At 45.1% G+C, this 144,179-nt stretch overlaps 3 protein-coding genes and 2 long non-coding RNA genes across 6 annotated transcripts in view; 2 read left to right on the forward strand and 3 right to left on the reverse strand.

The window, feature by feature from the left end:
• Nucleotides 1–8,516: 8,516 nt before the first annotated feature.
• Nucleotides 8,517–86,554, forward strand: CASQ2 (calsequestrin 2). Its single transcript, XM_020900926.2, has 11 exons — nucleotides 8,517–9,073; nucleotides 39,756–39,840; nucleotides 42,861–42,961; nucleotides 44,559–44,670; nucleotides 52,309–52,382; nucleotides 61,287–61,417; nucleotides 62,813–62,858; nucleotides 69,264–69,318; nucleotides 81,890–81,990; nucleotides 83,974–84,048; nucleotides 85,148–86,554. Exons 1-11 carry the CDS (start codon nucleotides 8,636–8,638, stop codon nucleotides 85,349–85,351), a joined length of 1,422 nt encoding a protein of 473 aa, XP_020756585.2. The 5' UTR covers nucleotides 8,517–8,635; the 3' UTR covers nucleotides 85,352–86,554.
• Nucleotides 18,460–39,289, reverse strand: LOC110126793 (heterogeneous nuclear ribonucleoprotein A3-like). The gene is made up of 2 exons (XM_070467103.1): nucleotides 39,245–39,289; nucleotides 18,460–19,898 (listed from the first exon to the last, which is right to left on the reverse strand). The coding sequence occupies exons 1-2, from the start codon at nucleotides 39,287–39,289 to the stop codon at nucleotides 18,840–18,842; spliced, it is 1,104 nt and encodes a 367-aa protein (XP_070323204.1). The 3' UTR covers nucleotides 18,460–18,839.
• LOC110141891 (uncharacterized) lies at nucleotides 65,659–69,358 on the reverse strand. The gene is made up of 3 exons (XR_002315168.2): nucleotides 68,793–69,358; nucleotides 67,531–67,658; nucleotides 65,659–66,581 (listed from the first exon to the last, which is right to left on the reverse strand). It is a non-coding gene; the product is annotated as an uncharacterized lncRNA (long non-coding RNA).
• A 10,190-nt stretch (nucleotides 86,555–96,744) lies between the features above and the next one.
• VANGL1 (VANGL planar cell polarity protein 1) overlaps nucleotides 96,745–144,179 on the reverse strand; it is a 54,350-nt gene continuing 6,915 nt past the window's right edge. For both annotated transcript variants that reach the window (XM_070467253.1, XM_020900927.2), the window contains exons 2-8: nucleotides 139,709–139,914; nucleotides 131,885–132,017; nucleotides 126,921–127,528; nucleotides 107,333–107,466; nucleotides 105,784–105,916; nucleotides 104,159–104,393; nucleotides 96,745–99,749 (exon numbers count right to left, since the gene is read on the reverse strand). In XM_070467253.1, the coding sequence (XP_070323354.1) occupies nucleotides 99,489–99,749; nucleotides 104,159–104,393; nucleotides 105,784–105,916; nucleotides 107,333–107,466; nucleotides 126,921–127,528; nucleotides 131,885–132,017; nucleotides 139,709–139,779 (1,575 nt within the window). In that variant the 5' untranslated portion in view covers nucleotides 139,780–139,914 and the 3' untranslated portion in view covers nucleotides 96,745–99,488. The remainder of the gene's footprint in view (nucleotides 99,750–104,158; nucleotides 104,394–105,783; nucleotides 105,917–107,332; nucleotides 107,467–126,920; nucleotides 127,529–131,884; nucleotides 132,018–139,708; nucleotides 139,915–144,179) is intronic.
• On the forward strand, nucleotides 108,434–114,148 carry LOC139035024 (uncharacterized). Its single transcript, XR_011487545.1, has 2 exons — nucleotides 108,434–108,597; nucleotides 114,023–114,148. It is a non-coding gene; the product is annotated as an uncharacterized lncRNA (long non-coding RNA).

The raw sequence follows: 144,179 nt of genomic DNA on the forward strand, positions 1-144,179 counted from the left end.
TCCAAAGAAGGCATACAGATGGCTAACAAACATGAAAAGATGCTCAACATCACTCATTATTAGAGAAATGCAAATCAAAACCACAATGAGGTACCATTACACGCCAGTCAGAATGGCTGCTATCCAAAAGTCTACAAGCAATAAATGCTGGTGGAGAAAAGGGAACCCTCTTACACTGTTGGTGGGAACGCAAATTAGTACAGCCACTATGGAGAACAGTGTGGAGATTCCTTTAAAAACTGGAAATAGAACTGCCATATGACCCAGCAATCCCACTGCTGGGCATACACACCGAGGAAACTAGATCTGAAAGAGACATGTGCACCCCAATGTTCATCACAGCACTGTTTACAATAGCCAGGACATGGAAGCAACCTAGATGCCCGTCAGCAGACGAATGGATAAGGAAGCTGTGGTACATATACACCATGGAATATTACTCAGCCATTAAAAAGAATACATTTGAATCAGTTCTAATGAGGTGGATGAAACTGGAGCCCATTATACAGAGTGAAGTAAGCCAGAAAGATAAACACCAATACAGTATACTAACGCCTATATATGGAATTTAGAAAGATGGTAACGATAACCCTATATTCAAGACAGAAAAAGAGACACAGATGTATAGAACAGACTTTTGGACTCTAGGAGAAGGCGAGGGGGGGATGATCTGAGAGAACAGCACTGAAACATGTATATTATCAATTGTGAAACAGATCGCCAGTCCAGGTTTGATGCATGAGACAAGTGCTCAGGGCTGGTGCACTGGCAAGACCCAGAGGGATGGGATGGGCAGGGAGGTGGGAGGGGTGTTCAGGATGAGAACACATGTAAGTCCATGGCTGATTCATATCAATGTATGGCAAAAACTACTACTACAATATTGTAAAGTAATTAGCCTCCAACTAATACAAATAAATGAAAGAAAAAAAAAAAGAATCTGCCTGCAAGGCAGGAGACCTCTGTCTGATTCCTGGGTCAGGAAGATCCCCTGGAGAAGGGATACGCTACTCACTCCAGTATTCTTGGACTTTCCTTGTGGCTCAGCTGGTAAAGAATCCGCCTGCAATGCAGGAGACCTGGGTTTGATCCTTGGGTAGGGAAGATCCTCTGGAGAAGGGAAAGGCAACCCACTCTAGTATTCTGGCCTGGAGAATTCCACGGGCTGTATAGTCCACGGGGTTGCAGAGAATCGGACACGACTGAGAGACTCTCGCTTTCAATTTCACTGCCTGGAGAGAGCCTCTAAGGGTGGAGCAGAAAGAGGGAAACAAGACAGAGTCCCTGTGTTGAGGAGAAGGAGCTGAGGGTTTAAGGAGACCAAAAAGCTAAAGTTCACAGGTCACAAAACCTGAGTAGAGAGCTGTACAGACAACCATGAAGATGACAGAGGCCCCTGTTCAGTATTGAACAGAATAATGATGAGTGCATGTTATAAGGAATCTACATGAGACTGGGAAAAGAATAATCCAAAAGGATTAGACTAGATGGAACAGTATCCTCTGCTCCTAGAGTCACTGAGAGGGCCTGTTTACCCCAGCCAGACTGAAAACCTCGTAATTCACGAGACACTGGGTAGACTGCTCAGAAGGTCTGTCTCAGCAGTGGAGATTAGTCTTATGCTAATTGCTGTTCTGTTCCTGTAGAGGTGGGGGGCGGGGGAATCTTAAAACTAAAAGCAGAGTGGATGAAACTTTCTAAACAATTAACTTCATCACAGAACAGAGTTTAAGAAGATTTACAAAAATTTTCAAATAGAGCACTCAGTGAGGTATTAATTCACAAAGTCTGGCATCCAATCAAATATTATCAGACATTCAAAAAAGCAAGGAAATATGACTCCATACTGATAAGAATAATTGAAACTGACCCAGAACCAAAGCAGTTGTTAGAATTAGCAGACAAGGACATTAGGATAGTTAATACAATTATACCCCGTATCTTCACAAATTTAATTCAAGGAAGACAGAAGAAGATCTAAGTCAGATTATTAGAGATAGAAACTATAATGTTTGAGATGAAAAATACACTGGCTGGAATTAACAAAAGATTGTATGCTGAAGAAGAAATGACTAGTGAACCTGAAGACTTAGTGATAGAAACTATCTAAAATGAAACACAGAGAGGAAAAGAGAATTTTAAAAGATGAAAAGAGCATCCTTGAGCTGTGAGGTATCTCCAAGTGACTCATACGTGTAGGTGGAGTCTTAAGAGGGAGAGGAGACAGAAAAAATACTTGAAAACATAATGGTCAAAATGTAATGAAAACCATGAACCTGTAGTTCCAAGGAGTACAATAAACCCCAAGCACAGAAACATGAAGAAAACCAAACCACTAAAGACATAGCAGAATCGAATTGCTAAAAATCTATGAACAAAAAGAAACTCTTAAAAACAACCATGGGGAAAAATTCATTTACAAAGGAAAAAAGATAAAGATGACAACAATTGCTTGTAGGGAACAACGCAAGCAAGAAAACAGCAGAACAAGGACTTCCCTGGTGGTATAGTGGATGGGAATCCTCCCGCTGATCCAGGAGACTCGGATTCGATCCCTGGTCCAGAAAGACCCCACATGTTGCAAAGCAACTAAGCCCACACACAACTACTGAAGCCTGTGTGCCGAGAGCCTGTGCTCTGAAACCAGAAAAACCGCCACAACGAGAAGCCCGGGCACCACAACCAGAGAGCAGCCCCAACGCGCTGCAACTAGAGACAAGCCCTCTCAGCAACCAAGACCCACCACCGTCAGAAATAGATAAATAAATGTGTGTACCTGTGCATGCTAAGTTGCTTCAGTCATGTCTGACTCTTTGCAACCCTATGGACTGTAGCTGGCCAGGCTCAGCTGTCCATGGGATTCTCCAGGCCAGAATACTGGAATGGGTTGCCATGCCCTCCTCCAGGGGATCTTCCCAACCCAGGAATCAATCTGCATCTTTTATGTCTCCTGCACTGGCAGGCAGGTTCTTTGCCACTAGCGTCACCTGGGAAGCCCAAATAAATAAATAAATAAATGGGTTTTTTTTTAAGTGGAAAAAAATTTTTTATGTGTCATTTTAATACCATCAAAAATATGAAATAGATAAACCTGACAAAAGACACTATGAGACCTGTATACTGAAAACTACAAAAAACTGCCAAAAGAAATCAAAGAAGACCCAAATCTATGGAAAGGTATACATCATTCATGTTTCAGAAAGCTCAATATTGCAAAGATGTAAATCCTCCCCAAACAGGTTTATATAGTAAATACGATCAAAATCTCAACAGACTTTTTTTCTTTTTTTTTTTTTAACTTTATGACCAGATTCTGAAGTTCACAAGAAGATGATTAGGGACTGGACATCTTGGGGGAGTGGATGCTGGCCACTATTCTACCTATCACATTCTCCACTTGGACATCCTGACATAATCTCTATATCCAGGTGATTTTTGGTTTTGTTTTCCTGTTCTTTTATTGCTTTCCTTGAGAAGTCTATATTTCCCTCCAGTTCCAGGACAAATAAATCTTAAGTTTTCCCTTTATTCGCTCTCGTGTACATTTCTTTCTAAACTTCTCATTTTCTTTCTTCTCTTTTTTTTTTTCCAATTGTTCGTCTTTTCCCCATTGTTAAAAAAAAAAAAGCTGGTTTATTTTCATTTTCATGTCCTCTAAATTTTCTAAGTTTTTCTAAGTTTTCCTATTTTTGTTTTTCCCCCATGGAGACAGAGAAAGTTCCCCTCCTTATGCAGAACAGCTTGGGGTCGTGACAAGTCAGAAAGAACAGGGTCCAGATCCGGTCTCTGCTACTTACAAGCTGTACTAATTTGGTAGACTACTTGATCTTGAATCTCAGTTTCCTCAACTGTTAAATGGAAGGAAGAGCACTCAGCTTGATAGAATTTTAAATGAGATGATGTATAAAATGTAAGGAGCCCAGTGACTGGCTCATAGCAAGCACTGAAACGTTAGTCCCCTTCTTGCTTTTCCTCCTATGCACACAGCACAGGCAGTGTTTCAGAGCAGGGCCAAAACTCAGAACCTATCCCCAGGTCGTGTCATGGAGAGCGATCTATTGTTTCTGAAGTGATTCCTGGCTCGTCCAAGTGACTTCATGAGCCCCCTGTAAGAGGCATCTAGCTGTGGTTCCAAGTGGTAGAGAAAACAGAACAAAGAACAAAATCCACCTTCTGGGTTCAACTCCCAGCTCTGCCATCACTAGAGACGTAACCCTGTGCACAAAGAATCCACGCACTGCAACAAAGATCCAGCACAGCCAAACTATGAAAAAAAAAAAGTTAAATTTTGTAAAGTACTTAAAATAAGACCTGGTACAAAGTAAGTGCTTCACATTTATTTAACAAATATTTAATGAGAACTACTATTGGCAAGGCAGGTTTTAAGGAATATGTTGAACAGATGCTGTCGTGGCTCCTTGGAGGCTCAGTCTCTCTGCAGAGAAAGAATCCCCAGTGGAAGGGGTGTTTCCAAGGAGAAGTATGGTCCAAGGGAAGTGAATGTCAGCCCCTGGTCTACACTCAGGGGTCTCCCTGAGGAAGTGACACTTGTTAAAACGTGGACTGTTATACAGCCTAGCTCTTTTTCAACCAAGCATTGATCTTTTTCTGTAAGGTTCTATTGAGATGTTTTCTGGTGCTGGGGAGCCTGATACTCAGAGTCAAGAAGAAAAGGAGGGTCTTGGGGTTGCTGACAGGACTGTTCTGATTTGACCAGAGGAAGTCGGAGGCCGTGGAGCACAGGGCTGTAGATTCAGGCATTTCTGGGATTGTGCCTTCCAGGCCAGCAGGCTGACTCCCCCGCCAGTGGCCCAGCCAAAGGGGAGGGAGGAACGGGCTCAAAGAAAGAAAGATGCCATACTCGGCTTTGCCCACTAGGTGGAGTATTTTAGCCAAAGAAGGGGCCTTTGGAGGCAGTGAAGTCCTAGATCTCTATGCCTTAGGGGAGAGGCAAGCTCGGACTTGTAAGAGACACGCCCATCAAGCCCTTCTCCGCAGCTTAACAGTCAACAAGCTTCCTCAAACCTATGGCCTGTGCCAAAGTCTCTTCTGGGAAAAGAAGGTACTCTACGGCCGGAACAATTTCTAGATTTTTTAGAGCCAGAAAGGGGCCATGGGAGACCAGTGGGTCTGACCATCTTTCCCACAAATTAGAAATGCGAGGATCGAGAGGTGAGGAGACTCACCAAGGTCGCACAGCCAGGCTGGGCCCTTCCAGACCAAGGTCTCCTGACTTCCGAGCCTCAGCTCTCTCTGAGCTGCCTCCCAGTCATTCAGATAGCTTCCCCGTCCTGTGCACCCTCGCATGTAGGTGTGAGCCCATATACTGACAAAGAAGTCCAGAGTGAAATCTGATGCTTCCATAGGAGGCAGGCGGTGGATGCAGCGCCCCCTAGTGGTTGAATGCCCGTAGGTCTCAGCGTGGAAGCGCTTGCCGCTTCTCCCGGGAAGAAGCTTGCTCTCTGCTTCTCCCCTCCCTGCTGCTCCTAGGTTCCCTCCTTGAAGATGCCTTCCTTCACCCTCAGTCCAAACGGGCCAACTCCTACACACTGTTACAGTCTCTCCCTTGTCCTCAGCTGATCTTTAGAGCACATGCCTCTGTCTGAAGTCCAATTTTATGCACGTGAACACCCACCCCCCCCAACACACACACCCATACATATGCTGATTATGTATTGTTTGTCTCCCCTCTGGGATGTAAACTCAGCGAGTTCAGATGAACACTGTGTCCCACTCCACTACCCAGTAGAGTGTCTGGTACATAGGAGATGCCCCATAAAATTTTATTAACGTTTACTTAATACATGAAAGATCATGGCTTCAAATCCTGATTCATCTGTAAAGTGAGCTATGGTGAAGACCCAGTTAAATAATACATGCAAAACTGTCCTGCCACCTGTCAAGGGTAAACAAATGAAAGGGGTGAGGTTAGAGTAAGGGACTCTAGGGAGAGGCCACTCAGAGGGAGGGACTGGAAACTGCCAGCAAAAACTAGGGGCCTACCTCATATATTGTGACAGTAATTAGCATACGTTTATATTGACTTGTTTACTTTGCTTTATCCTTTCTTGTTTAAAAACAAGGCAAAAATACCTGCTAACAGCACATAAAGACACTCGCACACTTCGGCATAGTCACATAAACTGGGCACGTGTAGGTGACACTCTGACTTGGGTAGCCATGAAAACTGGAATGAAAAGTTAACTTGCCAGATGCCAAATTGACTCAGACACGTCAGAAGCACCCCTCGTTTACAAAATAAATACATTAGAGTTGGTGAGCAAGAAGGCAAAGGAAAAATGAAAACTATAAAAGACACCGAGAAAAGATGGCTGGGACACAGAAAGGGTTCAACCAGGCAAACCTAACCCATCAAGAGTGGTTCACACATTGTGGCCTCCACGTCTAGGTGTGGGTGGACAGTGGGAAACCTGATCCCCACAACAGGTGTCAGTGGCCGAGCAATCCTCAGGCTGGGCTTGGAGGTCCCAAACAGAGCCGGGATTTAGGGACAGGAACTCGCCACACTGGGGCTCTTTTTCTGTTGATACACAGGTGGTCATAAGCCAGACTTGAGGGCTAAGCTGAATTTTTAAAACTTATCCCTTTGCCTTCGTACTTCTCATCAGTTGTAAGTCAGTGCAAAATTCAAAGACTCTGACTTTAAACATCTCCCAGTTTTTTGGTAACATTAAAAAAAAAACCATATATTAAGAAAAGTGGAGCAAACTCTAAATAAAGATAAGTCGATGAGATTGAGACAACTGGGAACAGTTTTGGGAAGCTGACCTCGAAAAGACAAGACATACACTGTTTCACACCACAATCTTTTTCCCCCTAAATTTTTTAAAGAAAGCAGAGATCCCGTGTGCTTGCCAATGACCTGAAAAGCTAACCACATCTTAGAATGGCTATTCTTGACTCTGTCTTTGAAAGCCTAGCAAAGTGACCATCAGAAAGAACCTTAACGCTGTCATGGGTTTCAGTGATGGATTCCCCAAGGTCCTGGCTTCCTGGATGTGAAAGTGTTCTGAAGAAACTCCCATTGGCCTGCCCCTTAGCATCAGGCCCTCTGGCTGCAGTAGAGAAGACTGCTTCCAGTCATGTCGGCCACTGACTTTCTTTTTACCTTCTGTCCCCTGCAAAGTTTGTATGGGACAGAGTCCTTGCTATTTCCAAAGCTGATTCTCCAACCAAAAGAAGACAAAAACTCAGCCTAAATCATGAGAGCCACAGACCACTCTGCAGAGTGGAAAAACAAGAGTGGACTGTTGTTCAACAAGAAAAGATGGAGTCTTTTAAGAAAAGAGGTGTCTATGGGGGAGTAACCCCATCAGAGTGAAAGCACCCAAGAGTACTGGGCTCCAGGGCAGAACTGAACTCTCTGTCCACCCTCTACTAGCAGGCAGTGAGTAACACGATCTCTGACTAGGTGCAGAGCTCCCCGAAGCTCAGTTAGCTCCTCTGTGCAAAGACCTTTTAATAACATCTGCCCCAAATGCCTGATGGATTCAAGAAGAAGGCAGACATAAAAGGGTTCACAAACAATTACTATTAGAAACTGACAATAATTATTATAATAACCTACGTTCCACCATCTCCAAGAAGAATGGAGTAATATAACAGCTGCTGTGTTTGAGTAACTGCTTTGTACCATGTGTTTCCATCTCTGTGTTCCAAGCCTTACAATATAGTTCTAATTATCCCCATTTTACAAGGAACGGGGGTGGAGATGATGAAGAGCCAGAGGGGATAAGTGACCCTTCAAAGTCCATTCAGCCATTAAGAAGCAGAGCATGGATTTGAACTCAGACCTGTCTGGCTTCTGGACTCTCTACAGCAGTCTGTCTCTAATGAAGAGGAAAGGGGCAAAAATGATACATTGGGGGTTAATGTTAAAAAAGAAGATGACAGGGATGATAGCGAAAAGCCTAAGAAGGTTTCGGAGGAAGATACTTGAACTTTTACTATATTTAATTTTACAATGGGGCAGGATCTCCTGGTGTCAGCAACGTTAAGCCGTGAGCAGGGCCAGAAGGAGAAGAACTGTGACCCTGGTGGACTGGGGTCTCTGGAGCTCTTTCCATGGAGAAAGGGTGACCCTCGATCCCTTGCTCAGTGACTGGCAGAGCCATGGGGGACACGGAGCAGCGACCACCCAGGGGAAGGCAGGTGCAGAACGTCAAGTCCACCTGGGGGTCGGGCTGGTCCCCAGGTCAGTGGTGAGTAGGCGCGGGGATGGGCTGACACCATTCCCTGGGATAATAGACTGATTCAATAGCATCTGAGTGACCCCCTGAACATCCACACGTCACAATCCCATGCCTCCCTCCTCTCCTTCTGCCCTCCTCCCTCCAAGTGAATTTCTCTCCTCTGACCTTCCTGGCCTCCTCATTTCATGTGCGCATGTTCCCCTGTCTCCCTCCTGCCTGCTCCCTCCCCACCAGCCTGGCAAACTGTATCAGCGAATCCCTCAACGGGGCCCTATCTAACTTTTTTATTCATCGCATGATTTATTTTTAGCCTGAAACAACTGCATCCTAAAAATGGAGTTCCAGATGAGACACGGGCTGGGCAGAGCTATGCAAGCTATCTGGGGCTGGGCGGCCCAGCCTGGCTCCGGTTCCACGCACGCATGGGTGTGAGCCTCTGCTTGCTTTGTCTGAGCCCACGGCTACAGTCAGCAGCCTGCAGAGGTGAAGACGGGGTTCTCGGGCCCAGGGAGGGCCAAGGAGAGAGACCAGATCAGCCTCTGCTCCGCATGACTCCCAGCAAGTCCTCTAAGGCTCCATTCACTTGCCTACCATCAGCGTTTCTGGGAAAGAAAAATTTTGCCCAGATGAAGAGAGCCCACCTGTTTGTGGTGGGGGTCTACCTGCTGTCCTCCTGCAGGGCGGAGGAGGGACTGAACTTCCCCACCTATGATGGCAAGGACCGCGTGGTCAGTCTAACCGAGAAGAATTTTAAGCAGGTTTTGAAGAAATATGACTTGCTCTGTCTCTACTACCACGAGCCCCTCTCTTCGGATAAAGTCGTGCAGAAACAGTTCCAGCTGAAAGAAATCGTGCTGGAGGTGAGTGGGAGGGGGCCCTCGGACCACGTCGTCCAAGGAGGCGGGAACCAGCCTGTGATCGGGATGTGGGGACCCCAGGGTGCTGAGAATATATCCTGAAGTCTTGCCCCATTTCAATCTCTTACAAAACTGGAAATCTTGCAAAGGTGGGATGTGCGAAAAGCAGAGGTGTGTTCAGACTCTTCAGACAGGACAAGTGAATGCGCTGCACACTGCATTGCTTGCCGTTGTTGTTTAGTTGCTCAGTCCTATCCAACTCCTTTGCAACCCCACGGACTATAGCCTGCCAGCCTCCTCTGTCCATGGGATTCTCCAGGCAAGATTACTGGAGTGGGTTGCCATTCCCTTCTCCAGGGGATCTTCCTGACCTAGGGATCGAACCCACGTCTTCTGTATTGGCAGGAGGATTCTTTACCCTGAGCCACCAGGGAAGTCTGCCCAATGCGTTATAGTCTGTAAAGATGCAAAGTCTATCAGCTGACGGCCCTCTTGATTTCTCAAGGGCAGTGCTTCCAGCCACTCTTTTCCTCAGAGAATGTTAAAGCTATTGTTAAAAAGCCTGAATGACATGAAATTCAGGGTTATGTGCAGGCTTCATTCGGTGTACGCATTTCCTACTTTTACTCTTTGTTCTTGTAAGCCTGCCCACAATCTTGGGGCAGCAGAAGTCATTTGACCTTGTCTCTGCTTGTGGGTCAGATGGGGAGCACCACTAAGCAATGATCTTCTCTTGGGACTCGGTATCAGTCGACATCACACACTGGAGATGTGGGAAGATCTTGGCTGCGTGTTCATTACGGGAGCATTTCTTTTTCTCATAAAGTTCTTGGTGTGAGTTCAGGGAAGATGCTGAAGTCAATTCTTATTCTGTCAGCATTACGTGACCTCTTTGTGAAACTGGCGCTGGGGCTGGTTCTCTAATCCCATGTGTGTGACCCAGGAACTCCTCCCGTAGCTCCTCCTGGACAGTTTCAGATCAGTTACACTCAGGAGAACCTGGGAGTGCCAAGAATTCTAGTAAGCACCAAGATCCCTTATCAGTTCCCAGGCTCGGCTCAGCCCATGCACCTATTTGCAAAAAGAACTATTGGAGAACTATAGCAGTTTATTAACCAGCCCTATGAGAAAGCTCAGCTCAATCAGATGCCTTTTTGTTCTTTCTTTTTCTTTCAGTTTTATTGAGACGTAACTGACATACTTTATAATCAAATACTTTGATGAACAGAATTATCATACAAAACCCATGTGGATTTTAGTTCTCAAAAAAAAAAAAATTGACTCTAAGAAAATACAGGCTTCCCAGGCAGCTCAGTGGTAAAGAATCTGCCTGCCAATGCAGGAGACTCGGGTTTGATCCCTGGGTCAGGAAGATCCCCTGGAGAAGGAAATGGCAACCCACTCCAGTATTCTTGCCTGGGAAACCCCATGGGCAGAGGAACCTGGTGGGCTACAGACCATGGGGTCACACAGAGTAGGACATGACTGAGCACATAATAAAATCCAGGAAGACCATCCCAAACACATCAAAATATCTTTGATAATTTAAAAAGTATTGCAGAATCCTGTGTCTCTCGATCATCATACACATATCTATTTTCAGAGGCTTTATATATGGCAGCATGGTCATTACAGAGAGCTCTGGTGGATAAAAAACTAAGCATTTTAAAAATATCACCATGCCCATTATCTTTTTCCTCAGGCTCTATTCTGGGGCCTGAACATGGAAGTTCAGTTCCCTCTGTGAGTTATAAGCAAGGAAAAAGCAGAGACAGTTATTAGATCTTTGAACTATATTTACAGGAAAATCGCAGGCTGGAAAAAGACCAGGACATACAGCACGGCTGCTGCTCAACCCAAGAAATCCTCACTCACATTGCCATCTCCATCTCAAACTGCCCTACTCATTTATAGTGAGAATTTTATGAAAAGGTAGCTGAAGGTACCAGGACTCTACCATATATGCTCACCACGGTCAACTTAGCCTAGAACTCAAAAAGAGTGCCGGTGCAAGCAATGACCCCAATTTCTGATTCCCTGTCACACACACACACACATTCTCCCTCAAAGACAAATTCTGTGTTCCCAATTAAAATCCTGAGAAGGGACTTTGCCCTGGACTCACCATCCTTCCAGCCACCTTTGATCCAGAAATGCCCAGCAGAGACTGACAAGGTGGAAGTTCAGCAAGGAGGTGGTTTGATGCCCCACAGGCTCCTAAATCCTTAGGGAAAGAGATCACAGAACTCGGAGTCAGAGATCTGGATTTATATCCTGGCTTTGCCTCTACTGGACACACGACATGGAGCAGGTTATTTAACTTCTCTGCATCCCATTTTCTCATCTATAAATCTGGAAAAATAATAATTGTCGAACAGGCTTATGAGATGATTAATATTAAACAACATTTATTGAATGCTTACTGTGTGCAGGGATTGTTCTAAGCACTTTGTGTGTGTAGCTGGTTTGAGCCTTATAGTATTTCTCTGATGTAGGTACAACTGCCATCCCCATCTTCAGATGGGGAAACTGAGGCACAGAGAGGCTAAGTTGCCCAAGGCCATTCAACTAGTGTAGGTGAAGGCAGTTTTAGTCCCTATACTGCCTCACTGCTAGAATCAAATGAGACGATGTACAAGTTGCAGGTGGATACCCTCTTCAGGATTGTTTCAAGAGTCTTCCTTAAATAGAGTGCTCAGCCTGGGCCTGATGATGCCAGCCATATCAGCAGGGTTGAGAAGCACAGAGTCCCAGAGCAGGCACTGCTCACACAAATCCCCAAACCCTGGAGGAGGCTGGGCTGCTTCCGTGAGCCTTGGGGAGGGAAGGGGGGCCTTTGCTGAGATACCAGTCAGGTGCAGGCCGTTCCTCAGAATCCAGGGCAAGACTGGTTCCAGGAATCCCAGGAATGGTAAGAGAGGGTGGGTGTGAACCTCTAAATTTTCTTCCTGGTCAAAAAAGTCCACTTTTGTCTTCTTAATTCCCTGGACTCTAAACAAACACTAAGGAAAAATATCCCGCCAGTTCTAGGGCTGTGTATGTGCAAAATAGGAGGGGAGGAGGCAGTTCCCAGGGTGTGTCCACAAGGCAGTGAAATCTCAGCCCGGGGCAGACAGCACAGGAAGGGTGGGGTTCCTTTCTTCCGAACAATTTAGGAAGGTGGTTTCCCATGCTTTCTATCATAGCTCACTGTGACTTGGTGTGTACAGAACATACATACATAAATGAAACAACAGTTTCACAAGACAACGCATTATTATTTGGGGAGCAGTTGGATCAAAAATTCTTTTGTCTTCTTTCTTATTCTTCTTCTCTATACTTCTGATGTATTTCATTTAAAAAACATATTGATCTCAATCTATTAAATTGATCTCCCTCTCCAATGATTTTGCCACCCCCAAGTTGATAAACCTGGAGAATTTCTAAAGGTTAGAAGGGGAGAAATTAGAAGTTCATAACTCATTGCATAACGGCCATCCCTGACCTAAATGGGTAAAACATCCAAAAAAGAGGGGATATACGTAAACATATAGCTGGTTCTGGAGAAGGAAATGGCCACCCACTCCAGTATTTTTGCCTAGAGAATTCCGTGGACAGAGGAACCTGGTGGGCTGCTGTCCATAAGGTCGCACAGAGTCAGACACGACTGAAGCATGCATGCATTGGAGAAGGAAATGGCAACCCTGGAGAATTCTCTTGCCTGGAGAATCCCAGGGACGGCGGAGCCTGGTGGGCTGCCGTCTATGGGGTCGCACAGAGTCGGACATGACTGAAGCGACTTAGCAGCAGCAGCAGCGTAGCTGATTCACTTTGCTCTACGGAAGAAACTAACACAACCCTGTAAAGCAACTATTCTTGTTGATGTTGTTGTTATGTCGCTAAGTCAGGGTGTGACCCTTTTGTGACCCCATGAACTGTAGCCCGCCAGGCTCCTCTGTTCAACTATACTCTAATAAAAATTAACTTTAGAAAAGGGCCATCCATTCTGATAGAAACCCAAAGATAACATGGTCAGTGTTTGGTCTGTTCGTTTAAGGACTGACATTGAAATACCTAGAAATAGCCCCGTCCACAGGGTGAGGAGGTCACTGCCTGACTCGGGGCCTCGAAATGCCCATCAATTAGTCTTACATCTGCCACTTACTTTAGGTTGGGCCTGTGGGTGCACGCTGTGGATACAGGAAACATGAAACACACAGGCAGCTCACAGCCTAATGTGGAAATTACAAAGAAATGCTAATGAAAGCCACAGTGCAAGGGAGCCACTATAATAGTAGGGCAACACAAGCTCCTCTGGGAGTGCAGAGGAAAGAGGAAATGCCCTGCTCTCTGGGAGACATGTGGAAGGCATTTCAAAGAAGAATTGGTTTGTGAAAATAAATAGAATTGACTAGGCAAAAAAGCAAGGCTGGGGAAGGGAAATCCAGGAGCTAAGATTCTGACAGCCCTGAAATCTTTTCCAACTTGATACCTTTTCCCTAAAATTTGGCCACAAGGGCCTCATTCCTTTAGGTAAAATTTTTATCCCTATTTAGTCAAGCCCTTCTGCAAGAGATACTCTTTTAAGATATTGCCATTCACTTACACCTCCCTCTGATCAAGGTTGAGTTCTATGTGAAAGCAGAGTTTGATAAGAGGAAGAGAAGAAAGGGAAGAATATGAGGCCATTAAAAGCTTAGGGAGAGGGATGTCCCTGGTGGTCTAGTGGCTAAGACTCTACACTCCCAATACAGGTGGCCCAATTTCGATCCCTGGTGGGGGGAACTATATCCTACATGTCTCACCTGAGAGTTTGCATACTGCAACCAAGATCCATCACAGCCAAATTTAAAAAATAATGAATTTTTTAAAAAGCTTAGTCATAAAAAGGGCAAGTAATATGGCACCGGGAGGCCACACTCAAACTTTGCTTTGCATTTGACTGGAATCTACCTCTGGAAGAACCCAGGGTTGGTACAGTGTACGTAGTTCTATATAGATGCTCTGTAAATGCTTGTTGAATGAATGTCTGATATCTTAGAGCTCAAAAGAACTTCGAGAACCATCTAGATTGTTCTGAACCCCTCATGTCATAGATGTGGCCTTGCAGTGATGTGATTTACCCAGCTGGCAATCCTGACTCTTGGTGGAGCACCTCATCCACAAAGTAACACACTCTCATGCAGGAGTGTGAGATGATGTGGACAAAGAAAAAGCACCCTGAAATAAACATGGCTAGTGTTCTGATAGAGTTCTTTCCAGTATTTTTTTTTCTATGCATAAAAACACACTTCCAAATTATATGTATACCATTTTTATAGTTTTACTTCCTGCTTTTTTCATTTCAGTATATTGTGAGTGCCCCTATGTCACTAAATAGTTTTAAATTCTTGGCAAACATGATGTTAATGTCGGCATATGATTCTACTGTATGATCATGCCTATTTTTAAAATAATTTTTCTTTTTTCCTTTTAATTAAAAAAAATTATTGGAGTATAGCTGGTTTGCAATGTTGTGTTAGTTTCAGATGCCCTGTGCAAAGTGAATCATTTATACATAAATGTATATCCACTGTTTTTCAGATTCTTTCCCCATATAGGCCATTACAGGATTTCTCTCTTTTTGGATACTGGCACAATTTTCAGGGTTTTAAAAATCTTTGCCTATTTATATTTTTATTGTTTTAATGGACATTCTTTGATTTCTAGCTGGATTGAATTCTTCGTGAAATTATTTGACACACATTTTTCTCTTATTTTTCTATGCCTTTTCCCTATTTTTTTCTGTTGAGATATCAACTCAGATTATAAAGGGAGTCGCAATTTTGTATGCTATTTCTTTCCTTCAGCTTCAGCAAAGTCAGCAAATGTAGTCATGCCTCACTGGCCAAACCCTATTAGTACTGCAGGATTCAGAGACTCAAGAGGAGGACACGGGCAATGAATTTGATTCCTTCTTGCTGCTTTGCTGCCGGCTTCTACTTTTGCCTTGAAACAAGTGCTGCTCCTATCATGTTCTATAAATACTGCAGAGAAAGTCCTCCGACATCCGACATCACTGACCTCTCTTGGGTTGAAATGATTGAGAGGTGCTCTAAAATGGGCTTCCAAATCAGAGAGACCTGGGTCCAATTCCCGAGGAAGAAGTCTGTCTGCGTTCAGATTCCTCACTTGTGATGCATCTGCGTAAGTCCTGTGGGAGCAATTAAACACACCAACCTGTGACCAATATATACATTTACTGGAACTTTCCTCAGGCAAGTGAGTGAGTGTTCCAGAACATGAAAATTCCTACTGTGAATCCATGAATAGAAATATTCATTCATCAGTGTTCATTCATACCTGCTGCTAAGGCAGGCTCTCAGTAACCATAGCATGAGTGAGTGGATGAATCAGTCACTGAATGGATGGTGAATGAGTGATGCTTTACACATGATTAGGAGTAAAAATTCATTTATTTGTTTAGGGTGATGAACTGGCAGGTACTGGCAGGCAACCTGGGGTCCTGAAGCAGAAATAGTTAAATCAGACTGGTAGGTGTCTGCTGGGTTGGCCAGATGCCCCTGTCATTTCTTGGGAGGCCCAGGGCTGCTCTGTAGAATTCTTCCTGTGGGGTTTTCCACTCTTCCTGCTTGAGGAGGTCCCCACCATAAAGGGGCTACCATCCCCATACATGACCTGCCCAGGGGCTCTCTCCCAGGCCCTCCTGGATATCAAATGGCAGGATCACTACCTAAAAATTATTGGAAATGGCCTATCTGCCTGCAGTAAGGGTTACTGCTATGACTGATTTTCCACCGCTGGTCAACAGGCTGTGTGTGTGTGTGTGTGTGTGTGTGTGTGTGTGTGTGTGTGTGTGTGTGTTCAGTTGCTTCAGTCCTGTCCGACTCTGTGATCCCATGGACTGTAGCCCACCAGGCTCCTCTGTCTGTGGAATTCTCTAGGCAAGAATACTAGAGTGGGTTGCCATGCCCTCCTCCAGGGGATTTGCCTGACCCAGGGATCAAAACCATGTCTCCTGAATCTCCTACACGCAGACAGATTCTTTACCATTAAGCCACCCAGGAAATCCCTGGTGAACAGGCTATTTCCCAATAATTTTCTTTTTATCTTTTTAAACAAACTTCTTATTGTAGTACAGTTGTTTTACATGGTGGTGTTACTTTCTGGTGTACAGCAAAGTGAGTCAGCTACACATATTCATATACCCCTCATATACCCACTACAGAGCACTGCATGGAATTCCTTGTACCATACAGCAGGTTCTCATTAGCTATATATTTTATACATGGCGTGTGTGTGTGCGTGTGCGTATATATATATATATATATACGCACACACACATTCAATCCCAATCTCCCAAGTCATCTCATCACTGTTTCCCCTGCTTGGTGTCCATACATTTGTTCTCTACCTCTGTCTTTATTTCTGCTTTGCAAATAGGTTTATCTGTATCATTTTTCTAGATTCCACACATAAGTGTTAATGAACAATATTTGCTTTTCTCTTTCTGACATTCTTCACTGTGTAAGACTGGCTGTAGGTCCACCCACATCTCTACAAATGGCACATTTTGTTCCTCGGTATGGCCGAGTAATATTCTATTGTATATATACACCATTCTCTTCTGTATCCATTCCTCTGTTGATGAACATTAGGTTGCTTCCATGTCTTGGCTATTGTAAACAGTGCTGTAATAAACACTGGAGTGCATGTGTCTCTTGGAATTATGGTTTTCTCCAAGTATATGCCCAGGACTGGGATTGCTGGGTCATATGGTAGTTCTAGTTTGAAGGAACCTTCATACTGTTACCCATAGTGGCTGTATCAATTTACATTCCCAGCAACAGTGTGAGAGGGTTCCCTTTTCTCCACACCCTCTCTAGCATTTATTGTTTGTAGATTTTTTTGATGATGGCCATTCTGGCCAATGGGAGATGATAACCTCATTGTAGCTTTGATTTGCATTTCTCTAATAATTAGTAATGTTGAGAATCTTTTTCTGTGCCTCTTGGCCAGTTGTGTCTGTCTTTAGAGAACTGTCTATTTAGGTCTTCTGCACATTTTTTGATTAGGTTGTCTTTTTTTTTTTTTAATTGAGCTGCATGACCTGTTTGTATATTCTGGAGATTAATCTCTTCCCAGTTGCAGATAATTTGTATTTTGTATTTTTTAATATAGTTTTATTTATTTATTTATTTTTGGCTGTGCTGGGTCTTCGGTGCTTCCAGGGCTATCCTTCGTTGAGGTGTGCGGGCTTCTCATTGTGGTGGCTTCTCTCGTTGCAGAGCACAAGCTCCAGGCAAGCAGGCTTCAGCAGTTATAGTGTGTGGGCTCAGTCGTTGCGGCTGGCAGGCTCTAGAGCACAAGCTCAGTAGCTGCGGCACACAGGCTTAGCTGTTCCGTGCCATGTGGGATCTTCCCAGGCCAGGGATTGAACTCATGTCTCCTGCATTGGCAGGCGGATTCTTTACCACAGAGCCATCAAGTTGCTGCTGTTAAGTCGCTTCAGTCGTGTCCGACTCTGTGCGACCCCATACACGGCAGTCCACCAGGCTCCACCATCCCTGGGACTCTCCAGGGAAGAACACTGGAGTGGGTTGCCATTGCCTTCTCCGGAGCCATCAGGGAAGCTCCGCAAATTATTTTTAGAGGTGGTTCTAGCACAGATCATCCATTAGGCCTATGGGAAGGAGAAGACTGGTTCCATAAACTGTGGCAGAACTAAGTGAATCCTGTGCAATGCAGGCCTCTGGGTTCTGCTAAGTGTCTTAATGCCATTGCTCTCAGATTGTCAAGGTCCTCAACAGACTGAGCTCTCTTTTCTATTTAGGTCTCAGTCTCCTAATCAATCTGTGTATCAGTGAGAATATCTTTGGTGAGATGACTGCAGCCTCTTTAGATTCTGTCATGTGTCCAGTGTTGCTGACATGACTCTTGTGCACGACCATCCTCGTGTATCCAACTTCAGATGAGGTCGAAGTACTTAAGCAAAGCAGACAGCTACGTGTCAGGGTAACTGAACTTCTCTTCCATTTACTATTGGATCTGGGCAACTCACTAATATGCATTGCATTTTACTTATATAAAAAAATTGATTATGTCCTTTCTACCTTAGTGAATTAAGAGAATTAAATGAATAAAAATTCCCCGTAAAATTATAAGACGTTGTACAAGTGTCAGGTGTTATTACTTTGTTATGTTGGTTACTACTAGGAAATTGATCTATGTAGAATGCTGAGCGCCTGAAATACAGCTGGTGCTTATCAAATGTTAATTCCCTTCACCTGTCACTTGAAACGCAGCCCATGTTCTTGGCCAGTTGTAGTAGTTCTCAACCTTGGCTGCACGTAGGACTCAACCTAAGGAGTTTTTATTTTTATTTTTTTATTTATTTATTTTTTTAAAAGTTAAAAATTCCTTAATTTTTTATTCCTGGTACCACTACCACAATTTACAGGGCAATATACCTGATGTAATGAAAAGAAAAAGAAAAAGACAAAGCTACAACAGATAAAAGACCTCAGGAATGTACATCTAATTGACACTACATTGCATTAATCAATAGCTGCACTTTTTGCAAACTGTGGCTATGACAGTCCTGAACAAGAAGGGTTTCCTGTTTAAGCTGCAGTAACTTTTCTGACTATGGATCATCGTTCCTCCTGTGGCAGATTTTTACAGTTCCTCTAACGTATTTGGGACGACTGTCTCAAAGTAACCTGCAGCTTTCCTGACAACTCCTCGCTCTCTCTCCTGCTAAGAACTGTAGCCCTTTTCTTCTGAGTTTTTAGAACCTTCTGCTACCATATCCACCACTTCCACCACCAGATCCATAACCACCACCATAGGGACTGCCCGAGCTTCTTCCACCAAAACTACCCCCTTTCATGTGTCCATAATTTGATTGCTGTTGTCCACTATAATTTCCAAAATCATTATAGTTTCTACCACCACCATAGTTACCTCCAAAATTTCCTCCTTCATTGTAACCATCATATCCTCCACCACCGCCACCATATCCACCACCTTGGTTTCCATATCCTGGTCCACCACCACCGTAACCTCCTCTACTACTATAACCAGGACCACCGCCATAGTTGCCACCATCACCTCCAAATCCATTGTATCCACCATCACCTCCTCCATAACTCCCTCGGCTGCCACCACCTCCACCACCATAGCCTCCTCTTCCACCAAAGTTTCCACCATGGCCAAAGTTACCTCCACCACCTCCAAAGTTTCCTCCACGACCCATAAAGTTGCCGGATCCACCTCCACGACCTCTTTGTGATCCAGCAGATTGCATCTCTTGTTTAGAAAGGGCCTTTTTCACTTCACAATTATGCCCATTAATAGTGTGGTATTTCTGAACAACAATTTTATCAACTGTATCATGATCATCAAAAGTTACAAAAGCAAATCCCCTCTTTTTCCCACTCTGCCTGTCTTCCATAACTTCTATGGTTTCAATCTTGCCATACTTTTCAAAGTAGTCTCTCAAATTATATTCTTCTGTATCTTCTTTAATACCACCAACAAAAATTTTCTTCACTGTTAGATGGGCACCAGGCTTTACAGAATCCTCTCTAGAAACAGCTCTCTTTGGCTCCACTACACGCCCATCAACCTTGTGTGGTCGTGCACACATTGCTGCATCCACTTCTTCAACACAAGAGTAAGTCACAAAGCCAAAGCCCCTGGAACGTTTTGTTTGGGGGTCTCTCATCACCACACAATCTGTAAGCATGCCCCATTTCTCAAAATGTTCTCTTAAGCTATCATCTGTAGTTTCAAAGCTCAGACCACCGATAAACAGCTTTCTCAACTGCTCTGGTTCCAAAAATACCTATTTTATTATTGTTTAGTCGGTCAGTCGTGTCTAACTCTTTGCTACCCCATGGACTGCAGCATGCCAGGCTTCCCTGTCCTTCACCATCTCCCAGAGCTTGCTCAAACTCATGTCCATTGAGTTGATGATGCCATCCAACCATCTCATCTTCTATTGCCCCCTTCTCCTCCTGCCCTCAATCTTTCCCAGCATCAGGATCTTTTCCAGTGAGTCAGCTCTTCCCATCAGGTGGCCAAAGTACTGGAGCTTCAGATTCAGCATCAGTCCTTCCAGTGAAAATTCAGGGTTGATTTCCTTTAGGACTGACTGGTTTGATCTCCTTGCAGTCCAAGGGACTCTCAAGAGTCTTCTCCAGCACCACAGTTCGAAAGCATCAAGTCTTTGGCTCTCAGCCTTCTTTATGGTCTAACTCTCGCATCTGTATATGACTACTGGAAAAACCATAGCTTTGACTGTATGGACTTTTGCCAGCAAAGTAATCTCTCTGCTTTGTTATATACTGTCTAGGTTGTCACAGCTTTTCTTCCAAGGAGCAAGCATCTTTTAATTTAATGGCTGCAGTCACTGTCTGCAGTGATTTTGGAGCCCAAGAAAATAGTCTTTCACTGTTTTCATTTTTTCCCCATCTATTTACTATGAAGTGATGGGATCAGCTGCCATGATCTTAGTTTTTTGAATGTTGAGTTTTAAGCTAGCTTTTTCACTTTCCTCTTTCAGCTTCATCACAAGGCTCTTTAGTTCCTCTTTGCTTTTTGCCATTAGGGGGGTGTCATCTTTGTATCTGAGGTTATTGAGATTTCTCCCGGAAATCTTGATTCCAGCTTGTGCTTCATCCAGCCTGGCATTTTGCATGATGTACTCTGCATATAATTTAAATAAGTAGGGTGACAATATACAGCCTTGACATATTCCTTCCCCAATTTTGAACCAGTCCATTGTTCCATGCTCAGTTCTAACTGTTGCTTTTTGAACAGCATACAGGTTTCTCAGGAGGAAGGTCAGGTGGTCTGGTATTCTGATCTCTTTAGGAATTTTCCACAGTTTGTTGTGATCTGCATAGTCAAAGACTTTAGTGTAGTCTATGAAGCAGAAGTACGTGTTTTTCTGGAATTCCCTTGCCTTTTCTATGATCCAACAGATGTTGGCAGTTTGATCTCTGGTTGCCTGCCTTTTATAAATCCAGCTTGTACATCTGGAAGTTCTCCATTCATGTACTGTTGAAGCCTGGCTTGAAGGATATTGAGCATTATAGCATGTGAAATGAGTGAAATTATGCAGTAGTCTGAACATTCTTTGGGATTGGAATGAAAACTGACCTTCTCCAGTCCTGTGGCCACTGCTGAGTTTTCCAAATTTGCTGGCATACTGAGTGCAGCTTGTTAATAGCATCATCTTTTAGGATTTAAATAGCTCAGCTGAAATCCTGTCATCTCCACTAGCTTTGTTCATAGTAATGCTTCTGCATCTTATTCCCCCTGCTGCTGCTGCTGCTAAGTCACTTCAGTCATGTATGACTCTGTGTGACCCCATAGACGGCAGCCCACCAGGCTCCCCTATCTCTGGGATTCTCCAGGCAAGAACACTGGAGTGGATTGCCATTTCCTTCTCCAGTGCAAGAAAGTGAAAAGTGAAAGTGAAGTCGCTCAATTGTATCCGACTCTTAGTGACCCTATGGACTGCAGCCTACCAGGCTCCTCCATCCATGGGATTTTCCAGGCAAGAGTATTGGAATGGGGTGCCATTGTCTTCTCCAACTTATTCCCCTAGACACTGATTTAATTGGTCATGGGGGAAGGGTTGATATCCAGGTGCTAGCTTCTAAAAGCTCCCTGGGTGATTCTAGCGTGCAGCCAAGTTTGTGGACCACTTGAGGCCTGATGCTCAAAATTTGGTCGGCAGACCACACCAGCAGCAATGGTATCACCTGAATACTTGTTACATTTCAACAGGATCCTTTGGTGATTCATAGGTATGTGAAAGTTTTCAAAGCACCGTACTGGTCTGTTGGATTGGAGAAATTTTCCAGATGCCCAGAATCATATTGCACCTGCTTGACCTTTGGCCTGCTGACTCTCCTAAATGGCAATGGACATGTCAGCATTCCTCTGATTTGGAGAACTGCTGAGATATTAACTTGGTCTGGGGCTGCAGGGATTCAGGTCTGCTCTGGGACTCAGCCAGATCTCCCAGTCTTCTCCCATGGTCCCTTCACTCACACCATCAGTGATTAATACTTGGATCTCCTTAGAAGGAGAGAATCTGGGCTTGTGTGATGCTTCCCCCTCCTTGAGAGGTTTCCAGAAGAGTTACAGGGGTTTCTAAGGCCAGACCAGAAGGTGCCTTTCTAAGGAATCTTAGGTCAAGGTCCAGGATTTGCCCTCAGAAAGAGAGGAAAAGCATTTATTTGGATGGCATGTCACCTTGCTCTTTTCTCCAAAAGAGATGGCAAATTTGAGCACCCTGGAGGTATATGAATATGGGACACTAAGATGTTAGCATATTTAACAGGAAAGTACAGGAAAGCTGCTCAGAGCAAACTGATGAGTGTTCTATACTGTAGAACTAAGTTCTGGGCTTCCTTGGTGGATCAGTGGTAAAGAATTTGCCTGACAATGCAGGAGAGTTGGGTTCGATCCCTGGGTTGGGAAGATCCCTGGAGGAGGAAATGGCAACCCACTCCAGTATTCTTGTCTGAAAAATCCCAGGCCACAGTCCACGGGGTCACAAAGAGTCAGACACAACTGAGTACACGTGTGTGCACTCAAGTGTTGTGAACACCCCTATAGAGATATTCATTCTTTCATTTATTTGTCAAATACTCATGCACCGCTTACTTAGAAAGTGCAGATGACATCATTCCTGATAACTCAGGGGTTGGTCTTTTGTTGATGATAAGAACTCACTTCCTTTAGGTCTATGTTTAAGTGTCATCTTATGAAAGAAGTTATCTTCATGACCACCTCTATTAAATCACACACTCCAAGCACCCCCTTATCCCTTCAACCTTACTTTATTCTTCTCCATAGCACTTGGCAGACATAGTGCATATTGTTCAAGATGGTTATAGCATGTGGCACGCACAGAGGCAAACACTTTGTTCTCATCATTGCTGTATCCCAGTACCTAGGCCAGTGTCTGACTCAGCGTGGCCTCTCAGCAGTGTTTGTTGAAGGAATGTTAAATGAACAGAAGAGGAAGAAGGAGTGGGAAATCACACTTATTACTACTACGAACTTACTGTAAAACATGTCCAATATGGGTGCTTTACAAACGTCATTCTGTTAAATTCTTACAGCATATTCTCATGTTATGTACAAAGAAATGATTCCCTAGAGTTCAGTAGAAATTGCCCAAAGTCACAAAGCTAGAAAATGGCACAGCATGAAGCAAGATTTGAATTCACATCTATTTGTTTCCAAATGTCGTGTTCCTTTCACTACACCAAGAAATAGCATAAAGGGGTTGCTTCTTGTTTGTAAGCAGCGCCAACTTACAAAAAGACAAGTGTCTCTAATTTGAATTTGGGATTTTCACTCACATTTGAGCAGTGTTTAATTTCATAGCTGGACTATGTGTTGAACTGAAGTGTGAGTAAAGGGACTAATGTTTAGCACCTACTTGGTATTTAATAAATGTTGGGTAGGTGGGTGGAAGGATGGGTGGAGAGAAAAGAAAAAAGCAAGAAATTAAGGATATATTGCTCATATTAGAAATATATTTCTTTTTGATATCTTTTAAAAATTAAATCAATTTTTAAAAAGAGATTCAGTAGGAAGATGAAAAACTGAATCTGTCAGATTCAGGGAACTGTTTGTCATACTTGCTTAATCCTGCTGAAATATGGGTAAAACAGATTTTTTTTAAAACCATGGGACTCTCAGTCCAAAACACATACATGGCATGGACATAAACCTCAGGGCTCTCTAAGGCTGTCGTTGCCTTCAAACCTATTTAGCACTGGCGAATGTCCCAGTGGTTGCATTTCTAAACCTCAAGAGAGGAAGGCAAAATGAAATTTCTGGAGGCAAGTGAATCCACAGATGGGTTGATGTGGGAACACTGGGCAGAGAATAGCAACACACACAGGATTCAGGTATTTCTTCCAACTGTTCACTGCCCAAAGATGGCATTCTCCAAACTTGCACCTGCTGCACTCCAAAAACTCAGATGAGGTCAGGTTTATTTTGGTTTGCTTTGAGAATAAGTCCTCATGTAGAGCCAGAGCTCTCAGAAGATGGATGCCCAGGCTCACTCTTAAATTGCACTTCTCCTAAGAGATGTGTGTTTGCCGTGCACTTCTCAGCAATAAAACTAGAGCCTGGGGTGACATGTGAGAAGACAAGAAATGCTCAAAGTGTGAACTGAGTTGATTACCGTTCAATTCTTTCTTCCATACAGAATTAACAGGAAGATAGAGATTTTACAAAATGGCAAATACACTGTTGATTCAGAAGGTTTTAGACCATTGGAACCTTCTTCTCTCACTCTTCCCACTCCCAACAGCCCTCAATAATATTCAAGCCCAAACAGGATAGCTAGTCATTGTATTCTTGAGGTAGACCTCCTCACAAAGTTATACGTTTTTAAATGGAGACATGCGAGACCATGAAAGTTACTGCATTGAAAGTATTATAAGGACTACTCTAGTGTAAAGCAGTAAAATACAAACAAACACAATCTGTTTCAGAATCACAACATTTTTCTTTAAAAGCAGCTGCCCTATTTTCTTGCAGTTTTAACTTCACTGCTTGGAGTGGAGTATTTTTGCATAATTATCAGCTCAGCCTTAGAATCTAAGATGATTTGTTCCAAGGAGTCTGAAAAAGAATGCGTGTGTGTGTGTGTGTGTGTGTGTGTGTGTGTGTTATATGGGCCTTCCCCAGTGGATCAGCAGGTAAAAATCCCGACTGCCAATGCAGGAGACATGAGATGTGGGTTTGATCCCTGATTGAGGAAGATCCCCTGGAGGAAGACGTGGCAAGCCACTCCAGTATGCTTGCCTGGAGAATCCCATGGACAGAGGAGCCTGGTGGGCTATGGTCCATAGGGTCACAAAGAGTCAGACATGATTGAAGTGACTTAGCATGCATGAGTGTTATATATATGTGTGTGTGTGTGTGTGTGTCTGTGTGTTATATATATTATACGTCATATACCTGTATAACTGAATCACTTTGCTGCATACCTGAAACTAACACAACACTGTACATCAACTCTACTTCAATTTTAAAAAATAAAAATAAGATTTACTGCCAAAAAAAAAAGGTTTTATCAAAAAGCCAGTCCCCACAAAGTCTGCATCTGTACAACAACGCTTCTGAGGTTCCCTCTTCTGTAGACTGGATGTGGTTTGATTCAGATAAGCCATTTCTCTTTGGACAGACACACAGGAACATGGCCAGTGCACCGTCTTGCAGAGTGATGGGCTGGGCAGGCCACAGCCGCTCCTCGGTGCCCAGAGAGCCTGTTCCAGGAATGTCTGCCTGCTGCCCGGCGCCCCAAGCCAGGCAGGCCTCTCCTCACCATCTGCCGTGTGCTGGGCAGAAAGACGGGCCAGCAGATTCTCCTTCACCCGCCTCTACCTTAGACAGCCCTGGCTCAGCACCCCAAGACCTTCCTTAGCCTGGCCACACACACCTGACTTCCCTATGAAGGATCTGAGAGCATTTCCCAAATCTGAAGGAAAAAGTGAATACAACCATAAACAGCAGCCCACGCTACGACCTGGCAACATAAGATGCACACACTCAGGACAGAAACCCTGTGGGTCTGAGTCTTTGCAGTGTCCAGACCATGGACTGAGCTCTTGAAGGCCAAGCCTCTCCCTTTGTAGAATAAAGACCACTATCCCCTCATCCCAGGGTTCCTCTGAAGAGAAAAGAGGGGTGTGTGTAAAGTGAACAGCCCATGCCTGGTGCTCAGGAAAGAACTATTCTAGAATTTATTATGTGAAAGTACATTGAAAACGAACTCTCAGGTTAGCTGTCTGTGGTATTTGTTGTCATTAGTAGCGTTCATCAAAATAAACACTAGTCAGACATTTTGCAAAGTTTAGCCAAGCAGCAGCAGGCTTCTCTTCTGCTTTTTAATGTTCACTACTGGGGAGATGAAGCATAGAGGCCTGTCTGCCATCATTTTACATTTAGAAGGTCTCTCCATTGACTGCAGCCTCCTGCCTTCCCTCCGCTTTTATTTCCCCCTTTTTTCATTAGGTGCACCAACCTATGGAAGGCATAGTTAGAAAAGGGACACTGTATCCCTGGCCGCAGGAACATGATGGATACTTGGTGGGACTCGTCCAAGGGAGGGGGCTACCAGAGAGTGTGGGCCTTTGAGCTCCCAGACTGCTTTTTCACAGGCTCTTGGGAATAGAACTCTGCTGAGAAAAATTGGAAAAGTACATGGCCTGGCCCCTAGGTCAGTCAAATTCATTTTTTAATAAAAAATCCCACTGCAATAATATTTTTAGTATGAAAAAAACAGAAACCTGGCTCAGGAATAGCCTCCGTTAATCAGTCGTTTTGGACGTCACAAATGCTACCCAGGGAGATTGTGCTTGTATGTCAGAGAATGCAGTAGAGCAGTGGTTCTCAGTATGTGAACTTGGGACCGCAGCATGGACCCTCCTGGACCCTGTCGGACATGCAAATTCAAGGGGCCCCTCCAAGTCCTCCTGAGTGGGGAATTCCAGGGTGGACACAGCAATCTGTGTTCTTACAAGCCCGAGGTAATACTGATGCAGGCTCAGGTTCTAGGACTACTAGCTTAGTGTAATGGGGTTGCCCTGCAGTGAATTTCTAGGGAACAAACATTCATAAACACTTAAATACATAGTACTCCTGCAAGAATTAGATCTTATCTTTTCAGATTAGAAAATTGAGATCAGAGAAGTTATGACCAGCCCAGAGTCTCACAGCTGATAAGCGGCAGAGCCAGGATTGGGGCCCAGGTCCCTCTGAGGCCCACGTGAAGGGAGCAGAATGTAATGGATGCAAGCCTGGGCCCTGGAGCCAGAGTGTCATGGCTGGAATCCCAGATCACTTGAGCTCTGTGCGTCTCTGGGCAAGTTGGTTAGCCTTTCTGTGCCTCTGTTTCCTCATCTTGAACTTATACTTCATGTGAGTTTTGTGAAGATTCAATGAGATCACTCATATGAGGTGACTGAGCAGTATCTGGCGTACATGAACACTTGATAAATGTTATTTTTACTGTTGTTAAATACTGCTTCTCAATGTGGTGGAGTGGAATGAACACACAGCAGTGACCTTTGGGTCTTTTCCTTGGCTCTGACAAAGGTGATAGTTCAAAAGTGCCAATAAAAACAATCAACACCGCCGCCGCCGCCCCCCCGCCCCTTTCCCTCAAGGCTCTTTTAGAAGCCACCAGGTCCAGCCCCAAAAGGCCCCAGTGTTCATCTCATAAAATAGTGGTCCTCCTCCCGCACCTGCCTCCTGCATGGACACATCACATGCCAAGCCCCCAGCTATACATAGCCCAGGCCTCATCTGAGGGTGGTGGAAAGTGACAGGAGATTACTAGAGATAAACGTCAGCTCTCCAGTTTCAGGGGAGGACGCACAATAGTGGAGTTGCTTGACATGTGGCCAGATGGTATCAGGGATGGTGGGTGAGAAGAGCCACTTGGCTCTTGGCTTACATGGATAGAGCAGGGTTGCCGCCAGGGTACTTTTAATGGCTGGCCTGAGGGACACGCACTTGGACTGAAGATCTCTGACATTTCCCCCCATACTTCTCAGACCTTGATTTTTTTTTCAGATTCTTGACCATGCAGAAAGTGAGCCCCTTCAGCTCCCTTCTGTAGGTAAGCAGCCCCTTGTCTCTCCTACCCCACCTTCTTCTGACAGTGAAGCAAATTAGTCTTTCCCCTCCAGGAGGACAATGCTTGAGAAATGGAACTTTCTTCCTGTTGGTCCCTGGATCAGGGCTGAGATGTCCTACAAAGGGACTGGACTCAGAGGGACACACATAGACAGACAGGGCACCTCACATGCCTGTCGTCTGAGGCCAAAGGGATCGTGTCCCTTTGCTCAAGCAAACTTCTTGAACAAGTGATCTACACCTGCTCTACTGCGACCCTGCCACCCACTCATCAGCCTCGCTCTCAGCGCTTTGGCTTCTGGCCCAGCTCCTCTCTAAAGGTCACCCGTGACTTACCATCCTGAAAGGAGAGACCTCAATGGTGGGCCCATCTCCGGGACTCTCTGTAACACTTGATCTGACCACCTGCTTGTTCTCAAGCTTCTTATGACTGTGGAGTCCTGGCACTGCATTCCTTGTCCTCCTGCTTCTCCCACACACCTCTCTGCCTCCAAGCAGCCTCCTTTTCTCACCTCCTTCAAGGCAGCCAGTCCTTGACCCTGTGGTTTTCTAATATATTCTCCTTATACCTTCACCTCTCACTTGCAGAAGTCCTTTAAAACCTCTCCCCCACACTCCAGGTTGGCACCTCCAACTACTGCCTGGATTTCCATGGCCATGAACTCATTGCACCTAAAGCCAAGCTGAGAAGCTCGTTCGTGGTTCTGGTGTGCCCTCCTGACATCTCTGTTTGTCCTCCACTCTGTTCCCTGGCTGGAGACCTTGGAATCGTCTGGCCTCCTCCTCTCCTTGGTTACCCCCACCTTCCCCAATTCGCCAAAACCATAAAATGGTTACCAGTCTGACTGATTCTCAGCCTCTAACTTCATTTCACAGGCTGCTTCATCTGCTGCCTTCGCTGGAGAACTGACATCTCCCATTGAGACTCTAGCAGCAGCCTCCCGACTGGTTGCCTTCCCTTCCACTTTCCTATCTGTCTGGTCTATGCCTTCAGATCAACCCTTCCCAAACTCAAATTAACCATACTGTTCTTCTACTCAAGCATCTTCCACCTCAGAACTGCCGGTCCTAATGTTCAAAGTCCTTCACGCTCTTTCTCTAACATGCCTTGAGCACACTACTCCTTCCAGCTCCCCTGAGAAGCCCTCTGTCTGAGAACAGAGGCCTCTTCCCTTTCACTCACCCTATGCATTTGCCCCTCCAAACCTTCAAAAACACTTGTGCCATGTTTTTCTTCCTCAGATGTCCATGCATCTCTCCTCTGCCTATTCAGACACACCTCCCCTCTCAAGGCCTAGCTAGCCTCCCTTCTTTCTTCCATTTATTTATTTAACAAACTAATGTTTTTGTTTTGTCTTTAACTCTCCTCTCCTCAGGTTCTATGCTGGGTGCTGGAGATAGTACATAGAGAAAAACAGGCAGGGACATGGAGCTCACAGGCTCACACACAGATGGTTGACAGACAAACAATCATACAGTAAACGTGTACTTATTGATACAAACTGAGAAAGGAGTGTGAAGGCAAAACACTATGGACAAGGGTAGAAAGAGCACCCAGTTCAGACCCAGTTCAGAAAGAGCACCAGGGAGTCAGGAAATGCCCTTTGAGCTGCTGACATAAATGTGTAGACTTCAAGGAGAAATAGGAGTTGAGGGAAGGATCTTCTAGAAAGAGGAAAGAGCACGCACGGTAGAGAAGCATGTTGAGTGTCTTTGTGTAAATAGATCACGGCGTCCCCACAGGCAGCTGCAGTTCACGCCTGACCCTAGGACCTGGGAGCACAGCTGAACGAGGTATCCTGGGCAAAGACTTCTTGATCCGGGAAAGAACTTGCTGTTTTGAGGAACTGAAAGTGACGTGTTAGTAAAAGGCAGAATGGCCCCAAGTGAGGCTGGAGAGGCAGCTGGGCCAAACTGTGTAGGGCCTTCGTGGTCATGTTAGGGATTTTTGGAGCTTAAATCCATACTCCTCTGCATCCCTTTCAAACCTCTGTATGATTGACCTCCCTGCCCATGAACTCTCTTGCTCTGGCTCCATAGCCCTTATTTTCTGTCTTAGTTCTTCAACATCTATCAGCTCATTTTTTTTTGTTTTAATTTGTAATTTTAAAACTTGTGAAAGTACAATAACATGTTTATAGGAGACTTGGAAAATACAGAACAAGGTTACATATAGCTCCTCTATATATTACAATTATTCCTATCAGCTAATTTTTCATTAGCTTCCTCCCTGATGACATCACAAACTCCGACTTGAATGTGTCTTGCACTTTTGTCTCGCATGGAACCTTGATCATAGTAGGTCCTCAATTAATGATTATTGTCTTCTTGACATCACCATACATTAGCCTTTGGGATTTCTTAATTGGCACATGTTTCAGCTTACCCTTTCAAGCTGTCATCATAGTAAGAAGAAAATATAACATTTATTAAACACTTCAGTTCAGTTCAGTCGCTCAGTCGTGTCCGACTCTTTGTGACCCCATGTATCGCAGCACGCCAGGCCTCCCTGTCCATCACCAACTCCCGGAGTCTACCCACACCCATGTCCATCGAGTCGGTGATGCCATCCAGCCATCTCATCCTCTGGCGTCCCCTTTTCCTCCTGCCCACAATCCCTCCCAGCATCAGGGTCTTTTCCAATGAGTCAACTCTTCGCATGAGGTGGCCAGAGTACTGGAGTTTCAGCTTCAACATCAGTCCTTCCAGTGAACACCCAGGACTGATCTCCTTTAGGATGGACTGATTGGATCTCCTTGCAGTCCAAGGGACTCTCAAGTGTCTTCTCCAACACCATAGTTCAAAAGCACCAATTTTTCGGCGCTCACCTTTCTTCACAGTCCAACTCTCACATCAATACATGACCATTGGAAAAACCATAGTCTTGACTACATGGACTTGTGTTGGCAAAGTAATGTCTCTGCTTTTTAATATGCTATCTAGGTTGGTCATAACTTTCCTTCCAAAGAGTAAGTGTCTTTTAATTTCATGGCTGCAATCACCATCTGCAGTGATTTTGGAGCCCCAAAAAATAAAGTCTGACACTGTTTCCACTGTTTTCCCATCTATTTCCCATGATGTGATCGGACCAGATGCCATGATCTTAGTTTTCTGAATGTTGAGCTTTAAGTCAACTTTTTCACTCTCCTCTTTCACTTTCATCAAGAGGCTTTTTAGTTCCTCTTCACTTTCTGCCATAAGAGTGGTGTCATCTGAATATCTGAGGTTATTGATATTTCTCCCAGCAGTCTTGATTCCAGCTTGTGTTTCTTCCAGCCAGCATTTCTCATGATGTACTCTGCATATAAGTTAAATAAGCATGGTGACAATATACAGCCTTGACGTTCTCCTTTTCCTGTTTGGAACCAGTCTGTTGTTCCATGTCCAGTTCTAACCATTGCTTCTCGACCTGCATACAGGTTTCTCAAGAGGCAGGTCAGGTGGTCTGGTATTCCCATCTCTTTCAGAATTTCCCACAGTTTATTGTGATCCACACAGTTGAAGGCTTTGGCATAGTCAATAAAGCAAAAATAGATGTATTTCTGGAATTCTCTTGCTTTTTCGATGATACAGCAGATGTTGCAATTTGATCTCTGGTTCCCCTGCCTTTTCTAAAACCAGTTTGAACATCTGGAAGTTCACGGTTCACATATTGCTGAAGCCTGGCTTGGAGAATTTTGAACATTACTTTGCTAGCGTGTGAGATGAGTGCAATTGTGTGGTAGTTTGAGCATTCTTTGGAATTGCCATTCTTTGGGATTGGAATGAAAACTGACCTTTTCCAGTCCTGTGGCCACTGCTGAGTTTTCCAAATTTGCTGGCATATTGAGTGCAGCACTTTCACAGCATCATCTTTCAGGATTTGAAATAGCTCAACTGGAATTCCATCACCTCCACTAGCTTTGTTCATAGTGATGTTTTCTAAGGCCCACTTGACTTCACATTCCAGGATGTCTGACTCTAGGTGAGTGATCACACCATTGTGATCATCTGGGTCATGAAGAGCTTTTTTGTACAGTTCTTCTGTGTATTCTTGCCATCTCTTCTTAATATCTTCTGCTTCTGTTAGGTCCATACCATTTCTGTCCTTTATTGAGCCCATCTTTGCATGAAATGTTCCCTTGGTATCTCCAATTTTCTTGAAGAGATCTCTAGTCTTTCCCATTCTGTTGTTTTCCTCTATTTCTTTGCATTGATCACTGAGGAAGGCTTTCTTATCTCTCCTTGCTATTCTTTGGAACTCTGCATTCAAATGGGAATATCTTTCCTTTTCTGCTTTGCTTTTCATTTCTCTTCTTTTCACAGCTATTTGTAAGGCCTCCTCAGACAACCATTTTGCCTTTTTGCATTTCCTTTCCACAGGGATGGTCTAGATCCCTGTCTCCTGTACAATGTCACAGACCTCCATCCATAGTTCATCAGGCACTCTGTCTATCAGATCTAGTCCCTTAAATCTATTTCTTACTTCCACTGTATAGTCATAAGGGATTTGATTTAGGTCATACCTGAATGGTCTAGTGGTTTTCCCTACTTTCTTCAATTTAAGTCTGAATTTGGCAATAAGGAGTTCATGATCTGAGCCACAGTCAGCTCCAGGTCTTGTTTTTGCTGACTGTATAGAGCTTCTCCTTCTTTGGCTGCAAAGAATATAATCAATCTGATTTTGGTGTTGACCATCTGGTGGTGTCCATGTGTAGAGTCTTCTCTTGTGTTGTTGGAAGAGGGTGTTTGCTATGACCAGTGCGTTCTCTTGGCAAAACTCTATTAGCCTTTGCCCTGCTGCATTCTGTATTCCAAGGCCAAATTTGCCTGTTACTCCAGGTGTTTCTTGACTTCTTACTTTTGCATTCCAGTCCCCTATAATGAAAAGGACATCTTTTTTGGGTGTTAGTTCTAAAAGGTCTTGTAGGTCTCCATAGAACCATTCAACTTCAGCTTCTTCAGCATTACTCTTACGGGGCATAGACTTGGATTACTGTGATATTGAGTGGTTTGCCTTGGAAATGAACAGAGATCATTCTGTCAGTTTTTAGATTGTATTCAAGTACTGCATTTTGGACTCTTTTGTTGACCATGATGGCTACTCCATTTCTTCTAAGGGATTCCTGCCCACAGTAGTAGATATAATGGTCACCTGAGTTAAATTCACCCATTCCAGTCCATTTTAGTTTGCTGACTCCTAAAATGTCAACATCCACTCTTGGCATCTCCTGTTTGACCACTTCCAATTTGCCTTGATTCATGGACCTAACATTCCAGGTTCCTATGCAATATTGCTCCTTACAGCATTGGACCTTGCTTCTATCACCAGTCACATCCACAATTGGGTATTGTTTTTGCTTTGGTGCCATCTCTTTATTCTTTCTGGAGTTATTGCTCCACTGATCTCCGGTAGCATATTGGGCACCTACCGACCTGGGGAGTTCCTCTTTCAGTACCCTATCATTTTGCCTTCTCATACTGTTCATGGGGATCTCAAGGCAAGAATACTGAAGTGGTTTGCCATTCCCTCCTCCAGTGGACCACACTGTCAGACCTCTTCACCATGACCTGTCTGTCTTGGGTGGCCCCACATGGCATGGCTTAGTTTCACTGAGTCAGACAGGACTGTGGTCCTGTGATCAGATTGGTTAGTTTTCTGTGATATGGTTTTAGTGTGTCTGCCCTCTGATGCCCTCTCAACACCTACTCTTAGTTGGATTTCTCTTACCTTGAATGTGGGGTGTCTCTTTACAGCTGCTCCAGCAAAGCGCAGCCGCTGCTCCCTACCTTGGACGAGGGGTATCCATCTCCTCAGGGCCTCCCCTCCTGACCTTGAACGTGGAGTAGCTCCTCTCAGTCCTCCTGCGCCTGTGCAGCAGCCACTCCTTGGAGGCTGGGTTGCTCCTCTCGGCCGCCGCCCCTGACCTGGGACGTGGATTAAGCACTTACTGATGCCAAAAACTGTGTCAAGACATTTACATGCATCATCTCATTTACTCTTCTTCAGAACAGCCTTATGAAACACATATTGGTACTCCCTATACTTTACAGCAGAATCATAGCAAGGACCAAGTCAGGATTCCAGGTCTCTGATGCCAAGCTGTATACTCTTAACCACTAGGATATATTATCTCTGGGTCATTTATTCATTTAAAGATGAGATCTACTTCAACCGCATCATTACAGAGGTAACAATAGTATAATAAATACCTACATGATGCAAAATTTGAAAAAGACATACTATAAATATCCACAATTTTGCTGCTGACATGCATATTATTTAATATGATTTTTGTTTAAACTTGTTTCTGTACTCAAAAGAATCAGCGATGGTCAAACAAATCAATGTTTCTAGAACTGCACCCATGCCTAGCGGCTACACATACGAACTTCATCCTCTAGGATGGACAGGTGGCAAGACCATTTGAGAAGTAACCAACCAACCAATCAACAAAACAGACAGAGCCAGAAGTCACCACAAGAAAACTGGAGTCTAATCTAAAAACAGCATTCTGGCTTTCTGGAAATTTGGGAGACACATTGACTCTACCTTTTCTCCTCCTGGTGGTTGTAACTTTTAATCACTGTGAAGTGAAGTGAAGTGAAAGTGAACGTCGCTCAGTCGTGTCCAACTCTTTGTGACCCCATGCACTATACAGTCCATGGAATTCTCCAGGCCAGAATATTGGAGTGGGTAGCCTTTCCCTTCTCCAGGGGATCTTCTCAACCCAGGGATCAAACCCAGGTCTCCCGCATTGCAGGCAGATTCTTTACCAGCTGAGCTATGAAGGAAGCATCCCTGTAATTGGTGACAATTTCCTCTTCTCCTTTTGACTCAAAAATCTCTTAAACTTATGAAGTACCTGGGACAGTCCATTCATCCAAAGTATGCTGAGTGTCTCTAGGGAGCTATATGAGATACAAAAGAAGCACAGAATCAGCATTTTCTTCCTTAGGGAGGAAAGATGCACAATTTAGAACTCTAAGAGAAGACTCTTGAGAGTCCCTTGGACTGCAAGGAGATCCAACCAGTCCATCCTAAAGGAGATCAGTCCTGGGTGTTCACTGGAAGGACTGATGTTGAAGCTGAAACTCCAATACTTTGGCCACCTCATGCAAAGAGTTGACTCATTGGAAAAGACCCTGATGCTGGGAGGGATTGGGGGCAGGAGGAGAAGGGGACGCCAGAGGATGAGATGGCTGGATGGCATCACCGACTCGATGGGCATGAGTTTGACTCCAGGAGTTGGTGATGGACAGGGAGGCCTGGCGTGCTGCGATTCATGGGGTCGCAGAGAGTCGGACATTACTGAGTGACTGAACTGAACTAAACTGAACTGAATGACTGCAAAATAAATGTCAGAGTGCTGTGTCCCTATAATGGGCTATTGGAATTCACAGAAAGGAGACTGGAGTCAAAGATGAGTCTGGAGCTGGGCTTTGCAGCCAAGGCCAGGCTGGCAGCAGCCTGAGAGAGCTCAGTGAGACTGGGCTACGGAAGAATGGAGAATGGAAAATATGAGCTGGAGATATAAGACCAGAGCAATGGTGGAGATTAAGCTAAGTGGGAGAGGCGGACAATGTCTGGCCTGCCCCATCAGCTCAGCAGGGGCTCTTGATCCTGGGGAGAATGGTCATGTCAGGAGTCAGCCCAGAAGGCCCCAGTCTTTCACCGCACCCTTTCTCCCCCAGCCCAGTCTCATGGCTCTCTCTTGGGTGGCTGCCACCCTTGGCCACCCCTGGCTCAGGCCCAAGAAGGGCGCTTGCTAGGGCTGATGGAGGTGATGACAGAGCTCAAGTGGGCAGGCTTTGGCCCTAATCAGGATAGGAGGCGAGAGTGACAGGACACCTCATGGATTGTGCAAAGGGTGCCAAGGAGAAGGTGGACAGGTCTTAGCTAGCACGGGTTCCTGACCCATCTGTGACTGCCAGCGTCTGTCTCTCCATCTATGCCTAGAACAGTAATGGCTGTGGTTTAAACAGAAAACCATAAAAAAACAGAACTGAGTTTATCTGCGACAGCACCTTCCACTCATATATCTTCAATTGTCATATATCAATATCTATAAGGTAATGAGAATGTCATGCTTTACAAACCTAGGCGAGGCACAGTTGGCATATACTTGAAAACCAATAAAATGTGGTGGTGTATGCCTAGAAGAGGTTGGAATTAAATTCTCTGTAATTCTCAGAGTTAATCCTGAAACCTCTTACTATTAATAATATTTCTCTCCTACACTTAAGATGAAGCAACCAACAGGGCTGAGCATGGCCCGTGGGTCACAGTTGGAAAACACCACGCCACATCACTTTTGGATGAACTGACAACCATTTATAGCAGTGTTTTCCAGAATGTGGTACAGGATCTGCTGTGTCAGAATCATGGGGTGTGGTGGTGTGGTTTATGAAAATATTTTTTCCTGAGCTCCACCCCAGCTTTATTCTCTACTTTCTGGAGGGAAGGCCAGGAAGCCCCATATCACCCAATGTTCTAGGTTTAAGAACCACTGTTAGAGGCTCACACTCTAGGAATAGGGAAACTGTCTAATATCACAAAGCTATCAGGTCTCATCATCATTAATTTTTAATCATAGAAAGGGAGCATTTCAGTTAATGTATTGATAGCACTAAACAGGACAAAGTAGCTTGCACTGAACACCAGAAAACTCAAAAATGATCTTGTCTAATAAACGGAATGCAATAGATTAAAGCCAAGTGACTTCGCAGAAAGACAGGCCTGTTTAAGCATTACAGGGACGCTCAAGATGAGTCATAATATAAACACTGATGATATCTTTCATCCTAAGCCTTCCCTAGTCTCAGCCAAAATTCAAGAAAGAAGAGAAAACTGTCTGTGGGGTGGAGGCATAATTTGTTACCTGCCCCTCCCCCTCCAGTAACCAGAGGGACTGCACAGAGCAGCTCTCTGTGCTTCTGCCCAGTATCCTTGGCCTTAGATGAAAGGAGTGATTAGGAGCTAGAGAGGAAGAAAGAGAACAGAGAGCATAGGCAGTCGAGAAGGGAAGAATGAACAGGCAAATAGAGAAGTTACAGCAGGAGATAGCCCTTTCAACAAATGGTGCTGGAACAGCTGGACACCATTGGTTAAAAATACACACACACACACACACACACACACACACACACACACACACAAAACCCTTAAAACAGATCATGGACTTACACGTAAAATTTAAATTCCAAAACTTCTAGGGAGATCCCTGGCAGTCTAGTGGTTAGGACTCAGTGCTTTCACTGCCATGGTCCAGGTTCAATCCCTGTCTAGGGAACTAAGATCCCTCAAGCCACGTGAAACAACAACAAATGAAAATAATAAAACTTTTAGGAAAAAATTAGAAAAAAATTTCAAGATACAGGATTAGGCAAACAGTTCTTAGACTTAACACCAAAAGTGTAATCCATAAATGGGAAAACTGATAAATACAACTTCATTAAAATCAAGAACTTTTATTGTTAGAAAGACCTATTAGGAGGATGAAAAGATAAGCTTCAGGGTGGAAAAAATATTTGTACACCACGCATCCAACAAAAGTGAGTGAAGTCACTCAGTCGTGTCCGACTCTTTGCGACCTTGTGGACTATAGCCTGCCAGGCTCCTTTGTCCATGGAATTTTCCAGGCAAGGATACTGAAGTGGGTTGCCATTTCCCTCTCTGGGGGACTAATATTTAAAAAGCTCTCAAAACTCAGCTATCAAAAATAATCTATTTGGGAAATAGACAAAAGACATGAACAGGTATTTCATAGAAGAAAGCACACTGATGGTAAGTACATGAAAAAGTATTCATCATCATTAGCCATTAGGGAAATGCATTGAAACCATAATGAGATATCACTACACATTTAAAATAAAAAAGGTGACAACACCAAATGTTGGCAAAGATGCAGAAGAACTGGATTCCTCATCCCTACGTTGCTATTGGGAGAAGGCAATGGCAACCCACTCCAGTACTCTTGCCTGGAAAAGTCCATGGATGGAGGAGCCTGGTAGGCTGCAGTCCATGGGGTCGCTAAGAGTCAGACACAACTGAGCAACTTCCCTTTCACCTTTCACTTTCATGCACTGGACAAGGAAATGGCAACCCACTCCAGTGTTCTTGCCTTGAGAATCCCAGGGATGGAGAAGCCTGCTGGGCTACCATCTATGGGGTTGCACAGAGTCAGACACAACTGAAGCGACCTAGCAGCAGCCCGAATGTAGTGGTATAGCCGCTCAAACAGCAGTTTCTTTAAAAATTAAACATGCAATTATGATACAACCCAGCAATTGCACTCCTGAGTATTTTTTCCTAAAGACACTATGACTAACCTTCACACAAAAACCTGTATATAAATGTTTCCAGCAGCTTTACTCATAATAGCCCAAAACTTGAAACAGCCCAGATGTTCTCCAGTGGATGAATAATTGAAGAAACTATGTTACCTCCATAATATGGAAATACTGCTCAGTTATACAAAAGAATGATCTATTAATACACCCAAGAATCTGGATGAATCTCCAGAGAAATATGAGTTAAAAAAAACAACCTCAAAGGTTGCATATTTTATGATTCTACTTATATAACATTCTTGAAATGAAAAGATTACAGAAAATGGGAACATGTTGTTGTTCGGTCACTAAGTCACGTCCGACTCTGTGACCCCATGGACTGCAGCACACCAGGCTTCCCCATCCTTCACTATCTCCTAGAGTTTGCTCAAACTCATGTCCATTGACTCGGTGATGCCAAGGTTGTGGTTAGGGAGCCAAGCGGTTGCCAAGGTTAGGGAGGGGATGACGCTGGAACCAAGTGGATGTGACTATAAAAGGACAACATGAAGGCTCCTCATTGTTATGAAAATCTTCTGTATCTTTACTATATAAATACCAATATCCAGTTTTGATATTGTATTATAGTTTTGCAAGATGTTACCTTGGGGGCAAACTGGGTAAAATGTATGAGTGATCTCTCTGTACTATTTCTTACAACTGCATGTTAATCTGCAATTATCTTTTTTAAAATTTTAAATAAAGAAATGTAATATTAATATTTCATGATCTTTCTGGGAGCTTCCCCACTCTATTCTATTTTAAGCCTCCATTCAGCCAGATGGCAGGAATTAGATCTCAGTCAATTGAGGGTCTCTCTAATTCCTTATGTCTGGAGGAGGAAATGGCAACCCACTCCAGTATTCTTGCCTGGAGAATCCTATGGACAGAGGAGCCTGGTGGGCTATAGTCAGATCACAGAGTTGCAAAGAGTCAGATACGACTGAGCGACTGAGCGCTGCTTCCTCATATCTAAGTTTCAGGGAGCTTAACATGATGCCAGGCTCATGCATGGTGTCAGCAGGTAGCTGGTGCCCACCCAGTCCACCCATCTGTCCAGCTGACACTGTTGCCCCCTCCTCCCCTTTGAGGCTATGAATCCACCCAGGTACTCTGCTAGTTCTTCCTCTCAGCTGGAAGCAGGAAAACTTCAGGGGTCATCTCAGGTCGTTTTACCAGATACCCTCAACCGACATTCCTACTCCTCAAGTCCATGGGGTAGAGGGATTTGAAGACCATGTTGCGTATTGGGGACACAGGTCTCCTTTATTCTAAGGTCCCTCAGCCTATCTGGCGTCTCTTGTGACCCTGCCAAACCCCAGTGGCTGGGGATGGGCTCCAGGCACCTTAGTAGGAATCTGTTGGTACTGAGTTCTTTTTGTTTCCTTTCTGATTCTGCTCTCTCCCAATTCAAATTTTATCTACCCTGAGGGCAAAAAAGCATATGCAACAATGGATATGGTCTTCCAAATCTGAGATCTGGTCCTCACATTTTTCTCTCCTTGGTTCTCAGAATTCTGCTGAATCATCCTTCTCCTGAGGGTATAAATATAGAATCTCTACATTGCTTCTTTAACTGGTTACAGACTAACAGGAAGTATGGAGAGAAATCTTCTTGTCAACATATCAAAATAGTGTCCCATGGTATTTTCTACAGTCTTGCTGCCCTTGACTCACTTACTGTCCTCCTTGTCTTTCCCTTCAGCTTGTGGCCCAGGTCCTGGAACATAAAGATATAGGCTTTGTGATGGTGGATGCCAAGAAAGAAGCCAAGCTTGCCAAGAAATTGGGTAAGTGTGATATTTTTTTTAGATATATCACGAAGAAAAAAATGTGTCTTGCAAAAAAAAAAGTATAGTCATTTTTTTTCTTGCATGATAACTAGACTGTTTTTAAATAAATATAAAATGATCCTGGACAGCTTAGTCTTAGCTTAGGGAAGAGTCTCACAAAAAGTAAATACAGGCCTGAATTCAATGATTTCACATTAGACATTTAATATATCTTTGGATCAGTACAAGAAAGAGGGTCTCTTCATGGGAAAATGGACACTAATGGCTCAAATCTTTATTTCCAGCTCTTAGAAAAGGTTAAAAGGCTAGCTTCTTGGCAGGGGATGGGGGAACATAAATTAGGAATTCATGAGTAACATGTATACACTACATAAACAACAAGGACCTACTTATAGCACAGGAAAATATACTCAGTGTTTTGTAATAACCTATATGGGAAAAGAATCTGAAAAATACATGTATGTATAACTGAATCACTTTGCTGTACATCTGAAACTAACACAACACTGTACATCAACTATACATTAATTTTAAAAAAGGGGAGGGGGGCTAACCTCACTGACACAGTGATCTCTTTGAGGGAGATCAAATCTCCTCTTCCATCACCTATTATTTCCTGACCTCTTAGCTGAAGCAGCCAATAAAGGATATCATTAATAGTAGTGACTCTAGGGTCCCAGTTGTTTCTATATTGAAGGCCAAACCCCAGCTGGGCACTGTCACCAAGGATGAACGGGAGGATTTGGAGGAGGTATGGTTAAATGACTACACAGTGCAAGTTGTAATCTCTTGTGTCAATATGTCATGGTTAAGTGCGAGTGGACTTTAAGATTCTTACACTTCTAATCCCAAGGAGAGAGAATATAGGTTACTCCTTGGTTTGCAAACACCCTGCACTGGTACTGACCATTTCACTTTTTCTGCATCACCAGTGAAGGATGGCTAGTAAAAGACAGCAGGAGGTTATAAAACAGGACCTTTAAAGAAAGGTTAATTGGATTGGGAGTAGTAATCACAGAATAAAGAAAAAGATTAGCGGTGGTTCAGTAAACACCTTTAGATATATATGAAAGTTCATTATCTTAGAGAATTTCAAACAACTGCTTTCTATTTTGTTTTCAAGACCAGTTTTTTTTAAAAAAAAGATTTAAATTGTAGGAGACAACATTTAGGTTAGATACAAGGCAGACTCATGACTATAAGTGATAATGCATTATTAAGAATGCCTGGAGTATCTCCTTCCCTGGAAACAAGTTAAGAATTTTTTCCCCTTGTGCAGGGCAGCAAAGCATATTCAACTATTTGCCTCGTCAAAAGTGAGTTGATGAATTCAGTCCAGTGCCTCTTGATTCCCTAGTCTTCCCTCTTCCCACTCTTTCAATGAGAATTTGGGAGAATTTCTAGTAAATATAGTTGAGGAAAACACTAGTGTCCTAGCAATCTAGAAATTTAGGGAGCACAAGCTCGGCAAGCATTCATAAGAATGAACTGATGGATATTCTCCCAGTGGAGGATGTGATGGGGTTTCAAACGTCTAAATGAACTTGTAAATGACACAGGGCAGGTTCTTTCTGATTATTCAATCCTTGGAGTTTACAGGACAGTTGTATCTTGTAAACCTGCTCCTTGAACTCCATCCCCATTTCCGTTTGCCAGAGTTTGGTCTCTAAACTAATGCAACAATCTCCTAACTGGTGTCAGGCTCAGAGAAAAGTCCAACAGCAGGACACTGCCTGAGGCTCGCCATGCACCCTCTGTGATCAGTCACTGCCCGCCTCAGGGATACCTGGCACGCTCCTCCTTTAGATTTACACATGGAGCTCTGCAGCATGCTAGGGCTTCTTCAGAAGTGCCCTGGGACATGGTGGGCAGTGGGCCAGCCTCCCTTTCCCTAGAGATTCTGCAGAAGAGTTCATCTGGAGAGAGCATCCTCCAGCTAATTGAGAGTTTGAAAACAATTAATCTAAGGAATTAAGGATGCCATGCAGTTGGATCAAGTGCCAGCCTCAGCTATTTAGCATTCCTGGGGGGGGGGGGGCGGGGGGACACCGTTCTCCAGCGAGCATTTGTGAAAGTACACAACTAAGAGCGAAGAGGGCAGGAGACATCACACGGAGAGTGAGGCGGGAGGGAAAGAATATGCAGAACCTGCTCTTGCAGCCTTATCAGCAGACTGGGGAAAGATGTGCAGAATTCAGCTACAATAGGCAAGCAAGGCATTTGCTCTGACTTCAGACTTTTATGGGATGCCCAAGGGGTCCAGACTCCAAGCAGGGTGCTGGAGTCCCAAGAGGACAACAGCCCTACCCTTCTAGAGGGATGGCTGTTATAGTGAGTACCTGTACATGGAGCTGAGAGCAGATCCATAATGGCAAGGGAGATTGGAGAAGCTCTCCCTTGAAAAATGGGTCGTAAGCTAAGACCCAGAGGAGATGACCAGGATGAGTGACAGTGGTGTTGGTGTAGTGGGAAAGGTCACTCCAGGCCCAAGGAGAACAACTGTACAGAGAATCATGCACTATGGCTTCTCCTTTCTGTCCCCTTCACCTCAGCTCTTGGACAAAAAGCCCAGGGAGCTGCAAGGGCTGAAAAGTGAAGTTCTCAAGGGAGCACAGGCCACCAAGGGCGAATGCAGAGGACAGGGCTGGTTCTGGGCTGTGGAAGGGCTTCATGCCAGGCTACAGAGCCAGATGGGCAGTCGGTGTGAAAACTTTCCGATAAGAAGGATGGAGTCAGCAACAGTTTTTGGAAAATTAAAGCAGTGGCAGAGTGGTGATGAGGTTTTTCTTTTAAGCTAAAGTCCAGGTGGAATTGCTGGTTCTTGACTATTTCGTTTTGAGCTCCCACCTTGGGAACCTTCTGAGGTGTGGTTGCAAGGGAACCAATCTTCGGGTTAATGCTAGTTCCACGGAGCCTGACGCCATGTCACCCAGGAAACCTGAGCCAGACCCCGGCCCACAGGATGGCTCTTCGTTCATCAGGATGATTTTATTTTGGGAACTCTTTGTTTCTTTTAGGTTTTGATGAAGAAGGAAGCCTGTATATTCTTAAGGGTGATCGCACAATTGAGTTTGACGGCGAGTTTGCGGCTGACGTCTTGGTGGAGTTTCTCTTGGATGTAAGCTTCTGTGCCCAGTGACCTTGTGTGGTGCTGTTTGGGTTCAAATACAGGGGGGCGTAAGACCCCAAAGTAACAACAGAAAGGTAGATAACCTGACCTGGTCTAAGAAAGATTTCTCAAGCCTCACGAAAAAACTAAAGCATGCCTACATCATGACAATATTTATGTCTACTCAGCAGCTGGCCCATAAATCACTTCAGAAACTGTTTTATTAGTGACCAGAGGGTCACAAATTAGGACTTTGCAGCAGTAGGATGTTACCTCTCTGAGCAAGTATACACAAACATCCCCAGAATCCCCTTGGCTTTGTTCTAGGGCTTCTGAAGGGGGGTGTAAGGAAGAGGAGGATGGTCAGTGGAAGATGGAGGAGGGAGAGGAGTAATAACCTGCTGAGTGACCCTCAGACAGGATAAAGAGAAGCACGGCTGAGGAGCCCTCCAATACCACATTTGCTATCAGCCATGGACGGACAGCACCCTGGGATCCACGTGCTCAGGCCAATAGAGGAATAGACACTATACAGATATTTTTTCCATAGCTAAACTCACACTTTCAATAGCAGCTGTGAAGTCAAGTACTTTTGAACACAGGTGCCTGTGCAGATAAAGGCCATCCATACGGGTGACTCCTTATCTACCAGCTAGAACACAGTGGCCTACTGCCTTTTCCCAACTGCCTCAAAAATTCTATGAGAGGGTCAGAAGTGAGCCGAAGGTCACCTCCTAAAAAACAGTGCCCATAGACTCTCATCTCACTGACCCATGCTGGCAAGCCCTAAAGAAGGCTGAGAGAGGCAACAGAACAACTGTGGGCCCACGTGGCCCTGCCCTGGCTCTGTTGGCTAGGAGGGGGCTTTTAGACACAAGTACCTTAAATAATGAGCAACATCACTGACAAACGGAAGGCCAGGCGGAGGCAGATTTTAGACTTGACCAAATCAGGGCTCTAACTCTGTTTCTTTCGGTAAATCAGGTAATTGCGTTGGCTTTGTCCTCAAGCTGATTGTTCTCAAGTTTTCTGACAACCTAGAGGGGTGGGATGGGATAGGAGGTGAGAGGGAGGTTCAAGACAGAGGGGACATATGTATACTTACGGCTGATACGTGTTGCTGTATGGCAGAAGCCAACACAACATGGTAACACAATTATCCTCCAATTAAAAATAAATCTTTAAAAAGGTCCAGCAGCAGGAGCTGATGCACCACATTTCCTCATTCATATCCCATGAGACGGGAAAAGAATCTGGCCTCCACTGCTCTCTTAAAAGAAAAGTAGAACTTTCCCCAGGCCTTCCAGCTGATCTACTCTGGAGGTTCATTGGCCAGAATTGAGTCACATGCCATTCCTGAATCAATAGCTGGCAAGAGAAATGAGGTTGCTCCTAGACCAGTCAGCCTACTCCATGAGTTAAGGCCAGTTCCTCTAAGAAAGGTCGAAATTTCACCTCACTGGAAAAAGTGAAATGGATCCTGAAGAACTCAGACTAAGTTCACAACTTTTCCCCAAAACACTCTACACATGCGCCTGACTCGCCTACTGGGCAGGAAGAGTTCTTTTATTTGAACATCTTTTGTGTTGTGTGTGTGGCATTACAGCTCATTGAAGACCCAGTGGAGATCATCAATAGCAAACTGGAAGTCCAAGCCTTTGAGCGCATTGAGGACCACATCAAACTCATCGGCTTTTTCAAGAGTGAGGAATCAGAACGTAAGTCGTCTGTCCACCAGAGCCTGTCAGTCTAAAGGCTCCTTTCCCAACAAGATGTGTTAGATTATCCAGAAAGAAGATGAACCATCAGCAAATAGAGGGAGACTCTTTCTTACACCCTGTGCAATGGGACAAATGAGCAGAACTTATGCAAAACAGGTGGGGGAGCTGAAAGGATACTGAGGTTGGGCCATGTTCTCTGACCTTGAAGGGGGCTCGTCAGTCTTAGACAGATGAGAGAAAAGCCCTTCCTCCACTTTCTCCACCTGCCCATCAACCTGCAGGATTCTCTCCCAACATGGGGCAGAAAGGGCTATCTCCCTGACATTGGCAGCTCCCATGGTCAGCAGCTAGAGAGCTTCTCAGTCACTTGGACAGCATTTGAGGAAAATCTGGGTAGGGATCAGCTTGGCAGCTGTAGCACAATGTGGGAAATTGCTGGTCAACCCCCACTGACCTTGGTAGGCTTGGTAGGCTGCCTGCAACAGCATGGCCACACCCTTGGGTATATTCCCTTTGAAAGCTTTGTGGCCAGGTTTTAGGTGGGCAGAGGAACATATTGGAGCATCACTACAACCTACACAAAGGTGACTGGGGTAGCGAGTGGGAACCAGGAAGAGACAAGAAGAGAAGGAACCATGAAGGCCAACTACTTGAGGACATTTTTTAAAGCGCTTTGGCAGCAAGCGTCCTATGAGTTAAGGCTTTTTCTTGTGTTTGAGCTGTGGAGAGAGAGACAGTGCTAGTAGGAGTGGTAATCATGAAAGAGAATTGGGTAGCATTAGTACATGGGAGGGTGCAAATAAGGGCTGCTTATGTCTATTTCTGGAATCTCCAAAATGTTTTGAAATTCTTTGTAAAGCCATTTCTGTATTCCATCTGCCAACTGGTATCCTTAGTCATCTCAACAACCCACCTACTTTCTCTCTCCTATGACTCAGCTCTCTTCTAATTTGCTACATAAAAGGTGAATAGAGATTCACCCTCCTTAAGGGTGCTTTGATAGGAAGGAAGCTAGCTAAGAACTTTCAACCCAGTTCTTTAGGTGACTTTATTTCAATTTTCACATTCCTATATAGAGGCTGGCTACTCTGGGTTCTCCTCCCACCCCCTTCTACTTTCTCCTCTTCCTTTCATTTCCCTTAATCCTTTTTTGCCTTCCCTGACCCCCTCAATTGTTTCTGTCCATCCCCATCCTGTTTCTCTCTCTTCCCCCATTAAGCTCAGGACAGCACAGAGGGTGGGAGGATTGGGATAAAAAGGACATCTTCTGGAGTTTCCCTGATGGTCCAGTGGTTACAACTCCATGCTTTCACAGCCAAGGGCCTGGGTTTGATTCCTGGCCAGGGTACTAAGATCCCACAGGCTGCACACTGTGGCCACAAAGAGAGAGAGAGAGAAGCATATCTTCCACTGTCTACCTTCCCCAACCCTAAATGAATAACAATAATTGCTCCATTCAACTAATGTATATCATATTCCAGGGCCTACGCTAGGAGTTTTCTGTAGATGCCTTAGTGTCATTCTCACAACTAGCCTGTAAGGTAGCTACCATTATTATCAGCATTTTAATGATGAGGATATAAAGGGACAGAAAGGTTGAGTGAACTCACCCAGTATCAAACAGCTAGTAATAATGGTAGAGCCAAGATTTACATCCCAGACAGCCCCAGACGGCTGACTTCAAGGCTCATACAGTGAACCACTGGGCTGTCCTTTCAAGACTTCACAGCTGTGTCAGGTCAAGGCACACACGAAACGTGACCATGCTTGTAAGTCACGTAGGGGTAAATTGGAAGAGATTTATTTGGGCTTACAAAAAGAATGTTTTTTCACTTTCTTAATATAATAATTACAAAATAATAGGAAAGATATCAAATATTACATTGTATAAAACTTCCAAGTAAAATATTTATAGATTTTGAATGAAAATCTTGTGCTTGCTTCTAAGAATACAGCTTTTGATATTAGGTTTTATGGTTGAAATAGCAATATACAGTTCCTGATCAGGTTTTAAATGATCTTTTCAAATTCTGGATAGTCACTCTTGACCAGAGACTTTGCTGGCACATGTAGATGGTGGCAAATGACAGGAAAACATTCATTTTTTTTTTCTTTGATTGATGAACCATCTTTTCTTGCCATTGAACAGAATTTAGATAATCTAATCTCTAAATTGTCCTTCAAGGATGTGAACATTCTTTCCATCTAACAGATATTGCTCTCCTTTTCAATGACAAATGTAATGTTAACATTTCTTATGATCATCTTAAAATATTTCAAACCCAGCTAAGCTTTTCCATACTACATATCTAAAAATAATAATGAGGCATTTTCTTTGGAATATGCAATTATCACTGTACTGGTCTTAGAACTTTTTCTTAAGATTTAAATAATAAAGTTAGTAGTGAGCCATTTTAACCTCCTATCTAAGGTTAAATTTTTGCTTTTAAATTGATAAACTTTGTCAGTACACTGTATATTTCACAGTGTCATTGCAATTTTTAGTTAACTTTTAGAGCCATTTTAACCTCCTTTCTAAGGTTAAATTTTTGCTTTTAAATTGATAAACTTTGTCAGTACACTGTATATTTCATATTATCGTTACAATATTCAGTTAACTTTATTCAGGAGCTCAGCAAGGTCCAGCATGTTTTGAAGCCAATAATTTATCCTTTGAAGTGCTTTCAAACCAAACATAATTCACAATTTTTTTCACTTCATCTCTTAGCTCATAAATTCTTAGTAAAACTCCCCTTGCACAGTGAACCTGCTTGAGTATGATACAGCAGAGACAAGTTTTCTGAACCTATTTCTTTACCTGGAACTAAGGAGAGAAGCTTGGTGTTGCTAATGGTAAATAATCTGTCTGCCAATGCAAGAGATGCGTGTTCAGTCCCTGAGTTGGGGAGATCCCCTAGAGTAGGAAATGGCAACCCACTGCAGTATTCTTGCCTGGAAAATTCCATAGGCAGAGAAGCCTGGAGGGCTGCAGCTCATGGGGCTGCAGAGTCAGACACAACGGAGCATACACACACACACACACACACACACACACACACACACACACACAAGAAGAGAAGGGGCTATGGAGGTGTGGGTATTATTTGGGTCACTTTTTTAATTAATTAATTTATGTGGCTGCATCAGATCCTAGCTGTGGCATGCAGGATCTTCATTGCATCAGGCGAGGTCTTCCACCATGGTGTCCAGATCCTCAGTAATTGAGGCTCATGGACTCAGTTGCTCCACAGCATGTGGGATCTGGGTTCCCTGACCAGGGGTCACACTCATGTACTCTGTACTGCAAAGTGGATCCTTAACCACTGGGCCACCAGGGAAGTCCCTGCGGTCACTTTTTAAAATAACAATCTCTTATATGGAATTCATACCAACAGATAAAAGTTTTCTAACAAAGAATTTCTGTGAATAAATACTGCTTGAATCTCAAAATTTCCAGAAAGAACTTGACAACACAGTCTTTACACCTTCTTGTCATTACAGCCTCACCATCAGTTCTGAAGCCATAAAGGCCTATGGTCCTCTTTAATGAATCAACTAATTAAATTATTCCCAATTATTATTTTTGAAAGAAATAATTTTTTAATTTACAAAAACAGTAATACCTTATGAAAGCCCATCTAGAATCAGATTGGCTAATTGTTAATGTATACAGGCATTAGCAAAAAGAAAGAAGCTAGGAAGATAGAACAGTAGAAAGGGAAGAAGGAAGGCATAAATTGAATAATTCAGAAAATTAAACAAAATCAGTTTTGTCCTCTTTAGAAATACCTAATACCAGATTTTGTTGATAATGTTGTCATGATGATTATTAGCATAATAAACGGCTATCATACATTCCATTGGTGTTAGCAGAAAAAAATAAATCAAAAGAAAAAACTAAATATTTTACAGAGCCTCACAAACCAAAAAAATCACTGATGATAAACCAACTTGGACTAAAGTAACAATCACACTGAGATGATCCGGTGGGGAAGACAGGGGAGCAGCCTCTCTCTAGCCGTGACGCTCACTAGACTTAGGCACAAAATAATTGTTACTGAAACAGAACATTCACTGAGGGGGCCACTGCTTTCAAATATAATACTAACTACTCAAAAATCTGAATGGTTGTAGAAAATATCTGGAGAGATTTATCAGTAAACAATTTTATATCTATCATGCCTCCTGTAACACACCCGTGGCCATCACACACTGGTGGAAAGCATCGTGTTGTTTTACTAGGCATCCCTGTCTCTCTGTTTCCTTCTTGCCTTTCAGAAGAGGCTAAGGTCAATGAGTGGGGAAGATAGGAGTTGGTAAGGCACCCAGGGAAGCAATTGTTGAGAATCCTATGTTTTCTGCTGTATTTTGAGGGTGACTGGTCAAGGAAGCGGAGAAGGCAATGGCACCCCACTCCAGTACTCTTACCTGGAAAATCCCATGGACAGGGGACCCTGGTGGGCTGCAGTCCATGGGGTTCCTATGAGTCAGACACAACTGAGCGACTTCACTTTCACTTTTCACTTTCTTGCATTGGAGAAGGAAATAGCAACCCATTCCAGTGTTCCTGCCTGGAGAATCCCAGGGACGGGGGAGCCTGGTGGGCTGCCGTCTATGGGGTCGCACAGAGTTGGACATGACTGAAGCGACTTAGCAGCAGCAGCAGCAGGTCAAGAAAGTGTAGTGGCACAGAAGACAAGGGCTTTGCAGATGATCTCAAGATTTTCTATTGAATAAGAACAATGGAGAGACAGTGGGGAAACTGGAAGGATTTAAAACATAGGTAGACTGGAATGGTCTTAGGACAGAAGGCTGCCTAAGACGTTTGGTACCCAATTAGAAAGGATCTGGAAGAACTGGGAGGCTACATCTCCCAGGGAGGTTGGACATGAAGGTCCAACTCCAGTTTGAACATGTAACTATGGATGCTAGTGCTAAGACAGCATGACAAAAACTTACTGAGGGAGATCAGGTAATGGTTAAGAATACCAAACTAAGGAAAATGTGAAGCTAAAGGGTCAATACCCAGTATGGAAAACTCAGAGTGATAAGGAAGAAAGGTGAGGAAATGCTAAGACACAACTGCAGTAAGCCTGAGGTTAAAAGTTGATGTTCAGGAGCCTGTTCCAGAAGGGGATAGATCAAAGTAACTGCATAGTCAGACTGGGAGGAGCCAGGTAGGACCTGGTCAACATCAAAACAGCACACAAGGGCAGGAAAAACCTCGGGATCACATGAGATCAAACAGAGCAGAAGACTAGACTGGGTTTCCTAGAAGCCAGCTGCTCTTTGGGTGAGGCTAAAGGCTCAACCACAGTTAGAAGCCTTGAAACCACAGTTTGAAGCTGGCAAATAATATTGCTCAACCCTTCTGCATCTTAAAAGGGATATAGACTGGCTCCTCGAGTGAAGAAGGGAGATCCTGGGACACAGCTAAAGGACATTCTTTCTATCAGGACAGGGGTTCCTGGAGGCAAGGAGAGGTTCATCAGGAACAAGAGGTCAGGGAAGGGGGGACAGAGGATTCTGATGGAGCCCACTGCTACCTTAGCTGAAAGTGAAAGTGAAGTCGCTCAGTTGTGTCCGACTCATTGTGACCCCATGGACTGTAGCCTACCAGGCTTCTCTGTCCATGGGATTTTCTAGACAAGAATACTGGAGTGGGTTGCCATTTTCTTCTCCAGGAGATCTTCCCGACCCAGGGATTGAACCCATGTCTCCCACATTGTAGGCAGATGCTTTATCATCTGAGACACCAGGGAAAATGCTGCCTTAGATAGACATAAATAACTCAGGTATGGCTATAACCATTCCACTTTCTGCATTTTCTCACCTTCTCTCTATTCATTCTCCAAATCTCTCACCCACCTTCCTCCCTTCCACCTAATCCTCTAGCCCAGCTCTCAGGTTTTATGATATATTTTCTGACAACCCAACTACTTTTATGAGGAATGAGTTTGTGTAAATTTGCATCAGCTTGTCCAGCTGCTCTTGTAGATTTTCCAACCCCAGTCTTGCCTGGGCTTATGCGCTTTCCTCTATTCCAACAACTATCACACTGCATTGTGGTCCTATGTGGGCCCATAACCCTCCTTGGCTGTGAGCCTTTGAGATCAGTGTACTTGTCTTATTCAACTTGCTGTCCCCTAAGTCAGCATTATTCTTGAAATGTTTTTGATTAAATATTAGAAAATTCTGCCTGCTTCTAGGATTCTAGATAAAGCTTACGCCTCTGACGATGAAGGGATATGAAATTTCATGAAATGGGAAAAAAAAGGTAATCTTATTAAAAATGAATGGCAGGATCATTGACTATAGACTTTAGGATTATAGACTTTAGGCAGAATCATCCACACGAGCACCATTTCCATCACCCTCACATATCAGGCAGGAGTATGAATATCTTTACCAAGCAGTAACCGCCTAGGTGTAGTAAGGCACAGCATGGCCACACTCACAGGATCTCATGCTTATATTGAGTCATTTAGATTCAAGTCTGGGGCCAGAATCAAGTCTAATAGTAGTATAGTCGCTCAGTGGTGTCTGAGTCTTTGAGCCCCCATGGACTGTAGCCCGTCAGGCTTCTCTGTCCATGGAATTCTCTAGGAAAGGATACGGGAGTGGGTTGCCATTCCCTTTTGCAGGAGATCTTCCTGACCCAGGAGTCGAACCCAGGTCTCCTGCATTACAGGCAGATTCTTGGTAAACAATCTGCATGCAATGCAGGAGACCAGGGTTCAATCCTTGAGTCAGGAAGTTCCCTTGGAGAACAGAATTGCTATCCACTCCAGTAGCCTTGCCTGGAGAATTCTATGGACAGAGAATCAAGCCTGGGTTTGGTTAATTTTAAGTCTTCCTCTCAAGGGATCAGAATGAAAAAAGAAAACTTAAGAAGAGAGAAAGAAAAACTGGGATTTACCCAAAGAAGTACTCCTGCTAGGAAATTTAAAATTCTTCTGTGATGTCACTTTTTATTGAGTTGCTTTGCATACTAAGTAGGTTTTCGTCTTACTTAGAGCTCACTTATACAGCAGGATGCATTCTCTTTAGAAGGTGCACTTATAACTAGCAGTGAGTTTGAGAGAAAAACTTCTTTTGGTTTCTCTCTCTCTTGTCTTCTTTGGTTTCACCCAATTTCCTAAAACACATAAAAGTGCGATGAAAAGTTCCTTTCTAGGGGACTTCCCTAGTGGTCCAGTGGTTAAGAGTCCACCGGCCAATGCAGGGGACATAGCCACATGCCACGGAGCAGCTAAGCCCGTGTGCCACAACTACTGAAGCCTGTGAGCCCTAGAACCTGAACTCTGCGACAAGAGAACCCGCAGTGAGAAGCCTCACACTGCAACGAAGCCTAGCGCCTATTTGCTGTAAATGGAGAAGGCCAGAGAGCAGCCACAAAGACCCAGCGCAAACATAAAAAAGAAGAGATCCTTTTCAGGATAGTTGAACGACAGTCCACCCGAATTCCTTGGGATTTAAAATTGTATCAAATGCTTCATCTAAATAATATCTATCAAATAACTATCCAGTCAGAATTAATTGGCTTCCCACTTTCTCTAGATTGTTTAAAAAGAGAAATTTCTGATGTAATGTGAATCTTGAAAATGTCTCTCCCTTTTATCTTTTTCCTCTTAGACTACAAGGCTTTTGAAGAGGCAGCTGAACACTTCCAGCCTTATATCAAATTTTTTGCTACTTTCGACAAAGGCGTAAGTACCTAAGAAACCTGTTTAAACACTTTAAAGCTTGAACTTCCCACCACTTTTCCTTCTCTTTTAGCAACACTGACACTCCTCCATCCATTAATACATTTGCCAGAAGTGTTAGAAATATGGCATTAAATTACCATTGAATAAGAAACGAGTACAACAATTATTAATTCAGAGGATGTAAGGGTATTTCTGAAAATATGCAATAAAAAGAGATGAACCACTCTTTATCACCTTCAACACTAAGAATCGGAAGTACATGAGCCTAGATGTGCCGGGTCACTGGTCACTGCTTCCTTTTTGTTTAGGGCCATCCTCTCCCTTCCTGGGGTTGTATACTTCCCCTCCACTGGTCAAGGATAGGGGTTGCATTGAGGAGGAGCACAGATCATCTAAAGCCCTAGTGCTTCAGAAAGTTACCCATTTCTACTCCTCAGGAGATGTCATTGGTGTACTCATTTATAATTCAATGGATCTATGTTTTCTGCTTTGTGGCAAGTGCTTTTTTAAGCCAAAGAACTGCAGAGATATAGGAACCTTGAATCAGTCAGTGGGTAATTTCTTTGGGGTCTAGTATGGTTGGAGTGCTCTTGCTCCCGTTATTACTAAAAGGGCTATTTACGGTTTTCTGTGTGTTGGGCACAATTTGATATATTGCATCTATACTGTTTCTAATCCTTTAAACAACTCTGAAAAGTAAAAACACCACTTCCCAGATGAGAAAAAAGATTCAGAAAGATTAAGTAGTATCCAAGGTCTCCAGCAAATTAGTAGTAGTGCTGAGATCACAGTTTAGGACAATCTGTACCTAAAATCCATGCCCTTTCTTCTGTACTACATCATTAAGTAGGAGACTCTGTATATGCTCTTGAGATTCAGGGTGTACACCCACACATTCACATTCACACATCTGCACAATACACATAACACATACATAACACACACAACATGCATATAACCACACACAACACACCAATACATACACACACAACATACAAGCATAACACATACCTCCTCACATAGTCACACTCACACCCACACAAATATAACACTAAGAAACTCACATCCATACACCACACACACACGTATACCCCAAACTAAAAGCTCTAAATCGCAATATTTACTAGGACAAATAAACTAGGACAAAGTTCTTGCGTTTTGAACAAATTCAAGTGGCAAAAGTTAAAAGCAAGACAGGTAAATGTTACTCCCAGTGAGTAGTGAGGCCTTGATGAACAGTATTCATGGGCATTGCTACCACATGAGGAGTTCAAGTTTTCTGTAAAAAACAAGAGTAAGCCTGTAAGTGCTGGAGCAGGGAAGGAGTATGATGAAAAGAGATTGCATTAACTCTATATACATAACCACTTCTATGGGTATGACCCCAGTCTGCAAGCCTATAATCCAGAAGAGAGCTCTATAATCTAAGTAATACAATCCAAACTTGAAGAACGCTTACCCTAATTGTGTGGATTAGAGTCGGGAGAGAGCTGGAACAAGAATATCAAAAGGAATAATAACTATCATTTATTAAGTACTTTTTATGTGTCAGGCTTTGCGCTAAGAGCTTTGCATTGGTTTTCTCATTTAATCCTCTCAACACCCCTGTATAAGAGGGATTAGGATTCTCAATCCATGGAAGATGAAACCAAGGCACAGAGAGACAAAATAGATCTGCTCATGGTCACATAGTTAGTAGGTCAGCCTGACTTCAAAGTCAAATGCTCTGTCCTACTGCTCTCAAGAGAAAGAAACAATATATGTCAACACTTAGCTGCCATCTGGCACACAGTAGACATTCAGTGTGAGCCAGTGCTGTTGTTAAGAAGAGGCAGTCATCTAAGCCCAGGTGAAGGGAGACTGGGAGGCGGTAATAGTAGAGAAGGGGAGGCCCAGAGAAGCATAAAGGAAATTCATCACTGCCGTTTGGTTATGATGGGCTGGGAGGGAATACGGCAGCTCCTGGGTACGAATTCATCTGAAGGAAGACAGAGTCAGACAGATAAGCTTGGCCAAGCAAGAAGGCCTCAGTTCCTAGAAGGCTGGTTCAATGCTGAACTCAGGGTAGTGTCTGGTTTTAGATGTGCCTTCCAGCCCAACCATCTGTGGCCCATGAAGGTGAGGTCAGGCTATAATTAAAAACTAACAGGGCTCTTCACTAAAAACTCTGAAAGACACTGAGTCGCAAGTGCCCCTGTTCATGTAGCCTTGTGGGATTTTATGACATTTATAAAGAGACATACTCTCTACCTCTACATAGAACACAGAAGGAGGAGCTGTGGCACTGGGCGGTCTCAGTCATGCCATAAGGTACTTAAGAATTTATAGTCATCAGTTGCAGAGTGGGGGAAACGGTAGGGTCCAGGAGGCGTGGCTGTCCCCAGTCCAAGCCCCACTGGTGCCCAGCAGGGGATGCTAGAGCAGAAGTGGGCGGAAGGACCAGTTAGGGAGACACACCACGGTAGGGAATGCCCGAGGGACCTGGAAAGGGAGGGGCTTTATAGAGGTTTGAAGTCAGGAGAGGCAAGGGTCCAGGAAACCCTAATACAGTCCCAAAGATGAAAAACCAACTGGCAGAGGTTGAGATAACAAGGGGACCTGGCCACGGTTGAGATGGAGAGAAAGACAAGGGAAGACACACAAACAGCTTAAGATTCCAAGTCTCTGCTTTGGGACAGTAAAGACTGTAAAGTTACTGAAAACACTAGGAAATCTAGGAAGAAGAATCTGTAGAGGAACATAAGACGGAGTGCTGAGCTCTGATTTCTACAAGTTGGGAAGACATTCAACTGTAAGGATCTTTCGTTTATTTATTCATCCACTCACCTAGCAAGCATTTATTGAGGGCCTTTTATGTGCCAGACACTCTTCCAGATGCCAGGCGCACAACATTGAGCAAATCAGATTTCTGTCCTTGTAGGATTTAGAGTTTAGTATGTGTTGGGGGAAGGAGAAGATGGGAAGACAGAAAGTAAGTAAACAAACCAATAAAAATATGTTAAATGCATTATATGAGTTGGAGAACTGTAATGAGGATGAGATATCAGGGCTGCTGATGTAGATTTGGGAGTTTACCAGTTTCCAACCACTGTCCATGTTGGTAGGCCCCAAGGAGCTTTTACAAACATTGGTTCGTGGAAGTCACACCTGGAAATTTGGGGTTTTCTTAGCATTATGGCCAGGCCCAGAAACATGCATTTTCTAAGAGCTCCCTGGGAGATTTTAGCCGGCACACAGGTTTGGGACCAGCACTGATCAATGGATCTTGATCCTGTATCAAGCCACACAAGGGCCCAACCTGCCTGAAGCAAATGGAGCAAGAGTCAGAGGACTGAGGACAGTGTCCTGTCTATGGCACCTCACAGCCTGAAAATGTCAGTTCTAATTATCTCATGCCATCTCCCACTGACCTGTTCTTTTCTTGGAGTAAACAGTGAGAAGCAAAATCATTTGTTTGAACCATATTGGGTCAAAATAAGCTGTGATTCTCTAAACAAAGTTGACAGAGAAGACAGATGTTGAGAAGACCTAAATTCATTGAGTTGGTTTCATCTGCAACAACCGAAATGGCTTGCTAACTTGTGGAAAAACACGTTATCAAAATTTACACATGTGCAAATGTCAGAAGAATGGCCATTGTACTTTGTAATCTTCTTGCCTTGGCAAACTCCATTCCAACTAATTATTTTTTTAAAAAAAGGACAAATGAATTCATGATTGAATCTCTTCAGATTTTAATAGTAAAATCCATCCTTTTTTTTTCTTTTCTCCATTTATTTTTATTAGTTGGAGGCTAATTACTTTACATCATTACAGTAGTTTTTGTCATACATTGAAATGAATTAGCCATGGATTTACATGTATTCCCCATCCCAGTCCCCCCTCCCACCTCCCTCTCCACCTGATCCCTCTGGGTCTTCCCAGTGCACCAGGCCCGAGCACTTGTCTCATGCACCCAACCTGGGCTGGTGATCTGTTTCACCCTAGATAATATACATGTTTCAATGCTGTCCTCTTGAAACATCCCACCCTCGCCTTCTCCCAGAGTCCACAAGTCTGTTCTATACATCTGAGTCTCTTTTTCTGTTTTGCATATAGGGTTATCGTTACCATCTTTCTAAAGTCCATATATATGTGTTAGTATACTGTAATGGTCTTTATCTTTCTGGCTTACTTCGCTCTGTATAATGGGCTCCAGTTTCATCCATCTCATTAGAACTGATTCAAATGAATTCTTTTGAATGGCTGAGTAATATTCCATGGTGTATATGTACCACAGCTTCCTCATCCATTCGTCTGCTGATGGGCATCTGGGTTGCTTCCATGTCCTGGCTATTATAAACAGTGCTGCGATGAACATTGGGGTGCACGTGTCTCTTTCAGATCTGGTTTCCTTGGTGTGTATGCCCAGAAGTGGGATTGCTGGATCATATGGCAGTTCTATTTCCAGCTTTTTAAGAAATATCCACACTGTTTTCCATAGTGGCTGTACTAATTTGCATTCCCACCAACAGTGTAAGAGGGTTCCCTTTTCTCCACACCTTCTCCAGCATTTATTGCTTGTAGACTTTTGGATAGCAGTCATCCTTACTGGCGTATAATGGTACCTCATTGTGGTTTTGATTTGCATTTCTCTGATAATGAGTGATGTTGAGCATCTTTTCATGTGTTTGTTAGCCATCTGTATGTCTTCCTTGGAGAAATGTCTGTTGAGTTCTTTGGCCCATTTTTTGATTGGGTCATTTATTTTTCTGGAGTTGAGCTGCAGGAGTTGCTTGTATATTTTTGAGATTAATCCTTTGTCTGTTGCTTCGTTTGCTATTATTTTCTCCCAATCTGAGGGCTGTCTTTTCACCTTGCTTATAGTTTCCTTTGTTGTGCAAAAGCTTTTAAGTTTCATTAGGTCCCATTTGTTTATTTTTGCTTTTATTTCTAAAATTCTGGGATGTGGGTCATAGAGGATCCTGCTGTGATTTATGTCGGAGAGTGTTTTGCCTATGTTCTCCTCTAGGAGTTTGATAGTTTCTGGTCTTACATTTAGATCTTTAATCCATTTTGAGTTTATTTTTGTGTATGGTGTTAGAAAGTGTTCTAGTTTCATTCTTTTACAGGTGGTTGACCAGTTTTCCCAGCACCACTTGTTAAAGAGGTTATCTTTTTTCCATTGTATATCCTTGCCTCCTTTGTCGAAGATAAGGTGACCATAGGTTCGTAGATTTATCTCTGGGCTTTCTATTCTGTTCCATTGATCTATATTTCTGTCTTTGTGCCAGTACCATACTGTCTTGATGACTGTGGCTTTGTAGTAGAGTCTGAAGTCAGGCAGATTGATTCCTCCAGTTCCATTCTTCTTTCTCAGGATTACTTTGGCTATTCGAGGTTTTTTGTATTTCCATACAAATTGTGAAATTATTTGTTCTAGTTCTGTGAAAAATACCATTGGTAGCTTGATAGGGATTGCATTGAATCTATAGATTGCTTTGGGTAGTATAGCCATTTTGACAATATTGATTCTTCCAATCCATGAACATGGTATATTTCTCCATCTGTTTGTGTCCTTTTTTATTTCTTTCATCAGTGTTTTATAGTTTTCTATGTATAGGTCTTTTGTTTCTTTAGGTAGATATACTCCTAAGTATTTTATTCTTTTTGTTGCAATGGTGAATGGTATTGTTTCCTTAATTTCTCTTTCTGTTTTCTCATTGTTAGTGTATAGGAATGCAAGAGATTTCTGTGTGTTAATTTTATATCCTGCAACTTGACTGTATTCATTGATTAGCTCTAGTAATTTTCTGGTAGAGTCTTTAGGGTTTTCTATGTAGAGGATCATGTCATCTGCAAACAGAGAGAGTTTCACTTCTTCTTTTCCTATCTGGATTCCTTTTACTTCTTTTTCTGCCCTGATTGCTGTGGCCAACAGTTCCAAAACTATGTTGAATAGTAGTGGTGAGAGTGGGCACCCTTGTCTTGTTCCTGATTTCAGGGGAAATGCTTTCAATTTTTCACCATTGAGGGTGATGCTTGCTGTGGGTTTGTCATATATAGCTTTTATTATGTTGAGGTATGTTCCTTCTATTCCTGCTTTCTGGAGAGTTTTAATCATAAATGGATGTTGAATTTTGTCAAAGGCTTTTTCTGCATCTATTGAGATAATCATATGGTTTTTATCTTTCAATTTGTTAATGTGGTGTATTACATTGATTGACTTGCAGATATTAAAGAATCCTTGCATTCCTGGGATAAAGCCCACTTGGTCATGATGTATGATTTTTTTAATATGTTGTTGGATTCTGTTTGCTAGAATTTTGTTAAGGATTTTTGCATCTATGTTCATCGGTGATATTGGCCTGTAGTTTTCTTTTTTTGTGGCATCTTTGTCTGGTTTTGGAATTAGCGTGATGGTGGCCTCATAGAATGAGTTTGGAAGTTTACCTTCTTCTGCAATTTTCTGGAAGAGTTTGAGTAAGACAGGTGTTAGCTCTTCTCTAAATTTTTGGTAGAATTCAGCTGTGAAGCCATCTGGTCCTGGGCTTTTGTTTGCTGGAAGATTTCTGATTACAGTTTCGTAAAATCCATTCTTATTTAATTGTACCATCCATGAAACAGGTCTGGGTCCCTTGGACATAGTCGGCCCCACTAAATATTCATTGAAGAATCAATCAGTGCCTCAGTAAGTCAAGCCTCCTTCAGTATTTACCATCCAAGATACAATTAAAAGGAAAAGGAAGGAATTGTCTGAGATTCAAGATGAGCAAATTCTATGGTAGTGACAGGGATATAGGGAACGGGCCTATATAGGGGATATAGGCCTCTACAAAATTCTGCTCAGAGTGTCCAAGATACAAACATCATAATCGAACTTCACATTCATGGTCTTAACACTGCACATCCTTACACACACACACTCACACACACAGGTGCATCTCCACAGTTTACCTTAATGGAGGGTGTGAAGAGTTGCTTCTCACCTTCAGGAAGCCTTCATTCTGGTAGACTGATCTGTGGATGAGTTGATGAGAACCTGTTACAAGAGGAATAAGGAAACATCTCCCTACACCATGCACAGTGCCAATCTGATATTTAAAGGAACATAAATTCCTTTCTGTACAATGTCAAGGAAAAGGTAATTTGGAAGGAAATGAAATGGAAAGTTGGAATGGGGGCAAATTGGCAGTTCAGAACACTCTGCTTTGACCAGTTCATCCTCAAATTGTGCCTCAAGCTCATCATTTGTAAAATAAGTATAATAGTAGCTCTGACCTTGTACAATCAAAGTGGAGATTCATAAAGTAATCAACTTAAAACACTTTGCAACAGTAACTAGCACACAGCAAGCACTCCATATGTTTGCTATGATTCATTTTTGTTCATCTGGTCACCTCCTACAAACACAGTTTCCTGGTTCCTAGGATATGTAGTAGGTGAACTCAGAAAACCAGAATCCAATGTCATTTTCAAGCTCATTCTGTGAGGGCCCAGCTTTGTGAAGAACTGTGTGTAAACCCACCCCATGGTTGTACAGTTGCTCTTTCCTCCCCTTTCCCCTAACCACACTCCCCACCCCATCATCCACACCACCCCCATACCGTAGAAGAGGGGAAAAAGAGAAAACCCCACACCTTTTTGTCCCTTAAAGCAAAATCAACATCACCATTAAATCTCTTTGACAGACTTTGGCTCTTAACACAGCTGTTTTTGTTAGCTCTTGAGTAGCACGTGGGTGTTGCTTTCCCTTAAGTCCTTAAAAAGTGTCTTTTTGGAATACAGTGACCCGGAATTAATAGCAAGTGATGACAAAAGCCATAGGGATACCAGTGCTGGCTCAGAATGGACCTCCCTGTGTAACAGCTTATGTAACACCAGTTCCTCCCCGTCCGCAGTTGGTCACGGCTGCCTGGGCCTCTGCACCGCTGGTTACCACCACAGGGCGTCAGCTCTTAGGCAGTTCCTCTTTAGTTTCAAGGGAACCACTGTTCATCCCTGTGCTTTCTGGGACCACAGCTCTGAACTCGAAAAGAATGGTATTTGGTTTTCTACAGAGCGTTCCACATTCCAAGCCTCTCGAATCATTTCACAAAAGGAGATGTGAGCTCAGCAGCTCTGCCGGTGAACACAGCAACCATTCTGTCCTGACCAATCTGCATAGCCATGTTAATCAAGAGAGCACACAGCTCCCAGCCTATGGGCTGGCTCCCCATGCTTTCTATTGGACACAGGGTGAGCCACTCATCCTCGCTTGCTGTGTACCCTCCCAGCATTAGCACTGAAAATCTGAATCCTGGGAAACCCCTCCACCCTGGACAAACCAGGATGCAGGTCACCTGCTGACAGGTAACCAACCAGGCAGTTCCCAGAACCTCAGAAACCATCAGACACACCCAGGACTGAGAGACAGCCCTCGGCCTAATGCTTCAACTGAAATAGCAATTACAGTTTATGAGCTGATCGGGGACAGACTAATGGGTTGGCCCCTGATTCTGAGTACCTGTGTGCTTTACATGGTTTCCATCAACTGCCTGGTCTATCAAAATCGGTTCAATTAAATCCATGCATCCCAGGACACTGAACATGGTCTGCTGACATTTGCTTCCACCCTGGCAAACACAGTTCAGGGATGGTGATTATGGAATTAAATTTCCCACCTTCCATTCTGACTGCTCTCTGGCCCTGACTGGATCTCATCTGCCAGAGAGGATTTTTCCTCTCTATTTTTCCTTTGATCACAAAAGGAGGTGGGTCCAGCCAGGCCTAGGTGCTGAGTTCCTGTCATTTCAACATTTAAGTTAAAACCACACATACACTCCCATGTCTTTTGCAGAGAACACACACACTTGTAGCTGGACAACCCATTGCTACTTTAGATACTGTTCAACAAAACTGTTGTCTTGCTTCTAATTGTTACAGGTTGCAAAGAAGTTGTCCTTGAAGATGAATGAGGTTGACTTCTATGAGCCATTTATGGACGAGCCCATTGCCATCCCTGACAAACCCTACACAGAAGCGGAGCTCGTGGAGTTTGTGAAAGAGCACCAAAGGTGCCCCAGATGGCATGCAGGGAGTGGGAGCAGGGGTGATCCAGGGCCTGGGGGGATGCAGACAAGCCTCTCAGTCCCACCATTTCAGACCCCCAAGAGCAACCTGGAGTTAGCACCCCAGCAGAACTGAACTCGGCAGTGTGGCTTTGTTGGTCATTGATCAGTGGCTACATTTTCTGAATATGGGTTTACCTTTGCAAACAAAGTTAGACCACCTCCCCGCAGTGAAGAAATCACCTCCTATAGTAAGATGTCACAAGTGAAATTCCACAATGATAATGATAGTGATTTAATGTTAGCATCCTAAAGTATGATGCCAGATGCTTTGGGAAGCTATTTTACCTAATCTTCAACATTATGGGGGATATAACAAATTATATCCTAATTTTACAGATCAAGGAATTGGGCTCAGGGTAGTTAAGTAAAGAAGCCAAGGATGAACATTTTGTGCATAGAACTTCTGGGAGAGGAATATTTGATACCATTAGCACTAGCATGGATCAGCATACTTTTTTTGTAAGGGGCCAGAAAATAAATATTGCAGGCTTTGTGGGCCAGATGGTCTCTGCTGCAAGCACTCAATTCTGCCGTTGTAGTGAGCAAACAGTCATGGGCCATATGTAAACAAATGTGTGTGGCTGTGTCCCAACAGAAGTTTATTTATAAAAACAGGAGCCATTGGCTGGATTGGATCCACCAGCTGTATGTAGTCTGCTGACTTCAGCTCTTAAGGGAGAGACCATACCAGAACATGGAACATGGTGGTGGGTTTACCGCCTCATCCACCCGCTCTCCCCTCCTCGCGGTCACATAGGCTCACTGAACGTGGAGCATCATGACTCATCACTGGGTCGGCCTTGGTCCCCACAGGGAAGAGGCATTCGAATGAATAAATACCAACAAGGCTAACAGTATTGGCCAACATTCAAAAAGAAGTGAAACTATGAGCAAAAGATAGATCCAACCGGCTCCTCCAAACATCCCTCAAGGGCTTTTGATGGATCACCCGGTGATAAAACTACTGTAGCTCTGGGCTGTTTCCTCTCCTGGGTCTCCTGAATCTGGGCCTGCTCAGGGTTCTCAGGAATGCTCCCTGTCAGTGAGGAGGGAAAGGGCTTCTTGACCTGGGCATAAGCTGACTCCGTTCCCTGTGACCCATTATCTGTGATAGACTTTATAATCCTGGGCTCAAACAGGCCTATGTAAAGGCTTCAGGCCCAGCTGTGTGTGACACACAACAGGGTCCATCTGCTCTGTTCCCTTAAGAGAGAAAACAAGTACGCAGAACTTGGGGAAGTGAACCAACATCTCATCCTACATTTCACTGTGCTGGGGCTTTGGTTTCAGCTAAGATAATCCCTATTCAAGGAAGTTTATCTTTTGTTCTTTTCCCAGACCCACTCTACGTCGCCTGCGCCCAGAAGATATGTTTGAAACATGGGTAAGAAAGTGGCAAACTCTTTCTGCCTTGTAGAGATGAGTGCATTCCCCAGGAAGAGTACCCCTTTGAGTTCCAAACCTCAAACCCAGTCTTATTTGCCTGGAGTGGATGTCTGGGGTGGTGGAGAATTTGACATGTTGACAGCATCACAGTGGGTTACAACTCCGTTCCCCTGGGCTGGCCATTAGGCAAAATTACTCTATCTCTGAGCTCATTTCCTAGAGTGACTACTGGCTTTCATTCACTGGCCACCAGAAACCCAAGGTCACAGGTAGAAGCTCAGACCATACATTTCAGACTTGGGCTCAAGTTGAGAATCTGCCACCTACTAGCTTTGTATCCTACCTTAAATCACGTGGCCTTTCTGAGCTTTAGCTCCTGCATCTAAAATCAGGCTCATTGTAGGGACGAAGGTATGAAGAACCCAGACACAGTAGGTACTCCGTTAGTGCGTGGTAGCTGGTTTTGTAAATATCAACTCAAGGCACTGGAAAGTGCCGAGTCAGATTGTCCCCGAGGTCTGTGTCACAGACAGTATGTCAGGTGGGTTAGCATTATAAAGAGGGCCTTGAAGATACACACCCCCACCCCACCCCAGCTTTATACAAAATTCAGTAAACAGTAAGAACCAAAGTCTGTGAAGCTTTTATCAATGCATTTCATGTGCCCTTTTACTTGGATCTCTCAACAGTTCTGGAAAGTGATAAAGAACAAGTATTATTTTAGCTTCCTAGAGAAACTGACAATCACACAGATTAAATCAACTACTCAAAGATATATAACTAATAAGCATTAGATCTGGGGACTTAAATTTAGACCACCTGGAACCAAATCTCTCGTTTTCTGCAGTATATATCCTAGAGTGGACCATGTCCCCATAAGGCAACATTTTGGTGGAGAGGGAGAGAAGGGTTGGTGGTAGGGAGAAGGAGATTAACATGGAAGCATGTGTTTACTAATTCTCTAATTCCGAGTCTAAAGTGACAGATGAACAGAATCATGGAGTAACTTGACACTCTCTGTTTTACTGGCATGTAACGTCTTTGGATATCTGAAGGTAAAACAAACATTTCACACCAAAGGCAAATAATTCAGTCTGGAGGAGTGGACTATTTAACAGCAACACAGCACAATAGAAACATCTTTTCCTAATATTTAAACTTTTCAAAAATTTAACATTTAGGAGGTCTTGTTATTGGATTTTAAAATAACAAAAAGGGTATAACAATGCTTTAAAAATAATATTCCTTTTTAAAAATATTCTCACCTTTCACTTAAAACAATTTCAGACTTATAAAACACAGCGCAACAAATTCCATGACCTCTTTACCCAGATTCCCAAAATGTTAATGTTTGGCTTTATCTCATTCTCTTGATATAGAATTTTTCTGAACTGTTTGAGAGTAAATAGCAGACCCAATTCCCTTTTGCTCCTAAACACTTCAGAAGTTGTATAAAAACAAGAACTTTCTCTTACATAATCAATGTGTGCATGCATGCAAAATTGCTTCGGTTGTATCCAACTCTTTGCAACCCTATGGACCTTAGCCCACCGGGTTTCCTCTGTCCATGAGATTCTCCAGGCACAAATACTGGAGTGGGTTGCCATGCCCTTCTCCAGGAAATCTTCCCAACCTAGGAATCAAATCAGAGTCTCTTGCGTCTCCTGTATTGGCAGGCAGGGTCTTTACTACTAGTACCACCTGGGACGCCCACATAATCACAGTATGCTTATCCAAATCAGGAAGTTAATACTAATACAATTCCACATTTAAATTGACCAGTCATCACTAATATCCTTTATAGCAAGAGAAAACATTTGTTTTTTCCTGGTGCAGGATCCAAACCTTGATCCAAGGCTTGTATTTGACTGTTATGTTTTTTTAGTTGCCTTTAATCTGAAATAGGTTGTTGGTATGTCTTTGTCTTTCATGAGACAAGGTACCATTTCAAATCGAGAGTGATTATTACTGTTCTGTTCAGCTATGCCTGTATCTTTAATTCTTATTTTGTTTGTTCTTAAGAGATAAGTATCTAGGCTCCTGGAAGGGAAACACTGCAAAATTGTAGAACCCTTCTCTCAGGTCTTTTCTCACTGACAGAGCAGTATCACACCCAAAACCACACCACCGTTGTAGGAGAGTCCTGCCCCCTCCTTCTGATCATGGACACCTCTCAAATCACCCCCCTGCACACTGCTCTGAAGAAATGTTCCCTCTCCCATATCAGAGGTAGATATTCAGAAAGGAGGTTTGCCGTCTGGCTTCACTGGAACCCATTCTCTGCTTCCTTTTCACTTAATAAGCTACAGCTTTTGCTATACTATAAAATAAAAGTGATGGCTCACACTTTCCACATTAGTATATATTCAGTTGCTTTCTAATTGGAAAAGGGCTGTGTATTGAATTCAACCAGGCAGAGAAAAGGGCAACCAGAGGGGTTTAGTCCTTTCCAACACCCCATCATGGAATATCCATACGACATCCCCAGAAGCCCTAGCCAGCCCCTCATCCAAGTCTCCAACTAGGGAGAGAGGGCAGGATAGGCCACCCAGGGTTATCTTCGCATCCTGAAAGAGGAGCAGAAATCAGACAGTCAGAAGGACCTCGGGGAAGCCACTCGGTCCCTATCCCATCCACATGTACCCATTTTCAGGGCCTACTTGGCCACAGCAACTTACACCGCACAGGCTGGGGAAAGTGACCAATTCATGAACTTCAGAATCTTGATCTTCAATACCCACTTGCTTAGACATTGCAAGAGATTTAAATAAAATAGAAAAACTAGGTAGGGCTAAAGCAACCATTGACTGGCTTCTCTCCCCAATTGTACAGGTTTTTACAGCAGCAAACCACAGAAAATATAAATTACTATTCCCAAAATACTGGTATGTAGCAATATTTGCTGTGTGTAAATCAGACAGCTATTTATTTATTTACAATATTCAAAGAATGTCCAGACTCAATGCTGACTTGTCCCTCTGCTTTGAGACTCCACCTCCCCACCAGCCCTCCACCCTGGCCAGTTGTCAGCCACGGTCCTTCGCAAAAGCCCACAGAAATTGGACTCGGAGGTTCTTTCTGAAAAAATCTTCCCTTGATTGCAATAGGAAAGTAGTTCCCAGAGGGGGCCAGAGACCTGCTTCAGTGAGCCCCTACATCACTGACTGTCCCTTAGGGAATCTAACAGTTGCAACTATTTTTCTTCTCTTTGCATCTCTTCATTCAACTTGAGAGCAAACATTCAACAGAGACAGGAAGGAAACAGAGTTACATATGAACAATGGTAATATCTGATTGGTGGGTAACTGATGTTTTACTTCTCCTTGGTATCTCTAGTATTTGCTAATTTTCTTCAAGAGGTATGTAAGATTTTTATCACTATACTCTTTAAAAAAAAAAAAATCAACAGACATTAAGCAGAACCTATTACATTGTGCTAATCACGTATTAAAAATAAGCACTGCTGTCCTGTCCTTAGGAATTCAGGGTTGAGTAGATGAAACAGTCCCAATAATAATAGAACACCAGTATGTTTGCTGCGATGACACAGGGACATATAAAGTGCTAGCAAATCTACACTAAGGTAGTCATCAAAGTAACTCCCAAATTTCCACTTCTTTGGGGGATCTGGTGCTCAGACACTTGGCCTAAAAGCTCCTCCTTGGCCTCTTTCGACTTAAGGAAGAGCCACTGACCAGCATTGGCAACATCTTCTGCAAGCCTATGGAGAGACAACAGATTAACAGAGCCCATTCTCTCTCTTGTTGGGAATGTCAGAGAGGAAAATTTTCCCTCTACCCTCTTAGGTCTATTTCTTAGGGCCTGCAAATTAAACTGGTAAATGACAGATTGGCAAGAGGAAAAAACAGAGATTTAATTAGCTATTCATGCACAGGAGAAACGTGACTCAAGGAGAGACTTATACACCATCTTAAGGGGGAATGGGGGGGGTGCAGAGTAGCACTTCTGGGAGAACAAAATGACTTTTTTTGAATGATAAATAGGCCCTTAGGAGAGTAGATGGCAGATACGATAATTTTGTGATAATGTCTGTCTGAGTGATGACAACTGCGTTCTTGGGGAGGCTCTGCTTTTAGGCAGATAAAAGATTTCAGGAATTCAGATGCCTTCAGCCAAAACAGTTTTATGTCACAGTGGCCTATTTGGGACCCCGTCATTGAGAAAGAAAAGGAATGGACTTTGGGGTCAGACAGAGCTGGCTTGAATCCCAGCTATGTCAAGTGCCATCTCCATGGCTTTAGGTAAGTCACTCAATTCTTGAAGCATTAAACAGGAATCAGACTTTGAGATTCAGAAATAATGTATTTACAAAGTACCGATACATTTTGTGGCAAGTGGCAAATATTATTGTTGCCATTTTCACCATCATTATTATTTTAAGCCATAATCCCTTCCCTCAGAGAGCCTGCCATCGAGTTGAGAGAGATTTGTGCAATTAAAAAGGTTATTTTCAAGGTAATGTGATGACTAACTGTGTGATCTGCACAGCAAAGGCTGTGGGGTTCAGAGAATGCCCCTGGGGTGTTCTCAGGCCGGTGGATGGTCAGCTTGGCTCTTCCCCCACCTTGCACATTGGATTCACACTGAGTAACCCTGATTTACCAGCCTGACCATGGATTCTTGCTCTGTGAGCTTATTACTGAAGATACCTGGCACTGAGAAGCAACTGCCTCTTTGCAGGTATTCAATACAGGTTTGTGTGCTGAATCTTTGAGATCCATAAAGAAAGAGGCTCTTTCTCTGGGTTATGGTTCTTCATCCAGGGGCCATCTCAGACCTGGGGAGTGACAGCCATATTAAGAACAGCTTCTTATCAAATTAATATGGATTCTTAATTCTAAAACTAATTTGCAAATGCAGTGTAGAAGGGTATACAGAAATGAAGCCTTTTTCCTAGAGTTAACACTGCTTACTTCCAACTGATGACAGGAGACAGAGACACAGGGTAGCCTAATGAGCACTGATCAGGATATTCTGTCTGGCGGTAATAGCAAATGTAAAACAGTGAAAGCTCAGACTCCCCTTCTGGTTGCCGTCAGATTTGTGTAATAAACCTGTACTCACATATGCCTGCACACACATATCTGTAAAATTCAATTCCCCAGAGTCTGACCATGGCAGTGCCCACTCTCTTGTTTTTAATAATAATATTTTCCATTTAATCTCTCTTAGACCATTTGGAGGTTTTTGTCCATTCCAAACTCAAAGGGAAAAAAAAAATTAGCATTTAGATAGGATTGCACCAGCATTAAAATCAACTGAAATGGAAACAGAGATCATGAGAGGTTTGAGATGCCTGGAGTTTTTTTTTTCCCTAGGATGATTCTAATATGACATTCGCGGCACCCAGTGAATCCCTCTGCTGGTGTCAGCGACAATCATATTCACTTAGATTTGTCCCTGGTACCTCATTCTCACACAGCTTCCTCTCCAGGTCTCCCGAGGCTCACATTTCTCATAAGAGGGGCCCCTCCAAGCTCCTGCTTCTCCTTCTGCAGGAATCATCAGTGCAGAGGAGACACACGGTGCATATACAACCCTTTCTGCTCAGGACATAGAGACATGAGATGCACCTGGTTGCCCATGGATTTGAAACACTCTCTCTAGATTCTCTACCCCATCCCAGCCTCCACACATACTTTTACTGTCACACCCTAAACTTTCCCTAAGTCTAAATTCCAGAGTTCTCCTGCAGCTGCCCACTCTCAGGATCTATCCTGCTTTGGCAAGCAGAAAGGACCCCTAGGAAACAACTTGGAGGTCACACCCAGCAAAGCGGTAGCTACTGACCACACAGGTTCTGCTTCTTCAATAAGAGATGTCTGAACAAAAGCACTACACAGATGTAGATTCTTGTGTGAACAAAACAGACCCACATCCGCACTTATCTCATAAGAATATTGTCTGCTACCTGTTTGAGGACAGTTTCGGGATCTGTTAGCAGCATTTGCAAGTTTCTATAATCTGGTATAACGCTGATTATATTTGCTGGCGGTGAATTCTTGAAACAGACCGACACACGCACTCACGGAGCTGTGTCCAGAATGCTTTGTGGCTCTCAGAGCTCCTGATGAACCAAACTCACATTCTTCCTCATTTTGCCTTTTACTGCTGCTCTCCTGGATCCTCCAGCCCACAGAAGTGAGGCCCTTTTCATGCTAATGTCTGTGTGTGGTTGGTGTTTTCCTGTGTTGCAAACCCACTGATTAAACTCCACACAGTCTTCCCCGCGGCTCATGGGTATTCCCTTCCTGAATGTGTGCGCCTGCGTCCATCCCGCTCCACCGCCTCCCATTTCCATTCCAGCCTCTGAGTCTGTACGGGACTCACTCTCTGGTATCTTTCCACCCAAGAGAGTAACTTTGATTCTTCTCTCCCACAGGAAGATGATTTGAACGGAATCCATATTGTGGCCTTTGCAGAGAGGAGTGACCCAGGTAGGAACCCTACCCCCTGTCCCCACTCAGGCATCTTAGACGAAAACTGACCTCTCTCTTTCGTCAGCCCTCGCCCTCTGTTGCGTCATTTCCGGTCCTCCGCAACCGCAAGGCACCGAGCGCCCCCTGGTGGTAGCCTATTAGGTATGACTCCACATTCAAGTGTGCACACAGCTAAGAGTATGACCCTGGAGAAGGAAATGGCAACCCACTCCAGTATTCTTGCCTGGACAACCCCATGGACAGAGGAGCCTGGCAGGCTACAGTCCATGGGGTCGCAAAGAACCGGACACTACTGAGCGACTCAGCACAGCACAAGTGAGTATGCACCTCCTTCTGCCTAGCTGCCTGTCTATTAAGAAGCACCAAGGACTGAGGGGGAGGATATTAAAACATCCTAGCTTTAAGGGTGTGTATGTGTATGTGGGGGCTGTGCTTAGTCGCTCAGTCGTGTCCAACTCTCTGACCCCAAAGACTGTAGCCCACCAGGCTTCTCTGTCCATGGGGATTCTCCAGGCAAGAATACTGAAGTGGTTTGCCATGCCCTCCTCCAGGGGATCTTCCCAACCCAGAGATCGAACCCTGGTCTCCCGCATTGCGGGCAGATTCTTTACCACCTGAGCCACCAGCGAAGCCCAAGAATACTGGAGTGGGTAGCCTATCCCTTCTCCAGGGGATCTTCCCGGCCCAGGAATAGAACCAGGGTCTCCGGCATTGCAGCCAGATCCTTTACCAGCTGAGCTACCAGGGAAGCCCCTGTGTATAGGGGGAGGGAGGTAAACTTCTGTTCACATTTAAACTTCATTTACCAATGTTGTGATCTAGCCTATATGAATTACAACCCTACCTTAAAATAACAACTGTGTATCCTTTGGTCTGCAAAATATTGTCTATGCTTGGGAAACTTCATAGAAAATATTCTGCCAAATAATGAGAACTGGGCAAAACAAGCAGCTTATTTCTAAAGTACAAAATGACCCTATAAATGGGTGTTAACCTGGTCAAGTGTTTCCTGGTTTCACTCTTTTTAACACCAGTGGAGAGTGAAGTGCAGGAAAAATTAATTTTGCAGGTGGTAAAATTCTGGATTCCTTCAGCAGTGCTCTGTGAATAAAGTTTCCCAAAGGGAAGGGTAAGCGGTGATTCTGAAGTGTGCTTTGGAAGACCTGGGACAATCTAGAACACAACCAGAGAAGGCAGGGAACTTCCGTTAGGATGGCTAAGCAGCCAGGCTTTGGGCTATGAGGTACCTGGGCAGGGTTGCCCAACCTGATAACGCCACCAAGCCACCTGGGACTGACTGAAACAAGCTCTGAGCCACGTGCTGATGCCCTATGGGGCTTGGGAACCGCTCTTCCGGGTAAGACACATTTGTATAGTATTTGCCTCAGCCTCTCATAGATTCATTCATAAAGACATAAGGAAGTAGAGGGTCAGAGAAGTTCAACAAACTGCCAAAGGGCTAGTGGGAGGCCACAAAGAGGGAACAATTGTCCCATTCATCAGTATATACCTGGTTCTTGTCTGTGCCTTGACACAGAGTAGGTGCTTAATAAATACCCGTGGGCAGATGATTAGATATGCTGATAACTGAGACCGAGCCCAACTCTTCACTGTCTGACCAGCATTTTGTTTGTTTGTTTGGTAAAACGCTATCAGCCTCCACAGTTTCTTACAAACTGAAACCCGAATGTTTTTCTCATGCAATCTTTAAAATTGAGGTATAATCCACATACCATAAAATACATCGTTCTTTAAATATTTATGTATTTGGCTACCCTAGGTCTTAGTTGTGACATGCAAACTCTTAGTGGCAGCATGTGTGATCTAGTTCCCTGACCGGGGATCGAACCCACCCTCTGCACTGGGAGACTGAGTCTTAGCCACTGGGCCACCATGGAAGTCCCTAAGGCTCACCTTTTCTAAGTGCAATTCAGCAGTTTTACTATGTTCACAAAGTTGTGCAAACCTCACCACTATCTAATTCCAGAACACTTTCATCATCTCAAAAAAATCTCATCTCAATTAGCAGCCACTCCTATTCCCTTTTCCTCCACCCGCTGGCAACAACTCAATGTACTTTCTGTCTCTCTGGATTTGACTGTTCTGGATAGTTCATGTAAATGAAATCATGTAATATGTAGCCTTTTGTACCTAGCATCTTTCACTTACCATAATGTTTTCCATATTCATCTGTGTGTGGTATGTATCAATAATTCATTCCTTTTTAGGGTCAAATAATATTCCTTTGTATGAAAAACAAATTTATGCTCCAAATTATCTGAAAACTTCCTCCCCCTTTTTTTCATTAATTTTTTGGAATGTTCACCGATGTCCCAGTTTTCCCATCATTGACTTGCAGATTTGGGAAAACTCCTCAAGAAAACCTAATCTGTGTCCAAAAAAAATATCAATACCTTTCCAGCTTTTTCCGCACAATTCTGGCTACCCCCAGTCCCTGGAGAAGAAGATAGCAAAGAAGCCAGTTGCCCAAGGTTTACAAGCTATAATCAAACAGAATGGGATCCCTGGTGTTGTGTGAACAGAGATGAAATGGCCATCAGCAGCAGCCTGCTGGCGAGACTCCAGGGGGCTTCCTTCCCCACCCCCTGCCCCCTCCCAGGATTGTGGGGAGGCCTGTCTGGCTCTCTGGAACAATGGAACAAAGAGGCCTCGGAGAAGTTGCAGGAACCTGTTTGACCGAGATTGCTGCTGTAATGAATCAAGCTCCTGAAACTACTTCCACCTCCTCCCTGCGCAAATATCCCTGGGCCCGAAGCTGTGTCTTGCCCCACAGGAGCCCATGCTGGGGCTTGTTACTGGGAAGCAGGAAGAAACGCGCTGGGGGTGGAGGTGGGGGAGGGAGGACGAGCTCACAGCATCTTTCCTCAGGGAGGGGGTGGAGGGACTGGCCCGCTCAGGGCTGGGAAAGAGAAAGGTTGTTCCGTGAAACTCCCTGACTAGTCAGTCATTACTGCAGGTCACTGATGTGTAACCAGGGCATAGGGGCCTGACTGCAGGACTAGGAATTTCATTCCTACCCAGACAGTACTTCCTGATATACCTTGCTCTTGCTAACAAGCTCTGTGTGGCCCACTGTACCAACCAAACCCCTACCCACTCACCAAAGAAAATAATACAGCTCTCTTAAAGAGCTAAGAGTCCGGAGGAAGTGCTGTGAGCTTTATGGAGGTGGTCCTATTTGGTCCTTAAAGCCACCCTGTGATATATGCATGATGATGATCCTCCCAGCATCAGATAAGAAAAGTGATTCTTAAGGGTTAAATGACTTGCCCAAATCACTTGCTGTATTCAAGCCAAGATTCAAATTCTGGCAGGCTTTCTTGACCTCTGACCACATCGTGATTCTGATGAAGATGAGGATGATGGCGATTTATTGTATTCTTAGATGAAGTAACACCACATGAGAGGTACTACTTTTATTCCCATTTTACAACTGATGAAGCTGAGGAGACCCAGAGCAGCTGATTGGCTGGGGAGCAGTGGGGCTGGAATTAAACTGAGCGCGGACTGGGTGCCAGGCCCCGCCCTGAACCACAAAGCCCTGCTTCATGTCTACCCGCCCCTCAGAATGACTACCCTGTGGAGTCTGAGTGACCGGTTAGCCTCCCCTCCTTCCTCTCCGCTGTCCTTCACAACCCTCTGCACCTCCAACATTTGAAAAAACCCAAAGAGGTTCAGTGAAGCACTCAAGATGGCACGGTTAGAGGCGGCGCAGGCACAGGAGCTTAGATTTCTGGTGGCTGCTTTGGGCACTGCCCACCCGACCACGCTACCTCCCTGGGGTGGCCCAAGCCAGCTGCAGGCTCTGAGCAAGGCACGGGGAGGTGGGAGCCAAGAGCGCAAGAAAACGAAGTGGGAGTGAGGAGAAAGGAGCCACCTGGAAGCTTGAGAGCCCGATCAGTGAAGAAAAGTCAAACTTCTCCCCACTGATGCCACCAGATTTGGAATCTACGATTATTCAGCAGCAGCAGTAATAAAGGTCTCTCCGAGTGACCTGGCCTCTCAAGGACTCTCCCAGCGGTTCCGACAGCCCCAGTAAAGGGCTTGTGTTCCCGGGCTGCAGACTCTGCCTGCTCTCTGGCCCTGAGCACAACTGCTGGATCTCTTCTGCGGTGAGCTCTCCTCCCTGTTGCGACTGCAGGCAGGCCTGGCTGGAAAGGACCTTTACAGCTCTCTGGTCTTGCCCAGAGCCTTGCGGTGCTGCCCGGCTTCCTCTTCCACAGCCTCCTCTCAGCTCTCGCGCTCAGAATGCAGCCAGATCTACTGTTTGACAGGTGTGAAAATGAACCATCTCCCCTGCCGCCCCCAGAGGTGTCTGCATCAAGCTGACATCTTCTTTAGAGCACTGGATGAAAGGGTCACAAAGTGGCATTTCTACGTGAGCTCATGCTGGATAGATATCCTCCAAGGGCACCAGGGACATTAGCACTAACAAGCTGGAGATGCACTGAGGCTGCTGTCTGAGCCTATGGAATACAACCAGTGAGGGGCCCTGAGTGCAAGAGTCCAAGCCCTTGTTCCAATTGAGTTTCAACAGCCTCAGGTTCTTGTAAAATGTTTTTGACACTAGTTGCCTCAAATAGGAACACTGACTGCTTAATTGAGCTTCCAAATTCAAATTTGATCAAATTTAAAATGCAGTTCTTGCTAAATATAGTTCCAAGCACTTAAATATCTGCACATTTCATCCTCACAGCAGGTCTGTGCTTATAGGTAGTCATCATTGTTCAGTCGCTAAATCGTGTGTCTGACTCTTTGCGACCCCATGGACTATAGCCCCCCAGGCTCCTCTGTCCAAGGAATTTCCCTGGCAAGACTACTGGAGTGGGTTGCCATTTCCTTCTCCAGGGGATCTTCCCAACCCAGGGATTGAACTCGTGTCTGCTGCATTGCAGGCGGATTCTTTACCACTGAGCCACCAGGGAAGCCCTTGTAAGCAATAGGTACTGTCTTTATCATCTTCCCTGATATGCAGTTAGGGAAACAAAGGTATGGAGAAGTTAAGTAGCATCCCTCAGGCACGTGACTAATCAGTGGTAGAACTGGGGTTCCAACGCAGGCAGTCCAGCCTCAAGCCCTGGACTGTAACCGCCACCTCTGCTCCTGTATCGTTTGCCTTTCCCACCAGTTCCAGGACCCAAGAGCTTGAGCTTCCCAGACAGCACTAGTACTAAAGGACCCACCTGCCAATGCAGGAGACATAAGAGACGAGGGTTCGATCCCTGGGTTGGGAAGATCCTTCGAAGAAGGGCATGGCAACCCACTCTAGTATTCTTGCCTGGGAAATCCCATGGAGAGAGGAGCCTGACAGACTACAGTTGCAAAGAGGCGGGCATGACTGAAGTGACTTAGCACATATGCACATACGCAAGAGCTGGGAGACAGAGAGGGGAGTGCTGTGGTAAGGAGTGATCTAACGTCTCAGGGGCCAGCTCAGGGCTGCGGGGCCCATACCATGTCCCCCATCTCTCTCTAACAGGTGACTGAGTGACTCACCTTGTCAGGGATGTGCTCTCAACTTTGTCTCCCACGGCTCCCAAAGGGCCCAGGTTCAGATGCCATGCGGCTGCTCAGGTACTGAGTGGGCCTTTCTGAAAGGAGACCTCTCAAGTGACTGCCCTCCACACCTTTGTGTCCCAGCATCTGCCCCTGGGTCTGATACATGTGGGCACACAGAATATACCCACCCAGTGACACCTGGAGCCCTCCTATTAACGAAGGATAAACATAGTGAAGAGTACTTGACATGAATTAAATGCTGATGGAGTGGGAAAGAAAGAAGACAGGGAAAATCTTTGCAACGAGCCCCCAAGGTCATGGGGGAGCTTTTTTCTCCATTGTCAGTTGAGGAGATAGAAGCCCCAGAGAGGTTAAGCGGCCTGTGCAGGGTCTTCTAAGTCCAGACACAACCTGCAAGCCACGTGATGCCTGCTTATCTGTGGCACCTCCCTCAGAAGCAATAGTCACAGGACTTGGCCATCCAGCCCTGTTCCCCAAGCCTAGGCCTGTCTCCAGGAGTGAGACTCTGAGTCCCATAACTGCACCTGGGGTAGCAGTGTGGGGGTGGCGGGGGTGTCTCTCAGCGTATTTATGGGATGAGTGCCGCCAGCCCCTGAGGATGGGTCGGGAGGACAATGTGAGGGCCTGGTGGGCAGCGTGCAGAGGGCCTAGACCTGTTACTGCGGGGCCCTTGCTGGGTCTGAGACACACGTGTGTCTGCCAGACAGGCCCTGGCTGCTGGCATGGTTGAGACTGGCCTGGAACTGGTCCCCCAGGGCTTGTGCAGCCTCATTCCCACCAGGCCCTCCCTGCCTGGGAAGGAGGAAAGCGTAATCATCATCATCTCCTCCCACAAAGATGTGATTCCCAGAGGCCTTCTGCTCGCCGTGGGAAACCTGGCTCAGCCTGAGCCCTCCGCTCTGGGTCGTGGGATCTCAGGGTCCAGCCTCGTCTGGCACGGAAGGAATCAGAGCTCTCACTGCATTGGGCTCAGTTGTGTCCTACTCTTTGTGACCCCATGGACTGTAGCCCAGCAGGCTCCTCTGTCCATGGGGTTTCCCAGGCAAGAATACTGGAGTGGGTTTCCATTTCCTCCTCCAGGGGATCTTCCCGATCCAGGGATCAAACCTGCATCTAGTTTATTGGGTTTTTTAAAAATTTATTTATTTTTAATTGAAGGATAATTGCTTTACAATGTTGGTTTGGTTTCTGCCATACACCAACATGAATTAGCCATAAGTGTACATATGTCCGGGGTTTCCCAGATGGCGCTAGGGGTAAAAAAGCCACCTGCCAGTGCAGGGCATGTAAGAGATGAGGGTTCAATCCTGGGTTGGGAAGATTCCCCTGGAGAAGGAAATGGCAGTCCACTCCAGTATTCTTGCCTGGAGAATCCCATGGACAGAGGAGCCTGGCGGGCTACAGTCCATGGGGTTGTGAAGAGTTACACACGACTGAAGCGACTTAGCCCGCACACACGTATGTACGTATGTCATCTGTAACAGGGCCCCAGTTTGAGTTCCCTGAGTCAAACAGCTCATTTCCATTGGCTGCCTATTTTATGTGGGCTTCCCTGGTAGCTCAGACGGTAAAGAGTCTGCCTGCAATGCAGGAGACTGGGTTCACTCCCTGGGTCGGAATGATACCCTGGAGAAGGGAATGGCAACCCACTCCAGTATTCTTGCCTGGAGAATCCCATGGACAGAGGAACGTGCTGGGCTACCCTCCATGGGGTTGCAAAGAGTCGGACCCGACTGAGCAACTAACACACACACATATATATTTTACATATGGTAGTGTTTATGCTTCCATGCTACTCTCTCCATTCGTCTCACCCTCTCTGTCCTCCCCCTCGCCTGTGTCCATAAGTCTGATCTCTATGTCTGCATATCCATTGCTTGCATTCTTTACCACTGGCCCCTCTTCTTTATTTGGATCCAGCTCTGAGATTCCAGGCACACTCAGGGAAATCACTGACAGCCAGCTGAACAGGCTGTGGCTCAGCTGCAGGCTAGAAAGAAGGGAAGGGGCCCATGACTCCTGGTGAGGGGGAGGCAAAGGCCAACAAAGGCCAGCCCATCAGCCCCCAGGTCCACCCTTGTGTCTCCCGCTGTCCATGCCCTCGCTTCCCTCACGTGGATGCTTTCACTCCTGGTGCTCGAGTCTCAAGCACAGACTTGAGCAAAAAGATGCAGCAGTTTGGGTCAGTGTGTGGAGACCACATGTTGTGGGCTGTGGAAACAGAACCCGAGGTGTAGACCAAAGACCTGAGTTAGAATCCTGGCTCTGCTACTTGCTGGTGTGAGATGCTGGGCAAGTCAGGGACTCTCCCTGTGTCTGAATTTCATCCTCTTTAAAATGGAGATAATAACATCTTCCTACCCTCCACCAGAACTACATACAAAGATTAAATGCAGAAGTACTTAATAGCCAGTAGCCAGTAAATACTCGAGAAATACCGGTAAAATCAAGGTTGGGCAACATGATCTCAGGCTTCCTGCACATAAAGAGCAATGCCCTGTGTGCATAAAGGAAGAAGTTGGAAGATGGACTTCTTGAGAAAAAAGGAAATTTCAGTTTGATGAAAGAAAAGAACTCTTGGCTGTCTGGGTTATTGATTCTATACTAGACCTTTAGGGAGTCCAGAGGGTCTCAGCGCTGGAAACATTCAAGAGAGAAGACAGACAAATGTTCTGGGTGGGGCTCTCTATACACCTGCCTGGATATGTGGAATGTTTGGGAATCCCTTCTGGCTTTGAGAATGGCGGCTTCTCCAACTAATGACCACAGAGAATAGCTCTCTACTTTCAATGGTGAAATAACTGCTAGTCTACAAATCTCAAAATAATAATATTTCCTCATTTTTCTTAATCTACCTTTTAAAAAAGAATTATAGGCTGTTCTTTTTGAGAAATACATGGTCACAATCTTAAAAGGCCTCAAAGCTGGGTATATCATTGATAAGAAAATGGTCATTAATTTCAAACTCATTCATTCATGTAGTTGCAACTGTGAACTAGTGCTTAACATTGAATTACAAAAGTGAAATATGGCTCCCAACACTTGCCTTCCTGGTCAAAAAGGGAGGGTCCACAGTGGATGTGTCCCTTTTCCAGGATACCTGTTTTACAAAGAAACAGAAGTGGTCCCTAAGAAGAAACTGAACTTGTAAGTTACAATTTTAGTGACTGAAGACATATGAGGCCAGTGTGGCTGTCTCAATTCTGCTTTCACAGATGAATGAGAATTCATTCCAACGATGATTCAAGGCTGGGGGTTAACAGAGGTAAACAGGGCTTGCGAGCCTTGGATCAGGAATATCAAAATTAGCTTAATGACTTTAAAACAAAGTAAGTAAGCCTTGCTTTAATCCTGTACTGAGGCAAGGTTCTCATAGTCATACCAGCTGCTATAGCCAGCCCTGCAGCCTTCAATCACTGAATCAGCAACAGGGACCAGAAGGAATCACTCTATGATATACCGCCTCCTGGTGTAACTGCATAGGAAAGTGTCTTCTCTGCCACACGGGGCCAAAACTGTATCTAGCCCACCCTTGTGCCCAGATCCTTGCACTTAAGACATATGCATTGGATAAACAGATGAATGGCCAGGTTCCTTGTACTCAGGCAGAAGAGTGTCTGAGAATTTCAGAAGAATAATAGCTAAGCCTTACTTTGTGTCAGGCACCATCTAAGTGTTATAGACACTAACTCATTTAACTAACAATCAGTCCACAAAATCGGTACTATTGTTATCATTCCCCTTTTAGACGAGAAACCAAGACATTAAATGACTTGCCCTAAGTCACGCTCCAAACGGCAGACCCAGGATTTGGACCATTTGCCCCAAGTGTCCACATGTTTAAGCATCAAGCTGGGCTGACTCTCTGAAGAACAGGTTCTGTTCTTGGAAATATTCAGGGATGCAGAGGGAGTAGGCCCTTTACAGAATCCGTCATCCGGGATGTCAAATACTGCCCTTGACTCTGGATGAAACATCCCAATGTTAATGGCAACTCATTTATTAATTTATTGAGGCTTGTTTTTTGAGCTTTTCTCGCTCCTCCATAGGCACAATGAATATTCTCCTCACAAAAAACGTTCTGTATTCTTAAAAACAAGCATTAAACCACAATTTTGACTTATCTTGTTTATGTAAAAACAGATCATTTGATTTTTCTTGCAGGACCCAATTTTTGTTCCTTCCATCTTTCTCTTTTTGTCTCCAAACCTGCTCTGAAACAGAAATGTCCCTGTATGTACATTCCTATTTATAAATCGTGATATGTGGGTTTTCCATCCGAAACAAGCAGCGCCATCTCGTGTGTTCGGCTTCTGTTCAGATCTTAGTCCTCTGCACTCGTACCTAGACCTGTGTCTGCCTTCCCTTACGTCAGTCAGTCTTCTGCACCTCAGCTTTACTTTCTACATGAATTCCGGACTGTGTTGTTGAATTTCATCCTCTCTGTGAATTTCTGATTTGTCACATGTGATCCTCACTTTCCAGGGTGCGGGCAGCCCCACCTTATTTGTAGCCATCCATCTCTCATTGGCTGCTGAGAGTGGTGACTGATGCTCTTGAGGAAAACCCGCCAGTGCAGTCTGTGTATTTGATGATACATAAACCCACAGCTAACCCAGGTGGCACCATAGTTCCCTGTCCTGTGACAGCGACACGCCCAGAGAAGGCAGATGCATGGTGTCCAGGTAGCAGCAGCCAATGGCCCTCCGGAGGGACCTTCTCAGCCACACCTACGGGCTGCCGGAGGAATAGCCCCACCTCCACTCCCACCCCTACAGTGATAGATGATAAACTCTGAAGCACAAAACCCCATCCATCTCTGTCAAACAATCTAATTTGTCATGTAATTCAGCGGATAGATGAAAAAATCACCCAGACCACCCAGATCTCTGCAGGATAGGGCTGCAGGCCATAAAGACCCTCTTCTCTGCTAGAGGTAGTTCTGCCTTCCAGGAAACAAGGGCTGAGAGGTCCACTCTGAATCTTTAGTATGATTTAGCTACACTTAAAGAGACTACACCAGCTCAAAGCAGAGTTGCTAAGAATAGTGTGCATTTTGCCTAGAGTGTATTAGGGATGAGGAAATGCAGGGAAAAACCTTTCCCAAGAGGCCCCAGGTAGCCAAACAAAGGCTAGGATGCCTGGAGAGAGGAGAGGCGTGTTCAACAGAGGCTGCTGAGAGGGGTTCAAATTGACTGGTGGTGGTAGTCGCTCAGTCGTGTCCAGCTCTTTGTGACCCCATGGACTACAGCCCACCAGACTCCTCTGTCCTTGAAATTCTCCAGGGAAGAATACTGGATGGGATTGCCATTTTCTTCTCCAGGAGGTCTTTCTGACCCAGGGATGGAATCCCTGTCTCCCGCATTGCAGGCAGATTTTTCACTAAGCCACAGGGAAGCCAAATTGACTGGATGCCATAGATTTCTTTTCCAGTATGTGGTCCACCCAGGCATGGGGACAGGTCTTCCTTATATCTCTGTGTGTGTTAGTTACTCAGTCATATCTGACTCTTTGCAACCCCTTGGACTGTATAGCCTACCAGGCTCCTCTGTCCATAGAATTCTCCAGGCAAGAATTCTGGAGTGGATTGCCATTTCCTTCTCCAGGGTATCTTCCCAACCCAGGATTGAACCCGGGTCTCATGCATTGCAGGCAGATGCTTTACCGTCTGAGCTACTAGTCATCACTTGTCCCCTTCATCCCAATTGCTGGGCCTCTTCAGATCCATCTCCCCTCAGCCTCATCTGTGTCCCCCCAGAGAACTAAGCAAGGCCTCCTAACAGTCTTCTCTGTCGTAGGGCTCTTGCACCAGAGGGTTCACCAAGAAACTCTGAGGTCTTTCCATTTTCCTGAGTTTTATTCTAAAACAAACCATGAGTCCTCTATACTCTGGGGTTCCTGGAAACCATGGAGCTTTTTATATGTGGATACATGGGCGTGCTTTTCCCAACACTTGGACTTATATACACAAACACATACACACTGGTACAGAGCTTATTCTCAGGGACTTGTTACAACCTAAACTCTTTCTTACTAATTGGGAGTCGGGGAGAGAGATGTTGAAGGTTTAGGTTATGCTTTCTCTTAACAAACATTTCTTTTTTTCTTACTAATCAAAATTTTTGTTTATGACATGAAGTTTTTCTTTCTCAGTTCTTCAAGGTTTAGGCTTTCTGTGCTCTTGAAGCCATCAGCTTGTCTTAATGAGGCTTGTATCTGCTTTTCACATGAATCATCCTTCCCCTGGGGGGGCAATGAATGCTGTGAATTGAATAAGAAGAGGGCAGAGCTCTCAAGGAAATAGCCCCATTCACTAACTCAGAGCTTTGAAACCAACTTTCGTAAAGAACCTACCTGCCAATGCAGGTAGACGTAAGTGATGTGGGTTTGATCCTGGGTCAAAAACATCCCCTGGAAGATGGCACAGCAACTCACTGCAGTATTCTTGCCTGGAGAATCCCATGGACCGAGGAGCCTAGTGGGCTGCAGTATACGGTCACACAGAGTCGGACACTCTGAAGCAACTTGGCATGCACACATCAATCAGAAGTCCACTTAGTTTGAAAGTTTTAGGAACTTGTAGAAAACTAAGGATGCAGGCTAAAAGTTCTTGGTCAACAGAGTGAATGTTCTGGGGAGCTCTGAGGGATAACAAATTATCCGTTTTAAGAGATGGCGCAGAGCACTGAACACCAGACTGGAGTTTCTCTGTTCTGGGGTTGCACTTTCTGACTCCTCGGCTGGTCAGTTTTTACAGGCAATTTAGCAAATGGAATTTAGCTTTGAGTTACAACCAGGCACTTCGCTGTGAAACATTTAATTTCTTTATTCAAAATGTTTACCGTTTCCTTTGAATAAGCTGCTTTGTGTCTGGAGTTCTCATCTGGCTCATTTTGTAGAATAATCCTGGAATTGAGGGTATGCGCCAAATAACCTAAGGAACCCTCATGGAAAAGCGGCACTCTGCTTTCCCTCTTAGAAACCATGCATGTGCAGAGCTTACTAACCTTCTTGCATCCTGCTTCAGATGGCTATGAGTTCCTGGAGATCCTGAAGCAGGTTGCCCGGGACAACACAGACAACCCGGACCTGAGCATCGTGTGGATCGACCCCGACGACTTTCCCCTGGTGAGTGGCTCAGACTGGGACCTCGTCCTCGGTCACCGTCACAGTCTCATGTTTGTGTTTAGCGTGAGAACTGGATGCACAAAGGAGGAGGTAAAACAGGAGGGGCACTTGCAGAAGCCCAGTGGCTGCCTCTACCCAATGTGAAGATCTTGGCCCCCGCGACAGCACTGAACTTAAGGCCTGGTGCCCACACTGACCTGGTAAGACTTACTGTTCTCACTCCCTGGAGGCCAGAGTTCCTCGGGTCCCACTTAAGTGTGGGTGAAATTCTTCTGCCAACGGTTCCATAGCTGCCTACCACTCCTTGCTCTAACCTCTTTCATTTTCTGAGGGGGACCATCACTCTGGGGCAACCCGAGTTTCTAAGTAATAAACCTTCAGAGATGAACATTCTGCATGGAGTTGAGAACAACCTCTGGGAAGGCAGGGACCCTGTCTGTCCTGTTCATCATGCTCTCCTAGCATAATATCTAGCACCTGTTGAATGTGTAAGGCCCTTACACTCTTGCTGGGTCAATGATCAAAGCCTCGATTATGCTTCATTTTAAAGAAAATAAACAGAATTTGTAGCAATATGTGAGCCCAGTGGTAATGAATGTAACTCATATACTCTATTATATGCCCAGAACTATGGTAAATTCTTTACATGCATCGTCTCATCTAATCCTCTCAACAACCCTATGAAGTACAGATGATTGTAATACCTATCTTACGGGATGACAACTGGAGAGGTTTAAGCTGTAAGTGGTAGATATGATCTTCTAACCTAGGTCTATGTGATGCCAAAGCTTGGTCTATTAGTCAATAGACCTTAGGTTGAGCTAAATGCTGATACTCAATACTAGCTATCATTAGGATATAAATGATAGGGACTCCCCTGGTGGTCCAGTGGTTAAGATGCCACACTTCCACTGCAGGGGTTATGGTTCCATCCCTGGCAGGGGACCAAAGATCCCACATGCTTTTCAGTGAGACAAAAAATAGGAAGAAAAAAAAAAAAGAATATAAATGATCTCTATCTTCTTCCAGGAATTATCATTTGTTGCATAGGTCACAATTGATCAAACTATGATTAAATATACAAAAATGAAGGGTGTCAGTGATCTCAGGGGTCCTGGAACCCAATCCTACATAGAGGATGAGTGAATCGAAGGCAGAGAATTCCATGTCACCTAAGGCCAATGTCATGATTCTGGGCAACCATAACATAGTCATGGCCTTATAAGATGCTATATGTTATAGTTTTGTTTGTTTAGCTGTTACCTGGTTTTAGTTCTCATTTACCTGGACTATTTTGTTTTGCAAGCTCACAGATGGTCTGCTTTTCTCCTGACCTGCTCTCTTTGCCTTGCTTTTTGCAAATAAGAAATCTTCAGACTTCTGATTTCCAAGTTCTTGACTATCCTCTAGTCCCCATCAGACCATATATTTGTTTGGAAGACTTTCTACCACTGAACATCTCCATTTTCTTACCCCATGGCCCCTTACTCATTGAGTCCTGCCCCTATTAGTCCACATGAACCCAAGTCTGTCTGAATGGAGAAGTCTTCTTCTTTCTTGCATGCCCATTTACAGCACACCACTGCTTTCCTAGACATCTCACGAGCAAACAGGCTCAAGGTAAGGGGTTTTTAAGTGAGATATTGTGGAGGGGAATGGCTCCTTCACCACATATAAACTATAAAAGAACCACAGGGAATTTGGGAAACAACTTTGGACCATCTCTGTAATATTCTTCCTTCCAGCTGTAGAAGCTTTTATATTACATGCTTTCATAGTTTGTGTTATGACATCTTTTTTCCATGCTTATTTAAAGTGCTGGATGCCAAGTCTTCAGTTTCCTCCATGCCCACAGCTATTTTGAAGACCTTTAACCAATGGTGGCCTCATTACTGTGATGGCATGGCAGGTGGGTCCAGCCACAAAAAGTGGTTTGAACAGGGGATGATGCCTGCTGTCTAATTTCAATTTTTGTTGCTACAGCTTGTTGCCTATTGGGAAAAGACTTTCAAGATTGACCTCTTCAAGCCACAGATTGGAGTGGTGAATGTGACAGATGTGAGTATACCTCATGAAAGCTTGCTCAGATAACTTCCACCTGCCCTGGTTTCTGCCACACAGCCCAGACTGTGAGATCCTGTATAGGAGTCCATCCCCTCATGAAATGAGCAGGACCCTTGGCCTTGCTTTAGCAAGCTTTAGCTCAGGAGACTTGCCAACATGGACCGATCCTAGTCTGAGTCAGGGGTGGGGTCAGGGCAACCAAGAATGCTTTTGCTTTTCACCTTATATCCTACCATTCTTTTTTAAAACTGTTTTAATGTAAGCAGAATTTTAATCATTATTAGTGATTTAAAAAAGTGAAAAAGTGAAAGTTGCTCAGTCATGTCTGACTCTTTGTGACTCCATGGACCATATATCATCCATGGAATTCTCTAGGCTAGAATACTGGAGTGGGTAGCCTTTCCCTTCTCCAGGGGATCTTCCTGACACAGGAATCAAACTGGGGTCTCTTGCATTGGAGGCAGATTCTTTACCAATTGAGCTACCAGGGAAGCCCAGTAATTTGAAAATTAGTTTACAAAATAATAAATGTAGAATTTCCCAGGTAACTGAACATCTACCAAGAGAGTGAAATGACATTGCTAAAAAATAAAAAAAGAAGAACATTGCTAACTGGCTATATAAACAAACAGTTGAAGGATTCCCTGGTGGTCCAGTGGTTAAGACTCTGAGCTCCCAATGGAGGGAGCATGGGTTCAATCCCTGGTTGGGGAACTAAGATCCCACATGCTGTGTGTCTAATAAATAAAATAAAACAATTTTTAAAAAATTGAAAAAAACAGTGGAATATATATATATTATATATAATGCAATGGAATATAGATTTCCTTTTATATTGCACAAACAGGATACTATGCGTACCATTTGCTACTAAGCATTTCTGTTTAATGGGCTTTCCAGGTGGTGCAGTGGTAAAGAATCGCTTGCCTGTGCAGGACATGGGTTCGATCCCTGGGTCGGGAAGATCCCATGTGCACATATTCCTGATAAATGTAAGGGACCTGGGGTTCACTCAGCACAGTCGCTTGGAAGCCTCTGGCCTGGCTGATCCTTCGTGCACTCACTCTCACACTCATTCTGTCTCTGGATGCAGGCTGACAGTGTGTGGATGGAGATTCCAGATGATGATGACCTGCCCACAGCTGAGGAGCTGGAAGACTGGATTGAGGATGTGCTTTCTGGGAAGATAAACACGGAGGATGATGACAATGACGATGAAGAGGATGAAGACGACGACAATGACGATGATAATTCTGATGAAGAGGACAATGATGACAGTGATGACGATGATGAATAGCCTCCAACTCCAGACGAGTTTCACGAAGACAAAACCACAGCTACCCACTGCCATGCAGACAGGCAAGGTGGCAGCGAGCAGCCCCGGCCCGCCTCCAGCCAGTTCCTTTCCCTTTATCGACACCTCTTTCCCCACTTCTTTCTCATCAGATGTGCAACTCGGCAAATGCCTTCCTAAATCCAGCAGTCCCACTCACTCAGCAAGGATAGTGGGGAATTATTGCCATGTTGGCTGTCTTGACTGTTATGAAAAAGCTTTCATTTGTTGTCAGATCATCAGTGGCCACGGCAGTGCCCGAATCTGGTTGTCTAGAGAGAGCAATCCCCTAACACCTCAACTCAAGTTTACTTGTTTGACTATGATGGTAGCAGAATGGACAGCTTGCTAAATCACAAGCATGGCGTGACCTTACAACCAGAGCCCAGGGAAGACACATGGTCCATTTAGCCCCTGTGCCTAGAATATTAGTTAGGATCCCTCCTCAAGCCGAGAGGATCCCTCTTAGGGAAGGCTCAATCTTGGAAACAGGTTTTGTAAATCAGCTTCTCTTGGTTCTATTAAACTTATTATTTTAGGTGTAGATCTGACCATTATGAACTCAGATCCAAGCCTTTGGATGGCTATTGAGAGGTTCTGAAAAACATACATACTGATGTCACCATCATTTCTAGTATATTAGGATATTGGGACGGGAGGTTGGTTTGCTCTCTGAACTTCCCCGTAGATGACCTTCTTGCATATACACACAGGGGTCGGGGGAGCTAGAACGATTAAATGTTTTAATTCTTTCTGATGTTTTTAGGTCTCTGATGGGGTCAGCTGGCGTCCTAGCTTGAGCTGGGATCCTGATATCCCTCTGTCTTGTCGCTGCTAGTCAGCCTTCCCATTCAGAGTCCAAGTTGGTTTTTCCAGAGGGCAATTCACTCTCCACTGATCAGTGCTCCCACAGGTGAACAGGACGACAGTCATTAGGATTCATAATGATGCTCTGAGGCACTGAAAAAATACCCAAGTGCCTTTCGAACTTTCTAGAAGTTATATTGTGCTCTGTAGTTTTAGCATTGGGTGTGCATTCTAATGTTCTAATTTATTTTCTCAGTCTTTTAACACATGTGTAAGACACTGCAAATTCTTTGAAAATAGGACAATCCTTTTATGGAATCGCAGCTAACTAACTGTCATTAAAGTTTTATTTTGAAAGTACTGAGACTATCTTGAAAATCCTCTCTTGATTTTTTGTTTTTCTGCTCATTCGCTCCCCTCTGGGCTCCTGTTCTTCCTCTCTATTCCTTCTCAGTTTTCCTTTCTGCTTTCTGTTCCTTTGCCTACCCTTTAAATGTCAGTCTTCCACGCTCTCTCTCGGCTCTAACCTTCTTCCAAGGTAGTTTATCATCCATGCCCATCAGCTAATAACTTCCCAGTCTGGGTCTCTAACCTTGACCTCTCTCCTTGGTTTTAGACTCACTCATTCAACTGCTGCTGGACATCTTGGTTTGGATATTGTACAAGTGCTTCAAACAACATCGTAAGACCAAAACTCACTACCCTCTCCCTTAAACGTGTCCTTCCCTTCATGAAGTCCCAGTTCAGATGATTACTATCAGCATCTGTCCAATTGCCTGTGTGGTCTCAAGGGGAGCCCTCCCCCTCTGCTCCCATGGCATGCTGTGCACACCCCAAATCCTGGCACTTATCATTTAACATGTAACACATATTTGCACATCTGTTCTTTCATTAACTCATACGTAGGCTCCTTGGAGACAAGAGATTTATTTACCATTGTATCCCCAACGCTTAGCACTTTGCTCAGCACAACGTAGACACTCATTTATTGAACTGATGGGTGAATAATTATCAGCACTGTTGGATCACAGTGCTTCCAAGGCCTCCTTATTTTTCTCTCTACCTCACAAAGCAAGGCAGACACTTCCCAAGCTGGGCTATGTAGCTATCCAGAGACTCAAATAAGCTCTGGGAGAGGTGAATTTATAAAGTGATCTTTGAAGCTAATCTTTCAAATAGCCAAGAAATGTGTTCTGTCATCAGAGTGGTTTATTTCCCAACCCAGGAACATTCCCTGGTTCTCAGAGGCCTGACTAATATGCATTAAGTTTAAATCATGCCATGCTGCTCCTGTTTTAGAAGCACGGAGAGTTAAGCTAGTAATATCTGTAAGTAGTAGCACTGTTTTGTTATTTGTCTAAAACTTTTTCAGCTATTTATTGAATATTTGGTATGTGCTCAGAGCACTATGCTATATGCTTTTAATGTATTTCCCCATTTAATCCTTAAAATGATCTTATATGAGTTTTGTTATTTTTCCCATTTTAGATGGGAAAACTGAGTGAGGCACAGTGGCTTCAAGTAATTTTCCCAGAGTCACGCAAATACTTTAAAGGAATGTAAACGTAACCCCATTTTTATACTTAAAGATTTAAACTAAATTTAATTCTTTAAATTACGCAATCAAAGGATTCCATTTCTTTTACTCAGATGGTATCTCAAGATGGACTCAAGGGAATTTCTTTTAATCCTTTTTATTGTTTAAGCCAAGATGTCTTTCTCCCTTTCATTCTGGAAGCAAGCAATCAATTTGCAGTGCTAGTAATGTTGCCTAATTAGAACTGTGTGATCTGACCTTCCTGCTAGGAAAGCCAAAAAAAAAAAATTGCATTATCAAGAATGAACATTTAAATGTATTTCTTTAGAATATCATATCATAATTGAAATGAGTTTGTCTTTTCTGTAACAAGGTTGTGTACTGTCTAGGCCCTAGCTTGTATCCCCCAGGAAGCCCAGTCTATCAATGATGTGACCAGTCAGAGGTCATTATCAAATAACTTTTGATCAACACTCCCTGGTTGATATCCCCTCAAGTGCTGGCGGGTCTTGTGGCCTGTCCTCGAACTTCCCACTCTCACCATCTCTCCTCAAGTCTGTTTAGTGTCAGAATCATGTCTGAGTTTTAGAAAACACAGATGACTGTCACCAGCCCAGACCTACTGATATACCATCTCCAGACCCGGGCCTGCCCCTCTGCTGGGGACAAATGCGAGTCAACACCGACCGCCGCTCTTCCTGCTGCTCTTCCCACTCCCCCAGTCACCTCGTCCAGCCCCTAGCATCCAAAACCACCTGTCTCTAGCCAGGCTTCTTCTGGGTCCCAAGCCCCTCACTCCAGCCATCTTCCCTGGACAGCATCACCTGGATGTCCCTATAGGCACCTCAGACCAACACAGTTTTGGGGTTTTAAGGGGATGCCCTTAAAAAGTAGCTCCCTTGAGACTTCCCTGGTGGTCCAGTGGCTAAGACTCTGAGCTCCCAATGCAGGGGGCCTGGGTTCTATCCCTGGTCAGAGAACTAGATCCTGCATGTCTCAACTAAACCCCAGCACAGTTAAAAAAAAAAAAAAAAGTAGCTTTTCCTGAGATCTGAACCAACTGAGAAAGTAGGTCCAAAAGTCAGCAGAGTACCACCCTGATTACAGAGAGGCAGTAATTTGGAGACTAGAGATTAGGTAAATGGGCTTCCCAGTTTCCTCTCTCCAAGTTCAAGTCCTCTGAGGGAATCAGGTGTGCAGAGAGGACCACTGCCCTCAGGGGTCATGGATGGAGAGGCAGAAGAAATGGACTGGACCCTTCCCCCAACACACACACTAACTTCACATCCTAAGAAACATCGACAAATGGCTGCCACCCGCTAACCAGGTAACTCACTCATCTCAGCACAGGAACAAGGGCTGGGCAAAGGGCCAGCAGTGTTTGGGGAAAGTCCTTCACAGAAGCACAGGAATGGGGAAGAGGTATCGCCCTCCGACAATCTCCCAGCCAGAAATCTTAGAACCATTTCGCTGTCTCCTATTCCCACATCCAACAGGAAGCAAGTCCTGTCCTCTTCTCTTCACTTGCTCTTACTGTATAATTAAGGCTTTACAGTCTCAGCTGGGTGACAGCAAGGTTCTGACTGCCCTCCCATCTCCAGTCCCGCACACTGCAATCAAGGGTTTTTTTGAAAATGAAAAACTGATCATGTCACATACATGCTTAAATTCTTCATTGTGCTTTAATCGCTCAGTCATTCTGACTCTCTGCGACCCTGTGGACTGTATCCTGCAGCCTCCCTGTCCATGGGATTTCCCAAGCAAGAATACTGGAATGAATTGCCATTTCCTTCTCCAGGGAATCTTTCCAACCCAGGGATTGAACCCATGTCTCTTGTGTGTCCTGCATTGCAGGTGGATTCTTTACCCTCTGAGTCATCAGGGAAGTGGTGTTCTATTCCCAACAAGTGTTGAAACATCTTTTGTTTTTAAAGATTAAAAGGACAAAGAGCAAGAATTGATCAGAAAGTTGTCTGATGGCCAGTTGTGGAGTCTAGGCTGTGGGGCATGAGGTTGGGGAGGAAAATATGAGGTAGCACTTGTAAAATTAAACCTCCTTGGAGTCTCTCCTCCACAAGAGAAAAGCAGTCTGAGTAGTGCTGATGCTGGTGATATCTGGGCTCAGGGATGGGAGAGCACTGGTCTCGCTGGGGTGATTGCTGCTACAAACATGGAGTACCATCTTGGAATGATGGCATCCAAATGCCTCACTTAGATTATAACATCCAGTTGTTACTTCAGCAGAAGTCAGGTCAGTACCACTGCCAGTGAACTGGGGGGTCAGGACTAGCCTTGCCTTGGGGTTAAAACCAATTTCCTTTGTAGCACATGGAGGTCTATGCAAAGTGTCTCTTGTCTACCTTACCCAGCCTTACTTCTCATGGCACCTCCCAACCGTCTACCCCTCTACTCTGGACATGAGTTTAAGCAAACTCCAGGAGATAGTGAAGGACAGGGAAACCTGGCATGCTGCAATCCATGGGGGTCACAAAGAGTTGGACTTAGTGACTAAAGAGCTACACTCAGAAATTGGCCAAAGCTGCTTGGCTGTTTAACACCTCAAAGCCTTGGCTCAGGTTCCATCTACCAGAACGCCTGTCCTTCCCCATCTGTGCCTGCCTAGCAAACTCCCATAGAGATACACTCTATGACTCTTCTCCAGTCATGGCCCAGGCAAATTGGCCACTTCCTCTGCTTAGTCCTCACAGCACCCTGTGGCGGTCTTTTGCAGAACCTGCAACTTACTGTACTTTTAAGTGCATGCCCCTCCCCCCATTAGTTTGAGAGCAATCTTAGGGAGAAGATTTTGGCTGATTCTGTTCTAACTTCAGGGACTAAGTTCTGATTGGTACTTAATAAATAGTGCTTGACTGAATACTCTGCTAAACCCTATGCAAAGCTAATTTAACAGCTATTAGTACCATTAAGAATGTGCTAGTGATTCTTGAAAGTCAGTCTCATTCCAAGTTTTTGGCAACAGTGTCTTCTGTTCAGATTTGCTTAGGGTAGCCAATTGCTGAAGAAATAGGAACACTATCTTCTTGGCTCAGTACTATTTCCAATAGGGGATATTCTCTTCCCTTGGGTTAGCAAAGTCTCCCAGGAATATACTCATCATGGTGGGAAGCAAAGCAGTGTGGAGAAGACAGCAAAAGTCCCAGGCTTCATTCTCTGAAGATGGGATAACCACAGCCATCTAAATGTCAAATGCATTTATTTTAATACATCCACAGACCCAAATGTTAGAGAGACGAATTAAAGACCTCTTTCAGGTTAACCTGGAATTGTATCAATCTGGATTCTTTACAGCAGTGATGACTAGACTTCTTAATGTCAGCCCTAGAACCCCACAAAATGCCAATCATTCCCCTTACAATAGTCATAAATGATTAGGTTACACCCAGTAGTCTTAGCATTGAGTGTGTGCCATGTTCCCATTCATTCATTGCAATATTCAGTCAATGGACCCTTAAAACTGATTACCACATGCAGATCACAGGAGGCAAAACTGAGTGGGCAAGATGGGAGAGCTGAGCAAGAAACTAGAAAAGGAAAAATGTTTAAAGCCTCCATGTCAGTTCTAAATGCATCATCATTTTGTCTAAAACCAGATGAATTCTCAGAACTGCAGAAACACGCTCAGGTGTAAATATAGAGAACATAAACACAGTTTTGACTGTCCATGTCAACATTAGCTTGTATAACTAGAAGACGCTACACGACATGGATAGGGCATTGCCATGTCTCTCTGGTGCGGGGATACTCCCCAGACCCACACACTACTGGTACACCTTGTCTCTGGTATTGGGAAAGCTTGCAGTGGCTGCAGCTGGTCCCATCCTGACAATCCTTTCTCCACTTCCGTAATCCTATGGTTTGTCACCTAACATCCTCAAAGCTCTTCCAAAATTCTGTTATCTTTATCATGGGCAATGAAAGAAAAAGAGTCTTTGGTTTATGTTTGTTACACACTTTTAATCTTTTCTTGAGGAGGTTTTGCTTGTGTAGGTGTAAATTGTGTCCATCTTGGCTGATGGCACAGAGCCAGAGTTTATCAATAATCTATACAGTGAGTATCTTCACATCAATTGCTTAGTCTGATCTTTGTCTATGCAACAGGTAAGAATCTGATTGTGTGCTATAGGTACTCAGTACTAAGGATAGCGGAGTGTAGCAGAAGGCAAGCTCCAATACTTCTTTGTCAAATAATCAAGTTCCTTTTAAGTAGACCTACTGAAAATAAGTCAATAATGTAAACTGAATTAGCAAGCCACTCACAAAAACAATCTAACATTCACCTTTCTCACAAATCCAGGGTCTGACATTTTCCTCCCTCCTTACCTGACTTGAAGATCTTTTTTCACTTGCTGATTTACTCAAAAGCCTGTTTCACCTCCAAGTTTTAGAACCTAAGAATTTAATTTTCAGTACTCTATTCATTTAAAACATTCTCTTGACCACACAATGATTGCAACCTGTAGTTTTTCTTACAATGACAATTCCACTTTCCCATTCAATCTATCATTACATTGTCTTGGTTTTCAGCGAAACTTGACAGGTTATATTTAAAAGGGTATCAAAGTTATTTTGAGAGTAAAAATGTTCCCTAAAAAAGTAGAAAACAAGATTAAGATTCCCAAAGAGCAAGTTAGGAGTTTGAGATTAACATATATACACTATAAATAAAACAAGGACCTACTGTATAGCACAGGAAACTATACGTAATATTTTGTAATAACCTATAAGGGAAAAGAACCTGAAAAATATCTATGTAGGAATGCATAACTGAATCATTTTGCTGTATCCCTGAAACAAACACAACATTACAAATCAACTATATTACAATCAATCAATAAATAAAACTTTTTAGATTGAAGTAATCACATAAAAAAAAGTAACAAAATGTAATTTGGGATTTCAGTTTATTTTCCAAGTTTTACAGTATAAAAAATGTAACACATAAAATGTTTTACAGTTCATTGGAACTGGAGACCCAAAAGAGAACAAAATAACTTGGATACCAGGTACACCATGCCCCTCATAGACTCTAACTTTGTTACTGATGTTACAATGAGAAGAGGCTTCACAGGGTACACCTTATGAATGCATGTACTTGGGTAGATGGTTGCTGGTAGTGTAACTCATTCATTCACATATTTGAAACGTCTCAATAAAGCCCACCACCCAGTTTATGCAAGAAGTCACACTCAGACTTTGTCATACCTGTCTAGTGACTGTGAACTTTGCTAACCAGCCAAACTGCCCCTGCTGGTTACAAAGTGTGGTATTAACTAATAAGAGAGAACACAAAAGACCCCTGGCCACGTCTCTGCACAGTTATGGCTCCATCACATAGAGACAGATGGTTTCCTTACTGAACTTGCTGGACTGATACTGGATTCTAAATCCAGAAATGTAAAGTTCTTTCAACACAAAAGTGATCATTAAATAAATTTCCCTTGAGTAAGACCTGGTCCTAGTCTCTCTGGTCTTCTCCCTAGCATCTTTGTTGAAGAAGTGGTTAATTCACCACTCAGTGAGCCTGTATCCCCCCCTGCCCTCATCTTGGCTGGTGTCCTATACTCCAGGCAATAGTTGTCATAAACAACTTCTTGAAAATCAAATTTTGTTAATCATGTCATAATTCAGGAGTCCCAGAGGAGTTTGCTATTTAGCTAAAGCCTACTGTGAATCCATTATAAAAATAAGGAATTATTAGCACACTTTGGATTTTTTTTTTTTAGAATGATAATCAATGCTAAATGAATACTCTATTATCTCTATAACTGTGGGGCACTGGCAAATGAAAAGTGACAGCCACTTCTTTCCACCTGACCCCTGGAATGGTGATGATGTGTAACAGTCTAAGTTCCCTAAAACATGAATTGAACTAGACTTGACACCTGCAGATCAGATGTCCAGGTCCTATTACTAATTCCCTGAGCAACAGTCTCTGGTCCCCAGATATGAAGCTTTCCCAAGGTGAGGGCTTTTGGGGGGTTAAATAGTCCTAAAGGATTACGTCCTTCAGAGTGAAAGTTCATGTCCACAAGGGAAAACTCAGATAAGTACAAGCAAATATAAAACCAGACACTGTACATTCAACTATTTTTATCCAAACATTATTTCAGTGCCAAAAGAAGTGCCAAAGACACTCAAGATAAAAGCCTGGGAGTTGGTCACATTTGTCCCCAGGGCTTAAGATAAGAGAGTTTTTTTATCCCACCAAAACAAGGGCAAAACACTGATGTTTTCAAGCTGAGAGACATATCAATTGTAGATTCCCGGTGCCATACTGGGAGTAACATTTGATTGCGCTGCTTCAGGTATCAGAAATCTGCAGTTGTGCTGGAGAGCTCTAAAACAACTCATTGAAGAGGTTTATGTTTCAGGTGATACAACACAAACTGGGTTATTTAAGGAGAAATGGGACAGGCCTGGTAAAAGGGACACGGAGTACTAAAATCTACTTTTAGTCAGTAGTTTTACAGTTTCTACCTACTCTTTGAAAATGTGTCTTGCTCATTCCTAGTAAGTATTGGGTTGGTCAAAAAGTTCCTTCAGGTTTTTCGGTAACCTTTTATGGAAAAATCTGAGCAAACTTTTTGGCCAATCGAATAGCAAAGCTGAGAGGTGTCATCTTTCTCTTCCTATCCTCCACGGAAAGCAACCAGCAGGCAAGGGGAAGGTAGTTTATGCGCAAAAGAAACCTCGAGACAGTGGAAGAGAGGCAAACCATGTGTTCAGAGTCCTGGTGTAGGTCTCTTGATTAAAACTCTTGAGGGCAAATGTGGGGGGAAATAGTGCCATGCGAAGTGCTTGCTGAGAACAAGGAAGTCAGGGATGGAAGCCAGGGGCTCCAGTCCCAAACCTCCCCAGGCTGGGGCTGCAGGCAGTCCCTCCCCCACCTCAGCAGCAGGCGGGGCTGGGGGGACGCTGTTGGGGCATAATGTTGACAAAGCACCAGGAAGAGGCCTCCTCAGGTCAGCAGGAGGCCAGGTCAGCCCCAGCACACCTCCCCAAGGTACACATCTGCCCAAGCCAGCAGGGTGGGAGTGGAAGGTGGGAAGGGCAAAAACAAAAGTGACTGCCAGGAACAATAGCAGCCAGGTTCTACGGCACGTGCAGCACTGGCAGGCTGGTTTTCCTAGAGGAAGGGGAATTTTCAACTTCTTTCCATCGAAAGTCCTGAGGAAATCTGCCAGTGCCACGGGGCAGCTTTCCTTGGAGCCATAATCTGGGTAGAAACCCAAAGTCAAAGAGAAGTGATTCCGCCTCCAACGAACCCCCCTCCCCAGGTTCTGATTCAAGGTTAAGTGTCCTCTGGTTCTCTCCTCCACATCCAGAAAATGCCAAATTATATAGGTAATACCTCAAGGTACAGTGACCAAGGGATTGGAGTCAAACATTAGATGTGATATTTCATTAATTAGCTGTGAGATTTTAGGCAAGTTCCTCTCTCTCTGATCATCTTTGTTCTCACCTGTAAAATTGAGATAGCCCCTGATTTAAAGGAATTCACATTCGAGGACAGCGTCTAACATAACAATAGCTGATAAACACACCCTATTACCCTTCTCTTCCTTCTTTGACCAAAATATGTTTTGTCAAAAATGTGATCCAAAATCTAATTTTCTGGGCATCCACTTGATTAAAGCTCAATAATGTAGTGTCTATGGTCCCTAATACAACTATCACACTGACTACCATTCCAAAACTGTGCTATGGGCTTAAGAAAACAACCCATAGTTCATTTACAATGGATTATGATCATAAGGTTACACAGGAATAAATTCATGGTAGTGATTTTTTTTGGTAAAACAAGATCTATAAAGTACAAACACTACCCAGAAATAAATCACTTAACAACTGCAGGGTCTCTGCTGGACTATTTAAATATTATGGCACCATTTCTGTGCTTTTAGTCATAAACTTTTTTTAAATGAAGTTCAATTTTTAAGTTAGATCAAGAAATCTACAGTAAGGCTTCCAGGGTAGTGAAGTTGGAGCCGTCGCTTATCATGGAGCGCGACCTTTCTTTGTTTCTGTTCTCAGGTCTTAGGGTCCAGAGGCAAGGAAGAGTCTAATGGACTTGCCTGGAGGGCAGCGGTGCTCTAGACCTCACTGTGCTGAAGTCATTTACTCCCGGGGAGAAGCCAGTGTAACTGAGGCAAAGGAGCGAAGGGAGAGGGAGTAGTTACTGGCTTTAGAGTAACCTCCCAGAAGATGGTGTTGTTAGGAAATCTCTCAAATACAGGGCCTATGGAGAAACACACGGACTTTCACACCCTCATCCATATAAACCCATCCACAAGTTATCTGCTGAGATACACACGGGTCTTGCTACAGATAGCACAGATGATCAGATGGCTAACATAAACTTGCCGCCCATCTGGTAGTTACACTCAAGAGAAAAGCTCACATATATCACAACACACAGGCACAAACAACTATGCATCCCTGTGTAAGCAGCCTCACACAGCAGGGTTCCCGTAGATGCGGGTAAACCAAGGACCCGATTTTGCTGATTTCACTGGGCGACCGCAACAGGCACTCTCCCAGGGGCGGGTCATCGGTTTCTGCCAGCCTAATAGGCTCATGGCTTTCCAGGCTTAGCTTACAGCCTCATCTAAAGACAGGAGGCTGTAAAGCAACCAGGAGACAAGAGGATGAGAGCATTCAACTACCACCAGCTATGGTGAGGAGAGGGGAACATCCCCCCCACTGGACGCACCCACAGAGTCACTATTCCTCACTACAAAGGAGGTCCGAGCTCTGGCAATGAGCCTCAGCACAACACACACATACTGGGGCCACCTCCTCTACCCATCGGCTGTACAGAATTTGCCCTGTCTGCAGATTTGAAAAGGAGAGACAGGGAGATGATGATAGCTGGACAATAAAACTGGGCAAGCGTTTTCTCTAGGGCTTACTTTATAAACTTTAGCAAAAGTATTACACGTTTTGACTTAGCTGGTGATGGAACGGATGAATTAATCACAAAACCTAAAAATCCCTTCCAGCTCTAAGAGTGCAGACTTTAATGTTCAGTTCATGGACGATTAAAAGTTGGCATTATCTTCAAAAGTACCCACTTAAGAACAGCAATTAGATATCTACTGGTTAAAACATCAGGAGAGAAGAGAGTGACCTCAGACACACACTCCTCATTAAGTTTTTCTATGTACTGTTTAATGTTCACATTTTAATAACTTAGGTTCACTATAGAAAATCTATAAACATTTAAGGCAAAAAAAATCCTGTCTCCCCCAGTGTGGATTTATCTAATTCTATTAGCACAGCTTACCCCTTTAAAAAAGAATAGCCGATTGGCTCCAAGAACTGGAATAGAAATGCATTGTGTTCAACTGTATGATACAGTTTTTCTTTAAACCTTAAAAATTTTTAAATGACATCTACATTGTTCCTACTGCACCAGTAACTCAAGCTATTAAGAGTTTGCAAGTGCAAAGGCTTGATACAAAGATCCTGCATTTTATTATGTTATTCTTTCAAAAAGGACTTAATACAAAGTCAGCATAAAAAAATTCGATACTCAATTTAAAACAGAAACAATAATTTCAGAAAGTCTGACATTCTCCTATGCAAAGACTGGGAGAGAAAGAAAGGGGTGGAGAGAAAAAAAAAAAAAAATTCCTTAATTTAAACCTTTCTTCACCCTGCTGGGAAGGCAGGCACCCAAACCATGACTCCAACTTAACCCCTTCTGGACTGGTAATTGAAGACAGGGCTGGAAGCAGTTTTGTGGAACGCTGATGGATAGTGTCATTATTAACCATGTGAATATACATGTATGGCACTTCTATTGCTGGGTTCCTGATGCAGCAGCCTCTGATACGTTTAGTTTGAGACAGTATAACCTTTATGTTGCCAAAGTCTCATTGTACATTCACCATCCCTTGCCCAGTCTCCCAAAATAGATTCCTGAGAAAGACATCATCATAAGGAATGTCCAGTTTGAAGGGGACCTAAAGGCAAAACTAAGAAGAACAAAAGCACCATGGTTACATGGTATGTGTTTTTCATAAACGAAAACCATGCAGTTAAAATAGTACATCTTGGCTCCACTCCATATCGACTAGTTTTTCCTTCTTTTCCAACACATCTTCTTTCTGACCTGAAGGCTGTGGATTCAAGATGGCTGTTTACTTTTTCAGATACAGGTGTGTGCCAAAGCAAAGCCAAGTTTGATTTAAGACAATAACAAACACTGCACCCCTCCTGGAATGCATAAACCAGTCAGAATACGTGGGGACACATACGAAAACAGCACTGGACAGTGTTTTCCTTGGCTAAAGAAAGGTGACTGGTTAGCCTGACCACCAGGGAAAAGCGAGAGTGAATATTTGGCAAAAGTGTGTTGTGGATACCGGAAGGTAGATGGAGGAACTGAAGTCTGCTGCAGCGCTCTGCCTCATGGCACCTCCTCCTAGCATATGGCCCAGCAGCTCTCCCAGGCCTAGGAAAGCCCACAGAAAGCAGCTGTATCTAAGAACAGACCAGGCAGGCATCATTTGAACCTTAAGATCGTCTCCTTACTTTCCTTTCCCTGAATGCTGGATCCTGCCTATTCCCTCTCCACACTGGACTACCAACAACAAGTAATTTAGCACCAGGACCTAAATCAGCCCCTTCCTGGGTAGTAAGGGGCACAGGCAATGGGCACACAGTGACGGTGGTCAGAAGTCAGGGACTGGACGCTGCAGCTGTCCCCTGGCAAGGCAGCTTGCTATGGAGCTTTGTGAGGACATATCTCCTGGGAAATAGAGGCTCCGAGCTGAACGTGCCAGCCCCAGAGTCACAGTGTGGGTCTCTCCCTGGTGGGTGTGGAGCAGCTGGAGGAGGATCGCAAGGGAAGGGGCTCCCGCCGCAGCCTAAAGGGAACATCCTAGCAGGCGAGCTCTCCCTGGGGCCTACCTGGTGGCCACACCACCCTCTCCTACACAAACAAACAATCCATGGGGCGGACCCGAGGTTGTGCATGGAGCCCAAGGGCACTCAGGGACAGACAGGCCCTCTGTGGCTCTGGAGACTGCCGGCCAGGATGGAGAGGACAGGTGGGCCATCATAGGGTTAAGAAAGGGCTTCCTGCTCAAGCCGGTAGGCAAGCAGGTCAGAACTAGGGCAGGCAAATTATCTCTTTGGGGAAAAAAAAAACAACCAAATCATGAAGAGCTGTAAACTGAGAGTGCACATGTGTCATTTTGATCCTTCTCTGCAAAACCTAAGGCAACAGAGAACGGAGACGAAGGCAGGCGTGTCATGAACAGCCCATGGCTCCCGTGGTGCTGGATGTTTACATACACAAACACGTGTGGACATGTCCTGTCGGGTTCCCTGAAACAGGACGAAGATGTGTGCCCTCCAGGACCAGGAGTGGGACGGCCGGAAGCCAGGGCAGGGCCGGGTGCTGGACGAGAGGCAGGGGCGAGTCGTAAGGCAAGGTTCCGAAGAACCTCCAGCTCCGCTTTGGTTTGCAGCTGTCACAGAAAACGCCAGGGAACCGCTTCTGGAGATGGCCCATCCCCAAGTCAGATGTCATCAGTCACTTTCTTCCAGGATGGCCATCTTCTGCTTCCTTCCAAATAAAGTGCAGATGGTCAAAGGACCCTGGTTTCTCATGTGCCAGCTCAGTCAGCCATGAAGAATAATAAAAACAAAGATGCCCCTCTGGTATACATATATATCTCTCTATATATTCTTTCTTTTTTTAATAAAACCACAAATATAGAACTTTTAAACCGACGTCTCAGACTGCAAGCGAAGGACAAATTTGTGAGATTTGGGGTCTATGAACTCTTCCGAGAGCATGATGAACGGGATTTTCTTCACATTGACGACGAGGCTGAAGTCCAAGCATTTGAGGACAAAAACGAGTCCATCCCGCAGCCCGTTGGTCACAGCCTCGTCGCTGACGAGCCGCCACTGCGTGGAGAGCCAGCGCTCCCGGTCATATTGCAGTGTGGGGCCGGCGCTGAGGTACCGTTCGAGGAAGGCCTGTAAGGACAGCAGACATGCTGTTAGGGGGGGAATGCCCACTCCAGGGGGCGCTGCCAGGCTCCCAGTCTTGGGGGAAGAAACATCCTCCCAACAAACCAGGACAGCCCGGCTGATCATATACCAGTTCCATCAGACCCGCACAACAGAGCCCTTTGCTGGCGAGAGAAGGCTTCCTGACTTTCTCTCTCTCCAGCCAGAGGGTGCAGACAGCGGTAAGCACAGGGGCGAGGAAGGCGGGGTGGCTGGTACCCACGTAAGCTGTGGCTCCAAGGGCCTGGGCCCCACGGCATATGCCTCAGCCTGTACCTGTTCATAGGTTGGTCTCCTCCCATCCTGAGAGCTCCTCGGGGCAAGTGCCAGGCATTCTGACAATGTGGGTGGAAGAAATACAGGGATATACCTGCTCACACAAAAATGCATGCTCTGCATTCACTGCTGTGTGCCTTTGGACAAGCCATTTAAGCTCTCTGGGAGTGGAGCAGATGGCAGCCATAATGCATAGAATGGCTGTGAGGACCAAATGGTTAACCTGAACCATCTCATGGTGCAAGATAAGGGTGGTTATGTGACTCTGGATGGAGTGTGCATGTGGCAATCCAAGGGCTGGCCAGGTCCCACGCCCACCTCCCCGTCCCAAGCCCTTGGCCCCAGGAGCACTGAGTTCCACGGGCGGGATATTCCCCTTGACATGTGCCAGTCCTCTTGCTGAAGGTTGTCCTTCGGCAAATTCCTCCTGGCTCTTTAAATTTTCTCAAACTACTAGCTGAGCCTCTCAGAGAGGTGAACATGTCCTGTAAGTGCCTATAAACAAGGGCATGACTCCCATGTGATATTCTCCTTTCTGAACAATTACTGCTGACTGCTTGTCTGAGCCCCACACTATAAACTATCCTCTCCTGGAGGGCAGGAACTACTTTTTAATATGAATTTCCCATGTGCCTGGCATATGCTGGAGGCTCAGCTGTGTGTGTGTTACATCAGTAAATATATTGCTTTAGCTGTGAGAAAGAAAAATGAACAAACCAGGAATATAGATAGAAAATATTAGGATACACCATTCTGGCCCTAAACAAAGTGGTGTCCTCTTCCATCCATACCTTACTGTTGCCAGATATAATATTTCTACCTGTAAGTATCTATTCTGAGGCAGAAAGGAGAGCTGTGCCTCTACTATAACACAAAATTAGTTCTTTTATAGAAATTCCCCAGCAGTCCAGTGGTTAGGACTTGGTGCTTTCATTGCCAGCCCCTGGTTCAATCCCTGGTTGGGAAACTAAGATCCCACAGGCTGTGCAGCAGAGCCAAAAAAAAAAGAAAAAGCTTTTATGAATCATAAGGAAAAGAAACAGAGAAATGAAACTAAGAAGATAACTTTTAAAATAGAAATAAGATATACAAAGATATTCTATCACAGTAATAGGTAAAGAAAAGTGAAAGCGTTAGTTGCTCAGTTACTCTCACTCTTTGCGACCCCATGGACTGTAGCCCACCAGGCTCCTCTGTCCATGGGATTCTCCAGGCAAGAATACTGGAGTGGATTACCATACTCTTCTCCAGGGGATCTTTCCGATCCAGGGATCAAATCCAGGTCTTCTGTGTTGCAGGCAGATTCTTGTACCATCTTAGCCACCAGGGAAGCCCATAGTTAAAGAAATATGAATTCAAATAATACAACAATATATTTCCCTCCTCTTAGATGCATGCACGCTGTCGCTTCAGTTGTGTCTGATTCTTTGCAACCCTATGGACTGTAGCCTGCTAGGCTCCACTGTCCATGGGATTCTCCAAGCAAGAATACTGGAGTGGGTTGCCATGCCCTCCTCCAGAGGATCATCCTAACCCAGGGATCAAACTTGCATCTCTTAAGTCTCCTGCATTGGGAGGCGGGTTTTTTACCACTAGCGCTACCTGGGAAGCCTCTTAGATGAGCATGATTAAGAAAGAATTATAACACCCAATGCTGTCAAGTGGGGTGGGGGGGAAATAAACAAGTAAACAGTCTCATGTCCTATAGGCAGAAATATAAAACAGTAACACCCTTTAGAAGGATAATTTGGCAAGATCTGTACCTTTGATCCAGCTATTCCTCTACTAGATATTGATCCCTCAGAAATACTTGCATATATGCACAAAAACATATGTAAAAAAAGAGAGATTCATTGCAACATTGTTTAGATGCGGGGCTGGCAAACTTTCCTTTAAATGTAAATATTTTTGGCTTCGCAAGGCACACACTGTCATAACTGCTCCACTCAGTTCAGTAGAGAGAAAGCAGTCGTAGACAATCTGTAAACAAAAGGGTGTGGCTGTGTCCCAATAAAACTCGATTAACAAAAACCACCAACCCCTAGTTTAGACTAACGAAAGATCTTAATCCAAATGTGCATTAGTAGACCATCCGTTAAACAAACCATGGTATTCAGTGGAACAGGACACAGCTATTAAAGTGAATGAGGGAAATCTGTATGACAGAGATGGGGAAGTACTGACAGGGAAAGACAGCCAAGAACAGCTTTAAGTGAAAAAACCAAGTTTCCAAACTATACCTTATGGTATGAGATTCCCATTTCTTTCTTTTTCTTTTTTGTTCATTTCTGCTTTAAGCACACACACACACTTGAAGGAATATAAACCCATTCTTTATATTAGTAAGAACTGTTTAGGTGGCAGGGATGAAAATTTTACTTCGTACATTATACTTCTCTTTAATGTTTGGATTTTTATATAAAGATTATTAGTTTTAATTTGGAAAAGTATACTTTTTTTAAGTGAAAAAGAAAGCAACCAGTAAACTTAAAAACCTTGAGGAAAAAGGAAAATAACCACTTCCATTCTATGTGGTATGAGCTATCCCTCTGCATAGGCAGACATGCTGTACTCACTTGCAACCACAGTGTTCATACTTTTTTGCATTCTGCTTTTTGTAACTTAATATTCTAACAGATTCTTCTACATTTTAAGAGGTGATATACCATAATTTGTAAGCCACTGTTCTGTTTTTAAGTTATTTCCAGTTTGGAGTTAATAAAGAGTATTTTGCAAAATAATCCATATATACATTAGTGTGTATCACTGACTGTGCTAAGTGCTTTTTCTAGGAGGGGAATTAGTGAACCAAAGAATATGGAAAATGTTATGGCTTCTTACTGAATATCTCCATATTACTTTCCTAGGGTTTGATAAGGTTAGTAACAGTGCAGCCAGCAGTTGTATATGTATGGGGCAATGTGTGAACACAGGCCTTTATACCAATAATATCACTACCAGTGTTACATGCAAACCATATGCCAAGCTCATTTATTCTCTACCACACATGTCATGCTGCCATATTTAATATAATTCTCATACAATGATCCTATCAGGCAGATGCTATTATTATCTCCATTTTATAAAAGAGGAAACAAGTGTAGAGTAACTTAGGCAAAGTCACAAACCAATTAGGTGGTAGAGTCAGATCTGAATCCACTTCTGTCTGAAGAGGTCATTGGCTGAACACTTTATTTTGCCTCCTTGGCCACAGCCCTCTATTAGACACACGGAGGTTCTTTGCAACATCCCCAAAAGTGTGCTCATGTCATAACGGTCCAGAAGATCACTTAGTAAAACTAACCCCCCAACAGACAAAACGCAAAACAAAGTGAGGGCATGGTTTCTACCCCTGATGATAATGGCTATTTATTTGGTCCTTACATTATGACAGATGCTATTTTAAGCACTGCACAGTTTTTTTAGTTCTCACAACAACCCCATGAGGTAGACATTGGTATTATCCCCATTTTACAGACTAGGAAACTGAGGCACAGAGCCATTAAGTTCTTGGCCCAAGGTTTCCCACTAGTTGATGGAGGTGCCAGGTTAGAACAAATCAACTCAGGCCCAGGATATACAGAGTACCCTGAATTACTACCTGGGCTATCTCTAAGTGAAAGTCTTTCCTCTGCTTGAATCCAGAAGCTTTCAATTCAAAGGCATGTTTAAAAAACAACCATACCCGGGAAAGAGGCAATGTATGGAGACAGTAACATGAAAACATACATTACCATATGTAAAACAGACAGCCAGTGGGAATTTGCTCTATGATGCAGGGAACTCAAACTGAGACTGTAACTTACCTAGAGGGGTGGGATGGGGAGGGAGGTTTAATAGGGAGGGGACATATGTACACCTATGGCTGATTCATGTTGATGTTTGGCAGAAATCAACACAATTCTGTAAAGCAATTATCCTTCAATTAAAAAATTAATAAATTTTTTAAAAAAGGAAAAAAAAAAACACAACTGCACCAAGACAACAAAATAAGCGAGAAACATTAATTCTTATCAGTGGGTGCTTTAGAGAAACCGTTGAACTTATCATCCCTGAAAACACCCTAAAATGGGACTTGTGAGCTCGGCGCCAAGACGCACCTTTGGGGTCATGCTGTGGGTGATGCAGAAGGCCAGGTGCTGCAGAATGCTCTCCATGCTGTGGGAGTTCTGCTGCCGAGTGGTGCGCAGGTACTTCTGCAGAGCCCGGGCCATGGAGGGGAAGATGGCTTGGGCGGCCTCCCTGGGGTCCATCACCTCCCCTGGGGCCTTCTGCTGCTCCTCAGCCTGGAGACGCTGGATGTGGATGAAGGCTTCCTCCACGGCGACCACCAGCCTGGAGGCGATGAAACATGGTAATCAGACAGCGCTGCAGGGCTTGAAAACAGAGTCACACAGGACGTGGGAGGAGGACTCTCAGTCGGCCACCAGCTGGCCCAAGGCTCCCATCCTCAGGTGTCACCCCAGACAACAGGCAGGTGAGGGAAGGGGAAAGGAAGACAAAGGCAAAAGTAATACGTGGAATGGGGGCTCCGGGGAGAGGAGGAAGGAGGCTGGGACTGCGGAGATGACTCCTAATCTCAACTCTGCCACTAATTTGCTTGGGAGACCCACTACAATGAAGTGTGAGATGAAAAGAGTTTTAAGGCCCCTCAAACCGTGGCTACAAAAGACTCTGCATGCACTGAGAGGTGGCCGGTGGTACAGAAGCAGCTTTATGCAGAACCAGAGCTGCATCCTCTCCATCCAGCCGCCCACACCAGCAGCCCCAGGGAACAAAGAAGGAAGGGGCCCAGCACATATGATGAAAACCATCTTTGTCCACTTCAGCTAAAGTGATCAGCTCTTGAAAACCAGCAAGGGCCTGGGGATAGAGGGCGGGCCAGTCAAAGTGTGGGCTGAAGGCCAGCAGCTTCATCATCAGTTGGGAATTTTTAAGAAATGTAAATTCTTGGGTGGGCCCCACTCTAGACCTACTGAAAAGTAAGTAACCTTTGCGGGTAGGGCCGGAACCTGAGACCTGTGTTTTAACAAGTCTCCTGGTGATGCTTTTGCATGCTACAGTTTGAGAAATACTGGAGCGAAATTCCCTCCAAAGACCCAAGCAGGTTGTGTTTATAAACTGAAATTTCATTCTGGTTAAAGAAAACAGAGTCTTCAGAGAACAGACTTTTAGTTGCCAAAGGGAGGGAGGGAGGTGGATGAGGGACAGATGGGGAGTTTGAGAAGAGATGCACACTATTTTATGCAGGAGGGCTTCCCGTTTGGCTCAGATGATAAAGAATCCGCCTCAAGGCAGGAGAACCAGTTTGATCCCTTGGTTTGGGAAGATCCCTTGGAGGAGGGGATGGCAACCCACTGCAGTGTTCTGGCCTGGAGAATCCCATGGACAGAGGAGCCTGGTGGGCTACAGTCCATAGCGTCGCAAAGAGTCAGACATGACTGGAGCGACTTAACATGCATGCACATTACATGTAGGATGGATAAACAACAAGGTCCCACTGAATGGCACAGGGAACTATATTCAAAATCTTGTGATAAATCATAACAGAAAAAATACGAAAAAGAATGTATATGTATGTGTAACAATCACTTTGCTATACAGTAGAAATTAATGACATTGTAAATCAACTACATTTCAGTAAAATAAATTTTAAAGAAAGAGTCAGTGTACATTCAAAAAGAAAGTCTGGTCGGGGTGCTGGTGTGGGGGCTGGGCAGTGTACCTTGCTCTCCGCTTCTTCACCCGCCGCTCGTGTTCCGCCTCCTCATAATACAACTCGTTGTGACTCGAGTCCCTGCGCCGAGCAGCTGCGGCAATCATCGCCCGGGACTGACCCGTGGCATTGTTACTGGGGCCTTTAGGGGAAAGGACAGTGGAGGAAGGACAGTTTTAATGCCTTGGGGTGAGAAACAGCAGAAAACTAGTCCACAGTCTGTCAGTACCATCTGCCCAACCCCTGTGAAGCCCATATACAAATCCCAAAGGTAACCTCCCAGAAAGATGAACATGACCCCTGCTCTGCGCTCAAAATGCTCACAAGAGGAAGGAAATCTCCTGAACACTCAATCTGATGAATGGAAATGGAAAAAAAAACTCCATAGGAGATGAAGAATGCTTGACAATTAAAATGCTGACCCAAAATAACAGAGTGTGCTGAAGATGTTATTTACCATCTGTCACAGGAAGTTCCAGTTTGGCCATCAGAGCAGCTGGAACATGCATTTCAGCGATGAGACAATGGGAGAAAATGAAAGGGATGGGGAGAAAAGGACAGAGAAAAGAGTCAACACCCACACAGACACTGCCAAGCTCCTGCTGGAGTGTCATGGTAGCCACAACTGTTACAGAAAAGACCCATGCTCGGGGCTGGCAAAATGTAATGTTCATTAAGACAGACCTAGAACTCCTGGTCTCATGGCCCTGACCATGGATCGCCTGAACTTTTCAGAAAGACAAGGCAGATCGCATGCTTTCTTACGTAGTATCTACTTAACGGCTTGGCTGGCTAATGGGATTCTGCACTAAGTTTTCAGATCACAGGTGAAATTTACCTATCCTTTAAGATTCACAAGACAGTGAACATCTCATATAGCCAAAAGGATGACAAAAACCAGGGAGGATACTGTCACCCAAACTGATACCACCTATAAATTACTTGACTTGTTAACAACATGATCTTCTTCCAGGTTGCAGAGTTCTTGCCCTAACCCAAGGTGTCCTGCAAGTAATGATACCGTGTCCTGTTTCTTGCACTTACCCATCTGATAGCCTGAAACACAGCTCTGATGTCCCCACACTGGCCGCTGGCGTCCCTCCACCCACTCAATCCCAGCTCCCAGCCAGGACTGAGAAATGCCTGTAAGAACCTCACCAGATGCCTGGCCTGGGAGTTACAGTCTTAACAGATTGGGGTAGCTGAATCTTCAGGTAACTTATCCAAATTTTGAAAGCAGCCTTTTCCTATGAGCTTTCAATGTATGATATTCACAGTAGGAGGCAGAAAAACTACATCATTATTGCTCCATGTAGTTTTCATAAAATCTCAAGATGAATGAAACTCCCACACATGTAGACTGTAAATCAACATTTCTGTAAAAATATGTTTGCGAGCAAATAAAAAAGAAAGAGGAAAAGAAAAAATTGTTCTGACATGAGAATGTACCACTAAAGGCAAACTGAGAGAGGAACAGAACCAAACGGAACAGAGTTTAATCTTTGTAGCTGTCCACCTGCTCCCACACCCACCAGAGACATCACTTCAAGGCACATACCATCTACGTTGTAGACTTTCAGCCCGGCCATGTGCTTGGCTGCTCGGAATTTGGAGGCTGTTAGGAGGTTGGGGTTATAGATGGTGAAATCTTTATAGTAATTTTCCAGAACGACCAATGCTGCTCGCTGGATACTGAGAAAAGAAGATAAAATTAATGCAGTTTTTTTCCCAGTAGGTCCTATGTGAAAAAAGAAAAATCATCTTTTGGAGTCAGGTAAAATAATGAAACACCAAAGGTAGCCTCATACAGAAGGCTCCTGGGTTTCACCACATCTTTTGTCTCCAGGATGAAAATTTAAAGATGAAACTAAGCCCCATCGTCCACTGGATTTTATGTCTTCTCCCAGGCCACATCATTAGCCACATCAAATGCAGCCAACAGGTGAGAAGGGAATGTTATAACTTCTCATTTAGATTTCTTTAGGCTACACAGAACTATCCTCATTTTTCCAGTTTACAGCAGAACAATCTAAGGACCCCCCCCCCCCCACCCAAAAGGTCAAGAGACTTACAGATGGCTGCAGAGTATTGAGTGAAAGAACAAAGTATAGATTAAGTTTCTCAGGATCCAGAGCAGTGTCTCCACATACACCTCATTGCCCCCAGTGGAAGGAAGGTAGGGTTTTCAGTTTTCTATAGCTCAAACACCTGCACAAAGAAGAGTGCGCTGGAAAGATGCTAGCTGCAGACACCTCCTTCTCTTAGTCCCATCCATCCCAGGCCAGCGAGAACTCCTTCTTTCAGAGAAAGTAAGACCCTTTTCCTTCCCCTGAGGCATCAGCTGAGACCTCCCTCTTTCTTGGTCTGCAAGGCCTCCAGCTCCATGAGTTGCTGCCTCCGGCCCTCCAAGAGGGTATGTGAAGGGGATTCTCCCTGCCAGTGTCCTGAGATCTCTAACCTGTCCTTTGCTTGGCCCCTCATCGAGCAGTGGAGGAGCAGAGAAGAGGCAGCAGGGTGGGGTGGGGGGGTGGGGCTGGGACACCCATACTCGGCATCAGTCGCAAAAGAACAGGTTCTTAGTCACAGATGCAGGACACTCCCCACTTCAAAGAGTGCCCTATACTAACACAGCCAGGGATTTTACATACCTCATCTCACCTGACACTCACAATCATTCAAGGGAAGAAAACCAAGACTCAAAAATCCATGACCTGCAGGCAGGATAACATCCACCAAACAGTAGCATTGGAACTTCAGTATGGATCTCCATCCTCTAACCTGTGCTCCTTCTCCCAGATGTGCGGCTGCTGTAGGACAGTGCAGGTATGTACCAACCTCTCCAGGTCTCTTAGGTGCTCACCAACCACTGGTATGCTAAACTCCACAAAGTTATTTGTATTCTGCCCTTTATATCTGTCTTCCTGGTTCCCTGCTAAGTGCATTGTGTTAAGTCACTTCAATCGTGTCTGACTCTTTGAGACCCTATGGACTTTAGCCCACCAGGCTCCTCTGTTCATGGGATTCTCCAGGCCAGAATACTGGAGTGGGTTGCCATTTCCTACTCCAGGGGATCTTCCCAACCCAGGGATCGAACTCAAGTCTCCTGTAGCTCCTGCATTGAAGGCAGACTCTTCCCCGCTGAAGTAGATGCGCGTATAAGGATTATTTACAATAGCCTGGGCATCAGGACACAACTGACTTTAATTCCTAGAGGATTCCATTGCCTGCTATACCTCTCCAACAGGCTCAGGGATCTTCACACCAAGACAAGATAGCCCCTAACCCATCAGTTTGACACTGTCAATCTAGTCCTCAGCTCCCCTTGGGGTCGTGTCCCCAGAGTTTAACATGGGAATCGAAAAACAGTCTAGAAGTCAACCAGCTAACCTCCTTGAGAGCTGAGTCACAGCAGTACTTTCTGACTCATATCCCCACACAGGGCCTTGATCTGTGATCTGCATTCAGTCAAGGCTTAGTATCAACCTAGATATGCACACTCATGCAGGGCTGGAGAGAAGTGGCAAGATCAACTTCCAGTAACAGAAGAATAAGATTCCTAAGAGCAAACCCACATTCAAAAGCCCTAGTCATTCATGTCTCAGTTGCCCACTCATCATGTTCTTATTTAAGTACCTGCGTCAGTCAAGTCCTGGGAATGCAAAGATAGGGTAGGAAGAGCTTCTCCTTGCTGATCGAAGTGGAACGGAAGCTCTGTGACCACCAACTGGAATGCACAGGAGCCAAGGAAGCACAGAGGAGGGCTTCTAACCAGCCCGGACTTGGGTGGGCACCTGGGTGGGCTTCCTGAGGAAGTCAAGGGGCCCTTGAGGTTTGTGTATCACAGATCTTTGTGCAGAAGACCTCCCAACTTCTATAGATGCCCCCGCCCAGCAGATCTCTGGCTCAGCAGGGCCAGCCTCCTCCCTGTTCGTCTGTCTGCGACCGTCCCCCTGGAGTAGGGCACGTGCTGCTTCGGCACACCTGCTCCATCCTAGACTGACCAAGGCCCCTGCCTAGTCACTCGTCAGTCAAACGCTAGTCAGTCATTGCCTAGTCAAACGCTCCGGAGCTCCTGTGTACCATCCCCCTGCCCAGGTACTGCTTTTCCAAAGTCTCTGGGCCTTTTGGAGATGAGGAGCCCTTCCACACAGACACAGGTCTGTTCACGCACACAGATTCTCAGCCTGCAGACCACTTCACCCCACACTCCTGCGCTGACACAGACACATCTCGAGAGGTCTGGATTCCAGCACAGAAGTATTCCCCTGATCAAGATTTAAAACTTGGTTATTCTCAGGCCCGTCTTCAAAGCAAACCCTCTGTGGTTGTGGGGTTTGACTTTTTTGTTCAGCCAGCCCGCAAGGAGGGGCCTGGGAGGCAGAGACGGAACAGCTGGACTGGAGCCTGGTGGCCATATTTTCCAACCTCTCTGCCCCCCAAACCACCATGTCACCCAGAGAAACGGTGTCTGCCCACGCCCAGCTATGGAAGGGCTGGGCAAATCCACAGCCTGCATCATGCCAGAGCCCTGGGAGGCCTAGGGAGGGCTCAGGGACCAGACATGTAACATGGGATAGCTGGCATTCTCTTCCTCCAGCCCCATCTCAACAGAGGCTCCAGAAAGCCCCAGAAGCAACTGTGGACCTGCTCTCCATCCCCACCCCAACCCCCTGCCCCCAAGGTGACAGCTAAAGTGGAAGGTAAAAAAGGAAAAAAACCACACACACACAAAGCTGAGATTTGGATTAAAATCCTGTCTGTCTTTCCTCATCTTTTTGAAGACAGTCAACTATGTGATATATGACCGGAGTCTTGCTGACGAGTCGGCATGATCATCACCTGCATTAAGCGCTGGGCTGTGCCGCCTACTTATCAGAGCAGAGGGGTCAGACCCCATTAGGAGGCGGAGCTCTGTGCCCACGCCCACGCCACGTTCTTCTCCGTGCTCTCCCTCACAACTGGCTATCAGAGTCATTCCTAGTTGCTGCCTTGGGCCATCACCCTCTGTCCCAGTATAACTTCAACGTTAGTGTGAACAGAGAAAATGAGCTTTGAGGCACCTGAGTGAGGAGCTCTGCTCAGACTAAGTGACTCTCGCTCCAGTACAACAGTCTGATGTCAATTTCAACCCCAAATCTAAGGTCTTTTTTGTTTCTATTCTGGCTCTTGATTCATGCTCTGAATTGGTTGAGTTTGCTGAATAACCAGGGTAAAAGAAACCCATGACTAACATATCTTTTGGCACCTCCTGAGGGGACACCCTGCAGGGTACCCTGGCATTGGTCTAGGTCATGGTCCCACAAGGCTAGGATGCAGGAGCACCCCGTCCTCAGCCAGTCTGGGGGTTCAGAAGCTACCTGCCTCTACCCCTTGTGTGTGTGCTAAATCACTTTAGTTGTGTATGACTCTGCAAGCCTATGAACTGTAGACAGCCAGACTCCTCTGTTCATGGGATTCTCCAGGCAAGAATACTGGTGTGGGTGGTCATGCCATCCTCCAGGGGATCTTCCTGACCCAGGGATCAAACTTGAATCTCTTACATGTCCTGAACTGGCAGTCAGGTTCTTTACCACTAGCGCCATCCTTAGCATCTTTCAAATATAGCATCTCGCAGGGCCAAAGGAGAACTGACTTCTTTCAGGAAACCTTTCCAACCCAATGGTCCCCACTAATCTCTCAGCAGAGTTTCAAGTGCTAGGGTGGTTCTCCAGCAAGCCTGTCAAAGTCTCCCTCCATCCCCTGACACAGGGAGACACTATCTGTGGCTTCCCCACAGTGCACGATACTCGTTGGCCCAGCCTGCTCATGGAGAAAATCCTAAAACTGCCAGAGGTACAGGATAAGCGCTGAGCATGTATTTCATAAAACCATGGGGTTTCAGAAGCAAAGGGGGCTCAGAGATGAACAAAAGTAAACCCGTCAACTAGTCCAGACCAGATCATCTCAAGGGAAAGAGGGAGGAAAGAAAAACCAGTTGGTGAGAAACGTGCCACCTCTCTTATCACCATCACAGTCAGAGACAAAAGGCAGTAACCTGGCTAAACAATCCTCATGCAGAAACCCTGTAATACAGGCAGGTGGAGCCTGATGTCCAGATTGATTGTGCATAGGGCCCCACCAAAACCTCATGGCAAGGAGCACTTTCCCAAGATATGGAGCTCTGAGCTCAATAATTACTGCATTTGAATACACCCTCCCAAGTCACTACCCAGGGAAATACCTGTCTTCACAGATTGCAAATATGTGGGGAAAAGAGCCCATAGATACACACAGCTCATAACAGAAATTCACTGGCGACCTGCACAAAGACACAAGTACAGGGCTTCGTGGCTCAGGGGTAGAGATTCCGCCTGCAGATGCAGAAGACAGGGTTTTGATCCCTGGTTCAGGAAGATCTCACAGCACAACTATTGAGCCTGTCCTCTAGAGCCCAGGAGCCACAGCTACTGAGTCACACGCCACAACTACTAAAGTCTCTGCGCCCCAGAGCCTGTGCTCTGCAACACGAGAAGCCACTGCAATGAGAAGCCCGCACGCCGCAATTAGAGAAAAGCCCGTGCAACAACGAAGAACCAGCCACAAATTAAACAAATAATTTAAAAAGAAAAAAGCAAGTACAGGAATCCCAAATGGGCCTAGGAAAGGACAACATAGACGATGGAATACCCATGATCAGGACCAGAAGTAGCTGATATCGTTCCCAATGGGAAAGTAACCGCCCAACACTACTTGGTTCAAACTTGAGCTCGTGGACAAGACAGGGCAGCGATGGATCAGCACAGACGTCTGAGGGAATTCAGCATCCACAGTGGAATCTGCAACTCACCCTTGCCTTACTGGCCTATTTTCTTTTCAGGACAGAGAACGTGGAATGTGAAATGATGCATCTAATCAGCCATGAAACATCTTCCAGTGTCAGTAATAACCATCATACAAGTGCCATGGCAACGGAGAAGAGAGCTCCATCTACGTGCCACGTTACCAAAACACCAAGAGACGCACCTCTGAACACAGTTCAAATTTAGTTCATAAAACTCTGAAAGACACGCCTTCAAAAAATAAATTCTGAAAAACAAAAACAAATCCATGTCCTATCTATAGTTCTGCAGCCTCCACATGCTCTCTGATAGGGGGAGAAGAAGGCTCACTGCAAATGGTGCGGGCTTGGGACCCAGAGAGCATGACCCTTGACTCTTCCATTATTCTCTGGCTTTGAACAAACTAACTCATTTCTCCACACCCCAGATTCTTCATCTGTAAGCTGAGACTATAACACCACAAGACAATCTCGCTATAACATGGTATGCGTGTGTGCTAAGTTGCTCAGTTGTGTCTGACTCTTTGAGATCCTATGGACAGTAGCCCGCCAGGCTCCTCTGTCCATGGGATCCTCTAGGCAAGAATGCTGGAGTGGGTTGCTATGCCCTCCTCCAGGGGATCTTCCCAACACTGGGGTCAAACCCACATCTCTTACGTCTCCTGAACTGGCAGGCCGGTTCTTTACCACTGGTGCCACCTGGGAAGCTCTATAACATGCTCAATTGTATAAAATGTATGACTAAAACGTTAATGAAGTGACGTGTGCAAGTCCAGTGCAGGCAGCTGATCAGAAATTCTAGTGACAGGTCGTGAGGTCCAAACATACAGGTCTGAGCTGGGACTGGAGTCACCCATGGTAAATTGTCTCATAAGCATAAATGTCAATGGGGACAATTCCAAAGTTAATGACTTCCTAAGACTTCAACAGTTGGCACTAAGGTCAGGAAAAATGTTGGAGACTCAGAGTCTGCCCTCCACTTTCCTATTTCCCAAGAAGAAGTTGCCTGCCTGGTTTAGGTTAGTTTTAAAGATTAAATGAGATAATAAACTTTAAGGTCCTGACCCAAAGCAAATGGCTTATTAATGGTAGCACCGTCCATGTTTATTGTGGGGGCCAATCTGTCCCCTGTGTGCACCAGTATGACCCTTCCCATCAAGGGCCAACACGTGGGTACCATGAAGACTGGTCCCCTCTGTATTGTTTTCCTTAGGGACTCACTATATATAAAGTCAGGCTATTCTCTGTTTTTATGCAGTATTTGCTGCCAACTCTCTGCTTTCTGAAAAATCAAAACTATAGCTTCAGGGAGTCATCCTGGTGTACAACATAGACCATGCACTGACTTGGAGTAAGAGGGCCCGGAATCCAGCTCTGATCTTATTGCTCCGTAAACCGTGTAAGTCATTTTTCCTTTTTTGGCCTGTTTAGTGGCTGATGACGGAGAGAGAATACCAACTACTGCACTTGGTTATTGAGAAGAGCAAATGAAAAACTGCCAGTGAAAGCATCTACAAACTATAAAGGATTATATGAACATAAAGCATTATCATATTACTAAGGAATATGAGTATTTTGTAGCGAGGGATAGGGTTGGTTGTTGGCTAAAATATTCACCCCATTCCTGGACATAAAAAGCATGACTCAATCTCTACTTACATCAAATCACAACATTTCAGAAATGAAGAGAGTTTTAGTGTTCACCCACCCAATCATAGACTCAAGAATAGAAGAAATCAGAGTCCATCTTGTCCCAACTTCCAATTCAAGCATAAGCTCTTTAAAACACCCCAGAAATCATTCAGCCTATGCTTGATAAGAAAATGTATTCTCACTCTGTACTAAAATGACCTTATTTTAAGTTCTACCCACTGGTCCACCCCCACCCCCGACTTCCTTCCACACCCAAGGCCCTCTTTCTTGTAAATGTCCAACAAATACTAGAAGAAAACAATTGTGGACATAAATCTCCTCCCTTTTAACCTTCCTATTTTGCAGATAAGGGCTCTGAGACAAAAAAAAAAAAAAGCATTGCCCTCCCCCCACCACACCCAGTACAGAATTGTCTATTTCCTGTTCATTCACTTTTCCTTGGATTTGACTGGGACTTCCGCAGTTAATCTTGTTTTTGTTCAGTCGCTCAGCTGTGCCTAATTCTTTGTGACCCCATGGACTGCAGCATGCCAGGCTTCCCTGTCCTTCACCATCTCCTGGAGTTTTTCAAACTCACGTCCATTGAGTCAATGATGCCATCCAACCATCTCATCCTCTGTTGTCCCCTTTTCTTCCTGCCTTCAATCTTTCCTAGCATCAGGGTCTTTTCCGATAAGTTGATTCTTGGCATCGGCTGGCCAAAGTACTGGAGCTTCAGCTTCAGCATCAGTCCTTCCAATGACTATTCAGGGTCGATTTCCTTTAGGATTGACTCATTTGATCTCGTTAATCTAGCATATGCTATTAAAATCAGAAATATGAAGGCTTTAGAGCTCACTCATCAGAGGCACACTTTGCAGCTTTATCTGCTCCCAGAGCAAAGAGAAAAGGGTCTGACAGGGTCAGGTGGGGAAGCCTTGCTCTGGTTTTAGCCACCTCTTTTCAAATGTTAATTGCTTCCTTTAGCTTGTCAACAAAAACAGCTTTCCCAATGTGCGAAAAACAAGAAAGCATTTCTTACATGCTATTGCCCCACACAGACTCTAGCTTTGTTGTTGATAATGTGGTGCTGGAGGAGACTCTTGAGAGTCTCTTGGACAGCAAGGAGATCAAACCAGTCAATGACTCCATGGATGTGAATTTGAGCAAACTCCAGGAGATAGTGAAGGACAGGGGAGCCTGATGTGCTGCAGTCCACGGGGTTGCAAAGAGTCGGACACGACTTAGTGACTGAAAAACAGCAACAACAGAAAAACCCCACTAACAGGAAGGCATTGGAGAGAGAGTGTTCTGACCACAGAGTGAAATCCCCAAAGCCCCCTTTCAGGGTCAATTTTCATTATCCTGCCAGCCAACTATAAACACTGACATTCAGAAAGATCTTAATGACCAGCCTTCACAACCCCCTCCACAGGCAAGTATTAATAGAAATTACGAACACCCACTAAGTCCCAACTTCTGGGATGGATGTGAATGACACCTCATGGGGCTCACAATCCCATCGATGATGACAACCACCTGAAGAGGTAGGTACACGGAGTGACCTGGGGCTGAGACACAGCGTTTGAGTGGAGGTGAAGATCCACAGAGAAGGCAGAGCCGAGTCTTTGAACTGAGTCTTAAAAGATGAATGATGGTCAAACCTTGTGGATAATAGGCTGTTAAGTCAATTCCAGGTGGAGAAAGCATCACAGGCAGAAACAGACTGGTGTTCAACAAATCCTTCTAAGTGGCTATGACAAGAGCAATGGGGTTGCAGGGGAAGAGCACCAAGGACTGCAGGCAGCTGCCGGAAGCCAGGAGGAGCAAGGGAGGCCTCTTTCTGGGTGCAGAGAAAACATGGCCCTGCCAACACCTCGATTTTGGATTTCTAATCTCTAAAACTCAGAGGAAATTGTTTCAAGCCACTCAGTTTGTGGTCCTCGGTGGCTCAATGATAAAGAATCAGCCAGCAATGCAGAAGCTGCAGGAGATGCAGGTTCGATCCCTGGGTGGGGAAGAGCCCCTGGAGGAGGGCAAGGCAACCCACTCCAGTGTTCTTGCCTGGAGAATCCCATGGACAGAGGAGCCTGGTGGGCTACAGTCCATAGGGTCACAAAGAGTTGGACATGACTGAAATCACTTAGCACACATGCACGCCAGCCACCATGCTACTTTTGTGTAGCACAGAAGGAGGGAGGCAGGTAGAGGGCCAGGCTGGGCTAAGGTTAACGGTGGCTGAGGCTCTGGACGAATGGCAAAGGAGAGAGGGTGAGCAGAGAGGTCGGCAGGGACACGGGCAGCAGCGAGGGTGAGCCAGAGGATGCAGCCAGTAAAAGGAGCCTGGGTACCACAGCCACCCCAGCTCCCGCTCCTTATGGTGCACTACCCAGTAGATGCATTTTAGGCTGGAAGCAGGTCTTTGAGAAAACTCTAAAATGAAGGATCCACAATGAAAATTGATTCAGTTCTTTGGGAAAATCCCACCCTGGGAGAGAAACGGATGACCTCGATTTGACCTGATTGCTACCTCTTCCCAGGACAGTGAACAAGGCGACAGCTTCCTGGATGTGTGGGTGTCACTGGACTTGGGAGGTAAACTGACTTCCATGTGACCGACAGTCAGGAGTGTTTGCAGTAATGCTGGGACTCATTCACGTGAGTCCCAGAGATGCAAATATAACTACCCCTGAACGCTGCTGCCACCTCCTCTGCTGAGAACTGGACACACAAGTGTTTATACCTCCGGGCCCTCCTGCCCTCTAATTAGAATCTTTGTCCTGTAGTAGCACTGGGGCCGGTAGCCTACACAAGTCCCAGGCAGATAACAGGCAATGGTCACCTTGGAACCTGAGAAGAGGGAGCAGCAAAGACTGGAATCTGCTTGTGCTCAGACAGGTCTGGGTTAGGATGCAGGAAGATGTGGGAGAAAGGCAGGATTTTCTGGGACCCTGTCATGACAGAGCAGGGGGGGACACACATGGCTGCTTGAGATCTCAAAGTGAGGCCCATCCTGAGAGGGGACAGTGGTCAGCATCCCTGTCCTGCTGGCGAGGTCCAAAGAGGCCCTTCCCCAGGCCACGTGGATTCCCCGGTGACCCAGCCTGCTAGAAGCTCAGCTTCAGTGACCACGTTCTCTGAATCGAGATCCGCACACTGGCAGGTGTCCCTGAATGAGGCTTTGAGCACCAGCTGCAGACAAGCCCTGCAGGGGATCCCACTGAAAGACAGCAAACTGCAAGCAGAAGCCAGGATAGCTATTTCTGGGAGGAAGAAGGGGAAATGAACGTGCGGACTGGAGGGCACTCAGGGCACTGCGGGCCCTTTCCTGTCCCTGTTAAGGGAAGCACACTAACTGAAACTGCCCACCCTGGCCAAGCACCTCAGTAACCATGTGTGTGAGTTTTTGTATGACAGGAGGTCGTGGTAAGGAACACAGAACTAATAAGCCACCACCAACCGGAAGAGTTCAGGAAAGGTCAAAAGGAGATCCCATGTGTCCAGCCACCTCCTAGAATCCTTCTCGCTGGACTCCATCTTGGCTGAGCAATGGATAAGCCACCAGGAAGGACCCTGAGTCAGGATGACTGGCCAAAGAAAACCTGGAAACTAATCCCATCACCATAAAACCGAGACTGCGAGCCACGTGGCAGAGCAGTTCTGGGTCCCCCCACCCTACTGCTCTCCACTCGGGTGCCCGTCCCCAATAAAGTCTCTTGCTTTGTCAGCTCGTGTCTCCTTGGACAATTCATTTCTGAGTGTTAGATAAGAGCCCACTCTTGGTCCCTAGAAGGGGTCACCCCTTCCTGTAACATCCTCCTTTAAGTTTGTGCTAAGAAAGTGTAACCTGGGAAATATCCTCTCTAATAAAACAAGCAAAGCCACAGACATCCAGCTCAGAGATCACACTGTCAGCACTGGGAGGAGTCATGAGCACAGAAGTGGCTGGCAGCTTCATACAACACCCCGGTCCTCCTAGTCGCAGGAACTAAACAACCAGACGCATGGCATCCCTCTAAGCTGGAACACGGCAATCATCGGGAGGTTCTGAGCTAGCTGACACCGCTGATGAGCGAGTCCCCACCCAGGGGATGACCCAGTCACGGCTGACTGTCCCCAAACAGAAAGATGCTGGCAGATCCCCCTCACCTGGGGGACCCACGAGCTGTGCTTCCCCTCAAGTGACAGGCTTGGCTATGGCCACATCTGCCCAGAGAGCCTGCAGCCCACTTCCAGGCCAGGGCACAAGCCCCAGCGCACTGTCACCTCCCACAGGGTCCAACCTGGGCTGCACCTGCCATGCCTGCGATGGGAATTCTGCCTTCCAAGCTTTAAACCACTGAGCTGAATCACACCAGATAAACATCAAAGACAGCCACCTGTTCTGGGTGCTTTGAAAAGCAGATTTAGATCAGGACTGAGAGCAGCTTCAGACGCACCCAGGATGCTCAGCTGGCCTACTCTTATCCAGCCTCACATCCCTTGACTCGGGTACCTCTGGCCCTAAGAAGAAGTGCAGGTGCCCACATGGAAAGATCTGGAGGCCAAGGGCAACAGGCCTAGCCTTTGGATCTCTACTTACAGAGATTAATCGAGGCCAATACAGAGCAGGACAGGGAAAGAGAGTCCTGTGCACGTGCCCTCGAGGGTTAGCAGAGCACACATCCTGCAGTAAATCACACCCACTGGTCTGTGGAGGGGACGTGCAAAATGCTGGGCTGGCCGCGGGGCGAGTCCCTGGAAAACAGACCACACACGATTCCAGTCTGGACCCACCACCAGCCGCCCAGGGCCTTGGGAAGACGGTGGAGACCAGGGTCACGTCCCGAGCTCTGACTTGTCTGCTCTGCCTCGGAGCAGGGCCTGTGGGCAGATGCCGTGCGAGGGCAGCCTTCCCGGCTGTGGCTGCTGCCAGCAGGCAGCTGAGCAAACACAGGCCCACAGTGTCCAGCACCTTACACTCTCATTAAAGCCACTTTTAACAGGCACCATGGGGCCAAACCACAAACGGCAGCTCTGTGCCCACCTTCCAAATTCTCCCACAGCCGAGCAGAGACTGAGCAAAATCTGACACTCTGCTCTTCAGCTCTTACTCATTCTTATCCTTTGTTTCCTTAGGGAGTGGGGATGGGGACTACAACTATCTTTACTGAAGAGCAGTTACACAAGAAGGTATATTTCTAAAAATGAAACTGCGTGCAAAGCCATGATCATAAAAAACATGAACCAAGACTTCTGGTGGTCATTTAAAAACATTTCCAATTTCAAAGGTGATGGAGCCAGGCTCTCAAGACAGCTGGTGCTGGTCTTAGACATGGAAGGGAGGGATCCACAGCCCAGCACAACCACCAAGCCTGATCAGCAGTGTAATCACTGGTTTTGCTATTATTTGACTCGGAATCACAGACATAAGATTTCCAGTGGAGATAGACATACCCTGAAAGAACCTTAACCTCCCCAGGAGACTCCCTTTCTCACCTCTAACTGGAAAGCCAAAGTGCCATGGAGAGAAACAAGGCCCCCTACTCAAGCTGAGAGGAAGCAGGCATGAGCTGGAGGACACCAGAAGCTTTGTTTCATGGGGTCAAGCTATTTTCACTGATCTGTGGCTTCCTGGGGCTTTGGGATCAAAGGTCAACAGTATGGGGAATGTTCCCGTCCTCAGCTCAGCCACCACGGATTGGGTGGCTTAAACAACAGAAACTTCTTTTCCTACAGATCTGGAGCCTCAAAGTCAAGTTCAAGGTCTAGCCCATTCAGTTTCTGCTGAAGACTCTCCCTGGCTTGCAGACGGCTGCCTTCTCACTATGCTCTCACATGGTCTTTCCCCAGTCCGCATGCCCCAGGAGAGAAAGCACACACATAAGATCTCTGGTGCTTCTTATAAGGACACTAATTTACAAGACTGATGACCTCCCTTAATCTTAGTTATTTCTTTAGAGGTCCTAACTTCAAATACAGTCGAACTGGGGTTTAGAGCTTCAACCTATGGATTTGTATGTGTGTTCAGTTACTCAGTTCTGTCCAACTCTTTAAGACCCTTGGGACTGTAGCCCGCCAGGCTCCTCTGCCCAGGGGATTTTTCAGGCACGAATACTAGAGTGGGTTGCCATTTCCTCCTCCAGGGGATCTTCCCCACCTAGGGATTGAACCTGCATCTCCTGCATTGCAGGCAGATTCTTTACCACTGAGCCATCAAGAAAGTCTCTCAACCTATGGGTTTGGGGGTACACAATTCAGCCTATAACATTCCATCTCTGGTTCCTCCAAATTCATGTCCTTCTTGCATGCAAAGCACATAAGCACATTCATTCCATCCCCACAATCCCCAAACTCTTATATTATTCCAGCATCAACTCTAAGTGTAAAGCCCAAAATCTCATCTAATCAGATATGGATGGGACTTGAGGCAAAATTCCTCCCCAGCTGTGAACTGTGAAACCACACAAGTTATGCGTTTCCAAAATTTCACGGCAAATCAGGCTCAAGAGAGACATTCCCATTCCAGAAAGATGAAACTGGAAAGAAGGAAGGGGTGAAGGGCCCTAAGCAAGTCCAAAATCTAGCAAGGTAAATTCCATCAGATCTTAACACTTGAGAATGACCCTCTTCAGCTTAATATTTTGTCCCTGGGGCCCACTGGGGTGGCCCATCACCCTCCTAAGGCTCTGTGGCCTGGCCCTGCCAATGGAACCAGGCCCACTGAAACCAAGGCAGGGGACCATCCTCTGAACCCAGTGAGGAAGCAGCCTCGCCCCTGAGCCTGTGGTAGGAGTGATGATCCTGAATCACCTTTGGAGTCACTCTTCTCTTTTCCTGAAGGATAATGCATGTTCACAGCATTCCCTCATTTTACAATACTTTCTCTGTTTCCTTTAGTCTCAGCTGACAGTGTTTCTACTGGTATAATCCCATCTTTATTCCTGGCTTCTGATGAGAGGACCGATTCCATCCCTGGTTCACACCTATGCTAATCTCCTTATCAAACGGCTGTCAGTCACCGGTTGGTGTTCTCTTTAGTACATGCTTCCTCATTTTTTTGCAATATGGATAAGCTGAGAATTTTTCAAATCTTCGAGTTCTGGTTACCTTTTGCTTAACAATTCCTTCTTCAATTCCTCTCTTTTCTTCATTTTAAAATAGAGAATAAGGAGGACTCAAGCTGTACCTTTCATAGTTTGCTTAGAAATCTCTTCGGCTAAAAAATCCAATTTCATTGCTTGCAAGTTCTACCTTCCACAAAACACTAGAACAGAAACATAATCCCACAACGTTCTTTGCCATTTTACTACAGAGATCACCTTTTCTTCATTGTTCAAATACATGTTCCTTGTTTTCTCATTTATAGCTATGAATTTTGGAGGGAACATATTCAGTCTATAATACTTCTAACACAATGTTGCAACCATGCACAATCATGAATTTCCACTGTTTGAAAATCAACCCAAGAATCATTTCTTCTCATGCATGAGTGGTTCTGTGAGCAGTAACCAGACCTTTGATTAAAAGGTCTACGGTCAATGCCAATTTATAAGGTACTCTTAGTCTCAATGATTGAAACATTGAGTTAAAAAAAAAAAAAACCGGCTGGCTGGATTAGGTACAATGGAGCTTCAGCAATCTGAACATCTCACACAATGTGTCACTGTGAATAGACAAGTTTCCCAGAAGACCAAGATGAGAGTTAACTCTGCTTTTGTGGCTTCTGTGTCTTTCTCCTTGCTTATGACTATCAGCTATCACCCTCCATTGATGTTCACATGACAACGGTATAGCAGCTCTTTCTCTGACATAAAATATGTTACTTCTGGACTCTGGGAGGAATTGAAGTCAATAATTAAATTTTTTAAGAACTGTTAGTATATGCAGGCTCTGAAAATGAGAGCCTGAGGTTGTCTTGGGAGCTTGCCACACCACGGACCCTAATGAACCAACCCTTCCAAAAGTCCCTAACTTGTGCAGTGCTGGCTTCTGAAATCTGGGCTGGGGCTTTGACTTGCTCTAAGAAGCGGATGCAATGCAAGGTACTGGTTGAATTCCAGGCCTAAGCCTTCACAGGCCTGAGAACTTCTGCTTAGGAGCCCTGAGACGCGGTAGTACACTAATGAAGAATCTACTCCCCAGAGGGGGAAGAAGAGAATCACAGAATAACCTGGACAGGAGAGCAGCCCAATCCCAGTTGACTCACCGCATTACTGCAATCACACAGGGAGCATCAGCCAGACCAGCCAGAGAACTGCCCAGCTGAGCCCTGCCCACAGAACTATGAGAAATAAAAAGTAATGTTGTCCAAACTAGTAAGTTTTGGGGTATTTTAACAGCAACAGATAAAAGAGGTGTTCTTTGGGACATGTGGCAAACAGAAAGTTAAAAAGGTTTGACCAGACAAAGGCTCATACCTACTTACTGCTGTGGTAATAAGGCAGAGGTTTGTTTGCTGACTGCTTGAATGAAAGAACTCATGGGGCTAAGGAACGACTGCAGAGTGGGACCCAGCCATCTCTGACAGTGCTCTTCATCCCTTCCTGTCCAGCCCTAAAGCTATGATTTAAATGAGATAGAATAATGTGTACAAAAATAGCTAGCACTCAGCTTGGCTCACAGTAAGCAGTCAAAAAATGCTTAAAAATTTCACTCATGCATTCTTAAAGCAGTGAACATGAACATGTATGTTTCTGGGCACCATGGTGAAATGGTTAAGATCACCCTGGAACCAGCCTGGCCTCAAACCCTACCTCCCACAATTAGAAACTGTATGGCCGTAGACCACCTACGTAACCCCTCCAAGCCTCAGTTTCCTCATCTGAAAATGAGGAAGACATGCCTGCCTTGCAGGACTGCTGTGACGATTAAATGACTTACATGTTAAGAGTTTAGAAGGTGCCCAGCATATGGCAAGGACTATGTCACTGCTAACTGGTAAGGTTTCCATTGCTGTTGCTTTGTTCTGCCACTTGGACTCAGTCAGTCAATTGTACTAGCGGCTATGCTCTAATAGTCACAATATTTACCTTTAAAGATTTCAAAACTGAGAAATCATTAAACGTCATTTCAAGTCTCTTTTCTCCTGGGTTTCTCCCCATATATAGTCAGATCAAAATCTCGTAACTGGGGACTTCCCTGGTGGTCCAGTGGCTAGGACTTCATGCTCCCAATACAGGGGACCCAGACTCTACCCCTGGTCAGAGAACCAGATCCCACATGCCAAAACTAAGAGTTCGAATGCCATGACTAAGAAAAATTCTGCATGCCACAACTAAGGATACTGCATGCCACAATGAAGATCAAAGATTCCTCGTGCCACAATTAAGACCTGGCACAGTCAAATAAATATTTTACAAATTCTTAAAAAAAAAAAAAATAGTGTTTGGTGAAATCCTGGAAAAGTTAGCAACTCACTGTGAGAATGTGGCCAGGAAAACATGTGAAGCATGTATGTAGAATTACAATGTGCTGAAACCCCAGGATGCTGTGGATGGGGATGGGGTGTGATGCACAGGAAGATGCTGGTTCCTTGAGCCTCAAGTATGGCCCTAACCTAGGGCTTGGGGCCCTCAACTATAAAAGGGTGACACCCCCACAGCACCTGCCCCCACCCCAATGGCAGCAAGGAGGGGAAAGGGAGACATCTGAAAAGCCCTGTTAACCCCTGCAGCACTGCGCAAAGGTTAAAGTGTCTTAATCTACTTTAGTATTTCACTTTGCACAACAGCACCTTTTCCGTTTCTGAAAGTTTTCAAATAAGCCCCCAAAAGCCATTCCAGCCAACAAGCAAGGCTCCTAAAAGTAACTTTTATGACAGTGAAGGAGACATGGATTTTCTTTAAGACACTAAAGAGGAGGTATTCTTCTGACTGTTTTCAAAAATACATACCTCAGCTGACTCTACAAAACCGCCTGAAAACAAAGCAACAAAAGAATTGGCCATCACTCTGCACCTCAGCCCAACAGGTGGAACTGGGGGAGGAACTTACATAACAGAAGGTGGACCCTCCTGATTCCTGATTTTGATGACCCGCTATTCTGCTCCCGGGGACCTGCTCTTTGTCTATGCCAACTCCCCTTTCCCTCCTGTCTTTTTCTACACTACAAAAGAGCTCAGAAGTTCTATTTCTGGCCCAGTGACTCTTCCAGCCACTGCTGGGTGTAAACCAGATTTAGCCTAAGGCTCGGCAGGTGACAGGCCCACTCAGGCCAGCAGGGAGAGATGGACGCCAAATCTGTCCCAGATCTCATAGCCTGACTGTCTCATGAGCAGCCAGGCCCACCTGAGGGTTCTGTGAGTGAAGACGCCTCTCCTTCCTTGGCCATCTTTCAGCCCCACAACCAGGGTCTCCACACAAGGGACAAGGGGCTCCTATGAGAGCGGGAGAAGAGGAAAACCAATGGTCCTGAGGAGTCAGAAGGAAGATACGGGGCCAGCCCCAGGCCACCTTCTGTCCCCGGGGGAGCTGGGGAAAGAGGCTTCAAGCTTAGCCAGGATGGACCAGGCAGCTGCCAGTCATGGTGAGGACAACCCTGGGGCGTCTATGATAAGCCCTGGGCCACACAGAACACCCAGGCCTGCCTCCCGGGTGCGGGTCGCCCCTGGCCGGTGCACCCACGTGGTAAGGAACCAGCATCACCCACAACTGTCTGAACATACCACAGCACGCATCCTGGGGCCGTTTTGTGTCCCCTCCCCGCTCCCACCCTGGCCCAGCAGGCAGAGCAAGCCGTGTTGAAGCATGGAAGCCCCTGGAGGGAGTCAGTCCCACTGCATGGACGACTTAAAGTGAGAAGTCGCCCTTCCCTTTCCACCTCTGCAGGTGGGCTTCACACAGCTACGGCCGAGCCAAAACTCAAAACCGTGGCAGGCTCGCTACGGGCCAGTGTCCTAGCTACTGACATTTACAGAGTTCCAAATGTCACTTATCTCTCTGCAACCAGGGCTGGATTTCTCTCCACCCTCCTGATTTGGGCCAAACCTGTCCCTTCCTGAGACAGATGTGGGGTTGGGCTTTATTGCTGTGACTGTCTGAAGTGCCCTCATCTTGGGTTCCCACCCATTCCAAGGCCCGTGTCAGCAACTGTCCACTGGTCTGTCTCCAAGGAGTTTTGGGACAAAACTTGAGAGGCTGCGACCCTGTGCCTCTGGAGCTCTGCCCACAGCAGACATTTAATACAAGCCTGCTGGTCATCCTCCAATGTAAAATACGGGGGAACATTCCTGTTTGAGATGAATAAGCAGCAGTGACTTACTTGCCTTCAGAGCCCCAAGGGCACCCACAAAGGACTCAATACACCTGGCTCTGCAGTGCCAAGCATGGGAATCAGACACCGATTCCCTCCAAGGATTGGTCAAGGTGGCACAGTCCTTGACTGCTAAACCACCCAGCCCTGGGTGGTATGAGCTGAGCCAGAGGAATGACAGATCCGTGCCAATACCGAGATGGTTTGGCAGTGTAACTGACTCCAAACCAGAGTTAGGCCACCTCCCCCAGCCCCAGCCAAAACCATGACAAAGCCCATTGTTCTGATCCCCGCTAAGGTGCCCTTGCCATCTCGGCTGCACTGCAGCATCACGGCAATGGCAGCTACCATCAACAAAGCACATACACATGCCAAGCAGACACACACATTGACATACACTGCCCGAGGAGGCAGGAGAGCCCTGTGAGAAGACAGTGTCAGATGTCTCAGACTGTCCTCTCACCTGTAACCACCGGGGTGCCAACCGTGTGCCATGCTCTAGGTCAGGCACTGGGGATGCAAAGAAGAGCAAAATACAGCACCTGTCCTCAGGAGCCCACAGTTTGTAGAAGAAAACAAAAATAGGCCAATGACACAAAGTGAGAAATGCTATAATGAGGACATTAACTCAGGCCTGGCTTCATAGGATCTGGTAGATTCTAAACAAAGCTAGCCATGTTCTTTTGTATAAATTACTTAAAATCCCTAAAGCCCTGTTTCCTCATCTGAAATATAGACGAGCTCTATGAAGACAATCTATATGATGTGCTTATCTCAAGGTAAACAAAAACAAAGCAGAACAAAATACTGAATACAAAAAATAATGATTACTCTTTTTAGTTAATCACAAATAATTAGATTTCGTGTATAGGTTTCAAATACGACATCTTAAAGTATTTCTAGTTTTTTCTCATGTATACATTTTCAACTCTTACAAGTTTAGAGTCTCTAACCTACACCTGATTCTTTACTGGAAGGTCACTAGGATGACCATACAATTTATTGCCCAAATCAGGAAACCTCTGAGAGTGGGGGAGAAAGGAATGATTAATAATTCCACTGGGACAACACAGTAAACCAGATGTACCATTATGAACAAAACTGTTGATCACTCCATCACTCACAGGCTGATTTCGGGGGCAGGGTCAGCAGCCATCACAAAAGCTTCCTTACTCCATCATTCTTAAGAGCTGTGAACAATTTTGGAAACTGGCCCAACAAAACTCCAATCTGGAAGACAGCCAGTCCCTGTGACATGCCATCCAGAATTCAGGAAAGTCAATGTACATGAATTTCCCCCTCCACACACACACATACACACACAGCTCCTCCCAAAACCTGAAAAAAAAAAGTCAGACCCTGGTCTTGCTCTTGGCACCTGGCAACATCCCCCACTTGTTGTAGACTTAACTGTCTTCTAGCGAAACAGTAGCGGTCCTTTCCGCCCCCGGAAGAGCCCCCTCACCTCAGGTGTCCCAGGCTGTAGAAGCGGGACTCGCCGTCGGTCGAGCGGACCACCTGCAGCGTGAACATGGGCTGCAGCTGCCTGAGTTCCAGCAGGACGACGGCCAGGTAGTGGATGAAGAGGAGCGCGTCCACGAGAGAAACGGCATATTGCACGATACCCTGGTAATTTCGGTCCCGCGAGTCCAAAATGCGGACCCCGTAAAAAAGCCAATAGGAGACCACGAAGAGAAAGATGAGGACCAACAGGAGTGCACGGAACACGAAGATCCGCGGCATGTCAGCTCTCTGCTTGCGGAAAAACAGCGCCCAGGTCCCGATGAGCAGAATGAGGAGCTTGAACGCCACGGAGATGAAGAGTCCCTCGCAGATGGTGCCGCAAGGCTCCAGCTCGTCCCGCCACAAGATGGGGGGCAGCAGGATGAAGGCGATGGGGGTGAGGAAGACCAGGAGTCCGAGCACTGCAGCCACGGTGAGCCCCAGGTAGCGCCTACAGTCCAGCCCCACGCTGTCCTCCATGTCCTTGCTGATGCGGGCGATGTCCTCCTGTGAGATGCTGTGCTCCGACGTGCCAGTGATGGCCGTGGTGGTCTCGCCCCAGTTGTCATCCTGATCGGGAGAGAACAGTGAGGACAGACGGCCACATGGCACATGGCGTGTTAGAGCCACAGAGCCCGCAGACACACGGGGGACGGGAGGGCCCACCTTCTTCAACCACAGTCCACACGTGTGGGCTTCCTGGGAAATGAAGCCTGATACACACATGGGCTTTCTGGGAAACGAAGGCTTCACCCTTTAAATAGAGGAATTTTTAAACTATGGCAATTTTCCTTTAAGTTTTGCAAACTATACCATACATTTACCTTTTCCAACCGAGAAAACATAACTTGACCTGTTTGTGGGTGATTTATTACTACAACAGTGACTATCATCCACTGTGCTGGAATTCCAGAGAGGCTCGGTGATAGACAATCGGCTGTTAGAAAATCGTGTGCAAGTTTGCCTACAGCCCAGGGAGAAAACCTTCTGCATTTCCTTCTTGATTCACGACTGGGCCATAAAGGCTTACAGAGTCCATCTGTCGGAAGTGGGGAGTAATAATAGCAGTCTGGGCCCTCCAGGACCTCTGAGGAGTGAAGACCTTGCACAGGAGGGAACTGACATGGTTATGTACACATCAAAGCCCGCCTGTAGTTGGTACACACATTTTTAAAAACCGCCACAATGTTTTTAAGACCCATTTAATAAGTATCAAGCACTCTCTGATATTTCTCATTGAACAAGCAAAACAGATTCAATTATCGATGGCCCAGACAGCTCAAAACTTCCTTCTTAAACACGAGTTCCTGTGACAAATTGAGCATCAAAGGTATAAAAATACTGAGATTGAGACTTCCCTGCTGGTCCAGTGGCTAAGACTCTATGCTCCCAATGCAGGAGGCCCAGGTTCGATCCCTGGTCAGGAAACTAGATCCCACATGCCACAACTAAAGATCACGCAGGCCGCGGCAAAGATAGAAGATCCATGTGCTGCAACTAAGACCCAGTGCAGCCAAATAAGTAAATAAATAAAAATAAACTTTACAAAATACCAAGATTACTAGAATGTGTGTCTTTTACTATCTTGCTTTCTCTTGCTTTTTAAAGTTTGTGATTATTTGGAGCAATTGTCTCCTCACTTAACATGATCTACTTTTCAGGTTTTTAAACAGTTTTGCTATTTCTCTGGCAAAGACGACTCCGTTCCAAAGCAACGACAGAGCAAGAAGACGATGAAAAGCCACACTGGGTCCAAAGGGGTCTGCCTCAGAAATTTTTGTGTATGATTTAAGTTGGAAAAAACAGTCAGATATGGTGGTAAGCTGGGTGAAATTAATGCATAAGATACCAATTTCAAAAAATCTAGTCTAAGTTAATAGCTGAATCAGCAGGCTAGAGATCTCACAGCTAAACAATAACCTCAAATCTAGCAACAATAAATAAATATGATTTAAAAGCATAGGCTACAGAAAGAAACAGTAGTGGTGGCAATAAAGATCTGAACCTATGAACAAATAGTTCTTTGACTCAGAAAGTTACAAGTATCATGTACTAAGAAGTTGTTATTTAAGATAACAGCCAGAAGCAACCATTATTCTCTCATTGCTGGTGGAAGTACAAATGGTATAGACACTCTTGAAAACTGGTCTGGTAGTTTCATACAAATGTGACTTTACACTTAACTGGATAGCCCCAGTAATTCCACTTCCAGGTTTTTACCCCAAATAAATGAAAACATATGTCCACAAAAAGATTTGTACAAGAATGTTCTTAACAGTTTTATTTTCATAATAGCCCCAAATGATGCAGCTCAAATGTCTATCCATAGGAAGAAGAATGGATAACAAATTGTGGTATATGCATACACTAGAACACTATTGCTGAAATACAGCAAAACATGGATAAATCTCAAAGTTATGATGCTGAGTGAAAAAAGGTCCAAAACAAAATATGCTTCCAATTATATTAAATTCTAAAACAGGCAAAACTAATCTATAGCGATTGAATCAAAGCAAGGCTTGCCTTGGAGGGGGCTGGGGGCAGGGATTGACTGGGAAAACATGAGAACTTTCTAGAGTGATAGAAATATACATTTTAATAGCAGGGTGGGCGGGTTATATGGACTTATTCAGCTGTTACAACTTATTGAATTATACACTTAAGATCTGTTTATATCTCTGGGTAAATTTACTTCAATTCTATAAAAAGAAAAAAATCACAAGCATGGGACAAAATGGCTCCACATTCAAAGATGGAAAACTTGCTTTAACCTAAGGTGAGTCTGTTGTTGTTTAGTTGTGACCCCATAGACTGTAGCCCACCAAGCTCCTCTGTCCATGGGATTTTCCAGGCAAGAATACTACAGTGGGTTGCCATTTCCTTCTCCAGGGGATATTCCTAACCCAGGGATCAAACCTGCATCTCCTGCATTGGAGGTGAATTCTTTACCACTGAGCCACCTGAGAAGCCAAAAGTTTAGTAAAATAAGTTATTTTGTTACACTCTCAGTGAAGGCAAATACTGGATTCCATGTTTTGCACTGGGCCTAATATTCAGTCGATGATCAGTACTGAAATAATGATCACTAGTGTTGTGGTTATTTGGTTGACGTTGCTGATTTAGTTACTCATCCTTTTTCCTGCCAAAGAGTTGCTAACTAAATCCCCTGTCCATTTTAAGAATGTGTGCACACTTGTGCCCCAAAATGAAGATGTCCAAGGTCTTCCCAAACTTGAGATTCTCAGAATAGAAAGGATCTCAGACCCTCTAACTCAATCCCCTAGATTTTCAATAAAGAAAACGAGGCCCAGAAAGGTTGGACATGCCCAAAGTCACATAGGTGCTGAGGAGTATAGCCTCCAAATGCCCATTTCAGTGCTTTTCCCTGGTGTAAACACCAACTCTTCCTAATGTAACTTTAGAGTAAGATGTAGACATGACAGATGAACTCCCTTCACAGTAGGCCACCAGCACCTGTGAATTCATCCAAGAAGAAACTGACCCCTGGAGCACTTAGGGGTGGTACAGTCTTAGGACTAGCCCAGTCATTTCACCACTCCTCTGGCCCTCTGGCTCTCCATCCCTGTATCTGTCCCAGACCAAGGCAGGAAGTGCAAGAGTCAGGACTAGAGTCATTCACTTATCACCGAACAAACGCCACATTCAACCACAACTGCAGCTTTGGCTTCTAACAGCATCTCGTGTGCTCTGAAGAATTCCAATTTCAGTCCATATATCTGCTTACCAATGCATATCTGTCTGTACTTTTAAGAACATACAGATATATGGTTATCTGTATCTTTATAGCTGTGCGGGCACCCATTCGTTTACTTGGGGCCAAGGCTGGACACGCATATACTTCAAGAGAGTGTGCAAACACGTTTCTGAGTATAACTCAGACGTTTATTCAGACCAACTGGACTGTGAGACAGTTGGAACCCAGAGAGAAGAACACAGTGTTTTTTTTTTTAATTAATAAATAGACAATACTTTAAAACTGGGTTATTTGGGGACTTCCCTGGCAGTCCAGCAGGTAAGACCTCGCCTTCCAACGCAAGAGGTGCAGCTCTGACCCCTGTTTCAGGAGCTTGGATCCTATATGCCTTGCGGCCAAAAAACCAAAACATAAAACAGAAACAGCATTGAGACAAATTCAATAAAAAAAACTTTAAAAATAGTCCACATAAAAAAAAAATTTGGGTGATTTCACACTAAATCCTAATTTCCAGCTTTTCTTAAATATTGCAAGACCCAGGAACACTAAATTCCTGCATTCTTGCACAGTGATAAGCATTCAGAGCTGAGAAGCTGCCACTTTTTTGACAGAAGAAATACATTTTCCAGGTGCCAGACTCCATCACTCCATGATACAGCCCTGACACTGATGTACCACACAGATTACTAGCCAAGCTAGCCTGGTAGATTTTTGCCTCTTCTGTGTAACCCAGGGCCTACTTTATTCACTTATATTTCCCTATCAGGCATCTAAGTGTGTGGCCTCGGGTTTGGTGAGGCTCCGTCTGGGCTGTCCTAACCTCTCTGCTCCTCTTCCCAACATGACTCAGGGGCTCTGGAGAGCGAGCTTCCTGCTCTTCTATACTGTTCTGCTTTGGAATGAGTCTCCAGAGCCCAAGCCTGCAACTCTCCCTTCCCTGTCCTGTCATCAGCCCTGGCTGGCTTCTTTTCAACACCATTCCAAGCAAGCCAACCAATCACACTTCAGAATAATCCTCAAGCTGGCCAATCATAGGACAGGCTGTTCTTAGACCAACAAGAAACCACGGGACATAGATAAACTAATTAACATGCTAGAAAAATAAAGATAAAAACCCAAGAGAACCTATGGCAACAAGACTTAGGAAAACATTTACAGAAAAGAAGCCTGATCAAGCGGCAGTGTACTTACAGACTGCCTTTGATCCTTACCTGAGCTTCCTCTGTCCGAGCAGAATCATTTGCCAACAGGGGCTCTCCAGTGGGAGCTTGAATGGTGACAGATTTTTCTGACCCCCTGCCATCTTTATTCCGGGGTGACTTGTGCCTCTCTCTATTTCTTTCCCTGAAAAAACATGAAAGATAATCAGCTAGCACATTTATATCATGTTAATTAACCCTCATCAAAACATGTTATGAATTTCATCTTGAATTTAAGAAAATTCTGCAGACACACACACACACATACTGTGCCAATCCCCACCCACTGCCACCCCCACTGTGAGGAATAAGTTGATCTTTATTCCCTACTTACTATTTTCTTTCGGGCACTCTCAGACCCAAAACAAAGACTGTCACTCCTTCTCTCTCAACAGTGGTCATATTTTTTCAAAGTCTAATATTGTGAATTTTAGAATGTCTGTAGATAAGGCACATTTCACTGTAAGATTACTGATTTGATTATAATTTACCTAAACTTATTTTCTAGGACATTATTTTATTGGGACAACACAGCAAAATACTTAAGCTTCGGTCTGCCCAAAAAAAAATCTGGGACACATTGTCAGCCCTACACCTTTGGACAAGAGAAGAAAGGAGATTCTAACCAAGAGAATCACTTATTTCTCTTTCCTACAAATTCGAAACTAAAAGTCATTTTCATAGGTTCTAGATGAACTCAAGGCACCCACAGAAACAGACAAAAGCTAGGACAAATGACACCAAGACATACACACATGTGCGTGTGTGAGGGGTGTGTGTGTGTGTGTGTGTGTGTGTGTGTTCTCTAAGGAAAGCAGGCTGCTGAATCATTTTACCCCAGATAAATTTCCTGAGTGGTCTTCGAGGGTGATTAGGAAAGCACTCTGCTCTGGGTCAATGCTGAAATTACGAAAGAATTAACCACTGTGCAAGTCATGACCTGGGCACTGACCATCTGTGAAGACTGGTACCCCCAAGCCCAACTGTGAACAGTCCACCCAGGAGCCCCACCAAGGGAGCCCCTCAGTGACCAAGAATAAGTTCCCTCAACCTCTGTCCTACAGGTCGCCCTGATGTCAGCCCCCCTTTCTTTACCCAGGTGTCCTCCTCCCCAAGGTTTCCAGGTAGAACAGAAGCATCGCACACACACACACACTGCAGAGACAGACAGTCAGATTTTGGTTCTGTCCCTATTTGATGTGCGAGCTTGCACAAATTCAACCTGCCAACTAAGGAAAGTGTCTCACGAGTGGCTCAATGGGTGAAGTCATGAGCCCCTGCATTCGGTGACCTTGAACACACCCTGAAGGGAGTGCAGGGCAGAGAGTAGGAATGAGACCATCTATGCTCTGGGAAAACTGGCAGGACAGGACTTCAGACAAGATATGTCCAGGAGAAAGTTTTATGAACCCAATTTCTCACATCTTTTCATACTTAGAAAAGCACTAAATTCATTAAGAGACCATTTGCTCCTCGTGACTAGCAGCAACTTTCTACCAAGATGTGGGCTTAATTGCATGTACCTGCTTCGTCAAGTCACATATATGCTCACCCTCCTCCCCCCCTCTTTTCGCAGCAGTTCCTCAGAGCTATCTGAGATGCTGTTTATTATGCTTTAGTTCTCAGGAAGTCCCAAATAAAAGTGAACTCATGGTTCCCATGCTGTGTGTTTTATTTTAATCAACAAACCTCTGAAAACCTGTTTTACCATCTATGAAATGGGGATAATAATCACACCACATAGATATAAGGATGTGAAATAATACATAGTAGCAATAATGTTAACAAAAGCTATAATTATTGCTGTTACCATCAGCACATGGCAAAGAATGTGACTTGACTTGGTGAAGCAGAGTATGTGTTTCTTGGAGAAAGATGAAAAAGAAGCTTTTAACATACAATCAACCCCTCTTACCTTGCACAGTATTTCTCCTATTAATCTACTTAGCTAACAGAATCACACGCAGACTTCCTGTGGGGTCAGACTTCTGCCTTATCCATACCTCCCCAGGATAAGCCCTGGTTAATTCCTTCGAAGGGGAGGGAGGCTCCAGCTGTCCCAGAGACACTTTCAGTGATAGCATCTCTAATCCCTAAGGCATAATCTATCATTACAATCTACTACTAAATAAGAGTCCAGAAAGAGATGTGTTCTCGTCAACACTGATGTTTTATTTTAACTGAGCAACTAAGGAAATGGCTAAGAGATTTTGTTTGTTTATCCAGAGACGTGTCTCATTGACAATCACTCTGCTCCCCACCCCAACGCACAGAGCAGTTTGTTTGCTCAGTCATGTCAAACTGTTACGGCCCCGTGGACTGCAGCCTACCAGGCTCTTCTGTCCATGGAATTCTCCAGGCAAGAATACTGGAGTGGGTTGCCATTTCCTTCTCCAGGGGATCTTCCTGACCCAGGGGTCAAACCCACGTCTCCTGCATCTCCTGCAATGGCAGGCGGATTCTTTACCGCTGCGCCACCCGGGGACCCCCAAAGAGCACCTTACCAAGTGCTTGAAAACTTGTTCAATCCCAATAATAACTTTGTGTGGTATTATTGTCAGCATCTTATACCTGAGGAAACTGAGACTTTGGAGGTTGAGGGACTCCCCAAAGTCAGAGTAAGTGGCAGGCAGAGCAGGGTGTGAACCCACTTTCTTGATTCAGACCCACTACGCTGCACCAGCTGAAGAACAAATGGAAGACTCTGTAGCCTAAGTATCCCTGACGCTCATTCTCACACCCCAAACTTGAACTACCAGAGCTGTGGAATCTGCCTTTGAAGCTACTTCTAGAAGTCACGACTGGACCCTGACCTTGGAGAACACAACGCAGTGTGCCCAACACTCTGGCCTGCCAAAGACAACCACTTCAAAAGGACTCCCTGTGAGAAACAATAAGCGATTTGGGAGTGATTTCCCATGTGTCTGGTCAGTCTTAGAATGAGCTGTTTAGACTAAGTCTGGAATCACTGCTCCCCAGGGCCCCACCTCAGCCAGGCCAGACCAAGGCACCTCCTCTTCTCACTGTTCCACTTTCCCCAACTGCTCTCACATCTATCACTGTCCTGCCATCTGCCAAGTCACGTGCTCCCCTGACCCCATCTATCTATTCACTGGGCCCACAGGTCAAATCCTGTGACAGCACAAATTCCACCGGCAATCAAAATTCTTTCACTGTGTGCCAATTCCTGCAGCCTGAACACTACCAGGGCCAGAAGCGGGCAGGGAACCACTCGGGGTTGGAAACAGCCCCTTGGGGGGCCAGCTATCCCTCAACTTGACCCCAGCGGGCCTAGTCTGGTTCTTAAAGGGCCCAACCATTCCCAAAGGAGAAGTGATCTCTGCAATTCCCCTGGTAACAGCAGAGCTAAACCAGATAGGAACTATTACCTGATAACCCCCGGAAGGTTTCTCATCCTCCAAGACTGAAACCCTAAACCAATGCTTCTCAAGATCTGAATGTACAGACAAGCCACCTGGGGTGCAGATTAAGTACAGATTCGCTGGCCCCACCTCCAGAGAAATAGTCTGGAGCAGAGAGACAACAGGAATCTGCCCTTTTCATCAGCACCCCAGCTGATTAGGATGCAGGAAACTGCTCAAGGCTCTCCCACCCAAATGCGGCTCAGGGAGGAGGTAGGTGGAATAACTTAGAAATTGCCCTGTTTGTGAAATGCCCTGTATACAAGCGAGGGCCTGATAATGGGAGCCGTGAGTGCAATGCTTAGCTATACAAGGTACAGTGTGGCTTCTAAAACAGCATTACGTGGATGAGGCTGGGAGCGGGACTCAGGACACTCTGCACTGGGTCCAGAACCAAGAGCTTTCCACATGCTGTCAAGTAAGGGGCCAATGGAAAGCTTCCTCTATCAACTCAGCGTGGGCTGTGCATCACGCTGGGCCTTGTTGAGGGAGCAAGACCTGTCGTACAGCTTTTGTAAAAATGACTGGTCCTGAATGACGCCCTGGGAAGGTGCCTGAGCCTGGACTACGTAGAGAAGTCCAGCAAAAGTGCTGCCACACGGCACTTTTCAGAATGCAGAGCTATGAGCCCAGCATGGCTGCCTCACTGCGTTGGTACCCGAACTTTCATCCCCAGAGTGTTAACTGCTGTGACGTCAAGGACGTGCAAAGTACCTATGGGAGAGCCCCCCGCCCCCCCACAGTGGTGAAGACCATCAGTTCACCATGTCTTAAAGAAACAGGAGACATTGAGTAGGCTACCAAACCACTGAAAGGGTCTTTCAGACACAAGAGCACTGGATGTCTTTCCAGCTCCACCTGAGTTGTCTTGATCACCTACACACCTTTGCTGGGCGGGTGTGTCAGCCACAGGAATCCTTGTATCTTTATCTCTGAGCCTGTCTCCATAGAGCATCTGCCTATACGAGTAAAGATAAGTCAGGGATGGGGGGGCAAGCAATAACACGCTGGAGGCTGGGCATCTGTCTGTACCTGCAGGTGTGTGCGTGTGCAAACGCATGTGTTTAGGCGATCCTAGAGCTGAGCTCCGGGAGGGTGCTGTAAAGTCTCTCACTCCAGTCAGAATCCCCACTGAGCCCCAGACCATTCCCACTTACGATCGGCATTTCCTGGGAAGATGATTTGGCTCTATTTCTGTTGTTTATCTATTCTATTTGGGGGAAAGCCAGCCTCACCGCTTACTCCTCCCTTTCCTTCTCTACCACCACCCACTACCTGTCCTTTCTCTCCACCGACTACAGGGCCTGGCTGGCTGCTTCCTATCGGGTGGGAGGGCCAGGCACGGCACAGACGGACTCTGAAGTGGCCTCAGAACAAAAGGATCACTCCCCCTACGCTCTGGCAGCCTCTTTTGGACAATGCATTTTACACATCAGGCCCAGGGCTGACCCTCCAGGCCTTTTTTCCCTACCAGTTACTCCTGCTGCTCTCTACCATGCATGGCCCAGGGAGAAAAGCATGGCTTGCAAAGGAGCAAGAAATGGGGCCTGACAGCTGAGGGTCCCGACCAACCTCATAACTTCAGGCAAATAATGCTCTCTCTCTGCCTCTCAGTGTTATCTATCACCTGTTGAACGGGGGGCCCCCCTCCCACTCTTTAAGGGCTGCTGTGAGGATGGGGGACCATGGCCCTGGGTCTTAACAGGCACTCTCAGACTGGTCGTGAACAGCAAGGGAAGCGGCTGCAACTGGTGCTCTAAACCCGAAGGTTAGGTGAGGTCGGCTGGAGCCTGCGTCATTTTACCAGCAGGTTAACTGGATATCCTCTGGAGAAGGCAGGTATCAAAAAACCAGACCACTAGCTTCTTTGTTGTAAAAAGTCATCTATCATCTGCTTGAACTCTGCCAGTACTCCAAAGATGATCTCAGTGTCATCAAGCATATCAAGTTCGCTGCCCTTCATTATTCCTCTCTGAGAGTTCTACGACGACTCCCAGAGAGCACAGTCCCTCTCCCTTCCTCCTCTGCCATTCAAATCGCTGAGCAAGGCAGCCTTCACAGGGACACTCCCCGCTGATACACTGCCTCTGCCGGGTCCAGGACATGCCTCTGGAGGGCTACTGTGACTGTTCAGTACCCTTTACACCCAGACAAAGGACCCCCGACACCGATTATCTACGGATTACAAGCTCCACCCCACAGTCACTATGCCGTGTCAGGGGATGCATCTCAGCGGCTGTTGTTTTTCTAAAGACACCAGGGAGCGCACCTATTAATCTCGGGTCATCATCTCTCACCCAGAGCGCTCCTGAGTAGGCATTCAGCAACATCCCTGATTAAAGTATTAAAGGTCTCAGCTTGTATTATCATTTGCCTAGCGCTTCCTGCAGGGGTCCAAGAAGGTACTCAGAGTTCTGCGTGCTGTTTTCATGGAAAGTTATAGTCTCTTAAAGCTACCACAAGAGCACTACAGTATCCATTTCTGGGGGCCCCAAGGGGCTGAGGGAACAGAGAGGAATGAGTGCTGGGAGGGGACGTGAGTGCAGATGAAGGGGGCCAGACAGGGCTTCTCCTCGGAACCCTGCAAGACATCCCGGCTCGACTTGTCTCCAGGCACCCAGAGAGCCCCAGATTCCCACTCTGCTCCTCACAGTGTGGGACGGGGAAGCTTGGCACACTCACAGGGAACTGCTTTTCCTGGTTAAGTTCAAAGATTGGATATTTTTAAACAGCTGTTTCTGGTATTTTAGAACGAATCTGATATGTTTACCCACTGATTGAAATTGGTGATTAAATTTTTCTCACCAGAGGGTTCCTGACTTTCCCAGGATCTGGGCTCTGGCCTCACTCAGCCGTACTTCTTTCTGTTTCCCAAGCTGACTAGAAAGACTTGCCTGGACTCCAACACAAGTTCATTTACTTCTTTTCCCCAGATTGTCATGATTACGTAAGAGCAATACATGGAATTTAGAAAATAATGAAAGTTTAAAACACACACACAAACTATCTGTTACCATTCATCATATCATAAGAATATATACCTATTATAATGCACAAAGTTTTGAATCTTAGTTTTTAGTAACATGGCCTTATATATATTTTCTCATGTCGTTAATCTTTGAGAGTCTTTTACATTTTTATTCTATTTGTATTTTTAATCACAAAATTTATATACTTATAAGAGATTGAACAAGTGTAGAAAGATAAAGCATCAAAGTGCCCATCAGTCACCATTCTGTGTAGACCCCTTCCCTGTGGAGGACCACGTGGGGCAGCTTGGACACTATCCTTCCAGACCTCTTTCTGCGTGTGTAGATCCATACGGACTCACAAGTAAATGAGTCAGTTAGATATATGTGGCATACTGCTGTTTCACAAAACGAAATCCTACCTACTCTGCACTCAGCTGCCTGTATGGAGGAACTGCTGAGTCAAGGAAACACCACTACCATCACCATTCCCAGCTCTCGCAGGGCTGTGACCACAAGTGGGTCTATGGACTGGGGTCACCTGGAGCCTTCAAATGTGCTGCTGAAATACCAGGGCCATCGATAGCATAAATCCAGGCACTGGTGAGTGGCCTACGATGTGTTGTGTTAAGTGCTTCACAGGCATCATCTCATTAATCCTCCCCACAGCCCCGTGAAGAGGGTGCCGCTCTACCCATTTCACAGATGAGCAGTCTAAGCTGAGTGGTCTAAGTAAGAGGCAGCACTGCAACTGTATCAACCGCACTCTTCACCGGCTGGCACTATCTCTTCATTCACTCATTCCCTCACCATTCTGCAGGTCTGTAACACAGGAGGCCCTAGGAACACCCGTGCAGATCTGTTCATTCTGTACAGAGGAGGGGAAATTTGGTATCCCCCCGCCATTACCCAGGTCAGATGTCCAAAACCCAGGCCTGTTCACTGGGAAGACGAGTCAGAGACAGAGAAATACATAAGGCACCAGGCCAAGCCTGCCAACCTGCCACTTCAGTGGATAGACCTCACAGCAAGGGCATAATGGACCATGAGTCAGCAGCTCTGGGTAAGAAGCAACAAATTAACACTTTTTCTTTTTTTAAAAACTTTCACTTAGATACTTGGTAAAGCTTTTGGGAGAACTGTCATCTCGGAGAAGTACTTAGAAATGAAAAACATTTCCACCGAAGGCAGAAACTTTAATTTAAAATCAATTGTGAGAAGTGAAGGTCATCAACGGTAATAGTGGCTATAAAATGTAAATTGGTGGTGTAGTTCCTCCCAGCGCAGGTTAAAAGGTTCTGAAAGCTCAGCTTCTCATGCACCAGTGGACTGAAACTCCAGTGCCGGCTGCTCCCCAGGGGGACTGTGAAAGTGAGTCAGGAAGCCTGAGAAACCTGCAAATTCCGCCCCCAGAGGAAAAGTGGAACAAGCAAGAGCTTACATACCCTTGTCTGTGAGATTTTTTCGAATGACTTGAATAGTAAGAATATCCAGAATACGTGGATTCGGTATCCATAGCAATGGAGGGCTTGCTCTTGCTGCAGGAGCAGGTACTATTTCTCCTTAGAGGTAGAGAGAATTTCACCTACTGGACTCCTCAGACCTCAAAGGGCCTGGGAATCAAGGAGTCACTCTTCGACTGCAACAAATTCTGGGAAAAAAGAGAAAAACAAACAAAAAAGATATCACCTTTCAAAGCCAACCTCAAGGAAGTTATATTGGAAGATAAAAGACAGTGGCAACCTCCACTCTGGGATCTCTGTGATGGAACACATCAGATGCAACGGTGTCAAATGCTCCGCTCAGGTGTCTGGGAGGGGGACAGGGGGGTGGGGGCAAGCCACACCCCACCGCAGCAGCAGTAAACCGGAATGGGGAGAGGCCTGGCCCTGGGCCATCTCCCAGACACAGCCCAGTCTGCCTGGCTTCCAGGCCTGAGACACCATGTCCAGCCCCCACTGTCAGTGTGGCGCTTACAGAGCAACACCCAGGGAAGCAGCCTGTAAGCCATTTGCTCAGTTTCCGAAAGCCAGTGGAAAAAAAAATGTTCTCAATTCTTTAATCCAGGAATGCAAACTTCTAGAATTTCTCTTTTTAAAAGAAAAACTATTATTAGCACATTGCCTATAATAGTGAAAAGCTAGAAACACTCGCAATGCTCCTCAAAAGAAGGAACTGGTAAGGGAAACATGATTCATTCACCCAAAGAAATATCATTGTTGCTGCTGTTTAGTCGCTAAGTCACATCTGACTCTTCTGCGACTCCACGGACTATAGTCCCCCACGCTCCTCTGTCCATGGCATTTCCCAGGCAAGACTACTGGAGTGGGCTGCCATTTCCTTCTCCAGGGAATCTTCCCAAACTAGGAAACAAACCCGCATCTCCTGCACTGGCAGGCGGGTTCTTTACCACTGAGACCCCAGGGAAACCCAAAGAAATATCACAGAGCTGTGTAGAATGATATTACAAAGAATGGAAGTTTGTGTGATCTAGTGATAAATTTTAAAAGCAGGCTACAGGATTTCCCTAGCGGTGGCTAGGACTCCACACTCCCAACACAGGAGGCCCAGGTTCACTTGCTGGTTGGGGAACTAAGATCCCACATGCCGCAATTCAAGATCCATTGTGCCACAAATGAGACTCAATGCAGCCAAATACATTTTTTAAGAAAAAATTAAAAAAGCAGGCTACAGAGAGCATTGTAGACAGACACCGAAATCTACACTTCAGTTACAATCACAGAGGATGAGATGGTTAGACAGCATCACTGACTCAATGAACATGAACTTGAGCAAACTCCAGGAGAGAGTGAAGGACAGAGAAACCTGGTATGCTGCAGTCCATGGGGTCACAAAGAGTCAGACACGACTGAGCGACTGGATGACAAGAAGACTGCTTGTGTAAGGACGAGGATGAGGGAACATCAGAAAATGAAAGCAGGTGATTTGTTTGTTGCAGGTTCCTGGGTCTTTTGCCATACTTTCCTTAGACACTGCTATGCAATAAAAAAAAATTGGAAACATTTCCAAGTACATTCCTGAGCCCCACATGTTAAGAACCTTTACTTCAAGAGAAAAAGGAGCTCTGCACCCCTCATCCCAGAGCTGGTCTCCGCCCCTTGGGGCTCCTCCTTCCAGTAACCCTCGTGAGTTGACAATGCAAACAGAGCCAGTGAGGTAAGTGTCAGAAAAAAACAAAGAGTGCAAATACCATCACTACCCTCAGCTGGGGGGGCTTCCCTTGTGGCTCAGCTGGTAAAGAATCCTCCTGCAATGCAGGAGACCTGGGTTTGACCCCTGGGTTGGGAAGATCCCCAGGAGGAGGGCATGGCAACCCACTCCAGTATTCTCGCCTGGAGATTCCCCATGGACAGAGGAGCCCGGTGGGCTACAGTCCATGGGGTCACAAAGATTCGGACATGACTGAGCAACTAAACACAGCACAGCACAGCACCCTCAGCTGGGCAGAGGCCAAAGCTCCTCAGGAATGACCTGCCACTCTGGAGGGAACTACTTGAGGACCACCACTGGCCAACAAATCTCAAGCCTCAGGAACACCTACGTGGTGTCTGCCCTCGTCATTCATCCCCTCGGGTCTGTCACTAGGGCTAGCCTCCCTCAGCCTGACATCCTGACATCATTTCATGTCTGCTCTCCTACGTGAGTCCAAAGGGAACAGTGAGAAACCTGGGGTCTAGCCAGAGCTCCTCACTGTCAAATACAGCCTGGGATAAGTCACTTGCCTTCTTGAGCCTTGGTTTCCTCATCTGTCAAATGGGGATAAATCCACCAGGCACAGACTTCACAAGGTTGATCTGGAGATATAAGCTGATGCAGTATTGGGAGCTGGGTTCCAATCCCAGGTTTTACTCACCTATGAGACACACGACCTCAGCTGAACTGTTAAACCTCTCTTAACCCACATTGGGCTTCCCAGGTGGTACTAGTGGTAAAGAACCCGTCTGCCAATGCACGAGACATAAGAGATGTGGGTTTGATCCCTGGGTTGGGAAGATGCCCTGGAGAAGGGCATGGCAATCCACTCCAGTATTCTTGCCTGGAGAATCCCATGAACAGAGGAGACTTGCGGGCTAGAGTCCATGGGGTCACAAAGAGTCAGACATGATTGAAGTGACTTAGCATGCACAGAGAAACCCGCACCTGTATAATGTGAATAAAAGGGCTCATGCGAGAAACAAATAAGCTACAACTGTGACTGCACCCAGAACCACACCGATGCACCAGATAAAGGGCAGTTGCGGTTCTCAGGACTCCTATGACCAGTCCTCAACCCAGCAGCTCTCCATGTCTCTCTCAGTAAGAGAAAGGCTGGGAAAGGAGCAGGCCAGAGTGAGTACCTGTGCTCACCTGCCCAGCCGAGGCTCACCCGCAGCCAGACAGCGCTGGGTCCACATCCCAGGAAAGTCAAAGTGGAAATAAAGTGGCCTATTTTGTGAGGTGATTGTAAAGAATCAGTGTGGGGGGAAAAAACCCCACTGTGGGCATTTAAAAAATACTTTTGCTCTTGGACCTACCCCTACTTTTGCAGAAGACGTCAAGAATCAGCTCCCCTTTTTTTCTCCCTACTCTGCCTCTCAGCAGGTTCAGTAACAATTTCGACGAGCTTTCAGCACCTCAGACTCTCACTTCCTTTCTGCTTCCTTGCTGCTTGTTCTGCTTCATACCTGCCAGACATCAGCCTTAAAAGGTGAGCCAAAATCTCTAGACCTGCCCTTGAACAAGCCTCTTTCCCCAAAGGCCTTTCACCCAGCTCTCTGTTAACCTGCAGGTTCTCATACCAGGCTGCTTGGCCCAGAAACCTGACTGCCATCTCCTACATCCAGTACTGACCATCCACAATGTCTATGCTTTTTTTTTTTGCCCTTCAACCGATAACTCTCGAGTCTCCTTTCCATGTCAGCTTCTAGCTATTTCCGGCTAAATGCTGCAGAGGTGTCTCAGAGGCAGGCACCCCAGGCTCCAAAGACCTGGGCTGATCCTATTCACATTTCCTTGCCATGACAGTGTGACAGATGCTTTCCTCTGTGAATTTACCTCCCCTCGGTAAAAAGAAAAAAAAGAGAGACTTAATGCAGTCTCTTCCTAGGGTTGTTGTAAGCATCAATTTACAATTTATTTTGGAACCTCCCAAAATAAAGTCTCTGGCACATGCTAACCCAAGTTTTATTCCCCTTGCCCTTCTGCAAAGGGAAGTCATCTTTCATCCTCATTAAAACCTCCAGCCATCCAGTAAAGCAACTCTGGGCATGTCCCTCAGAGGAAATCATGGGCTCCCGAGTGCTCTTAGGGGGAGGGCTTCTCCTCCAGTCTACCAGCTGCCCTTGTCTGGTTCCTTTCCAGGCAATTCCTGCCTATACTTATCAAAGGGGTGATCTGTAGATCCTGCCATCCCCTCCCTCTTGTCACCCCAATTCTCCATCCTCAACACTCCACTGAAACAGCTCTAAGTTGGCCACAGATTATTGCTGTTGTTCAGTCACTAAGTTGTGTCCAGCTCTTTGTGACCCCATGGACTGTGTAGCGTGCCAGGCTCCTCTGCCCTCCACTATCTCCCTGAGTTTGCTCAAATTCATGTCCACTGAGTCGGTGATGCTATCCGTGATGCCACAGTTTGCCATGAGCCAGATCCAAAGGTCCCCTCCTTGTCCTCCTTCCCCCGGACCTTCTTATGCCATGTATTCATTCATCCGCCTCCATGTTTAGTGGGGCCAGGAGAGACCTACTAGGTGATGCTGGGGCACGGCAATGACAGCAGTCTGTAGCACATGGCTGCCCTCACGGAGCTCTCTGCTGCCTGTCCTCCTCCAACGTGACAGTGTTTATGCTACTACTTCTCCCATGCTCCTTCCCCTCTCCCCCATCATCCCTTAAGTCTCAAAACTTGCCCATTATGGG

This window comes from Odocoileus virginianus, chromosome 5 (genome assembly GCF_023699985.2).
Source record: "Odocoileus virginianus isolate 20LAN1187 ecotype Illinois chromosome 5, Ovbor_1.2, whole genome shotgun sequence".
In the NCBI taxonomy this organism is placed as follows: domain Eukaryota; kingdom Metazoa; phylum Chordata; class Mammalia; order Artiodactyla; family Cervidae; genus Odocoileus; species Odocoileus virginianus.

Excerpts from the sequence above, each read along its gene's own strand:
- LOC110126793 (XM_070467103.1), bottom strand. The coding sequence starts at position 39,289 with ATGGTCTTCAAATCCCTCTACCCCATGGACTTGAGGAGTAGGAAT. Across the intron at positions 19,899-39,244 it reads TGGACTTGAGGAGTAGGAAT|GTATTTTTGGAACCAGAGCA; the intron begins GTCGGTTGAGGG and ends ATAATAAAATAG.
- CASQ2 (XM_020900926.2), top strand. The coding sequence starts at position 8,636 with ATGGGTGTGAGCCTCTGCTTGCTTTGTCTGAGCCCACGGCTACAGTCA. Across the intron at positions 61,418-62,812 it reads TTTGTGAAAGAGCACCAAAG|ACCCACTCTACGTCGCCTGC; the intron begins GTGCCCCAGATG and ends TTCTTTTCCCAG. Across the intron at positions 69,319-81,889 it reads TGCAGAGAGGAGTGACCCAG|ATGGCTATGAGTTCCTGGAG; the intron begins GTAGGAACCCTA and ends ATCCTGCTTCAG.